This window comes from Platalea leucorodia (assembly GCF_965183815.1).
Source record: "Platalea leucorodia genome assembly, chromosome: 12".
NCBI classification, from domain to species: domain Eukaryota; kingdom Metazoa; phylum Chordata; class Aves; order Pelecaniformes; family Threskiornithidae; genus Platalea; species Platalea leucorodia.
The window spans coordinates 15,265,739-15,396,131 of record NC_138834.1 but is presented as its reverse complement, the minus strand read 5'-3'; the positions used below and the strand labels follow the sequence as shown (position 1 = coordinate 15,396,131).

At 44.7% G+C, this 130,393-nt stretch overlaps 3 protein-coding genes across 3 annotated transcripts; all 3 read right to left on the bottom strand.

The window, feature by feature from the left end:
• Positions 1 to 4,967: 4,967 nt before the first annotated feature.
• On the bottom strand, positions 4,968 to 20,513 carry TMEM233 (transmembrane protein 233; the record flags this gene model as incomplete). Its single annotated transcript, XM_082324966.1, has 3 exons — positions 4,968 to 5,037; positions 12,970 to 13,104; positions 20,325 to 20,513. 3 exons carry the CDS (start codon positions 20,511 to 20,513, stop codon positions 5,026 to 5,028), a joined length of 336 nt encoding a protein of 111 aa, XP_082181092.1. The 3' UTR covers positions 4,968 to 5,025.
• A 15,773-nt stretch (positions 20,514 to 36,286) lies between these two features.
• CCDC60 (coiled-coil domain containing 60) lies at positions 36,287 to 99,246 on the bottom strand (the record flags this gene model as incomplete). The annotated part of the gene is made up of 14 exons (XM_082324707.1): positions 36,287 to 36,385; positions 37,830 to 38,019; positions 40,586 to 40,717; positions 42,379 to 42,501; positions 42,937 to 43,035; positions 43,662 to 43,752; positions 47,969 to 48,191; positions 50,020 to 50,110; positions 51,805 to 51,909; positions 52,868 to 52,993; positions 57,174 to 57,353; positions 71,384 to 71,475; positions 74,137 to 74,220; positions 98,797 to 99,246. 14 exons carry the CDS (start codon positions 99,244 to 99,246, stop codon positions 36,287 to 36,289), a joined length of 2,085 nt encoding a protein of 694 aa, XP_082180833.1.
• A 22,175-nt stretch (positions 99,247 to 121,421) lies between these two features.
• HSPB8 (heat shock protein family B (small) member 8) lies at positions 121,422 to 125,298 on the bottom strand. Its single transcript, XM_082325347.1, has 3 exons — positions 124,633 to 125,298; positions 123,439 to 123,502; positions 121,422 to 122,188 (listed from the first exon to the last, which is right to left on the bottom strand). Exons 1-3 carry the CDS (start codon positions 125,009 to 125,011, stop codon positions 122,029 to 122,031), a joined length of 603 nt encoding a protein of 200 aa, XP_082181473.1. The 5' UTR covers positions 125,012 to 125,298; the 3' UTR covers positions 121,422 to 122,028.
• Positions 125,299 to 130,393: the final 5,095 nt, after the last annotated feature.

Sequence of the window (130,393 nt, the reverse complement as noted above, 5' to 3'; positions counted from 1 at the left end):
TACAAAGGACACATGAGCAAGTGCTTCTTGTAGCTTCTGTGCCATGGAGAGTGAGTTAGGTGGTAGCAGCAGAACTTATCCTAGAGTTCAAGACAGGATAAATTTAACTGCAGAAACCTTGCGGTTAAATTTCTTACTATAACCTTCTTTTCTACCTTAGGCTCCCAGGTTTGTTCCTCCATCTTTACGCTGGCTGAGTGATCTGTTTCCAAACCCCCTCCTCCTTTTAGGTCACTTCTGAATTTAGCCCATTTTGCCAGGCTGCCAGGGAGTGATGCAGAGGAAGCTGGGCAGCCTCCTTGAAGGCTCACTCACATTTCAGGGACACATGCCGTCGCTGTGCGTGCAGAACATGCCGTTGTGCTTGGGAAACGGAAAATTGTGAGCACACGTAAAAATCACTCATAGACCACTGCATCGCTTCTCGACTCCGCTACTCCAATATAATGCTGCACACCTTCAGAGACCTACTAATTAAAAATGAGGTTGGAGATGGGAGGATAGTAAGAGGAAACCACTGTTCAAGTAGTGTTTCAGCCTGAAGGCACTGCCCGTGAAAGACCACGGGCTCAGTCTCAGAAGGGCTGCGGGTTAGGCAGCAGCCACGCAGACCACCCGGCACGGGCCTTCTGACGTCTCTGACTTCGCCTGGAGGTAACTCCTCCAAAGTCAGGGTAGGTTCCACATCTACTCAGCTTCCTCTTAGTTTACTCCATTGTCAGGAGCGAAGGTTTAGCGATATGGACTCTTCCCTCCATGAAACAACATATTCTATAAAGGCTCCTGAACAGCTGTCAGGTAACCAGGATGCGGCTTACCAGCTTGGCCCCAAATCAATCCAGTGACTTTCTTTGTATTTCAGTCTTACTTGCCTTGGGGAATCCAGTCCTTCCAATGCATCCTCTCGTGCACGTGTGCACACACAATGCACACGAAGTCAAAACTAACTGGGAAGATGACCCAGTTTCTCTACTACTGATGCAAATCATTAACAAAATCCATCTTAAATAACTGGTAGACAAAGTTAGGGTCCAGATAAGGAAATGAGCCTAGAGAGAGATGCCTGCACCCTGTTCCAGCAGATGCATCTGGACTGATTCCGAGAGCGATGGACACCGTGAGAGCAATCAGATACAACCTATCGCCAGGCTGAGAGGCACAACACAGTTCACGCTGCGAGCACATATCCAAAAATACAGGTACAAAAGCAATAGCTTCTGGAGCCTCGAGCCACACTGTTCACGGATTGTGGTTACAACCACATAAATTGAAGAGCCAGTGTTGATCTTCAAGTCACAAGCTGTAAACTCCTGGGTGTGCCTGCAGGGAGGCACCCTAAGAATTTAATTTCATATTATCCCCTTGATGTTTTTTTTTTTTCTGCTGTGCAATCTGATGAAACATACACCGCATTTTGTTTAAGTGTCTGGCTGACCCCCTTCATACGGCAGCAAAGAAACGCCTCTTATATTTAGAAGCCCTCTTCTAGGGTTACATATCAAGATACGTGCACACTGCTGTTTTGCAGAATGCAGCTGCCCTGTAAGAAGCGAAAGATGCTAACATGATCCAGGAGCTGAGGCCAGCAATTTCAAGTTTCCATCTGTCTCTGCCTGTAATACATGCAGGAAGGAAAAGGGAGCTGGACTTCAGGCATCAGTTGGTGCCTTCAGCACGCAAGAAGACAGCATCAAAAAACAGAAGCCTGGAGCAGCTTTGTGGAAGGGAGACTCTGTTCACCTGCCCAGGACACAGACACTTAGTTGAAATACGTTTTACTGCTCCCCTTCCCCCCCATTTAATGAAAAAACATCATTCACCACATACATATGACAGCTCTTCCCCCCCCCCCAAAAAATGGTAGATGCAACGCAGAATAATAATGGGCCAAATCCAAACCTAGATGCATGACGATGAAGAACAGGTAATTTCCAGAGCCTGTCATAGATAATGAAATTTGTTTATATGCCCCTCAAAATATAAAGCAGGCACTAATTCCTCAGTCAGACAACTGCATTCTGCCTTCCACACCCGCTGCTCTCACCAGGAGTCTTGCTGATTTGGGCAGTAAAATGCCATTTAGGTTCCCTGTGTTTGATACCTCACTTCGTACGGCTCTGTCACACCTACAACAGAACGAGTTGGTTGTGCAAGGACCACATTCATTTCCAGCACAGGCCGTGTTTGACTGCATTTCTCAAACATGGTTGAAAATTAATGTATGCATAAATAAATGAAGAGAACTGATACCAGTACATTAGTAAATCAAAAATAAGATTTCCTATGACATAGAAGCACTAAAGGATGTTAGAGGAATTGCTGCATTTTCCCCTCTCTGTCACATTAAGTGGTTTAATATAAAGCCTTTATTTTTATACCAATCAATAGCACTGTAAGGTAGCAACATTTATCTTCAGAAGCACTGAAGACGCAATGGCTCAATTCTCAATTATATTAAGAGTGAGGCTTCAAAGATATTTATGAGCATCAAGATACAAGTCCGATTTCCAGTATGGTTTTCAAAAGCATCTGAACAAGTCAGGTGCCTAGCTCCTATTGATCCTTGTTAGGCACTTTCAAGAAATACTTCAAGTTGCCTATCCCTATCCTCTAGGGCCCAAATAACTGTGGAAATCTTTCTCCCCTCTCACACCACTAGCTGTGCTTTAGTTTACAGTACTGGAGTTTCATATTTTGCAGAAGGATGAAGCTTTTTGTACACACTTTGATTTTTAGTACGCTGACGTAGAAAACTATTACTACAGCAATACAGCGGTGCTTACTTTGATGCCAGCAATTCAAGGTGGTGGAAATCTGACCTCTGTTACCTCCTTTGGCGACCTCATTTGACCGCCTTCCCCTCATGGTAGGAAAGGCCCGAAGAGACCACCGAGGGACCATCCTGAAAAGGCCTCAACACTCTTTCTGGATGCTGTTTTGAAAATGAAGCAAAGAGCCTGCCGTGCTGATATTTTGAGCATTAACTGATCTCTAGCAACTCCTGAATGTACTAGCTATAGTACAGACTGGTTGTATAGTATCACGTAGGCCAGAAATCCTGCTTTTGCTTTGATTCACTTTGTTCTGAAACTGTCCAAGGGGCTGGAAAAAGGGATATTACTCTTTAAAATAGAAGAGGCAACGAAACTTAGGAAAGACACTTCCCACATACCAGACTGGACATGAATTAAAAGTAATTTTATTCCACTTCTCAACGACAGTTCTATCATAGCTGATAATAAGGCAAGCTACTAGCAGTCCTACAAGACATATCAGACCATTGAAATAGTATTCAAAAACCAGAGGAGTTCACAGAAGAGCCAGTTCTTGGGATCATCAAAATCAGTGGCAAGATTCCCACGTGGACAAATTCCATCAGTGTAAATGCTGAAGAAATCAGCTGATTTCACCAGTGTTTGTGAAGTTTTATACTGGAGTAATTAAGGATAGGTGATGCATCACTGACTTCAATGAAAAACAGAGTTCGGCAGAAAGAAAAGCGAAAAAGCACATTTAAAGTATAATATCAAGGCACAGAAAATACATGCTACTTCCAGGCATATACTTGAACAGGTAAAGGTTTCTGGGAGAATATTATTGTTTTTAATAGGTAGTTGTACTCCTGCCAGGCATGATTCTTCTCTCACTTGCACCTGCAAAACTCCCATGCATTTCTGGGTAGTTGGTCCAGATTTATGTTAGTGCAAGGAGAGTAAGTGTGAGTTGGCATAGCTTGCTTGAAGATGTAGTAACAATTAAAGCAAATGGAGCAACAACCACTGAAGATCTTAATCTGTCTTAATGCTCACCAGAGCTTACTCCTTTTAACGTGGAATATTTGTGTGACAAAACAAATACATTCTTTCAAACAGTTTTCAGCTAATAGAAAACAGCTGTCCCATGCTAAATTTTCATAAGGTATCAAGAAACTGCAGATATTTAGAGGCCATCCATTCTGTAGCCTAAGGCTGCTCACTGAATAATATCTTAGGATCAGCAAGAGTGTATGTAACTACGTAAGGGAAAAGTCTGTCCACCTCTAACTGCACTGATATATAGACTATTCATAGCAAGATGAGAGGATGAACTAAACAAAAAAAAAAAAAAAAAAGACATGAACAAAGCAGAACGCAATGAAACTATGTGACTTGCTAGAGGAACAAAGGGATGAAGAAGAACATCTATTTAAAAAGAAGATCTTTTGTCAGATAAAAAAATAGGAACTTTTTACAAACGTGAATTTTAAAGAGGAAAATATGATCAGTGCAACTTTAATGCAGGACTGGAGCTAAGTCAAGGGAGTTCAACAATGAAAGACAACAAAACAAAAACAAATCATTAAGAAAAATATGGATGCTATGGAAGAAGAGTGTCTCTTAATAATCAAGTGATTGAAATGGGTCCCGGGTGGTTAAAAATCCAAGGTAAAGACCTAAAAGCTGAGGATGACAGAAGAAAGCAGCCGCTGAGTCAGAGTACGCCCACAGTATTATAAAATCACATAGCAGGATAAAATCACAAACCCATGGTTACGATTGTGTTATGTTGAGACTATTTTAAAGTAATAAAAGAATCCTTAATGGTCTGATCCAAAACCCACTGGAGGCAACAGGAGTTCTTCTAGTAGCTTCAGTGGGCTGTGCATCAGATTTTACATTGTGCACTATAAACAGTCTAGCTATGTTGGCTTTTTCTGGCTAGGGTCAGCCAGGGAACATCACGGATCCAGCATACATTCCATATAAATAAGAAAGAAAAGGGAGTTGTTAGGGCAAGATCTCATTATACATTAGGGTAAAAGAGAAAATGCTGCTTTATACTAGATTCCTTATAAATAAATAATTTTGAAAACCTGGTCACGCCATGCTGATTAACTAACTGGACTATCAGTTCATCCACCAGCAACATGCCTCTGCAGACTTGTAGGGTCAAATCGAACAGTCTGGAATGAAGGGCTTCCTCCTCTTCTTCTTTTTCCCCTCCCAAGATTTACGCGATGATATCCTCCAAGTGCAGTCCTGGACTTCAGATAGCATGCTGCAAGGACACAGAAATATGTATTTTTAAAGGAGGAAAAGACAGAGAGTTTGCCTTGTGAGTTTAAATTATTAATTCTACAGATCTAATGGATACATTATGTCACATTAGTGGCACTTGTTCTCTTAACAAACATCCCTCTAGATTAGTGGTTCAATACAGTTTTGAATCAAAGAGCTAAGTTTCTAATGGCACCAGTCATCTGTCAATCTGAACTGAATTTTTAAACTGGGTTACCTGAATCAATGCAAGTTAGGATCTTTCATTGCCAGGAAATGGGCTCTTATTTGACAAAGTTTCATGAGGTCAACAGCATCTCTGCTTCCTTGAAGTGGTACATAAAACAGGCAAGAACAATACTTTCAGCACTAGACAACTTGGTAAATACAACAGCAACACACGGCAGACGTTTTAAAAGGACTGGGTAACCTCTCTTGTGTATCTGTGTTAGGAGAGGAAAGATCTGAGAAGTTGCCTCAAATTCTTGTGTAGGTCTCAGACATTACCCATGGAGGTACTGATCTCACCGGCTTGTCCCTGGATGCCGGCCTCTCTGCTGGAGTCTGAGTTATCTGCTCCATCAAGCAGCTACCTTTTAGCAGCTCCTTAAAGAGAGATCTAGGACATGAGGTAGTAAACATATATCCTGCAAACAGCATTAACTCCTTTGTTGATTATCTCTTGGATGCTACTCAGGACACTGATGGGCAGAATCTATTGTGGGGACATCTCCATGCACAGATGAAACAACTGGACCAGAATTTTTATGTGATTTGCTAAGGAAATGAGGCTGATGTAATCACGTTGCCTCTGTCCATCTACATGGGTCTGCCCGCTACCCAGCCTCTGAGCTGGCTGCGCAGGTTTGACGGTCAGGTAGGGGACTTTAAGCTCTTACGTTTTTACAAATCCAGAAAAACGAGGTAGGGTATCATGGAGATAATCAGCGCCCTTATTGATAGAAAAGCAGCAGTATGAGCTCACTGGCTAGGTGGACACCAAGAATTAATGCGGGTAAAAGACAACAGGAATGCCCCAACTTCAGACTTTGTGCTCTATCAGTTACTGGCAGGTCAATCCCTGCAGCGAAAGGCAGGTAGTCTTCCTTGACTTTTTTTTTCCCTGTGGTAAGGCACAGAGAACAGCATTGGCAGTGTAAAGATCTGGAGGCTAGCTGTGTAATTCCTGCCATCTTACTGGCCCTCAGTTTATTCTGAGAGACACTCACTCAGTGAAATGGCTGCAAAGGCTTTTGAGAGCCTCAGGAAGGGGAGAGCAGAGATATTAAAAATAATCTTGCATGCCTTTTCCTCCGAAGAATTATTTCTAAGTTAGTAAGAAAAATGTATCTATACATCTGTCCCTGGTACACAGTCTAAATGCTTACTCCTTTTCCTTCTACCAGTAATTACTAACGTTACATTACTGCACATATGCTTGATTTAAGACCCTACCGATTATGAAACAGTATAAGCTAGCACTTTCCGCACAGCCTGGCTGTCTCTGTCGTCCTTCGAAGCCATGCTGACAGGTGGTATTTCTGTGGCTTCCTTGGGGTGAAGTTCTAGATCAAGTGAGATTAAGAAAGGGGTCAGAAGTTCACGCTCCTCTACGAAAGCATTAAAATATCATAATGGTTTGCATTAAATTCCAAAGTCGCCGAACACAACTACCCTTCTCACATAAGTTATTACCAGAAGATAATTCTACTCTGCCTGTGGCCCAGGGTTCAAGATAAACAAAGACAATGAACTTCGGATGTGAATTAAAAAAGTCTGGGACACTGGTCCATTGGCAGGAGTTTCTTGCATTCCTTTCCTTCAGTACTTTGGCTCCCCTTCCTCATACCAAAACTGTCACTATCTCAGAGCTCTGCAGAAAAGCTTGTGTTTTTATGGCACTCTAACACCGCTTACTAGTTCTCCACATTTCTACTTGACCACTCCTACTCGCCTAGACTGCAGAGAACCACCAGAGAGGTGCACAACAGACCTGGGCTTTATACGATATGCTCGGTGGCTCAATTGGGAAGCAAAACTCCCGTGAGCTCTAGTTCTGCCCTGACCAGCATTGTCAAATGCCACTCAGACACTACAGTCAGTCTAGTACGTGCTGCAAGAAGCTGCATATTGTTTCAGACTACTAACAGGCTACGCGGCAAACCCACCAATGGAATAAGAATGCACAATTCCCACGGTAGCATGAAGTACAATATGACATATTGAGATCCAGTTACAAAAAGGGTTTGGGATACCTGGGGTCTCCTTCACTTAAGTAAGGAGGTTCCAGGCCAGGATTATGTTTCCTTAAATCCTGCCAGTGGGACTCAGATGAAATCCAAAGACACCAAGCGTCTTGTGTTATCAAAAAGCAAAACAAAACAGAATTTGGAATCTGCTCCAAAAATTTGGAGACTGCTCTGAAAACACAGATCGTGAACTACTGGAGAGCCCTTGTCCACTGACAAAATTATTAGCTTTTGCTGATCAAAATACTCTAGGAAGAGATGGGAGGGCTGACTCCAAATCCATCCAAGTCAGTGGAAAGGCTACTAATGGGCTTCATGAAGGAGTACAAGATAGTGGTACTGGGTTGGAGCAAAGAGCCATCTTTGCAGCGTCCCATCTCTGACAGTGACATGTTACAAATGGCTAATGGGACGGTACAAGAAAAGGCTATGTCCAGGGTGATATTTCTCCCTTTACTGCCTTGCAGCTCTGGCAATCTGCAGCTTAGAAACTTTCTGAGCCCGAGATTATATCTGCATCTTTGCATTTAAGCTATTTTTGTAACTTCACTCATTACTGTTTTAATCATTTGTATTTTTTGTATCCACAGCAACTAGAAGGAGTAAGTCCCACAGCTGCATTGTATATCACATGGAAAAGTACCTCCTTCTTGTTTAAAGCTGCTTTCCTCTGACAGTCCTTCATCTCATTCATAACAGACCACAAATAATCAGTCTTTATTTCACTGCCTTTACCTACCAACTCCTAAGTCTGTCTTTCCCAAGCCAAAGAGATTGTGTCTATTTTGTCCGTCCACATATAAAGGTTTTTTCCTACCTTGCAGCCCTTTTCTGTTTTGTTTTGTTTTTTGTTTGTGTGTGTGCATACCACACCTCTCAAGACAAGGACATCAGAACTAGAGGCAGGATTCAGGATGCGGTTCACAGCTCAGCATCACCTGTCATGGGGTATCTTTATTATATCATTACAGCAGATTGAGGCCACACGCAGGCTATGGCAGACAGCTCTGCGCTGTTTCAGTTCTTAGTGATGTCTCCTTATGGAAGACAAACATGTCCCTTTCCTCACTGCAGTCCTTGATGGCCAACGTGCCGATGGGCACATATGCAGGGCTAGCCTCAGCGGTGACACAAATACCAGTTTAAGTTACATCTGAGCAAGCAGTGCAAGTGTAATTCAGCATTCAGGACTCGCAAAGTAGGAGCGCGGGAGAAGCTGACAGGAGAGGGTAAAAGTTACAGAATGAAGTAAGAATAAATTTGGCCTAGTGTGGCACGAGGGACAGCCCTGATTCAGCACACACCGCAGCTTAACACTCAGCGATTCCTCAGCATAACGAGGAAAACACCAGTTTACGTTGATCCAGACAGACAAGTTTTATTGCTAGGCTGTTAACCCCAGTGACGCAACTGACGGCTTCCCCTTGTCTACATTCAGGGTCATGACTGCAGAAGGTAGGCAGTTCCCAAGGGTTGGGTGGGCCCTGTTCCAGGCCATATATATATATATGTGTGTGTGTGTGTGTGTGTATATATATATATATCTCACTATATATCTTAATGTATGTTTGCTAAAGATAGCATGTCAGCGTTAAAGAAAAATGAGGCTCTCCAAGGCAGCAGTAGAAGCCTCGAGTTGGCTTAGCACCGAGTAAACCTTCAAAATGAAAAGTCAAGGCTGTTTCTTCCATGCAGACGTAGGTGTCGCCTGCTGTTATTCCTGTGCTACCGTTGCTCTGCAACGGAATAAACCAGAGAAGGCGTGCAAGGAAGCTTGGGGCTCAGAGCCCCCTTTTTCTGAAACGTGAAAGGGTCTTCCTCTCCCCGAGTCTACCAGTATTACTGGGGGTATTACTGGGGCTATAATGTCACTGTTTGTTCAAAGCAGGAATTTCTTGCACTTCCTCTCTCTGCAGCTTCGACCATTTTCACCCTCAACACCCCTGACTATATGTTTTTCTCCTGGCTGAGGCATGTGGAGAACCATGGGAGCCCTCCTCAGCTCTGCCTAAAGCGCAGGACTTAAGCCCTTTCCTAAGCAAGATGGAACGCGTAGTAGGTTTGGGTACTGAAAAGCCAGGAGTGGAGATGTGGGAACAAATGGATAACTTTGGTTGGAATTTTTAATAGGGCACGTGGGTTCTGATACTGAGAGGCTACTGAAATTCAGCAAGTTAGGCATTGACCTCATTGAACTGGTCTTCTAGAAATACCATTCCTAGAGATGAAATTACTTTCCAGTGAATGCTGGAGGAATCTGGGTCCAGAGATGGAGAAGTATTTGAGTGTTCAGTTCACAGTGGTTTCAATGAGAAATGCTCAAGAACGGCAAAGAAGGTTTTTAGCAATTAAGCTGTGAGTTTGCACAGAAGGAGACCCAGAAACTCTCTTGAAGACAGCAAGGGACTGCTTGGGACTGTGCAACAGTGGTGGTGATAAGCCCCAGGGCACCGTCCCCAAAACTGCTGGAGCAACTGCCTGGCATATCGGATGCCTTGACCCAGATGGAGCTTCGGAAGGAGGGTGTAGCTGCCCGGGCTGCAGCCGCAGGGAGCGCCTGCTGCCTGTCTTGGGGGCTGGGACGTTGGCGGGAGCTGTGCTCTGACTGCAGCACTGAGTCTCCAGGGAAAAGGCCTTCAGGAGGAGGTGAGCAGACTGCAGACCATCAGGGTGAACAAACAGGAGGCCAACAGGGTCTTCACAGAGACTTTGGAAAGGGCAGTACCAAAGCTCCACAAAGCAAAGGATGAACAACTAAGGACTGCACTTGAACAAGAACTGAATGGAGACTTCCATGATGGGGAAGGCCTGAAGCTTGTGACTTCTGGCAGGAGAAGGAAGGTTCCTTCTTGGCCTGCAGATCAGCATTTCCAGGACATGTGTAGCCAGCCCCCTGGGAGAAGGTGAGGCGTTTTTTTGAAGGACACTTCAGAGCCAAATGAGCCTGAACCCAGTTTCTGTATCAAGAGGAACAGTTGTGTAACAACCGATAGAGATCCCCTCCTGCCAACCTGACTTGGATGTCTCAGGTTTGTTGCTTTCCAGAAGCGCAGACCTGGGAAGTTGTGGAAGAACTCCTGAGGCTCATCCAGCCCTCAAACTCATTACACCTTGCATCTTTGATACTGTCAGCAGAACCATGTATAAATCAGAATGAGGTAGTGAAATTTATCAAAGGGTTTATGAATACCCCAGTAACAGCCTCTGGGAGAGAGGAGAGAACAGACGGGAGAACAGAAAAAGTCCTAACACGGACTAGAAATGGGATGGTAGGTAAATAACAAGCTCTAGGGAGAGATACATAAGAATACAGAAGGAGAGTACAAGGTGGTAAGCCCAATGGTAATTTGTAATGAGACTTGTTATCCTTTGAAGACCAAAAGAAGTCACGAGGAATGTCAGCAGGAGCAACTGGGTAACATGGTAGCTGATGAATTTCATGTGGATAAAACACACAGTAATGAATCCGGGAAGGGTCAAGCTTTTCATACATATTGCTGAAGTCTAAGTTAACTTGCAGGAAAAATGCATGTGTATGTCATGGAAACATCAAATTTGTGCCTAATGGTAATCAAATAAATCAGTTACAGGGCTGACTGTCATATTGTTCTATTAAGGCTATTTTGTACTACCTTACTAATACTGAAGCATATACATTAGTGTAGAAGTAATTTACACTCACTTCACATTAGCAGAGTACAAAGTGGCTGTTAGTAAATAGCCATGACCAAGGTACAAATAGACGTGAGATAACCACGTGGAGCATGCAACGTCATCCACAGCAGTGGCATATCGAACTCAAAGACAATTTAGCATAAAATATAAATGTCCAAGAGTAAGGCAACAAAGGGGACTCAGGTAAGCATGGAGGGTGGAAAGGCCAGTTGGGTGCTCCTGTTGACTCACTTTCACATCAGAAGAATAGAGATTGTTGCTCCCATCAAATACTTTTTTAGAAGCAAGGGCTCTTTGGAAGGTGATAGGTGAGAGGGAGGAGGGGAGTAGCAGAGACTGCAAAGCCAGAGAGCAGGGTGAATGCAGGAAACCTTGAGTCCTCACAAAACTCAAGGTATCATTTCGCCAAGAGACTCCACGGAAACTGTTCAGTAAATACAGAAATTAATATCCCAGCAGAGTGCTGAGGGTTCCTAGGCACCTGGCAATGCTTCCATCTAACACAGAGATTTTTCTCTTAAAAAAAAAAAAAAAAAACCTACTCAAAACCAATTTAAAAAATCATCAATAGACAAAACTTGGGGAAAAAACATGAAGTCGTATTATACTGATTTACTGCTGCTTACTTCCTTGAGGGTAAGAGAGAGGTGCTTACAAATAGCAGCTAGATGTAAAGGGCTAACTACCACTAGTGTCTGGCAGCGGGCACAAAGCAGCATTCACACATTCAGCACACGGGGTCCTACTGCAGCAGAAGTGAAATGTTGACTACAACTAAATCTAGGTAGTGTACCCTGGTTAATATGAATGCTTCAGGGCCCCTCTCTCCTCTTACTTAAAAATTATTGAGCTGCTATCCTTGTCTGAGAAATGATGAGTAAGGTAGTAGAAGCGAACAGAGGAATTTACTGCTGCTGTCAATTACAAAACTTGGCACACCCAGCCTGAAGTGACTTGGTTTTAAATCTGTGAGGGCTGAACAAACTGAACACAAGCTGAACCAAAGAGAGATTCATGCTTGCAAAATGCATGGGAAATTAATGAATATACAGTAAGCTTCTGATTCTGCGGCATCATCAACTAATACCCTACAGAAGAGGACCATATCTCCACTGACTTCCCTGCAGTTCAATATGATGTACTTCAGCTTTGTCTGAAAATGTTGTACCTGTTCAACCAGCTACTCCATCCCGCTCCCCAGAGATGTCTGCATTTCAGTGGTGGATGAGGTGATCTCTGTTTATAGTTTATACATGAGCTTCTACAGTGAAAGGCTCTCCAACCAAACCAGCCAATAATAAATTGATTTAAATTGGTTATTTTAATAGGAAGTGCACATTCCTACAACCTTAAGAAAGGATATCAATACCCTAATTGCTGCTGTCCTCTTTTCCAAATAAGCTTATAATCCATCTTGGTAACCACTGTGTCTACAGAAATTCATTTGTCAAGCTCCTTCGCTGTGCCAGGTGCACGAAGGCAGGTCAGTTACACAGCACTGAGAGCGAACGACCTTTTCCCACAGCAAGCCATGTCAAAGTTACATTTGTGGTCGCTTTTGGTCACCTTAATATCAAATAGTAAAATAGTAATTGACTGTTGTCTTTTCCTTACAAAGTTAAAAGATATATTGGACTGATTATGAGACTGAAAATTATCACCTGGAGACTCTATTACCAGAAATCCAAGGATCTCTATGCACTTGGCCTAGCAGCTGGTGAAACTGAGGGGCAGAAAAAACAAAAAGCAACTGGCCTAAATTGGAAAAACCTATGGGAGCTGCAAGAGTTCCTAGAAAATCCACTGCTGCTAAGACACAGTCGTTTGCATTTAACTACAGACAACAGAATTTTCTAAATTGCAAAATAAGTAAAAATTGCTCTTTTGGAAAACATGCATGCATCCCTAAGTCTTAACATTAGTAGATAGTTCTGACAATCTTTAGTTTCTTATTCTGAAGCCTGTGCACAGAGAACTGCTTGCGTTGGAACCAGCCGCGTTTTACTTACCGTTGTGAAATGAACCACGCAATAGATGCCAATGATGACAAGGCCAATGATAATTGATGCAACAGCAACCCAGAGTGCATTGCGACCCAGTCTTTTTGACCCTTCTATATCTCCTTGATTATAACTGTTTAAAGCCTGTAGAAGAGAAACAGAGAGTTTGTGACTTTTTTTAAACAGAAATCTGTACACAAACCACTGTGACCGCTTTGAACTAACATTAAGCTCTGCACACATTGGTACTGTAGGAAGGACTTCAGAAAATGGTGATTTGCTTTGTAAAAATAAACATCCCCTGCCGACAGCCCAAGGTGAGCAGGGAGCCCCGTTTTCTGTTCCACTCATTTTCAGTACCTTTCATTGCAACTACAGTTCTTTTATTTTCAGTGGTGAGGCTATATTCATATGATGAGTTTTCTTGTACACACCAGCATAAGAGCTGTCAAATCAACTCTAATCCACCCACTTGCATGATCCACACATCGGTGGCTTTTATCTCTGGAAATATTTTTGTAGTACATGTGAACTGTTAGTTAGCCCCTTCACCAGCAGTGAAATAAACCCTTGCACTTTATAGGACCATAAGCATGAAAAGGAGCATAAATCGGCTACATTTGTACAAAAAGCCTCAGGAAAACTTCTTAAAAAAAAGCTTACTAGTTTCTTGTTTTTCCAATGTTTTACTTTTCAAAACAAAGTTTGAAGAATTAATAGGTAGTTTGCTGGTGGTGGTAAAAAACAAAACAAAACAAAGAAATATAGATCATATGAATAAAACAGCTGAGTGCCATCGTCATGGGCTAGAAATTCTGTCCCTTTGCATTTTTGGAACACACTGCTAATTATCATCCTATACATCCTGAGGTACGCATCAGACATACGGATATTATCTCAACAGACTTGAGTTTATTTCTATCCACCCATGATGTAGCAGATACTTTATATTCATTACATGCAGAGATTGCAAGGTGTGATAGAACCACTCTGATCTTCCAGTCTTTTGTGAGACAGATTGGAGGATTTTCTGAATTAATTTTTGTTTTAACCGGGCCATATTTTTAAAAGAAAAGATTCAGTGAAGGACACTAAAGTACTCTAGTACACAAGTCTAACGCCGTTTGTAGTAACATTTTCCCAAGAATAGGATGCTATCAAAGTCTGTCTTTTTTTAAAATGAGTATTATTACTAAAAAGTATTTTGTAAGATCAGGAGAGTTTGAGTTCATAAACCATGACACTGAGTCCAGATTTCTTTACCAGATTGCACTATTGAACTATCTCAGCATACTTCCTCAGGGAATCGGATCAGTCATAACCTGTTCTTCAGTATCTCCTAAGTATTCCAGGAAGCATCCCAGAAATGGGAGGTGTGGGGGGAGAAGTATGGGGACCTGGTCAAATGAACTGTTCTGTGGACTAAATAATTCAGGTTGTCTTTAGAAAATGACTGCATGAGGTATCAGCAAGTGCTATTACAATAGCACTTTAGTTACGAATCGCTTTTTGTAGCAAAGACAGAACAGCAGCTATTTCAACAGAGTGAAGTCCTGCGACTGCGGGGAGCAGGAAAGGAATGAACTTCAGAGGATACCAAGCATTGCTGTAGAGCTTTTTTTTTGCCAAGCAGAAAAATGATTAGGGACATTATCTGTGTGCGTTCTGTCGATTAGTGAGCACACAGAAGTTAATGGGCTAGATGCATCCTTGGTGTTAGCACTGCAGTAAGATCACTCGTGCCAAGGCAGTCCCAAAGCAATGAAGCCTATATTCCTAGAATTGCATCTCGAAGATAAGTGCAAGTACTTATTCTCTGGTATGTAAGAAAGGCTGAGCTGCTGATGCACTCTTGCCCTTAAAGAGAGCATCGATACATTTCTTCTCTTCCTGGAAGCCTACATGCCTAAAGATTTCTCTATTTTATTTCCCGAAAGAATATCACTAATACCTCTGCTCTGCTGTCAAATTTCATTGAGGTTGGCTAGTGGACTTAAGGATGTAGGGGAGAAAGAGGGAAGAGATGGAAATGAGAGACGGACACAAACACATAGTCAAATAGGATGATGGCACCTCTGCTTCTCCACCAGTGCGGCCTCCTGTTACAAAGGGTGGCTGGCACAGTTCCTCTCACCTAAGTTACTCCACTGTTTTCAGCAGTCCTGTCTACAGGAGAAGAGCTTTCTTAAGTTTTCTGAAAATATACTTGGGAAGTTCAATAAAAGGAGTATCAGGAGAAACATAGCTTGGCTTGATCTTGAGCAGGCTGACTTCTCCTCCTGCCTCTGTCAGCAACCGTGAATGTGACTGTGGCTACAGCGAGGAACATGGAGAAGCATCACTGACGCCCCAGCCCTGACTTTGTTCAAAGGACTCGGTCTCCATGACATCTGGAGAGTGGTTCTGCAAACCCTCTAACTCAGTTCCCCAATACACGTGGTCTCCAGACTGAGACAGAGTTGTAAGCAAGACACGGCAGCAGCAGCTTGCAGGTCTGTGCAATTTTACTAATGTATTTAGGAAGTCTGGAAAAAGTCCATGTGATTTCCGCAGGTACCGCATAAATAATTCACCCTGTGCACTTTCATAAATAATGTCATTTTAATACAAATCCACGATGAAGAGGAGGAGAACAGCATTAATGATAAGGAAGAGGATTTAGGAGAGACAGGAAGAAGACAAAAGTTTCTTTATTAAAAGGTTTAAATTAAATGGCATAACTTAGCATTCAAGAAAAAAAATAAAAGGTTTGGGGGAGTCGTTGGGGTCTGATACAAGGCTCTTTGAAATTAATTTACTTCCGTCTGCTTCAAATGGCCCTTGGATCAAGCTTCCAGTTTTCAACCTTAGACACAGACAACGTTAACTGTTAACGCCTTAAACGTTACATCTGCTTATTTCCAAGGGCCAGGCAATATATATAGAATACAGCGCCTGTGTGCGACATATGGTCTGTCCAACTTTTAAAACAAATTTCAGCCATTTTCAACCGAATACCATATGATCTCTCAGGTTTCTGCTACCTCGCTCACTATGAAGTCATAAACTAAATTAAAGCCACAGTTCTGCAGCTGCTTATTTACTTGAGCAATCTCGGTGACTTCACCGGGTTCACACACATCTATTTATAAAAGATATTCCCAGTTCAACAATGAAGCAACTTAACCTCGTATGAACAGAAATTTGCCAAATTAGCTACAAACTATCAATCCCTTTTAATGTGCATTTTCTGTTCCACATTCCCAGAGCACCTTTTATGGCAAAAGCAGAAAGAATACTGAATTACTTCAGAAATCCTCCTCTACATCTCTTACAGATCTGGGCAGACCAGACCGAGATTCTCTGATCAACATCTTCTACGCTTTCCATGAGCCAGGCTGTAACGAACCTTATTTGGCTGTGCCTGGAAATGAGACACTCCAGTTCATGCTGGCTCAGGATGACTCCTCACTGTGAGCAACTTACAGGGAAGGAGAAACAAGAGAGGGGACTCGGGGAGCAATTCAGAACCAGCCTTGATCTCTGCTTTTTGGCAAATGAAACAGGCGGGCGATGAGCAGGACACAAGAAAAGGGGAGTTTGCTCTGCAGGCTTTAGAGCAGCATGCAAACAAGCGCTGGATTTCTGTGTCTCCAGGGACAGGTTGAAAGTGTTGTTGCAGAGGAGAAGCTTACCAGTTTGCAAAGATAAGGGCCATGCAAAAATGCTTAAGAACAGCTGCTGAGCCTTGTTGTTTAATACTCCTGAAGTGGGTACAGGCTGTCCCATATGGTATTAGGTGTCCAGGTACCCACGAGCTACTTAAAAAAAAAAAAAAAAAGCTATATAAATAATAAACTTCCCAACTAACAAGAAGTAGAGCTGTACAGGAACACCAGTCACTATGCTAGTCACTGACCTGACCAAAGCCATCACCCTGTACGTGGCTCGTTAGGATCCCAATTAGAAGAGGTGACTCCCTCAGAAAGCAAGTTCCATCCTTTGCTGTCCCATGACTTCTACCTCCTCCTTGCTCGTTGTCTCTGCTTAGGGAAACTAATACACAGACAAGGCATCCGAAGCCAAGGGTAACAAATGCAGTCAAAGAACTTGCTACTATCAGAGGGAGACGAGCCAAGACTGTCACGGCTTGACCACGTATGTTGTTTGAAACATGCAAATGATTAAACAGAAATGTGTCAACAGAAAGAGGGAGTTAGGAGCAAACAACCACGGAGAAATAGCTTTTGAGAGACTGTTTTGAAATGGTTACAAATCCAAGGCCCTTTGGAATTAGATAAACTAGTCTGACACACAGGTCTTTGAAATAAAGACAACTGAAGGTGCTGTACTGAGAAAGGCCAATAAATAAAAAAAAAAAGTTTAAAAATAAAATAGTTTGTTCAACTATCAGACCTCAGTGCTGGTATTAGAAATACCTAAATGATTCATTTTTCAGAGTTGTCCCACAGCCTCCCTCTAGCTCCGATTCCATGAGTCGGACACAGCCAGCCCACCTGAGCCAGTTCTCAGATACCGCTGCCAGCTCACTGCTCTCTGGGTTCACAACAGGGGAGAAGACGGGACTGCAGATAAGGAGCCAAAAGAGCTCAGCGACACGCTGCCCAGCCACAGCCTCGCACCAGGGAAGTCTCTTCTGTCGCGTGAGCCTCCTGACTTGGTACCTGCACCCCACACTCCTGCCCTGACGCCTGTGGTCTCACCTATGTGAGAAAGAATAAGGAAAGTCTGAGTGAGGCACTTCTGGGGTTGAGTGAGCCAACTGAGCATACAGCAACACGATATAGCTGCTGGAAGCAACAGGAAGCAGGAGAACTGACGGCATCTGGCTGGAACTGCAGAAGAGTATGGAGGAGAACAGTAATCCTACAGCCAGGAGTCCTGGCCAGGACCCTGGGGAAAATAGAGCTCCATTTGCTAAAACTGCCAAGCAACCTTCACACCTGCAAGCGGCCAGCAACCAGGTTCAGGGGGCTGCTCTTGTAATGCCAATATATTGGCAATGATACTGATGCCATTAAGCATCCATTCTACTAGCTATCCTCTTACCCCTGTCACGAGAAAGAGATTTCTTTCACAAAGGAGGTAAGGAACAAGAAAAGGTTATTATCACAATACGGAGAACTTAGGAGAGGTTGATTCTAAAAATACAGTCAAGGAAGTAAGATCTGGAATGGTAAGGTTTGTGCCCCCAAAGGTGAGAAAGAAGTGAGAAAATCAGTGCTGGAGCTGTAAATGGGGCAGCAGAAGAGACAGAAGAGACTGAAGACAAATCTGTCATTTAATTCAGAGGTGTGTTAGAGCCCAGACTCTACTTTTAGAGTGAAAACATTGTCTGAAATGAGAGCACTTAAGGAGGACATGACACAGGCAAACAGGGTGCTGAACCATGCCCCTCTAGAAGCCAACAGGACTTTTCCTTCCAGGCCCATTCTAGGAAGCAGAAATTTATAAAGAACTCCACTTTTACGGGTCTTTATCTCTTCTGACACAAGATCTCAGGCAAGCTCTGCAGACTATAAAGGTATCTTCTGTAAGAAAAGAAACTAACTCACTCTTGTACCTCAGTGTTAACCCTTAGCAACTCTAGGAAACAAGCTGAGAAAGAGAGGGGGGATGTAGATCCCAGCAGAACTGGAAATAAAACCAGCGTAGGTTAAAATGCAGAACCTGGAGTTGAGGTTAATGGAGCAGTTACAGGTTGCAGCTCTAAAAGGCAGGGGAATCGGGCTGTGGAAAAGAAGTTGGACGTGTTATTTTCATGGAAAAGGAAAGGTTTTAGGTAAGAAAGATGCTGAAACAGAAGGCACTCACATACACTGGAGATTAGTGGTTTGGTTTTTGTTTCCCCCCTCTAAGGGAGTGGGCAGCTGAGACCTGCACAGACTGTTGAGCATTCAGGAAGCGCTCTCCCACCCCGGTTCCTACATATCCCCTGGTGACAGTTACTTCAGCCTGACTCCAAAAGCCTGCGTGAACTTCAACTAGGGTGTGGGTGGAGATTTCTCCATATGGGGTGCAAAAATCTTTAGAGGCCAAATTCTGTCCTTGACAGTTAACTTCTGTGCAGCCCCAGTGCTTTGGTGAAAGCACTGTCACAATGAACAGATGCTCACAGCCCCGGATCATCAGCTCTCATTACTTTATATAGCACCCTGAGTGTCCACAGACAGAAAGGATGCTGCGTACCAGCAGAACCAAATCTTCTCAAATCAAGGAAGAGAGCATATTGCATAGTTAACAACAAAGAAAATAAACACGTAGAAAAAAATAAAATGACACCTAATACTCATCTAGACAAAAAAGGTTGTGAAGATAGCTTTACAATAGCTCCTTTAAGTAATTTTCAAGCTTAAGCATGTATCCCAATATTTAGGTGTGATTTCTGTGCAAGCTTGCTAGTTTTAAAAGAGTGTGCTTTAGTATATTTTAGATATAGGTAATTACACTTAATTGCAAAAAGAAGCAACTGTGTTTTTACTTACCTTTTCAGCCTGGCTGTCAGAGAAAAGGATGAAAATACACAACATGTTTTAAACACTTTTCAGCTCCTAAACAACAGAAATACATTGCAGTATTACTGATTACACTGATCATGTATCCTATTAGAAAAGTCTGGATCTGACTCTGCAACTTTTAACTCAAAGAAGATTCTAACAATCCCTTTGAAGTTAATGGGATTGCTGGAGTATTAAGGACTATGCAAGTCAATTATGGCTTGTAGGAGTAAGGCTGTTCTCTCAGTGTACTCGATACTCCGTTTTATAAGGGTTTTTGCCAATAGCCTACAATCGTGGTTGTTGTATTATTCTAGCAAGTAGTTAGTATCGGGCTAAAGAACCTGTGTACTGGAAAAAAGGCACTTCTATCATATTTGATTAGCTGAAACAGAAGCCACATCCGTTCCTTTGCAAATCTGATTTCTGCTCCCCAGCTGCCACTTTCACACAGAGACACCATGTCCAATTCAGCGTGCAAGTTAGTTGATGTAACAAATCCCCGTTAACTGGGATAAACTTCCCTCCGTTATACAGCCTGATACTGAAAACTTGATTTGAACCGCCTTTCACTCCACGTTTTATACCTGCTGCTGGGATAGCCAAGCGGACACCCCGACCGAGCCGCTGATGCTCCCCGGCTCGCCGCCTCGCCTAGCTTTGTCCCCAGGCGCCAGGGCCAAGCGGTTAAAGCGGCGGGCGGATGCCCGCTACCCGGGCGGCCGCTCCAGCCCCGCTCTGCTCCTGCGGGTCCCGGCCGGGAGCGCGGCGGCTGGGGCCGGGCCGGCGCGGAGAGGCGGAGGTCGCCCGCCGAACACCCAGCCCCAAGCCGAAGGTCGCCTGGGCACCCGGCGGGGGGCTACTCACCATGACGGCGAAGACGAAGGCGACGATGTTGACGGGATAGGCGGGACAGAAGCAGGCGAGGATGCTGAGGAGCAGGTAGTTCTTGGGCCGCGGCTGCGGCGGCCCGTCGGGCAGCTCATCCTCGATGTTGGTCTCGGGGCTGTTCTCCAGAGCCCTCTTGATGTCGGCACCGGCGGGGAGCGCGGACATGGGGCTGCGGCGCGGCGGGCGGGCGGCTCGGAAAGCCCAGCGCCGCGCCCCGGGCAGGCGGGACCCCGCCGCGGCGCCGAGCCAAGGCAGCGGCGCGGCGCCTCCCCGGGACGGGCAGCGCTGCAGCGCGGGGCGGGGGCTGCCCGCCGGCGGCTCCCCTTGCGCCACGTCTTTTAACCCCGGGGTAGAGTCACTCCGGGGAGGAATCGGGGGGAAAGAAAACCCAAACCAAACACAAGCCGTCGAGGGTGCCCGGCCCGGTGGCCCGGCTGCGGCGGGCGGGGTTCCCCGGTCCTCTCCCCCGCCGCGGGCACAGCGGGGTCCGCAGCCACCTGGCCCTCGGCTGTTGCGGCCTTTCCCGAAAGTTTTTAACTGTTCGCAGTTAAAGGACTTGAACCGAGTTTGCATTACCCCGGGGAGAGCTTCCCTGCGTTCTTAGGCTCTCGTTTCTGGCGTCAGCGAGCTCCATGGGCAAGCGGCGGGAAGTCTGCAAAGGCATTTCCCTGTCACCTCCTAACCCCAGTGCCTTGCTAAACTTAGCAAAACCATGAAAGATTGGCAGAAAATAAACAACTTCAAGCATTTTGGTGGCTCAGGCCCAGAGTATTTTGGCCGATTTTTAGCAAGTGATTCAGTCCTTACTGAAGGTAAGGTGTAAGGTGAAATCTGCTTTGGGGGATGCGGGGGGGGCGGCAAGGAAATGAATCTTTATTATTTCCAAAACCTACTGTATGGAAAAAAAAACCCACCAACCACAAAACAAATAAATAAAGATCTGCTTCCATCATAGTTTTGAAGTTGGTGAGGAAAAGTATGACAGCCTGCACCCAGAAAGGAACAGGCTCTGTTTCTGCCACGTGATATAAGAAAAAAGAACTTTATACTTGCAGAGAGCTTCAGCAAAGCAGAGACACTTCTGAGCAGATGAAGGCTGGAGTTGAGATTTTGCTCTGTCTGGCTCCTCCTGAGCGTATTTCATTAATTAACGTTACACCAAACAGTAAGGTGCGCTTGGAGCTTTATGAATGAGCTCCTTTCGTCACGGGGAGTTTTGCAATAGACTTGAATGGAGCGACAGTTTCCTGTTTCTGGACGTCATCCTACAAGATAAAATGCAGTCAACACGGTAAAGACAAGAAGTATAGATGCTATATTTTTACTTTCATAAACATTAATCACCTCTCAGCTACATGCCTGAAATATAATGTGGAATGAGAATCTGCTGATCTATCAAAATGTCAAGATTCTGTATCTTCAGGAAAGATAAGAAATACTAAAGTTACATCTGCTTGCCAGCATAGCCATTAGTCTTCAGGCAGAAGCTCTTTGTAGCTGTAAAATCTCCGATCTCTTTGTTCTCAGGGGACTTTAACCACAGTTACCAGACAAGCTCAGAAAAGACAATTCGCATCACACCACACAATTACTTTTAGAATTGATTTCAGTAGGGGTGGAGGCCATGGACTTACCCTCAGCAAGGGGTCAGCGTCTTCAGGGCCACTCAAGCCTTTAATCCATGAGAACGCTTTCAGGGAAACATTGGAATGGCTTAAGGAGTTTGAGTTTGTCTGCTTGTAGTTGGAAGACTCACAGGTAAATAAGAGCCTATTATCAGGCATGGGCACGGGAAGATCCAGCTCACATGGGGCAGTTTGAGCCGTTAACGCTGAACACAGACAAGCACAACAAAAAGCTGCCGGCACATCAGCTCGATAAAGAAGGCAAAGCTGGGTGCAGAGATTAATCAGGGAGACTTGAAACCGGGGCGTGAGGGAAGGATGTCGATTCTTACTGTCTAACGTCAGACATTGAGTTTGAGTGCCTTTATGGGGGACCTCCAAGAGGGCGATTCGGAGACTGGTGGAATCGCCAATCACATCAGGCCAACAGCCTGCACTAAATCTTTCTCTGAGGCCCACGAAGTGTAGGAGGAATCCGGGCTCTGTTAAGTTAGACCATGCGAATCCCTTCCCAGGTCTCTCAAAGACACACAGCTAATAGTAGAACCCAGGGTTGCTTGTGCATTTCTAGAAACGGCAAGGTTTAATTGTTCAGATGAGGCTGCCGAGGGAGGCTAATGGATTGTAAAGAAAGCAGGAGACAGGAAGTGGTGAGATGTGTGGAGCTACAAGAGATATTATAGATATTCAGGGGCAATTTGTGATAATGAGAGCTCATTAAGAGGTTCTTGAGACAAAGGTTCTGTCATGAGGCAGTTATTGTAGCTGAATTTAGCGGTTGGTTTTATGTAGAAGACGGGTTAAAATCCAAGAAGTATATCCTGTTAGGACAAGACTGATTAAATTTTAAGTGGCCCTGACTCGTAGCCACTTACTGAGGTAAAGCAAAAGGAGGTATTCAGCCAAACGTTTGGTTTCACAGACTGCGGTGATGGAGGGCAGTTATATTCCTGAGAACCTGGGAAAAGTTCTTGCCTCAGAGGGAAGAACCACTGTGCTGAGATGGCTCAGCAGAAAGTTGTGAAAATTATTTAAGAAATTAACTGAGAGTTTTAAGATGCAGTTCTGTGGAGAGCAATCACAAAAATAGCCCTCCAAGAGAATGAGTCAGAGTACCCAATATTCTTGCTTACAGCCTTGCACTTCAAGCTGAGTCTTGAAAAAGAAACCGCTCACTCTGCACAGAGCAGAGATTTTCCCAGTGATACGAGTAAGGCAAGATGCTGGATAAATTACTTATCGTGATGGGCAAAGCAGATGGGCTAGAGACATGACAGTTTCAAGATTTTTTTTTTTTTTTAAAGGTCGTCTTCCCCTGATTTCAGAGGGTGCTATCGCTTGACAGCGGGATTTGTTGTAAGGCAGAATATGGTCTCTCCACCATGCTTTGCTGTGTTGCTGGCTGGTAGGACTCTCCTCAAAGGCATGTTCATGCTCGCAGTGGTTCTTGAAAGAAGTTCCAGTGTCTGCACACACAAGTCAAAGTCCACATAAAGATTAAAAATGGTAGTTAAACACTCAGAGGTTGTTTGGGACTAATATGTATGTCCAGACAACAGGATACAAGGAGCTTCCTCACTGGTGCTCCACAGCACTAAGAGAGCAGAGCCTCTGCAAATCCTGAGCGCTAGGAACTCTTCTCAAGTGTAGAGTCACGCTAGAAGGAGCTGGTGGGACCTTGTACTGGCCTGAGAGACTGGTCAGATGGGCTAGGCTGCCCTAGCTCGGTGTAAGGTGAGGGAGGCATTTCCAGACCACAGTTCTTGCTGGAACAATGTGGCAATGTCACCAAACTGTCCTTACGTGGGACTGTGCTTGATTAGCACAGTCAATCCCTATTCAGCAGAGCTGGTGATGTTCAACAAACCTAATTTCAGATCAGGCTCTCTGCTTTCCTATGGCAAAATGAGCACATTGCTCTTTCCCAACTTCTCTTAGAAAAAAAGAGAGGAACCGAAAATTTTTAAGAGTGCAGTGTGCCCCACAGAGGAATAGTAACCTGACAGTAACGCAAACAGTGTCTTTCTAAAACAAACTATCTGTTATTTCCCAGTATGGTCACACAGCTGCCTATCACTGCCTCTGTTTCCAACCCTTCTGGGTTATTAAGCAGAAAAAAGGACTATAGAAATAATAAAGGAGACCTGTGAGCAACACTTTTGTACTTTTCCAAAGAACTGTTGTTCTCTGGCTAGATCATGGACTCAAGCCTTTCTGAATACAGCAGGCAAGATGTTCGCAGGAACCTTTCTCTACCCAGACTTAAACACCACTTTCAGGGAAGGAGGTCGCAGTAACAGTCAATGGCCGTGTAAGGCTCCAAGCTGAGTTCTACCTAATTTGAAGAAAAAATCCTCCCAAGCATCTTCCAACATTTAGCCATACTTTATCCTTCCTGAGAGAACAGTAAACCTGGCTACTATGTAATCCCAAGGGAAGAGAAAACTATAAACTGGAAATTAAGTAATTAAATGTCTAAAGTTCTTATACTGAATCCATTGCACAGTAACTTAAAATTCTTGCTATTCTTCATCACAATACCTCATGATAGTAAAAACCATCCCTGTTTTACAAACGGAACAAGCCAGCCCATGGGGATTAAGGCTACGCATACACAGCAGGGCTGGTACTCCCGTCACGTAGCTCAGCGCTCCGACTCTCCCCCAAAAGGGGGAATCACCTGGAGATGGGACACATGAGATTGGATGGAGGCCTCCCATATTCCAAAAAGTTGTATTTCAGCTTGTTTTAATAACTGCTCGTACAGAAGTATTCTTCTACAGGGAACAGGGGAAAACTAATCCACCCTTTTGTTTCTAAAGACAATTCTGTATCTGGTCATTCTGGTCTTGACAAGTATGCGGGAACATCCCTTCTCCGCTTGCTGTTCATTCTCATGCTTGTCAGGCCATTGAGCAACACTTCACAAACTCCGAGACCGTGGCTATGAAGGAACAATGACAGAACTGAATTACTGGTTCTTGTTGCGACTAAGTTAAAGAAATCTGTGTCACCCAAGCAGCTATTGGAGGGAAATGGCTCCCTGTCTGTTCCCAGTCAGCAACACCAAATCAACCAGCATCTCCAGGGTCTTCAGCTTTTCCTCTTTACCCGCTTACTGCTAAATCAGTCCTTTCTTCTGTACATTTTGTACATTTCGGTGTCCAAATTTGCTCTGCACTGGTAGGTCTTTGCTTAGAAGCCTCTATTTATAGGGAACTGGGGTGAACTGTCATCTTTGTTTTCTGCAGCAGAAGTTCAGGCAGAAGTTGGTTTTTTTTGTTTTTGTGTGGTGTGTTTTTTTTTTTTTTTTTTTTTTTTTGAGGCCTTAAACCCAAATACCGCCACAATTTGGGGTTTCCAAGTTTTGGACCAGAACTCTGTGCCTGGTGCTTATTGTTAAGAGAGAAGCCATATTTTTGATTCTATATCACAGAGTTGAACGGAAGTTACAGAAAATCCTGAATGGGGTGAGATATAAGAAGAGAGCTGCCCTGGTTGTTGTTGATCTTCAGAAAATCCTTTCTAATCTTATCTGGTTGGCTCCTAGGAAACTTCTTACTACAAATACAGAATGTTTATGTGAGTGTAACATTTTGTCCTAGACTCAGAACAGGGCATCAAGTAACTCAGAATAAGGAATAAAGAAGTATATTCACTGCCATCACACTGAGGCTACTACTATTAACCAACAGAAAATTTGGATAAAAATGGAGGTTTTGTTAATGACTAAAAGAGGCACAGCAGGTGACTAAGCGGTACTAAGGAATGCAGGACTATGACAGTTTCAAGAAGTGCAAAAAGAAAGAAATCTGTTGTAATTCGTTGTGTTGACCCCAGCGCAGCTGTACCACGGAGGTTCACTGGCAGGCTTTGGGAAGTAGCCGTTATGCTTTTGATTTTAGATGCTTTGGTATCTCCTAGCTGCTGTTCGGGTGATTGTGTTGTTTGTATAGTAGAGCTTGTAGATCGAAGCAACCTGTACAGGCATGTTGAAAGCACTAAATGTGCTTAAGCATGAAAAGAAATGAGAAGGGAGAGATTTGGGAGGCTGCTTAAGGCTGCTGACTGCTACCTATCATTTAGTGAATCAAAATGAATATTTGGAAATTGTTGCAATAAGCATGATAAAGACAGTTGTTCCTAGCTCTGAAGGAAGTTGCTCTATTGATAGTATCACAGAAAGCTCATAAATTCCATTCGGGCAGTGCTGGATAACGACTAATCAAAAACCCTTTATCCAGGAGGCAGAACCTAAGCTTACTTGAGGGCCCTTAAATTCCAGTTGATTCAGTGGGAGCCTAGCAAAGGTGTTGTTAATTTATGAGATTGAATCAGATAGCTACAGTTTACTGGTTTTCATACATATTAAATATTCACACAGTTATACTTTTCCTAAGACAGGGAGCTGCTGTATTATTTAACTGAATACTGTAGTCAAGGAGTTACAAGAATAATTTTGATGGTGATTTCTCATGGAAGGCACAGTAGTGGGTGGACTTACAAAGAAGACAGAGACAACTTGTCTGAAAATTATTACTTTTCCATGAGAAACAGGTAAGAGTCAATATCTGTGCATGACACAAATGTTGAATCGAGAGGTCTGTCTGCCCTTTAACTCTCTGCCATAAATAAATGAGAACATTCAGGAATCAAAGGCTGAATTCCTGTTGGCGCTTTTTTTTTTCCAACTTGCATATATTTGCATTACATTGCACTTAAAGAATTAATTTAGACCTTTCCCTAAGTCTATTCATATCACTGTCATTATTTCTTCCAGTATATAACCAGTTAGGGCACACCAGGGGCATGTCTCATTTTTCCTGCTTTTGAAGTGGACAGAGTTTAATATGTGGCATTTTAAATGGTAGAAAGTGTAATGGCTGGAAGGATGCGTGTTCCCTTCCTTAGAAGTGGTGGATCAGGACCCTTTTTGCTATCGTCTTTCTGTGGGTATTACTGAGTCAGCAGCATCTGTGGGGGCTGATGCATTATTCTACCACTGGGATTAGCATACGTTGAAGCTGTAATAGGTTTCGTGAGAGAAATGCCTTTCTTAGTTTAAAGATAACTTTGCAGTTTTACCCTTGCAGCTGTATACTCTTATTTTTCATTGCGGACTATGGCTTTGCAAACATCAAAGGTCCGTGATGAGCTGTTAACTTTGGTAAATTTTTCATGGTAAATAAATATGTGAACAGGGAAATGTTCAGATAAAAATGAAAGTTTCCTTCACAGTCTGAGAGTGTGTTTTCATTCACTGATAACCTTCTGAAGTACTATCATAATTCAAAGCCAATAAATAAGTTGACTGTGCAAACCTGCTAGCGCTTCAACACACGTGAAGATGGCTTTGTATGTTTTTCATGATCTGTCCTTTTCCATTCTATCTCCTGGCTTCTGGCCTGTCTGATTTAGTCACAAACCAACATTAAAGGATCTGTTACGCCAGCTCAGACAGCAATGGGCATCTGCTCAGTGTTGTGGGTGATCTGTGTTGTGCTCTGAGGAGCCCTTGTTTTATCTCAGCGTTCCATTTCCCTGCAAATGAGTTCCTGTTCTTGGAAGCTTTTCTCCTTGTGACTGACCAGACAGTCTGTTGTAGCAGTCCCTTTGTAGCACTGACATGGCAGGATTTATCTTACCTCACTTTAACCATCTGAAAACAGAGCATCACAGCTCAGCTAAGTCAGATTTCCTTTAGAACCCATGTGGAGAAGAATGCACCCGAAGTGAGCTTGCATGCCTTAGAATTAAAAGTTAGGGGAGATGAATCCCAGGCAGAAATTTTGCTTATAAGTCACTTCCAAAGCACATTTTGAGTCCATTACCATGCTAAGAAGTGTTCTTAGCAGCTGCCTTCTGTAGCATGCCTGAAGAGCTAGACAATTTAGGCTGTGCTGAACAGAAGCAGTTGCAGACACTAAGAGCCCTTGCAAAAAGGACATTCAAGCCTCTCTCCTAATGAAGGAGTCTAGCACACATCCTCTGCATCCGCACTACCTCTCTTCTTGGGCCAGGTGGCTATCGCTCAGGTAGGCTTACCCCTGGCTACGACGGGCCTGCCTGGGATACGGGAATGCTGGGTGCAGCCAGGACGCTTGTGCATTGGTTGACAGCTGCTGTTTGACAGCTAGGCAGAGACCAAAAAGCATCACTGTACTGTTAAGTTTGACCGATCAGGGACTGGGACATGCTTTTTGACCAAAGAGAGAGAATATTCGGGGACATACCCCGTGATGCACACACTCTGCTGCCATTAACTTAATTGCTGGTGTTGACTTAATCGCTTTGACTCCAGCTCTCACCCTGCCCTCTTCCTTACACATGGGCAATAGTGAGACTTTTCACCTAAAAAAATAAATCCCACATAGCTTTGTGCGTACTTATTGCCTGACTGAACTCACGTTTGGATTTGCTGCTCAGAGTTAGCAGTTATTAAAACTCTTAGCTATACTTATGTAAGTTTGATTGTGCTCTGCTCATGTTTTGCAAGGGACTGAAATATTAGCAGTTTAGCTGAATGTATTTGGGATATGTTAAAGCAGACTGATTATGTTTTGAAACTTTTCTACAGCTGAGAAGTGTAGTGGTTTCCAAATGTAGACCTTCATCTGCTAAGAGTATTATCACACACTGAGGTTCCAGTGCTAGTCTCTGGTGGGCAGTATCATTTATGTAATCTAATTAAAAAGAATGTTGATATAGCATTTATTTAAAGTACATCATAAAGAAAATATATTTCTTTCTCTGTCACTGTGTGTGGACAGCCTGTACTACGTTAAATCTAATTTTACCTGTTTTCTTCTAGGAGTCATTGCTACTGGGGGTTTAATAGCAGACACCTTCTCAATTATATCTTTCTTTCTTTTAAACTGGACACCTGATTTTTCAGATTTCCTGCTATGAGAATTGATTTCAGACGTGGCTGTGCAATGCAGCACTGTAAATTCAGCCCTCTGGAAATATTAATAAACATTTATTTTCTAGGAGTTCCTGAAAACATTTATAATGGACCTGTCCGTTTAAGAATTTCAACAATTTTGCCAACTGGAGTGGTATTTTTATTATCGAAGAAATTGCAAAATGATTTGTACTAGCAAATAACTGAAAAGCACTGATTTGAATAACTTTCATGAATTCAAGTGTTGAAAGTGTTTCAGGATTATTTAATATTATTTAATCTCATTCTGTTAATTAAGGCACTTGATGCAGACAATGAATTTAATGAGTTCTCGCTCACCCCACAGTCAGTCTGGAATCTCGTCATAGGCTTCGCTGGGTCCGCTCCAGCTTCACACAATACAAACCAGAGCGAAACACGGGCATGGCTACGCATGTTGTTCTGTGGCTGCGCTGGGTCCGTTTTCTTACTTAGAAGTAGGGTAGGGCTTGAACCAAAAGGCTGAATGCACCCATTAGGGAAAGTCTGGATCTGGACTCAGATCTGAACTTGTGGGATAAGCTGAATACTAATTGTTTTATAAATAATTAATATGCTTAGCACTTTTCCATTGTGTAGCATCCCATAGGAACCATCTCTCCTTCTCTCACACATACATACACATGTACTCTTCTTTCATTAAGGATTCCCAAATACAGTAATTAGAACAGTCATCAAATTTGGATCTGACTGATCAATGCCACTCCAGCTTTATTTCAATGTAATGGCAGTGGCCTAGAGCGCACTGGTGGACATGGCCCAGAAGCCATTAACTATTGCATCAGGAGATCGTGTCATGGGAAAAAAGCAACTGAGACACTGTTTCTGGGATATGAAGCCCACCAGGAAATGACCTGGATGTAGACATAATAGGACATGATTCTTTATCCTAATTTATACATTACGTTTATCGTAATTCCAAAAAATGTGTTCAAATGTATAAACTCAGTGCTCACTTTTGTCCTGTGATGTCAAGTCAAGTTGCAGCACAGATAAAGCTACTGATTGGGTAGACACCAGCACAGGCTGATAAATATGCAAATATTCTATTTTGGCCATGTATTGCCATGCTATGCTCCATGGCTGTCACAAATCCAGATGCAATACTATCACAGAAAAAATGCTCCATGGAGGGCTACTCAGAAAACTGAGCTTTAGCCACATACCTCTAGTCAGGTGATTTCTCTTAGCCCTCTCTATAGCTAACGGCAAGAGAACTGCTTCTCCAGAAACGACCAGAATCCAGAGTACCTACACTAACTTGTGTGGGTGTAGGTACTTCTGGATTTCTGCGTGGGTGAAGGGCTTCTCATCCCCTTTAGCAATAGAGGGGGCTGTAACTGTAGAGAAAGACTAGCTAGCTAATGCTCCATGCCTATGGCTGAGGAGTCTGATTGCCCATTGCTCATCCCCACGCAATTTCCATACTAAATGATTGTTTTGTTTAATAATTCCAGTATTTTCTTTTCACACTTCATGCATGAGAACACCTAGTAATTCTCTTGTGGAATTTGGAGAGGGCTTTTAAAAAAGTTGAACAATATTTAGTCCTTGCTCATGTCCTGGATTCTTTTAACAAGGGTGCAGCAGGATGCACTGCAAGCCTGCAGTAATCAAGTCTATCTTTTTTCAAGAGCAAGAGCTTGCTTTTTTGTCATTTTTATCTCAGCTGCTTAGCTTATATGGGTCACAGTTCTTCCTCTTTTCCTACAACAAATGGGAACAGTTGGACATTGTAGTCTTCCCTCCACACTTTTTGTGCAAAGTTTTCATTATAGACCATACACATTTCCCTTAGCTGCAACCTGCCCTACTTTGTAAACATGGTTTGGAGAACCATGGGTAGGCAACAGCCTCTCAAAAGCAAGTATTTGTTAGAATATTCTGAGAAACGTTCTAATAAACTATCTGTGCAAGACGATGTTTTGATGACTGTTATAGTAATCTAGCACTAGAAATAAATTAGATGCCCCAATTGTCAACCATGATGGGTTCTTTTAAAAATCCACTACAATTTATAGCATAATGATTAAATTCATCATCTATAGTTGGCTGTAATTTACAATGTAATGTACTAAAACATAGCTAATAAAAAGCTATATAAATCACATAGAAAACAAACAACCATTTGCCAGGAAAAAAGACATGCCAACAAAGAAAAAAGCCTTTCTTTTTTAGCCTTTCCCTCCTTTAGAGTCTAATCCTGCCCCTGTGAAGTGCGCTGCGGAAGTCTAGTTCAGCAATGGAAAATCAGAATCTTGAAAAACTGACATTGTTAATCAGGACTGACACCACTGAAAAGAATGTAATTGAGCAGGGCTAACGCAGTAATCAGTCTAAAGCCTGCAGGAGATTTGCCAGCTCCTTTGGAAGGCGTATTCCGATGGGAAAGAGTTAACTTTGAGGTTGCTCTGCTTTGTGCAAGAGCAAATTCTTTCTCTTCCAGTGGAATACACCCTTTATTTCCCTTCTTGATTGCAGAATAATCTAGAATCTGCCTTTTATTTCTCAAGACTGCACTTTAGTATGGAAATGGCCACTTACTGCAAAGAGGAAGAGAGTCACAGTCAGCTGTGGTGGCGTCCTGAAAACATGGAACTCAGCGGCTGGTTCAACGGGATGAATGCTGCCGTTTCCCTGCCGTTCTGGCATCGCAGCAAAAGAGCATTCCTCGCTTCTCACTGTTGAAAGGGCTCCCGAATGAATATCCATTCTGCTTCCCGTTACCCTGGAGAATAGACAAATACAACTTCAAACATGCTACGGTGACACCGGTATCTTGGACTGTTACCCAACAGTCTCAACTTTTCCCTCCCTCTCCAATTTTGTCATAAACCACAAGATCAAAATGCATCTCCATCCCACCTTTGACATTGGCCAATGACAGATGATCAAGAAGAGTACAAGAAACAGGGCAATTTCAAGGTGTTTCAGATCCCAGTATGTCCTGCCAGCTTCTCACGATCAGCTGTTCATGATCTTTTCAGGAGGAGATTTCTTTTGATTTCTTTCAGCCAGTAGTCAGTTAAATCAAGGAAGCCGAAGTTTTACTAAAGCAAAACAAACACCCAAATACAGGGCTGCAAATTTAAAAACAGGAGGAAATTACATTTCCTACCCAGAAGAACTGAGGGGTGGGATGGAACAAGCCATGGCAACCCTTGTGTGGGTTATAGCAGAAACGGAGAGGGGAAGATGTCTGCTTCCAAAAACTGCTCTTCCAGCTTCTCTAGAAGACAAGCCTGGTGGGCTGGCTAAGGTAACCTTCCCTGATGCAGAGCTCGCTATTACTTTCAAAGTGCGATTCAGTTCCAGGCAAAGTGGGAAAGATTAAGCTTTACTTCCGCTCATTGCGCTCCAGGCAGTGGATGAAGAACAGTCCTACCTACGTATACATTTGGTGTCATTATTTCTACTCTGATGATTCAAAGCAGCTCTGATAGTATTTTCCATAAGCCAGCCCTTAATAGTACTAAATCATTAAATCATTACTCAGACATGCTTCGCAGTAAAATGCCTCTTGAATGGGCCTCTGAACCTTTTAGCATCCAAAAAGGAGAAATCAAGTCTTCGGAAATCTGTAGATAGAGGAATAGGATGGGAACTTCAGCAAGATGAATGTGTCTGTACAGAAACCTCTCTGCCGCTGAACAACTGAAGGATTTGTTCAGATCAATGACCTCATGGTACAAGTCCAGCACTCGTCCTTTGGAAGCCGCTTTTAGGCACATGAGAAGAAATCTCACCAGAGACAGGCAATCTATTAGGGTTAGGGTATCTGAGAATCCTTCCCAGCTGCATTCCTTCTGTCACACCTTTTCTCCTCTTTGATCACCTTCTTTTGGTGGTTGGTCAGCTTTCCTACTGGGAAGCACATTTTTATTTTGCTTTGTGTAGGCTTGCTGCATAGCAAAAATATGGCTACAAACACTCAGTTAGTGCCTTGAATAACAGATCAAGCTGCTGGGTACAAGATGAGCCTTTGCACTTGTCATAACCTATTCTGATTTTACAGTAATCAATACTCAACAGGGTCAATAAAACCCTTCCATTGACCTTAGTAGGAGCTGGAGCTGGTCCCAAATATCCGGGGGTTTATTAGCCTGAGCTTTTATCTTCTGCAGTACTACAACAGTGATATTTAGTAAAGCTTACCAAAAAGAATTGCTGTTATTAATGTGTGAGGCCAAATATAGTTGCATCTCTTTAACATGCTGGCACGGCGCCATTAATTTACAAGACAGCAGAATAGAGCGGTGATACATAAAGCTGAAATTCCAATTAGAAAGCCGTACCCTCATTTCTGAATACCCCTACAATGATTGCGACATTTACAATAAAACAGCTTATCTCCAAGAAAGACAGAGATGTTTATTTTATAATCCCTATTTATAAGATGCTGCTTTTCATCTCCAATATAAAACACAGTGGGAGTATTGTTGTTGATATAATAGGATAGTTGGCTGCTTTTCTACCGTGGTGAAATCTTTCCTATGAAAAGACAGTAGAGATGACAATTTCATGACCATTGTGAAGAGGAAGGGAAGGGTGAAGGGTGACAGAGGCATTACTTATTATTTTAACTGATGAGTTTTCCTGTAACACTTATCAGCCTAATATCCAAGCAATTCTCATGCAACAATAGCTTTCTGTCCTGCTGCTAGTGAGACCCAGGAAAATGTTCCTCCTTCAGTTTCACAGAGGGGTAATCTGCGGAGGGTGGGGTTTGGATGATGCTGGGAACACATCAGGCAGCAGGAAACAGGATCAAGGTTCTCTGTCTGCGAGTTCAATGTCTGCATCCCCCAAACATCCCTCCAGTGCATGAAGTAAGTGACCAACCCAAGCTTGCACAGTCTGTTTTGGCTAATGAAATTTGTGAATGACTAGCCCATTAGCTGAAATTGTAAAGGACCAGAACAGAATGGGAGGAAGGATGAGCGGACGGAACACTAATCCAGCAGCTCTACCACACGCTCTCTTGACCTTTAGCAAATTGCTTGGACTCTTGGTGCATCCATCTCCAATGTGTTGAGTGGGTTACTTTGAACCTACCTTGCAAGGGTCTACTGAAGCAGTGAGTCAAAGGTTGCGAGATGTTCGCAGAAGCATTTGGGAGAATCCAAGATATCTGCACAAAAAAAAAAAACCACCACAAACCAGTTTAGACAGACCAAGTCTTCTTTTATCTGGGTATGGACCTCTAACCTCTTTGTATTGTTTCAGTCCTTTAAATTGGCAGTCAAAGACTTGAGTAGGGTTGAGGATCTTGCCTGAGGAAACTGTAAGTTTGTCAGGAAGCAGGAAAAGGGAAGCTGCTATTTTGCTCCAGAGGAGCTCTTCACCTCAGAGTAAAAGCAGCAGAAAATTTTCATTAGGCTGGTGCTGGAGGAGGAGAAAAGACGATCTATTTTCTTTTTAGAGGAGGAATCCCTTTTGTTACCCGGTGGCAATAGGAGAGAGAAGAGCCATTGTTAAACGAATACATACATAAGATATTTCATAATCGCACAAAAACATTAGAGACTCCTAACATTCACCATTGGCATCCTGCTTTGGGAGCTCAAAGAGCTGCTCAGACATTAGCTAATTACATTTGGCACAATCATCTCATCTTACATGCAGGCAGACACATCAGGTCACGTGCTCGGCTGGTATAAAGTTTTGATTTTGGCAGCATGGCTCACGTACTCCAGCTGAGGACAACCCCCTTTGTTTCCATTTCTTATATGTAAGAAAACTCACAGCCTTAAATCTGCAGTTCCATATAGTGAGGAAGGACCAACGTGAAGGTTTCACCTTGTGTAACCACAGTTCAACCAGGAGCTCCCAAGCTGCTAAATTAAGATTTCTTCTTGCTTGCATGTAATATCAGCTGTTACCACAGGGTAACACAAAAGCACTGACAATGAAACTTCACTCAGATCATGGTGAAATGATGCCAAAAGAACAGCAGACCTAGGGTTTCTCAAAACATATGGAGGGCTGCAAGGAAGTTAAAAAAATGGAAGAACACAGTAAACAATGGAGTTGAGGTCTCACAGGTGAGGGTGAGACCTCATCCTGCTCATCTGGCAGAAGCACTGCCACCAAATTTCACTTGGCACTAGATCAGTCCTACAGAGTTTTGGAGGGAAGTCTGCCACTGGATTTTGAAGATGGAGGGAAAGAAAAGCACGGACAGGAAAATATGGCTTCACTACCTGTACAAATGCTAGCTTGTCACTGCCACATATAGAATGAGAAAAGTGGGAGCACAACAGAACTTTAAGAGCTTACTTTTTTCTGATGGCCGTAAGTCAAAGAAATCTGCGTTCTTGGCTCTTTTCCTTGAAAAACATTTCTCTCTTGATAATGAGGAAGGAGACAAGGCCATTAATCAATGCCATATTACACATCAGTGGTCACTGTACTCACCTGGACTCTAAGCTGGCATTGTTTCCCCTTATTGCAGCTGAAGGATCAACAGCATTTCTCCCCAGTGGGTCCTCTGGAAGCTTTGACAGGCAGGTAAGCAGCTCATTAAGATCACCAGCTTAGAAGGTCACTGGGTCACCAATTCCATCACCCAGCAATTGTGACCCACCATGAAACACAGGGTTAAGCCCAGACAGGTTCACAAAGGTCATGTATTTATCACTGTCTGTGAGTTCAGGGCTGTCATTCTACTGTCTTACCCAGCAGAGTAATGGCAAACATATGCTAAGGTCATCGGGGGAAAATATATCTTCAGGTGAAAACCTGGGAAATGCATCTAAGGATGCTTGGTTTTTCAATATGAATTTTAATAAGGCAAGAATTAATCCATAATCACAGAATAACTACAGAATAAACTCAATGCAAAACCAAAACATGCGAATTACCAAAAAAAATTAATGCAAAAAAAAAAAGAATTGTCTTAAAGCTTACAACTACCCTGTGCTTGGGATATTTTCTATAAAGGAGAGCTAAAATGAAGAGCAGAGGCAATGCTGTTTAGATATGGAAATCAGTATATCCCTACTGAGTAGATGCTTGTTATACTGTAGGTATTGTTAGAGGAATGGCTGAAGAAATGACCTGACCTGTGATTAGAAACTGTCTTCATCCTACATGGTTAGATGAGATTGAAATGTGATGGCGAGTCCAAGACATTGTGCACGAAGGAGCAACAGTATTTAGCTTTTATTTTCTATGCCCGACTACGACCAGTGGAGCACTGTAGAGGGACAAATTTCAGTTGTGCAAGAGTGGTGATTTCACTGGGATTTCAGTGGGATTGCCTGAAGTTAACTCCCCTTCCCCAGTCTTGCTTGAGGCAGGTCTCAACAGGCAGTAGTTTTCTGCTTGAAGATAGTTGTAGCTGGAAAACCATCTCATCTGGCCTTTGATTAAAAGGTGGAGGACTGTGCACTGAGGGGGGCTACTCTTGTCTGAAACCACTCGCTGAAATCCTCTTCTGGCATCTGCACAATACTTTCACGTACAAACTGAAACAGAAAAAGGTTCTTTCCTGAGATTTGATTTACGTGTAAGAGAGATAACGTGGGAAAATTTGACCATTGTGACAACAGAACAAATGTACTGGCTTCTGCAAACAGTTAGTGTAGTGCTTTATATCACCAAAACATTTTTAATGCAACTTTCAGAACAGCTGGATACACTCTAAAATGAATTAAAAGGAAAACTCTACAGTCTTCATTACAATTTATATCCTGAATCCTTCCAAGTCAAGTCTTTGTTCTAAAGTTGCAGGTGTCTTCTACCTACCATTGCAGTACATACATTAAAAGCAACTTGAAGTTAAATAAGAACTTAATCTGGAATCTCTTTCAGTATCAGCTAGGTCATATTCAGTGATGCTCTTATCGCTCCTAAAATGCAACAGTTTCCTTTCCAGTCAGAGGGAGCACCAAGGTCCTCCTCCCTCTGGGGCTATTTTTGAAAGATGTATAAATAAGTAGATAGGAGATTCAGCCATGCTTACGTGTTTATTACTATTACACTAATATGAGGGATCAAAATGCAAAGGGAACAGAATGGAAATAGCAAAGAAAGAGAACTAAAACCAGTAAGCAGAGACTTATATATTGAGCATTAAGGCAAGGCTGCTTCTCTGGTTAGTGACCATGCAAATTAGGGCACAAAACAACATGGCTATTTTTATAAGACATCAAGAAAACACAGGTAGTCTGTGTTTGACAGCTTGGCTGCTAAACCTTTGCCGTTGTAAGGCACGATAACACTCGATATATGTAAGATGCACAGCAACCTGCTGCCTCTCGGAGATTTCTGTTGGTCTGCGTAGCTTAGGGGGAATAACTGCTATGAGAACAAAAAACACAAGGTGGCATCGTTGCCATTTTTTGTAAGTTAGTTACCTGGTTAGCCTACATAGCGGTATATATTCTAAACCCATTCTCTTCCCTTTCTTGTGTCCTTCCTCTTCTGCCAATTGCTTCTAGAACTACAATAGTTGAGCCCAACTTAAGATCTTGAGAAGCATATATTTTTTTTTAACGTTGCTGAAGCAAAACAAACATATCTGCAGAGTTCCTGGATCAGTGACATAATACGTTATTTGAATAGCTCATGGATGTAACTACTGGGAATGACAGGCCTTTTCAGGGCACAAGCTAATGTTTCTTTTCAAGCGTCCTAAGAATTTATGACAGATGTCACTTTCACTGTGGCAGTAAATAAATCAACAATGACATCATAATAAAATGATACTGATTAATAATCCAATGCTTGTCATAACGTCTGTCTTCTGAGGCGTTCAAAGTGCCTTGTAAATGGTGAATAATAGCATCTTCATTTAGTGAGATCCTACATGATTTCGTCTGGTAACTTTCCACTGCATGAATTTCACCCATAGGTGCCTGCTCTCCCCACCCTCATCACGCAGAGAATCAAGAACTGGACCCGCCTCACCTCCACAGCTGCAGCAATTTCTGGAGAACACAGCTCCCACACCTGTAGATCAGCCAGAGCCTTAAGAAAAGTGTCTGGATGAATTTTCAAGTCAGGAGTCTTGCCATATTTTTCCAGTTTCTTTAAGATTTTCTGTACATAATGGTCACTCTTCACAGACTCTGGGAGTCTGGCAAGCAATACAGGAAACCTGTGGCAGAAAGAAGAACAGCAATAAAAGAGCAGCCTTGGGAACACATGCATATCTGATTAATAACTCTGGGTTTGCCTGGCATTTCTGCCTCTTCACCACCTCCATAGCTTCCACAGAAAAAATAGTTTTTCAGGGAATGCAATACTCAGTGTAATTCCAAGTGAATAATGCGAAAGAGCTTTACTTTATTGGACCTGTGCACCAATTCCCTTTGCAGGGCATTGAAATAGATGCTTCTTCATTGTTCATTTAAATTTTGGGTGACAAACTTGGGTATGAAAGCAAATAATAAAATCCTAACAAATGTTTCCATTTTACTGCAGATTTGTCCTCTTCATCTTTTCTCTATTTATTTTGTTTAGCCTCTACGGTTTTTGCCATGCAATCAGTGCCTGATCTGACACACTGATTCTCTTTACTATCCTTTTTCCCTGTGCTATCATCATTCTCCTCCCTCTATGTGCTGACATAAATCTCACCGATGTAAGCGCTCTGTAACACGCAGTCTTTACCATTTCACTCTGAATATAGAGATTCAGAAGGAGAATTACACATTACAATAAAACTAAAACTCTTGTGAAAAGATTGCCTTTTTTTTTAATGTTCTCTGTAAATTCTGCAGTGCTGCTTTGACAGTCCTGGAGACTGATGTTCCAAGCCTTTCTCGACTGTGCACGACCGGGGTGTGCTGTGGCTTTCATTGCCAAGGGCTGAGGATTTGGCAGCACATCAGCAGAAGTGCTGCTTCCCTCCAGTTTAGGATACGTGTTACTGGGACAGCAGGAGAGGGGTGAGGAATTTCCTCCTTAAATAAGTAAAAAAGGAAACGTAGGTTCTCCTCTTCAGTAGGGCCAGTTCTACACTGCTAGTATGGGTATGGCTGTATAGCCAGCTCCTCATTATCACTGGCTAGATTACCCGGCTTACCGTAATCGTGTCACACACAAGCCTTTTATAACCCATCCATACATGAAGATATTTTGAGAAAGGAAGCTATCGTCAATGTACTTTTATATCGCACTGTTCATATTTTATATTATTTTTGTTTTTTCTCACTTCATGAGAGAGAGGAGACAAGCAGACTGACAGCACATACTAGTAAAGCGTTCCTACGGTGATTCAGGTTTCTTGGCAAGGCAGTGTTTGCGAGAGCAGGGGAAAACACAGCCCTGCGGTAAATGAAACAAGCGGTATGGTGAAAGCAATTCCTCCGTCATGACTTCGTGTCTCCACAAGGGGGGTGACCAGCCTTGTGAGAGACTTCACTCTTCATACCCCTCATGCGTAGCCCTTTGCAGAGCAGGCCTGGCGCAGAAAGCTATGCTCGTCTAACTGGGCTGGCACAGTCACAGCAAGACAGCCTCCTCGCGATGGAACCGTGATTTTCATGTGAAGGAACAGCAGACTTGTACTGTTCTTGCACAGGGGGAAAAGTAAAAAGCCATATTGATATCGTCTCCTTTATACCCATGGAGCTTTGTCCAAATTAAGGCTTCTTCTAGCAGAACTACAAGTATAAAAGCAAAACCACATCCTCTCCAGCTTCAGGGCTTGTTTACACACCAGATCTTAAATCTGGGGGACAGCAGGAGCATATATGTTTGACAATTAAAACCGGAGTTCTGCTAGATAGGTCAAGACTAGGTTTATTCATTAACACGACTGGTGTGTTCCTGGGCCACCTGCATTTTGAACCTGAGATAAGAAACAGACTTTTTGTTATCTCAAATTATGAAGGACAGAAGGTTTACTAGCAAGGACAACAACAAAGGGCAGGCTGATAAAAACATTCCATGCAGTTTGCACACTCTGTAATCCCATGTCCAAGGAGTTCTCACCGACAGGGCAGTAGGGAACACACTGTGAGCTTGCTGAGCTGTTCTGGTTGGCCATTTCTGCTGTGTATCTGGAAGCCAATCACTGGATACAGCCAATATCCTTTCAGACATAAACCACTAGTAATTTGCAGAATTGCTGCACTGGGAAGCATTTAGGTGATTACTCTACTTGCCCTTGCAAGTGTTGCAGTATTCTCCATGTGCAGCTCATACGTTGGCAGGGAAATATTTTTAACATGGATGGAGAGCTAGAGTCAGTCTCCTTTGCCATCAGTTTTAGCACTGTGAACGCTCAGTTCAGTAAGAAGTTGTGAATCTAACCCACGTACATTTATACCATACCTCTTACCTTTGGGGTACAGCATGTTTCACATACTTCCTGGTGGAAGAATTCTCCTATAAAGCTGCACGCTGGGGAAGGTGTGCGAACACAAGGACTGAGTGCTTTTTGCCCAGTATCACTGAAAAGGAACTCTTATCCCCTTTCTTACTGTTTCCAATTAACCTATTTGCTGAGCAGGCTGAGATCTGCTCCTAGCGATCATATCTGTATTTTTGTTGCTACCAGTTTGAAAAGCCTGCATTTCCAGTAACTGATTCAATGGTTTCTAGCAATACCTTGCTTGGGGGAGAAAAAAAGAAAAGAAAAAAGCTTTTTGTACTAAAGACAGAACTCCTGGACCCTGACCATCTCATTTGAACTGAGGGTTTCTGTGCCTCCTTACCAATTTAGTTCATCATCATCATGTTCTCTTTCGGCTCTCATTCCCAGCTGTCTTATTCGTTCCATGTCTCTTCTAAAATACTTCAGTTGTTTCAAAGCCTGGTATTTTTGACAACATCGCTCTTCCTGCCTCCTACAAAAAAAACCTTAAAAGTTAAAGCTGTGTTTTAAACATTACCGTACTTCTGCAGAGTTAACTGGGACAATACTAAGGAAGGCAGAAAACAATGAATGTGAAGAACGCATTGTGTGTTTAGTCTGTGGACACCAATAACAATTTTTGCTTTGGCAGTGTTCTGTATACATTCATATTTCTACAAACATTAAGAAGTGTTTACGTTTTATATCAACTCTAGGCTCTAGGTAAGAAACAAACTTCAGAATCAAAACATTTAAACTGAAATTCAACCTCCAATTTCTATCAGGTATCCACTGCTTAAAACCAAACAGAATACTGCACAGTGATTTAGAGTAAAATATTATTTAAAATACAACAGAAGAGAGGTGGAATAGAGTGACCTGACCTAGAATTTCAACCCAGAGATGGGGCTCACATATGCATTCCAACAGAAAGTACTACTGTGTTATAACAAAAATAAACAGCTGCTTTTCTTTCCAATAAATTACTTATAGTGCATCCTGCCAAACTGAGGTTTCATCTCCAACTGCTGATCAAGCAGAATACACTTGTGTGGCTCTATGGAGAACGGTAAAATAGCTGCAAGTAGTAAGTTCCCCGTCTGACTCGTCCTTCCATACTGCAGGCTGCTGGAATGATTAGTTCTTATGCAGTCACAGCAGCTGCTCAGGGAAGAAAGCAAGGACCCAGCTCCAGGTAAGGAAAGCTCCGAGGGCCAAAAAAAAACAAACCACCCACTAAGTACAAAATGGAACAGAAGAATGGAAAGAAGAAGGAGGTGAGAGGGCGAAAGAAAACTGTGCCTATAACACCCTTCAGAACAGCAGCGTAGAGAAGGTCTGATGCTTACTGAGACAAAAGAATTTGCACAAACATCACAGATGAATGTTTCTGGGCGAAAGGAAAAGTATGACAGGCTTCGGCTGGTCAACAAGGCAGAAATGTCACTGATCTGGGAAAAGGCCTTGAGAGAGGACATTGCAACTGTTACTATAAGAAGAGTCAAGGTAATGTTGAAGAACAATACAGTGATCTCCGAACTGAAAACACAAGACAGCCACATAGATAGTATGTGACTGAATTTATTTTTCTCTCTTTGGGTGAAAAGGACTACGATGTCCAAAGTAAATATATCCAGTGTTTTTAGCAAAACTATTTCCAGAAAAGTCATTCAGAAATATCCCAAAACACTGCTGTAAATATTTAACCTGTAATGCCCTTGCAAAGGTGACCTGGAAACACGTACTTTGGGGAAAGCCTGACTTTTTTTCCTGTTTGCCAAGAATTTTGCCATCCGTATGTTAAAGTGATGGTTTTTGAGGGGAGAGAAGTCACATATTAGTGACTTGTGACTGATTGTTCGCATAAGTGTTCATGAATCTGTTAGTCACTAAGAGATGCTCTTAGTTGTATGGTTCAGTGCAGCAAGTTGGACTTGATGATCATTATGGGTCCCTTCTAACTTGAGATATTCTATGATTCTATATTTTTTGTACACAGACAGTCATAAAACTTTCTATCGTCATCCCTATATTCTTATTTTAATGTCAATCACTATAAATGCATCTTTAAAAGGCCTGAAGATAAGTCCTAAATCTGGTCGGGAGCAAGGTGTGTAGTGTTTTAAGAGTATACAGAAAACAGTCTCTGCCTACCTCTCAAGGCGCTCTAGAGTATCACGTAAACAACAAGCTGCTTCTTCGCGTACTGCTATGAACTTTTGCCTCATATCGGCACATAAGTTAGATTTGCTTTTAATGAAAGAGCTGATATGGCATCTACAACTAAACACAGAAAACTCGAATTAACATCCTGTGGTAACCATTTTGTGGTAAGCACCTGTGTTGCTCAGAACATACAGCGATGTGAGCACACGTAAATTTTGAGATCTCCTTATTATCAGTAAAAATCCAAATTTAAATGCATTTACAGGGCTTTTTAAAATGCATCAAATTTATGAAAATTTTATGAATAAAAAATTCTAAATGATATTAAATTTGAATTTGTACCATCTTTCATTCCAGTCACATCCTTCCAGGAACGCACCTCTGCATTACACTGAAACGTACTACGTGTGCTGCCAGCTTTCGCTGGCCTGCTCTGGCCTCATGTAGTAAAATGCTCTCTGACATTTGCATGCCAAATGCTTTCCACACATAGAGCCTTGTTTATACAGCATATAATGTGCTTCAAAAACAGATTTGTACCCTTACCTCTGCCTTCTGGGCCTCCGCTTCCTTGATATTATACTCTCTTGGTCCTTGATGAATGGCATATTTACTTTGTAATTCTTCCGAGCCACTGGCAACAAACTGTAAGACACAACAAGGCTTAAAATAGCGTACAGTAAGCCTTCCCCAGAATGTGAAAAATTCTACAGGTGCTGATAAAACATTCTTAATATTACAGACTTGCTGGAGCTATCCAGGTACAAAATTTATTTCTCTTGACCTCAACTCAAAAGAAAAAATACTTCGGCAAAGTCTAATTGTAAGACTGGTTTGTCATGTTGATCTTATAGCTGTGGAAACCACCACAGAACTGAGTAATGAGGGAACACATCTTACATAAGCTTAGCTGGAAACGTTAGAGACACACTACTGAAAAATGCAGTGGTAGAAGCAGAAACAATTCTACAGGAATAAGATAGAGCATCGCTTTTTCTACAAAGCTGCTGGAGCATAAGATCTCTTCTGTTTGCAAAGGCAAGATTCATGGGGTATTTTCCAGAAAATACATACTGCTTGCGCAGCAGTAAAATGGGCTATTCTGCCACCCGTGCCCCAAAATGTGTCATCTGAATTCACTGAATGCTGAATTCAGTTGTTCAGGGGGGAAAAAAAGAAAAGAAATTTAAAAAAAAAAAAAAAAAAAGGCATAAACTCTGTCCTGATGAGTTGCTTCTCCTAGTTATTCAGAAACCCATCAGGTAACATACCGCTGCAGTCCAGTCGTCTTAACCATATCTTCTTGTTTATGGACATCTTTTGACACCTCTTCATGTGTTACCTGGATGACTTTCTGTAGGGCTGATAAAAAAAAAAAAATGCCAACTCAATGGCGCATTCCTCTCTTCCTTGCAGAGAGGATACCATACACGCTGGCCTGAATGAGACATCCTAAAGAAACCTGCTATTTAGTACTTCCAAAAATTAAATTTTCTTCCAAAAAAAAGCAGCTTTTAAAAGAGGTTTCAAGATAGGTACCCAAATACAAATGCACCCAATTCATTAATCACTTTGAAAACATAAGCTTTGTTCTTTCAGCTATGAAAAAAACCCATCAAGTAGGAAATACTAAATATTTTTTACATTAGATGCTTATAAAAATAGCTTATTAGAAAAACAGAGAGATTTGAACAAACTGTGCAGAAAGTCTATTTTCAGTTCCTTTACTGTGCTGTTAGCATTCTACTGGCATAACTGTCAAGTCGTCTGAATTTCTAAGTCTACCCTACCACTTTGCCATTCTTCTTTTAAATGTCATATGGAATTTAATATGTTTAACATCAACAGGTGTCTAGTTACCTCTCTGTCTCCTCATCAGCATCCACTAAAACTTAAGACGCGTTGGCTATAGTTTCCAGATTATCCCCCTTTGAGCAGATCTCTCTCACTAATAACACTCTTTACTCTCTTTCCACTGTAATGCGAATGCTTATATTCCCTTCTCCCTTGAAAACAGGAAAGCCAATTTAACTCACTGTTTTCATTCAAATTGACATCTTAGTTTTCCTTCCACTGCCGTTTCATTCCTGCTTTGATGCCAAACCGCTGGAGAGACACTGAGACGGCCATCTTCTCTGCGTTATTCCCTCCAATCACTCATGCAGTAAGACAACTGTCACACTTGTTATTAAAAATCCCAGTGTTGGCTGCCAAATTCTGAGCCATCCTCTGAGGTGCTCAATATGTCCTACATGGTAATAAGTGACATTTTACTGAGCACTCAACACCTTGAAGTTGTAATCCCCAGATTCAAAAGGTCCTTTTCCTACATTTTTGTGAAGCACCACATATAGTATAATAGAAAATGACTGCTGAACATTGATTGTGTTAAATAGCAGCACAAAACTACTACTACTTTTTAGAAGTACAGAATATTATACTGTGACTTTATAAATGTAAGACATGGATAGAACAAGTTGCTGGGCACCAGCTAACGGGCTAAAATTTTAAGAACCATGCTTATACTGAAGATCCTCTATTAGCTGTGGCCAGGTGAGTTTCAAGAGGGCCAAGGTCCCAGTCAGGAACTCCCAAGTTCTAGCACTGGCTGGTTCTAACGATGGCTGCACTGTGACCCTTACTAGTCTCAGAGTGTAAGCCTGTAAGATGCTGGCTACGCCACTGGACCTTCTAGAGCCGAGGAGCACTTTGAATACAAAGGCTGACCCCCACGGGGTCTGGAGCCTGACATCGATATGAGCAGAGAGCCTCTGCTCAAGCTGAGCTAAGGCTGCACACAAATCTCATCTGTTCTTGGCACGCAGCGTCAGAACCCTTCTGAGAAGAACCCAGCCCTTTCTATTTATGGTTACCATTTGGGCAGACTGGGTAGCTGGATATCTGAAACCCATCTACCCTGCAGATAACGGTGCTTTGGGGGAAGAGGGCTATACTAAGCAGTAGCTGCATTTGATGTTTTCTCCAAAGTCAGCCGAGTTGCCTAAAGCCAGTCCTGAAAGCAGTCCTGTCGGCAGATTTTGGAGGGAGATGACAGGAAGCAAACCAGGGCTAATACCACAAAGATACAGCTCCTCTTTTATGGCTGATCAACAGAAACAGAGGGCACAATACCTCTCTGCCCTCCATTTTGCAGCATTAGAACCTGCTCCAATTCTCCATCTGGAGAAACTGGGAAGAAAAATACTCAAACTTGTCTATGTTCATAATATTTTTGAAATATTAACCTCCATAGCTTTGAGCTAGTCAGACATTAATTAGAAAAGAGAACAACAGCAAAGAAGAACATAGTAATTTCACCTGACCTTGATTTCTGTGCCTTAGTTAATCATCTGTGAAACGGGGTACTAATATTTACCTGTTTTGCAGGGATCTAACAACGATAAATCAATTGAAAAGACATTGATCAATCCGAAAGAAAAGCCCCAAATTCAGGTATAAGTTTTATAATGAAGATCCTTTGCACAAATATTTATACCTCCCTCTTTTAAAAGTATGTTTTTGACTGAGAATTCAAACCTAAACTGCTGGCCGGAAAGCTTTGGGGGTAAAATCCAGTTAGTGTTTAATCTCTCAGATACAGGTCTCACATTTTACTTCTTAGTGTGAAGAAAATGTATGTCATTTGACCTGATCTGCATGCACGCATTCTTCATTACACAGTAACCATGAAAAATTAGGCTTACATTTAGTACGTTTGGCTCACATAGTCTCTGTCTGTACAAAAAGAGATTTTTTTTTTATTTTTTTTTTTTTTTTAATGTGGTGAAGGAAGCAAGCTTGGAACACTTGTCTGCTTTGTAAAACCTCTGCCTGATGAGGTGGGGACTGAATGATAAATGAGAGTGCCTCAGCAGTGGCCCGTTGTTACACCACAGCTGCAAGGAGCGCAGCTTCCACATTTACCTTTGTCAACGTGATGTAACACTTAAACTTTTGGACTAGTACAGGTCCTCACTCAGCCAGTAGCTCTGAAAAATCAAACTTGTATAAGCAGACATTCTACAGCAGCAGGCCCCAAACAGCAGCATCCAAATTACAGCTGGACAAAAGGCTTTATATTGAGTTATGAATTCTTTCCTTAAAAGAAATGCTTCTGTAAGATTCACACTCAGCTGTATTACTGATTAGCTGCCTACTACAGAATCTCTTTCCCACTTTTATTATATATATACTTATATATATATGCATACGTGTGCATTAGGGTTGTGTGTGCTCTCAAAGTCACGTTTGTATGAGTTACATGAAGCTTTGAGAATTTGGGGTACAAGGCTACAGGGCAGCTGTACTTGTAATCTGTTTCCGATTTGTCCATGAAGCATCCTATAATCAGAAGCCTGGATTAAACATGATTCTAGCAGCTTAAGAATTCATTCCAGAATCCAACCTTTGCTACAGAGCTGCCCTGCAGAAACTAACTTCCCATATTTTTTAGAGCTAGGAACATAATCCTTGAGAGGACCAGACTGGTAACCCAGGCCAGTCCGCTGAAATCACAGGCAATCATGCGATAGATGTTGTTCCAAAGGGTACACTGAACATCCTTCCCATACATCACACACACCGCAAGATATTTCTTTATGTCCCACGTGAAACGGAGGCTCCCAGCTGTTACAGATCTCACGATTATTTTCAGATCTCATCTCACACACAAACCAGTTGTTCACCTACATGTATAAACAAATTGCTTGAAGTTATAGCTTTGAATTCTCCACTGCTCCCATTCATGCCATTGGAAGGCCATTCATCTGTGCTCAGTGCCACGGACAGCAGCAGCTGTGTAGGTAGTATACGATATGTGCGCAAGCTCCCTGATATATCCACCCAGCTTCTGGCAGTCCGAACCTAACGGTCTTTCAGACCAAGAATGTGTCCGTTCCTTTACATTTAAAGGCAATTCATTTACAGACCTATCCCAAATGACTCCAAGAGCTCCTTCCTGAGTAGTAATTTAGAGTCTAGCAGAGCATGATGTCAGCCTGATAATGATAATATAAATATCAATTAAAAGATAATTAGCAGTACTAAATGCTAATATGCTTTTCTGTTCCAGCTTTACATAGAAGGAAGGGAAAAGACTTAAGATTACCTAGCTTTGTACTGAAACACATTACAGAGCTAACAGATAAGCTATTCTGTCAGGTCTATCAAGCACAGGTAATCACTGATGGATGAGTAAGGAGAATACAGCCTAAGAAACCCCTAAGTTAAACAGAGCCCCCTACGTTAGACAGATACATATTCAGTGGATCAGTTGGTTATGGCAGAGAACAATTTCACCATTTTCACCGCCTGTTGGACCTTATAGATGTGGATGACAGTCTGATTATACAACTGCTGTAACTGAATATGAATTAAAACGCTTACTTAATATCCACATGGGATTACATCGTCTTTAAACCAATTTGCTAACAGGGAGGGCACAGAGATACTTGTACAGAGTTCCATATAACTGAAAAGAAATACATTGGTACACCTAGCAGTGTCTTTGACGTAGGTTCTCCCTAGTAACACTCAAAGCAAATCCATTTGATATTGGCAGTCAAGAAAAGTAACTTACGGGAGAAAAGAGGTTGTTGTTCTTTAGCTTGTGCTGACTCACTCATAACATCAGATGAAGCTACGTTAATCTTGACATTGTCTTCAGAGCAAAATATAGTGGAAGTTTTGCTGCCACGAGGGGTTTGACCACGGGGAGATGACGGACTGCTAAGCTGAGGAATACTTGGAGTAGATGTCTTGTGTATCTTCCTGCTAAGCGGACTGTATCTCCAGGTGCATTTCTGTACATGGAAGAAAAAGTAAACAGAAAGGAGGGGTTTTCTATAGCCATTTGACAACAAAGAATCATAGTTCTGTAACTAATTCCAGTATTAGATCCTCTTGTAACCGCATAGATTTTTCCCTAGTGACTTCAAACAAGCTAGTGATTTCTTGGGTAGGACCTCCTTCATTTTGTTATCTTCAATACTCCTCTGCTATAGCATTAATGCCAACAGATTAAGCTAATTTGTAAACAAGTAACACCGCAGCTGCAGAGAAGGTTGGTAATAGAGCAGCCTTCTTATGTACAGGGAAGAATAGGTCAAAGTGGTTTGATAAACATTCAGGTCTCCTCCCAACACCCAATAACCTGGCAAATGAATTTCCTGTGTCAGCAATGTAAAACTGAAGCCTGAGGGCAGACCGAATTCTGCAGGCTTGATAATCAGAACAATAGGTATTACAATGCAAGTGCCCCTGAAGGAACCCAATATTTCCACTAATCAAATATGAAAAGCAGTCTTCAAGTAATATTAGTGTAAATGACACAGAAAATTGTCATTAATTCAAAGAGGAAATAAATAAAAGTCTCAGCAATGTAAACGCTAAAAGACAGATCAGGACAGACGTGCACTTTGGTTTCTTGTGCTCAAGTTCGTTTGGACCTGACTTTAGAGAACTGGTAAGACTGTATGGAAAAATCAGAAGCCTCATATTTAGAAACAACTCTGTTATTTATGTGACTTGCTGACTTTCCCTCTCTGTTTGCTAACGGCAGGAAGAATATTTGCAGAAACCCACAATCTTTGTCTTTTAAAAGTTTCACAACTTTTGCTGCTTATTCCCCAACAGAAATCATAATCTTCTATTGAATCATTTTAATTATTATGTCATGAGGGCACGAGCTGCAGGCGTTGACAAATAACAAGACCAAATAGCCTGCATGTAACAACAGCTCATATTTTGAAGAGTGCCTCGCCTGGAGTTCTAAAAGCACTTCACAAAACCTGTTTATTTTAGCCTTATATGGGGCAAAGCAAGGAACTAAAAGCTTAAGATCAAAACGTAAGATGTGCTAGAGAGCGAGAAACCCACTGGTTCCTTATTGAGTTCTCCTAATTATACTCCTAAGCATTGCTCATTCTGCCTTCATTTTCCTCCAGTCACTTACACAGTTTCAAAAAGAAAAGTCTTTCTGTGTTTCAGAAAGATAGCAAAACAGTTACCAAGTGTTACGGATCATTTTCTAATTTTAATTTTATTTCCTCTCAGGTATTAACTTTACTTTTCTTTTAAAAGGCCTTCATCTGAATTGCTTGTTTTCTCCTTTCCTTGGCTTTGCTTTGAATGTGGCAAGTGAATCCTGCTTTCTTTAAAGGCCTCAACATTTGCAATTTGTTTCCAAATTTAGCTTTAAGCTCTGCCTAAAAAGGCAACAAAGCAAATCATGGCTAGAATTTACTAGCATAAGGCCTCCAGGATACCAGTCTGAAATCCCCATTTGACTGGAAAAGACCTATTTGGGTGAACAAGTACTGCTACGTGACTCTGGGTCATAAAAAAGGGGGGCAAATGCAACCAAGCAGCTAGTTATGTTTTAGCTAAATATGGAATTCTTCCTATATCAGTACTTATCACTAAGATCAAGCCACAGTTTCAATCAGCTACGTACTGCTCTTCCTATTACCTTGTATCACACTGTTATTCTTCAAAACCTACAGAGACAAGTACTCTGCAGTCACAAGATCCAGAGCATAAACTGTGGTATCAGGGAGTTCAATTAAGCAACAGAACAAATGGCTGAAAAGTTGGGTTAGGTCCCAAGGAAGAAATTAGCAATGCAGTTACCTTTGTGTTTGTAATAAAGAGCTCCCACATGTATGCTGCTAACTTCTCCTCTTCAATTTCTTTTACTGTTTTTTTACAACCACCAGGGTCCCTAAGTGAAAACAATTTAATTAGTTTTCCATTTTGAGTGTCTTGCTCTTATAAGTTCTTTTAAGAAATGCAATAAATGGAGAGTAAATGGCAGCTGACCGCTACTACGATGTGTACCTTTGCTTAGAAGAAATGGAAAGACAATGCAAGGTGTATAAGCCATGAGTATGGTATAGCCACAAGTGAGGGAGAACCTAAAGAAAGCACAGTCATTCTACAAACTATCACGCATGTACTGGGCCAGATAATGCTCTCAGCTTCCTCTGTGCAAGGACTGAAGGGTTTTGTCCAGTATAGCAAGAGGGATACAAATGACAGCAGGTTCATACAAGTTTGATTTTTCAGAGCTACTGGCTGAGTGAGGACCTGTACTAGTCCAAAAGTTTAAGTGTTACATCACGTTGACAAAGGTAAATGTGGAAGCTGCGCTCCTTGCAGCTGTGGTGTAACAACGGGCCACTGCTGAGGCACTCTCATTTATCATTCAGTCCCCACCTCATCAGGCAGAGGTTTTACAAAGCAGACAAGTGTTCCAAGCTTGCTTCCTTCACCACATTTTTAAAAAAAAAAAAATCTCTTTGTACAGACAGAGACTATGTGAGCCAAACGCACTAAATGTAAGCCTAATTTTTCATGGTTACTGTGTAATGAAGAATGTGTGCATGCAGATCAGTTCAAACGACATTGAGGGAGAGGCGTGGTGGTTAGAGGCAGCAACAGAGAGCAGAAGGAAGTATGCGACAAGATACTGCACGACTTCAGAACCTGGAAATTAATCCAGAGCCTTATGCATTTATACTCTGCTGTCGGCCTCTATCTGCGAGGCTTGCTGACAAACTGTTTCTTTTATCTCAGTCTATTGGTTGGTCCTCATATGTAAAGGGGTGAGAAACGCATCCACAATACATTGGAGGGGAGAATCCGTCCAGTATGTATCAGGCTAATTCTGTACAATGCCACTCTGCCACCTCTCTCATACATAGGCATAGTTTGTCTGGACTGAGAATATACAGAGAGAACAGAACAGCTTTGAAGAGCTCTGCCCCTGCAAATCAGAGCGTAAACTGTTCACTGTTTTACCAAACACTCATGAATAATTTAAAGCCATGTTATGTCAACATGATTATATTAACTAAAAATGTTGGGAACTTAAATTAATATTTACTTTGAACAGTATAAAAGTTCAGAAGCAATGCATCTTTTACAAGTACCCATCACTGTCATACATAATTGATAGAATAAAACCAGCTCCTAAATATCACTTAAGAGGTGGCTTTGTTCTGTAATTATAATGGATATGGAATTTCTGTTGAGTTCACTGGGATAACCCTCCAAGGGAAGGCTATGGCAATATACATACATATATTACTACATGTATTTAATTTGCCTAATTATTAACCAAGAGAGAAAAAGGAAAGAAAACACAACTAAATTTGGCTGGGATAGCTCAGTATTTTCTCCTGGCTCTGCAACTTGCAATAATAGAGGACCATGCTGTGCTACTGATTTGACTGTAAACTCCCTGCTGACTGCATGGGGGCAAAGTCGATGCAAAATTTGTTTATGTTGCACGGCACAGAATTAATAACATTTCACTCAAATAGCTATTACGCGAAAGAAGAGAAACAAAACACAGAGAGGACAAAAAAATCCCAAACTCCTCATTCCATCTACTATCATGCATTGTGCACCTACGTTGGATTCCAACAGGTTAATATGGAACGCATCGAACTGTTGGATTCAAGAGTCAAAGCTTCCAAAAGCCAGTGTATGGCGCACAGCTGTCGGAAAAGATGTTCACTGCAAAGGAGAGAAACAAATGTGTTATCCTATAGAGTCAGGGAAACAGTCAAGCTGGCATCATGTTGGCTGAAACAGATACATCTGAGCATTCCTGTAGCAGATGGGTTTTTTCTCATTGTCCCAGTGAATTCTAGACACCTCTCAAGGTTTTTGTCATGTTAATACATAACCGAATCCTGAAAGCATATTTTTGGATGTGAAATTTTCAGTGGACTCATCTTGGTGATGTACTCCATGCTTTCATGCCTTTGAGGATTCTAGCATTTATCCCTCTATGGTATGGATTCTTATGGTTTTTGGATTCTACAGCAGCTTCTAAGTTTTGCATTTAAGAAAAAGCAGTGTGTAAGCTTAAAATGTTGGACCCATCTTTTTCTGACTAAGATTAGCTTTGGCATTTTAGCTTATTCCACATGCAAATGTAAGTATATAAAGACACTTTTGGTGAGAAATCGGGTTAATGAACTTAGAACAGAACAGATAGTATGTATTAGTGACTAATACAAAATATATAGAAGCATACACGGTACACGTACTGTCTTCTCCCTCTGTCTTTTGTAGGCCAACTTTTTTTTTTTAACTAGGCAAATTAAATATTAATTTTGATAGCCTTTCCTTAAAACGAGCCTAATCTTGGAACCGATACCACATAAGCAAATTTTATGCAACTTAGAATTTGCTGAGTCAAGATCAGCAAGGTAAATGATGCGTGTTTCTGTACATGCACACGTACAGAGTTTTCAGTAACTCCTTACGATTCAATCATTTAAAGTTAGAATTTAACAGTTGCTATTAGTAAAGACAGACTATTTCACCATAAACTCCTGAAATTCTCAGGATACGTGTTTACCAATTGAACAGCAGTTCTAGGGGTATGTGTTATGGGTCTGTGTTGCTGTGAATTTCGCTTTGTCCTGCCAAGGAGGGCAGGACATAAATCTGCCTTCAAATGTACCTTTTTGCTCCAGGGGGGCTTGGAATCAAGACACTGGTGTAAACAGGAACGAAAGACCGTAAGGTCATCTTTTTCTTCTTCTTCTTCCCTGACTTCCTCAGGCAGTTGCCTTCTGTTAGAGAGCAACTGTGGGAAAGCACAAAGACTGAAGTTAAAAAAGGAGTATGTGAAATGAAGACATTGCCAATAAAACTGTTTATTCTGTTCACATCAACACACTCCCTCTTCTCCTCCTTACATTAAAAAAAAAGTACTTAGGTGTATTTCTAAATGGCTAATTACTGCATTTATTATCATTTAATATTACAAACCTGATATTTATGTTTACCAGGATATACAATTATTATTTATTTCTACTATGTTTATAGTACTTTATAAATTATAAATGCAGTATTATTTGTATTTACATATTTATACTACTATTTATTATTAGCAATTAAGCATTTATGTGAAATCAAATTTGTAGGCAGACAAAAAACCGTGACTGATTTGTTTGAGAAAAGATGCTGAGACACTGCTTACGACACATTACGCTTGTTTTCTGTCGGTATCATGCCAATGGCATCAGTGGGATTATATACACACGAGGCCAAAGCTTCAAGATGTGCCGGTAAAATTCTGTTCAGTGTTTCCTGGGTTAACATATTGCACGCACAGAAAACAATAAAGATTAAGTTGAAAAGATTCACCCCAATGAAAAAGTCTTGAGTGCTGACCAAACCAGTGTAACAGAACACTGAGCTCTTTCGAGGCTGTGGGCACTGTTTCTTTGCTGCCACAAGCCTGTTTGGCCATTTACACCTGTGCAAAGTGTTTATAAAATGCTACCAAGCAAGAAAAGGAAATGTTTACAGCTGTTTTTCCCAAATGTAAATAACTACCTGCACCTGGTGTTAGGCAATGGAGATTCAAGCTTAATAAGCACAGCGAGATATTGTAGTCTTCATATATCAATAGTGCAGAGAAGATAGGAGGTCCACACAGAAAATATAACATGAACTATTGTATGCTGGCTTATAAATTAGTATAAAACTGAAATGATTCTGGCCATAAAAAACCAGCTGAGAGGTTAACTGAGATCTGGGTGGTGGGTGAGTCTTAAAGCTATATGCAGATTTCTTTAGCAGATACTTCCTAGATGAATGAATGAATGATTCTGGATTAACATTTCCTTTCTAGATCTGAAGCAGTTTGGGGATGTCAGCTTACTATTGCCTACCATAACCTAGCACATAGCTGGAACGAGGGTTGAGGAGTGTGTGCCCCAAGCATTCCATTGATACAAGTTTTCTACAGCAAAGCAGCAACTGTAAATAGTACATCCAACACGGGCACAGGCCTCTCAGCACTATATTTAAATAGAGATCAACAACTCTATTTTCTTCAGCTAATTAAGAAATTAATAAACTTACATATTGTTTTGTCTAACAAAGGAGGTATCTAACAAAGATATAAGCTGGCAGGTGTTTCTGCTGTCCCAAAAGAAGTTTCTTACACAAAACTTCAAGAAGTGGTCGTCTTCATTCAGATAATCCTAGATAAATTGTAATTGCAAATTTGTACTTATTAGAGATGATTGGGCACATGAATTCCACAGACTTTGTTCAAAACAACATGTCTGTCCTGTGCTTCCTCAAATCACGCTTCCAGTTTTCTCTTCTCTGTAGTCCTAATGAACAGCAGAATGCCAGAATAGACAGTGGGACCACTGCACACACATTAAAGTGTTTGACAGCGCCCGCGTTCCTACTAACAAGGGATAACTAAACTTTACTTCTACTTTGTCTACTCTTATGATAAGAAGCTATTACCAAGTTTAGAGTATTGATACGTTTAAAATAGTTGATAACACAATTAAATCCTGCAAGTTAGGTAACAGCAGTAAAAAAGTCCCAGTAGAGGCTTAAGATTTGCTGTTGTCTTTCAGGAAAATAGAGGAAGGGGGGTGGGAAGGGCCTACGTCCATCACTGGAATCTGTGCATATAAAACCATGCCAGCAGTTTCAGTCGCTGTGAAAGGCTGAAGCCAGACATCATCTGTTAAAAAGACACTTTGTGCCCCAGCAGTTTAACACCGCTTCAGAGCTTTTCTTATTTCACAAAGTTCCTAATTTTGGAAGTCAGCACTGTGAAAGCTAGGAGTGAAGTAAGTCTCCGCAACAGATAACAATCTGTATTTTGTATCTAGGCTTCTTTCCCCCTGCTTTTAAACTGTTTACCACTGCCGACAAGGATACGTATAACAGCACACAACTGGAACTAACACGCGCTGGCAGCGTTCCTGCATGTGTGTAAATCGCATGGGACAGTTTGAATGAGTAAGGGCCCACCTGTCAAAGCCACGCGTTTCTTGTTTCACACGTGTTTCGTTGTGGCCTCCTGTCCCACCCAACACATCCTGGAGTTGAGAAAATTCTCCAAAAGACTCCCTAATTTTGACATCTGATCATCATCAAGTCTAATGATTTCCCTCTTAGAAATGTTGGCAGATGTTAGAGGCCTTTCCTCTAAGAATGAAGTTAAACTCTCAATTAATATTAGTTTTAAGCAACACATTGAAAATCCTAAAGGATATCAGGTTTACACTAGGAACTTTTGCTAGTGTAGATTTTTAGGTTAGTTGTAAGATTTTTTAAATAAATTTTTACAACTGGCAAAAACCCTGGCGCAGATGTAGGATTGAAGTGGCTTTGTCAGTATTCACCCACAAGCCTGGTATACTCTGCACCAGTAAGAGCTTTTTTATTGCTAGGAGAAGCTGTACCTAAATGAAGATAATTTTGCCTATGCAGGTATACCTTCAGAAAGGAAAGAGGAATGTTAAGTCTTTATAGGTCAGCCTTGCTGAAGGAAGAAGCCTTTCCTTACAGAAGAAAATAAATTACTTCAGTAATCTGAATGGTCACAATAATAAAGGCAATGGTATTTTTCACATGTAATAAATTATTTGTCTGCAATAAACGTGGATTAGCTGAGTTATCGGTAGATAGAACAGCTACATATCAAAAAGAATAATAAGCACGGAGCTTCAGGGAGGTTCTCATGTATTCAAGTTTTTTTTTGTTGTTGTTTTTGTTTTTTAAATTAAATAATCTTGTTTACCTAAAATGTTTGTGTGGCCTTCATTAACCTAGGATCAAAGTGCTTCATAGTGCCATTTAAATAACACAGCTACAGGTGCCTTGTTTAAGTAAGGAGGAAGTTTCAGATGATGCAGACATTAGAGGCTAACATTCAAAAATACTTTGGCTAATACCTTATACCTTTTTTCCTTCCATAACACACTCTCTCAGTAATACTCTATTCCTTTCCCACCTTTTCTAGCTATTCAGTTAGTGACCATTTAGAATGCTGGATATTAAATATTACTCTAGTAAATGAGATACTTTTCTGTGCAGAATCTCTCAGCCTGTCTGTGCTACTTGTTTGCTTTTTGGTCTGGGCTTCATACTAACAGGAAAGATTTTATTTCTTATTTTTTAATAATGGTTATATATTGTTGTCCCACTTTATGACTGGGGCGTGACTGCATCTCAGGTGACTCTGGAAACTGAATTTTCTAAGTTGAGAGTCAGTTCATGGAAGAAAGGTGCACGAGAGGAAGCTGGTACCTGGGAGTGACGAAAGCCACAGCAAACTGATGAGAAGAGAGTGTTAGAGATGGCTGAGCAATAAGGCTCCAAAGGTGTGTAATCTCTAAAAGAGCTACTCTGTCCTGCTGAACAAGTATTTAATCATCACTTAAGTGAGGGCTGACAAATGGAAGGCACCTACAGCATTACAACAGGCATTAGAGGCGCACTGAAAAGACCAGCGTGAGCCAAAGGATTGAAGACTATCTGATGATCAAATGGAGAGAAGACCTGAAGAAGGTAGTAAGTAATAGGTCTGAACTAGCGAAGAAACCCACTCTGCAAGCTAAGCCACTTATTCTGCTGAATGCAATTCTTTTTTATTCTTAATGCTGTGGTCCCACTGTGGGAACAAAAGCATGGCACAAACTCACCAGGCCTCCTGCTTTTCTCCTCAGAGAATCAGTTCTGAATTGGCTATGAAACCTCTCCTGAGTTCACGAGCCTTCTGCCTTCTAAACTTCCTCCTTGTTAAACAGCACCTCAGGCATTTTTTTTCCCCGTGCTTGCTAAGTTTACAGCTGCTCAGTTACCCAGATTTATAGCATTTTCTTTTTCTAATTCACACAAGTAGTAATATTCTGCCTCAATACTAAGTAATGACAGAAACTGGAAATTGTCTCTCTTTAGAACCTCTGCCCTCAGACCACCAAAAGCCCTCTGAGTTGACTTACGTGTTTATTTCTTCCTCCGATTCCTCTGCATCAGAGGAGTATTTGGGTGGCTGGAACTCAGTTCTCCATCTCGTGTCCTGAGCCTGCTGGGCTTCTTTTAGGATGTTCTTCCTCTCCAGTGATTCTTGGTGAAGTATACGAAAGTATTCCCCACCTCGCTTCACAGAATTGATATGATGCCTGCCAAAAATCATCACAAGCTGGTCAGTGTACTAAAGACATGCTATCACATTGATTAATTTCTCTGTTGTCCTCCAACTTAATTTTTAACAGAGATTTCACATTCTTCTATATTCAAGAGTTCAACATTAATATTTCCTTCTGCAATATGATAACAAAGGACAACAATTCCCCCATATGAACTGGGAGATGTTTCCCTTATCTCCTTCAGCACCACACAGGTTAACTATTGGATGTCTCGAGCTCAGCATCACTTTATCCACTACTCGATTTAAAAACTCCCTGCCTAATTCTAATTTATTGCAGCCAATTGACCACTGGGCCCCTCACTGTCTTAACTCAGTTGTCACAGCCTGACAGGCACTGCCCTGAAGCTACCTGTTAGCTGCTAAATTCCACTTGCTGTCAGAAGGCTGCATTGTTAGTGAAGGGGAAGGTGCCAGAGGAGCCTGTGAGTGAGCAGGCAGGGTATTACTGCAAGAGAAGAAAATAAAGAAAAAACCATAATGCACTCCCTGTAGAATGACAGCAGAGGTACAAAAAAAAGAGGTGAGCTAGGGTAGTGAAAGGGATATGGCACACAATTACTCTACAGCCTTTGATTAAAATGGTAGCAAGAATGTAGCAGCTGATCCAAGTCAGAGGAGCATACTACCCAGGCATAGGACACATCCCTGTAAGTTAACGTGTTGCTGACTTTTGAATCAAGTGTCATCAGGCTGTATTGATTCTTTCAAACACAATCTAGGCCTGAAAGCTGGGCCTCATTTGTTTTACTGACAAGTAATGACTCCCTTTGCTTACCAGACAGGTATTGAAGCGCCTGAAGGTCATCCAGGGTGCAAATCTCAGGCACCAAATGCACTCAAGGGGAGCAGTTTACTCCCTCCTTGCTTCCCTTGATGGAAACCCACTTGCACAATTTAATGGTTTGGGGATTGAGTTTTTGGTTTTGTTGACATTATTTTTTAAGTCCAGCAACTAAATACAAGCCTGAAAACATTTCCAGTTCAGGTAGGTTACCTGTCTGCTAGATATTTCTATACTACATTTGGGGTGGGGTGGTGGGATAAGAAAATAAGATCTCCCTGATAAGAAATGCTACATGCTTCAGAAAAATATAAGGATTTCAGAGTCGCATCAGACTGGCTTCATGTTTTTCATAAGAAGCCAGTACTTTGCATAACAGACTTCTCTTGGAATACTAGAAAACTTTTAATGGCCTTGAATTCTTGCTTTATGTCCTTTTCCAGTAGTTTTCTCTCTCTCCTTTCTGCCAACTATCAAGATATTTGTATGTAGAAATATTTTTCCCCTTTATAGTGCTTCTTCTACACTTCTGCACACACTAATGTAAGTATTCCTTCTTAACGACCAAAACCCCTGCTGTAGCTGTGTATTATAATGCCACAAATAGTGAACAATGAGGTTATTACCTGAATCAAAGACAAGTGGTAGAGAAAGATAATTATAAACTAGAAAGTTCTTTTACACTAACAGCCATGACCAGTATTACTGGAGAAATGGCAAGTGCAATCAGTACATTTTTTTTTTTAAGGTTTATCTAATATAGAAGGCTTTAATATGTGTATACCAAAATCAATGATCACTCTCATACACCAATAGGAAATGTCATGCACACTTGTGAATGAATATTTTTAGTCTATGACTTCCTTGAAGTCCCAGGTATTACAAAAAGTAGCCCTACAGTCTCCAAGTACAGAAAAAGAAACAAAACAGAATTACAAGAAATGCAGCGTACAGAAAAGCTGTACTAACTACCTGATTTAAACACCCCCACACCCCTCCTCAATTCCACAGAATTATTTCTGGGATATTTATGAATGACCCTAAAGGTTGATGGACTCCTGTCAGGAAAACAGTAAAACAAATCCAAACTGAAAATACAGAGGTGACCAACGTACTTTTCTACACTATAGATTTACAGTATATTGCTCGAATAGGAGATCAAATATTTCTCCATTTAAGTTCTGGCATCACAATACGCTGTTTATACAATAAGTTAATAAATGTAGCTGGGCTGCCTATTTGACAAGTAAGTGAGAATCGTTCATTAAAATGCAAATGTAATCGAGATGAAATTTGGAATACATTTATTAAAGTAATTGAGCTTCAGTCAACTGTAGTCACAACAGATTTTCAACTGTCGTTCGTACCAAAGGATTTGTCTTATTTTTCTAAGTTAATGTCTTTATCAGCATGAAAATTAAGAGATTTTTCTGAGCAGTAATAATGTACCACGGAATACTTCAGGTTTTCTCTACAGGAATGTATTGTTATAGATAAGGGTCAATGACAGGCACAAAGGAGCGACCCAGTAGTGTACTACACATACAGAAAATTTGTTGCAAGCATATTTTCAGTGCTTGGTGTAACTACGTGCTTTAATAACTCTTTAAATCCCTTCGGGACTCAAGGTCATCAGTTAATTGTAATAGAAGGCCGCTAAAGTACTGGGGAACTGAACTTTTACTGCTAAGCTTTGGGATTCTTGTTGCCTTTCTTTCAGTAAGAAATGACTCACAAAAATAAAAGGAAATCATAAATTTGTCTTAATTATAATGGAGATGCTAGAAAAACATTAAGAAGCTATAATAATAATGCCAGAAACCTTTCCATTAGGGTAAAGACAAGCTAGATATTCACCAGGTTTTTTGACATTCTGTTTAATATACCTTAAGTACACTGGGTCATCTTCACTAAACTCAAAGGAATCATACTAAGGATGTATTTGTCCCAGAAGATCAAATTTTACAGTTGACAACCTCAGATCTACTGTGTACGCAAACAAATTCAGTGGGAGATGGTTTACTGAAGGAATCGCATGCGCTCCTGAACATGCGATGCCAAATCCTTGCTCGGGTACGCTGCCGTAACTCCAGCCTGGACAGAACTGCGAGAAAGACGGGCAGAAGGCTGCACACCCGTGTGGCTGTCCCTCTGCTAGGCAGCGGTAAGTGTTACTGGGGTGCTCCAGTCGCATTAACTCTTCCTGCTAATCTCCCTCTGTCCCATTCCCTGAGCAGCAAAGAAGCTGCAGTCTATTTATACCAGCTTGCTTCTCTCTCTCTAAGGCCGAACATTGTATTACGATCATGGTGAATAAATATTGTGAGCGGTAAGTAAAGTAACTATGTATCTATCAAACAATTTAACTACATACATATTTCTCTGATCATGGAAATTGTTAGCCACTGTTTCATAAAATGGCTTATTCAAATTATCTTAATGGATACAGCCTTTATATCAATAAAGCTAATGACAGAACATCTCCTGCTCCAGACAACACACAGAAAGAGTTTAGCCTTTTCCAGAGGCTTATAGCCAATTGTAAATACAAACGAAACCAACGTGGCACTGCTCTGAAAGCCACTGAGAGCACAGGCTTTCTAAATGCCATTTCCTATATTTTCAGAAAAGCATTTCAGCCTGCCTCTGCAACACTCCCTACCAGACCAGCGAAAGCTCCTCTTTGGGCACAAGGCCAGACCCTGCTGAGGGTGTCGCAGAGCGAACGTCAGCTGGGCACTGCCTAACTTGTTGCACTAGTGACAAACGGAGTACTGAGCTAAGGCTTCCCAGGTGAAAAGCAAGTGCAATTTTATGCACGCTGCTACTTAAAAGCGTTCTGAGTAAATATTTTCTATGGCAGAAACAGTGATACAACGACAATCCATTTCTGTATAAAACAGAAAGCACAGGAGGCAATAACTTTGAAACTACGGTAAATACAGCTAAACTGTATCCTGAACATTACAGGCTAAAACTGTGGATTAAAAACCCAGCATAATTCTTCAAAATGAACACTTAGCATTATTTGCAGCCATGCCATCATGAGCTATGATCCCATCACAAATCTCAAATGAGGCTGATGGGTATTTGGATCCTGAAGAATTCGAACAAATATCCACTGAAGGAAGCGGTGAGAGCAGGAAGCTTGCTTCGTTTGGATTAAACTTGCAATCTCTGCTCTTACCTAGTTTCAGGGGGCACTGCAGTACTGGAGGGTCTGTCGTTTTGAACATATAATAAAATGGAAGTTCTGACAACCTGAAGTTATGAAGGATGCTATGGTAATCAGGCATGAGCGTTAACACCCGCATTCTCATCAGATTTCAATTAATTAAATGTTACTGTCCTCACTGCCATTTCAGTTGGAATAGGACACTTTTTTTTTTTATAATTCCAGTCCCCCAAAATACTACGTTGTCTGTATGTGCATTAACACACATCAGACTGCATTTGAGCTGTTGCTGCATCCTAATAGCTGAAGTAATTCTTCTATGCCCCTTAGCTTTCTGACAAGGTGCTGTAACACCTAGAGTAGCTATTAATTGTGAAAGAGCAGAAAATACCAAGATAAAAGAAAATCTATACGCACACAGTGCTTTTCTTATTTACAAAGCACACACAGAACAATAGGAGAGCAAACTCTGCATTTCTTGTAAACAGCGAACAGCGATACTGATTTATAACAGCGGAGAACCTGTTCCATTCTCTTACCAGTAAATACTGGAGCTGCTGACCGTTTCACTCAGTTCTTTAGTGCTTTACATTCAGGGTTGTAATGTGTATCTATGCCAGTATGTCCCAAATTTATTTACATTAAGATTGCTTCACGCCTGAGTGATGTAAGGCAGTCTCACGGTAAATGAGAATTAGTGCGTTGTGCGCTTAGAATACACTCAGTGAGTTATTACAGGGTGCACATACTACCCACCTTCTGAAATCGCCAAAAGCCAGGGAGCTAAGTTTACATGTGGTGGTGAGCCTGAGCTAGCAAGGCCTACTATTGAGCTCTGCATTCCGGTCGTGTCCTGAAAGCTTAGCATGTGGACAGAAAAAGCATGCAACTATTCACAATTAATATATAGATACTAATGTAAATTAATTATGAATTCTGGTTTGGCAGTGTTTACAGCCAAGTTAGAGATGCAAATGTATACACACAAGGCAACAGAGACTCAGGAACACACTGGTTACTACTCCCATTTAATGCCTGAGTAATTACACAGTAAGAACCAAACGGGTAAATATTCATACATCTAGTCTTCTTAATTTAGTGAAAACCAGATGATAACGACATTAAAATCTATTAAACATAGTTACTAACCCACAGAAACTCAGACATATGCGATCATTTACCATACTGAACCATTAACCATTCTGGCAAGGAGCTAAAGTAGTGCCAAACCAACATCTGTCTTGAGTAGCTGAAGACACACAAACAATCTGCAATACCCACAGTATTTCAGATGGAGCTTCCCATTTTACTCTCCTGCAGATTAGTACAATATTCTGTACTCAAATGTCTGTTTAAAAAACAAAACCAGGATCTGTGTAATGGGAAAGAGACATATTATCACATGAAAATCTGACCATGAAAGAAGTCAAGAAACAAGTAGAGTTAAAATAAGACTTGAGTAAGTTTATGGTATGTTCACAGAAGCTCGCGCAGCAGGAAATAAGGATCTTCAATAGTCAAAACAACACCCCATGCTATTATAAAAGATGTCACCAGGTGAATGTATTACTGCATATTTAAAGATGTCTCAGAGTAATTTTCAATTAACTACAAAGACATTAAAACATAGAATATGCTGCTTCCATTGTGAAATGAGGCAGGACCCCTACTTTGAAAGTGAGGAGAGGCTCTGTAATACCGAGAAGCACAGATTTGGCTACCTGGAGGTACAAAAAACAACGTAACAAAACCCTGGCTTATTTTCAGTTGGAAATGTGTTTTTCTCAACCTAGAAAGAACGGAGGGCAGCAATTTCTCTTTTAAGAGGTCCCAGAACAAAAGAACACACCCACTCACCCCTCCCCTTGTGCCATGCCATAACTCCCATTCCTGTTCATCTTCATGCAAAAGTTCTTTGTGGTAGGCACAGCTAGGTTTCCAGCTCTTGGTGTCTCTGGAGAAGTACACAAACAAAGGTGGGTGGGGGAAGTACTTCCAGAGCAGCACAGAGAAGACATCTTTGTACTGATGAAGGGCAGAAATAATAAGTCTGTGAGATTTCAAGGCTTTGCTTTAAATTCTTCTCCAAAAAGCTGTGGGGAAACCATTATAAAACTTCAAAAGAAAAAAATCATCTGCAGATTTCCAGGCTTTCCGTTTTTTTCCCTGTAAGAATGTACAACAACTTTTATGTTCATATTACCAATAAAAACTCACTGCTTGTTAAGTGGAACTTCACTGAGGTCCCCAATCCTCTACCAGGAAATACTGCTGGTTCAAGATTTTCATGTGAAAGTAGAAACCGCTCCTCACGATCTAGTGTCTTGCCTTACCACATAAAGGTATTTACAGAGCAATGACATTTTACTACTAAATAATGGAAAACCCATTTTAAGTGTTAGCTTTGTTCAAACATTCAGTGACAATGTATCATTTTGGATCATAACACATGGGATTAGTCTGTTGTGTTTAGGTAGACAGTAAAATCTAATAAGCAATGAACTATTTCCACTTACGAAGTTTCAAACATAAACAAACATATTTTTGCACAAGAGGAAAGGAGATTGAGACTCAAACAAACAGCCTGGAAAGGCAGAAATGTTGATGGGAATAACAGTCTTTCCAGTGATTGATGATAGAGATAATGACTCATACGTCCATACACTTAAATGGTTGTCTTTGCCCATGACTGCTGTCTAATTAATGTGAGCCATCATTCATGTAAAAGAAAATTTTTGCTTCTGGTAAAAAAGATGCAAACTGCCCGCAGTGACAGTGCTAGAAACATGCCAATTAGAGTGATTTCTGCCAAGCAGCAAAAGGGCACAAAACACTGGTTTCCAAGCAACTGACATTATGAAGTATTAATACATTGGAAACTAATATTGGCAGATAAATATTTCACCTTCTCAGTACTGCCTCACTCTCTTCCTTGCTTCTTAACTCTACGTTGCCTCTCCTCCCTGCTTTTACAGACCCCACTGTATCTTCCAGTAAGCATTAAGGAATGCCAACTTATCACAGTCTCTAAATACGAACATCTTTTTTGCCTGCATATATTAGAATAGGATCAGTATAAATTCACAGGTAAGGACAGACAAGGTAACCAAAGCTCCAAAAATAACACATTTCTTGCCATTTAAAAGTCTTCTGGCAGTAGCTGCCATTTCAATCACAAAATTTAAACAGTTTTGTATTAAAGTCAGCTACACAGCCACTAGCAGAAAAAGAAGTAGGAGAAACTGCTCTTCGGGTAACAGTCAGTCTAACTGTTGTTGCAGGCATAAAGAATGCATTAGTAGAGGCTGGGCTTTCTGCATGCAGAGTGACTTTTAGAGATCTGCCTTCAGGAAACTTGAACCATTTTAAAGAGCCATCCAGTTCCTAATTTAAAACACAAAAAGCAGCCAGTTGAATACTGTTAAACTGCCAGCAGTTTGACATTTAGTTTTCTTTAACTAGCCCAGCACAGAGAAACAGATGCATGGGAGCCATTTTCTTCCAGCTATGGGAAATACAATACAGAGGTTTAGCACGCCCTTTTTGCAGATAAAGGCTTGACTGGCTCACGGAGTGGCATGGACACTTCCCCCTTCAGCTTGCAGCTCAAAGCTGTGGAGTCCTAGACATCATCGGCTGAGGAAGACCACAACTTGTCATTTTTACATAGGCGCCCATGCTTAGATGACTGTTACTGCACAGTTTCCAGTTTCTATCACCCTTTCTACCTCCTTTTTACACAAAGAAAGTATTTTCAGCTAGTCTCATTTGAAGCAATATGCTTATTTTTAAGCACTATTTTTTGTGGCGATGTTTAAAAAGAAGAGTATTTCCAGTACGCTTGCATGGTCTTGGTGGGCTGAGTTAGTCTACAGAAGTGATGTATGGCAACCTGCTTTTATTATGGATTAACAACTAAAAGCTTCCAATGGTTGGGTAATCTCTTTTGCTGTGTAACTTCCTACATCTTTCTACAATTTATTAGTTATAAAGACTTCTGCTTTCTTGGTTCTCATACAATGCGTCCTCATGCAAGTGTGGATTACTTAACATTATTTCTGGATCCCCTTTACAGATGTCATTGGAACAAAGCAATAAGAAAGGATCTCCCTCAGAGCTGAATGTCATTTCAAAGGGGCTGCACGTCTTGAGTTTGCTTAGTTTTAATAAGAACAGCAATAGAAATGAAAACATAAGTCTTAGCTCAAAGCTCAAGATATTTGAATGCTCAAGGACAAAGGTGGTGCCTTTTCTGCCATCCTGTATTCCACCCACTAAAGGGGGCATTGGGAAGTACTTAGTCAAGTCAGTCAGAGCTGCTTTGCGTCTACATAGGCAACCTCCACTGGAAGCAAGATGTATTGATCTACAAAGGAAGAGGAATGATCATTATCTACAGATTTCCCAAATGGTTTTTCATTTTATGCTGCACAAAAATAAGCAAATTCCTTCCTACATTTTAATGCTGTGTTTAGGTAAAACGGTATCCGAGAGCTGACAGGTGTCTCCCTAAAGCAACTGGGTACAAGTCAGCAGTAGGGAAGAGCTGGTACGACTTTCTACTTGGGACTAGGGACTGATAGTTTTGACAGATGAGTAGTCTGAGCAAGCTCTGCGTTCGGTCATCATCCTCTTCTATATTACCATGAGGACTCAAGAAAGTCTAAGAGAATATTACCGAGAGGAGGTATGAGGTCATAATTATAAGGTTTATCTTCAATTTAATTACACTTTTATAATGTGTAAGGTAGAATATTAAAGCTTTATGAATGCAGCTAAGTCTGTTCCAGTAATGACTCTTCAAACATTTTGGAGACAATTTTAAAAATTCATACTGCTGTGCTATGTCACTGTGATCATTAAAAAAAACTTCCTCACAGTTTGTTCCATTATAGTCTTTCATACAAACAAGCTGCAAGATCACAGGCACTATTTCCTGTGAGTATGTGTCAATTAACGACCAATTAAGACAACTGCTGGGTGTTTCTTTTCAATCAGGAGGAGGAAAAGCAGCAAAAGCCAAATCCACAAAGGTCATTTGTATTCACTGACTCCCTGTAGTATGTATTAGCATGCTGCTCTGCTAGCCTGACTGCTTTAATTGAAGCTAAAAAGTTCCTGCCCTGGAGAAGAAAACTCCAGTTTTCTTTCTTTCTTGCATTTTCCACTCTGCTTCTTTTTTCTAAAATAGCTCCTTTTCTATAGTCTGAAATTGTTCCCAAGAAGTATCGCTGACATATCCTTTGGTCCAAACCACCAGTGCAGTCATTCTCACTTAAAATTATCTTTTCCCACAACTTCACATCTCAATATTTGGTTAAAAAGTTTGTGGGTTTGATTTCTTTGCTGCTCTTACTGCTCTTTTTTCTACGTACAGATTTAGTCAAAGTAACATTGTGCAAACACTCAAGATCAACGGCTAGCACATTTTCATTGTTAAAAGGTCACACTTGAAGAATTTCCAGGCTTACACAACACACTAAAAATTTAAAAAACACTTAATGCATACCTTTGATTTCCAGATATTAAGTCTTTTGGATATCTTTCTGCATACCGGGTCATTTGGCTACTGCACGTTTCAGAAAGCATTAGAGAAAGTGAGTTCATATTTCAAGAAATTCCGTTTCCCTGACTGTTGTCAAGCAAATTTCTCCATGGCCATTATAGCTCATAGCATACTTCACTTCTTAAATAACATAAAAATATGTGGGATTCATGATTTAATTGCCACAGTAAATAGAATAAATTATATTAGGTGTGTTACAGGATCACTACTGGGATTTCAGTGTAAAGAATGGATGGCATTACATGATACGACGGGCAAACTTCATTTGAGCATTTATTCAGACAACGGTGCTTTCCAGAAACTAGTATTGAAGTGACCATTGCCTACACAAGAGCAAAAAGGCAGATTTCTTCTGTGTGTACTAAGCAGCTTTGACTAGGCCCTGGCCATGCAAAACTTCTGCTCTTCAAAAAACAAATGTGTGTAAATATATCATTTACTGTTCAGTAAATGTAAAAATTAAATATACATTTATTTGTGCAGTAGCACAAGATGAAACAGATGGAAGATGAAGAAAGGGAAGACTTCAAGTGTCATGGAAGACTTGTCAGGAATATTTCCACCCCGGCATTTGAAATCACATGAAGCTAGGTCTGAATTAAATTTATGGGACCAGGAGATGGCAGAGTTGGAGATGCTTTAACAGGCAGGTATTTTCTTACGTAGCACTTCAAACTCTGCTTGGGATATTAAAGTGGAGTTGGGTTCTTCCCCTCTTCCACATCAGCAGTAAAGAGGATTCTGCAAGCCAAATTAGGTATTTGAGAACAACTGCACAACACCACTATCCTCTGCAGGTGTGGTGCAGGTACAACTGATCAGGACGTAGCAGACAATTCTACTGCATGTACATACAGGAATGTAATCTCGTTTGTCCCTTTAACTGTATTTGCTTCTGGAGGTGAGAAGGGATGAAAGTCTAAAATCTGGGTTTTTAGTCACTCAGAGAAAAGATATGACATCAAAACACATTAGGATCAAATCTATTCACATCATTAAAAAGCTACATTTAACATAATTTTGCAGATTGCATTACCATTAAAAATTCAGTGAAAGGCAAATCTGCATATATCAAAATGTGGTGCAGGCAACAGAAATGTCTTCAGTTAAAAGTAGGCTAGACTAAACACTTCATCTGTGATAGGAAACAACTGCGCTCACCCAGAGTAATGTGCTGGATCTCTTAAGAGGTCTTTCCCTGGAGCTTCTAATTTAGTAGGCCAATTTTGAAAATAAAAATCAGAGAAGCAGAGGCATCACTCAAGTCTAGAAGAATAAGTAAGGCATTTACTTACTCGAGACACCCAAATTCCAACTGTAGCTGTTCCAGTGATAGTTAATCTTACATCTCCAATTTAACTTTCATTATTTACCTATGAGAGTAATAACGTTTATCCACCTAATACCGAGCAGTGCTGCAGAGACGAATAAGACAATGCTGGCATGTACTTGAGTGCCAGGCATTGTAAGACTTATCAAACTAACATCCCTAAAAGCATAAGATAGTGGTAATAAGATTAAAAATTTAAAAAATAATTTCAATGAAAATGGTAAGAAAAATAGGCCCTATATGTAAAAAAATAATTTTTGCTTTCAGTAACGAAAGCAATCCTCATTCACGCTGCCATCCATGCCAATTTAAAAGCTATACATTTACGCAGTGAGTTCAGTTCAGATACATTGCCTAGTTTCCAATCCCAATTTACACGTTGCTTGGCAGAGTTGCAGAGGGGTCACGTGATATTCACGAAGGTACATGAAGAGTTAGCTGCTCAGCGGAGAGTTAGGATCGATATTTTAACACACCCCCCCCCCCCATTTCTGACCTCCCCATATAGCACTCACCACAATGCTGTAATGCTCAGAAACAGGGAGCAGAACAAACAAACTGTGTAGAGAGGCAATCTACTTTTTTTCCCTTCTTCTGGCATGGACAAATCGTGCCCAGCTTCACTTTGTACCACTATTATCCTACATGGCGCTTTTTAGCACGTGAAAAAGCTACCGTTGAAAAGCATGGCTTTTCATGGCACTGCCTCCTTCAGATTTAGTCCCTCACATAAAGGGCCCAAAACACCACCTTCTGCAAAAACCAGTCCCATATCATGTTACTCACTATAATCTTGAAGATGATCTAGACTTTATAAAAATCAAACTTAATTTCATAAGTTTCTACAATTATAGGATTAGAAACTCACTCAGAATTGCAGAGAATTTCAATGCTGTGGAAAAGCTCAGCTGATCCTAAACATCTCTAGGTTGGCCAAGGTACACAAAAATGCCATGGAGCTCCTAATGGCATTTCAAAAACACGCCTCCCAACAAGTATCAAATCAAGACTAATAAAATGACACTTCATTTGTTCAAACTGTAAGTTGTAATGAAATGAGTGGTCCAGCTTGCTTCATCCAAATGTCTACAAATAAATTTGTTGATACTTAAAAAAAAAAAAAAAGCCTTTCAGTACCAACGGTGACAGTAATTTTCATCCTACAGAACACTTGCAAGTCTTTTTTGTCCTACTCATTTGAAAGTGAAGAATGTACAGCAACCAAAAGCAAGCTCCAAGCACCTGCAATTCATATATCAATAAGTAACATGATCTTTGGCAGGTTATCATCAAAGGAACTTGACCTCAGGGAGACAATCCCACTGAAACCTAGCAAAGAACAATGAACGCAGGCAGTCAAACATAGCTAACAGTGCATTTATGGCAAAAACAAGTCATGCTTTACTAAAATGGCTTATCCAGCCTTCAAAGTAGATAGCATTTATTATTTTGTTTATGGATTATTATTATTTTCAGCCAAGTTTATCAAGTGAACATTCACTAAAGGTGAATTAACAGAGTAAGTGAATGATAAAAATAATTGGGGGCATAGAAGGATAAAAGGGAAGAATGTGAAATGCAATGTTCTCACATGTGACTAGTATAAAATTTAGAAATTGCTGTGATGCAAAAATTTGAGAATATTTAAAAACACTGCATTATTGTGAAACGTAAAGTTCCGATTCCTCTACATCAGTACGTGCCAAGAAGCTACTTTTCATAACTTCCTTGATTTTTGTGCAGTTCATCTCAGTCAAACAATGCAAGAGCCTAATTTGTCTTCAACATATTATGCTGATACAATATCATGCGTTCTCTTGACTGCCATATTTGCTTAGAATTAACTTAATTATTAAGTTTTTATATAGATGTCTCTCTCATTGCTGCTTGCTTTAATTCAACTATTTTTATCTTGTGAATGCTCTTCAAAGACTTAAAGACTAGGAACCTTGTAAACACTTGTGTAATCCGTACCCTGCTGGGGCTGGCAATGGTAATTTGTCAGTTTTATTAGCAGCAGGCTGTAACTAAATCTTGCCAGATGTAAATCATCTTTTTGTACTGCTGTGTGCTGTTTCAGTTGCAAATGAATCTCGTTTCTTAGCCTAACACTCACATCAAGAAAGCTAGGAGGTTCCAGGAAAATTTAGAAAACCCTAGAGTCACCTACTGCAAGGCTTATTATGCAGTTTAGCAACTGTTTAAGCTAATACTGAGCAAATAGAGTGAATGGTCTCTGTCGGCAAGTTTGAAGTGCAATCAGAATGTGTGATTGCAACAGAAAAGCATGTTGAAGCCTCAATCTTGTCAACTTAAGCACCACCTGCCGTGACAATGGTGAAACACGGGTGACAACAGAGCCTAAGTACATTTAAGAGCATGAGTGCCTAAATGGGAGAGTACTCTTTGCTGAAGCCTATTCCCAATAGGCCTCCCCGGGTTTTGTTTTGTTTGTTTGTTTTTAAATGAGACCATAAGAAATGCCCTGCTGGGACACAAGTTTATTGTGTCTAGTGGCAACAGAAGATACTTTCCAGGATAAGCATGCACACCCAGCTACCACCTGTGGTCAGTCCCATAAAACAAGTAACGGTTGCTGTCCAAACTCAGCAGGCTAAAAGGTATATAGGATCCCAGATCCATGGCCTACTATAACAGCTCACTACCCGTCAGATAAGGGACACAAAAATCTATTCCTTCCATGTCAGCATCTTCCTGAGACTCAAGTTGTTATAGTCCAAATGAGTCCATGCAGGTATTTTTATAATACTGGTAGATATTTTCACTATGATTTTCCATCATATAATGGACATTATATGTCCTAATATTGCTCATTTTTGACTATTGGCTACTTAATCTTGGCAAAACACTGTGTCATGGAAAAGACTGCAAAGAAGTAACAAGCACCTTTATAAAAACACTAAAACAATATAGTATTGATATAGACAGAGCTATCAAACAATCAGTCCTCATACAGCATTGGCAACATTTTGAGTATACATAAAGCCTATAAAGGAAGACTTGGAAACCATTAACTAAGCTGTTCGTACAGTTGATTGTTTTGCCTATAATCCAACTGCTGCCACTGCAGAACCAAAGATTCCCTTAGCCTTGCCTGGCCCATTTCTGTGTGCTCTGGATTCCCTTACCTTGAACGAGCTAAAGCTTTACTGAGAGTCCTCAGGTCCTTTCCTGTTTCTCTAAATGGGGAGAGTCTCTTCACTGGTTCCGGTGGATCAGACTGAAGGTGATCAAATGGAAAATAAATATTATGGTATTAATTAAAAAGATCTTAGCATAGAGAAGGTATGTACAATCTCAGGGTTCAGTTTTAATCACCAGATATTTTCTGAGACGGTCATCATCTGGGACAGCATTGTGTCATTTCACAAGCATGTAAACAAGTCTTATATGATGCTGCTGTGCGTGCCTGTGCGTACGTGTCCCAACAGCTTTTAACTCATTGGCTGACTTCACGTTCGACAGAGAGCTTACAGGCAGTTAGTCACCCATGAGCTTCATTAAGCTATGAGACAGGAGGAAGAGATTGTTTAATGGCCTAGACTTAAGGAATGACTGCTGTGAGTCCTTACGCATTAACAAACCACAAAAAGTATGCATGGGAGAGAAATCTTTTACAAGTTCCAACCCAGAAAAATTTTCAATCAGACTCAGAACAAGGAGATTGACATTTGTAAAAAAACAAAACAATAAGAAAAGTTCCACAGACATAGCTGGTTTTGGAGCACAGACCATAAGAGAAAGAAAATAATAAAACCATTATTTTTTTAAGAGCGTACAAACCAGGGCAGCAATTTTACACAGGGGAATTAAAATCACCTACTTAGTACATTGTTCAAAATGCCTGCAACATTTTTCCTTCTGAGCGGCTACGGAACTGAAATACATGGGAGATGAAAGCTTGTATTTGTTGTTGAACCAGCCCTGGCTTAGAAGTACCCTTGGGGTTTCCAGAGAATGGCTGCATCAGTTTCATAGAATTATGATTGCATCCTGTGCATATGCAGTCTTTTTGCATGTGTTGGGTAATAAAATATGCAGCTGAGGCAGTGCTCGATGTGCAAAAAAATGCATGGCTAGATTGCTACCCATTGGGAGGCATAGTGCTGGCGTGCAGAGACCGAGGTGCAGCCTAAGGTATTCCTTGAGGCAATTCCGTGCATTCATAAGTGCCCTAAGGTGTCCAGAAAAATAAATTCCCAGTAAAGGAAATAAAGATGATCCTTTATTACGCACCTGGGAACATATGCAATAAGATATTGCAGATCTCAGTTGGATCTGTAAAGAAAATGCTCACATACTCAAGAGAGGCTGCAACTCTTATTTCAAATCTTTATGCACATCAGAGCGTACCATTTTGATTGCTGAAACAATTGGTGCTCTGTATGGGCAACAGCTTCTATGATACAATTGAGCTGCATACTTCACCCTTTCTTAGTATGCTTTTAACTTTAAGAGAACATTCTGGAAAGTGCAAACAAAAGACAAGACTTCTTATTAATGAGATGTCTAGATAAAAATTATCATTGTAAACCAGAACTGAAAAGAGAAAAAACTATAAATAAATGTGTTGGTAGAATGTTTCTGGTATTCAAGCCAGAGTGCTTCTGCCAGTAAAACAGCTGGCACAGCTGCACCTGTCAGCAGGACTGCCACAGCACAACTTTGTTCGCTTCCAACAGATCTGAAATACCTCACTGACTGATCTGAGCTAGAAAAAAGGAAATTAAATATTGCATTGTGATAGGCAAGATATTGCTGGATGCTGAAGTCAAGCTAACACTTGTGTACTTGCTTTCTTAAAGAAAAATTAAAAAGACTTTAAAAAAAATCATTAGTGTTAGTTGTCAGTTTTCATATAATTGCAAATGTATTATCCTTTCTCTTTTGTTTACATTTTATTCCTCTCTTTATAAAAAAAAAACCCTTATGATCAAATCAGCTGCCTGGCATTCAGTTTAGTTCTAAAGAGAAAGGAGATGGATCAGATTGTAAATAAGCTAACAAAGACAACATATGACAAAAAATTAAATCTTTTTGCTGGATTGTCAAATAAAATTCAGGCAAATTATTAAATGCATATAGAGAAATTAAAATGTGTTTTAATTCCACCATTTGATTTCTATTTAAAAAGCCTGGGATAGATAGCCACAGAGTACGCTGTGACTCTGCACTGTTGTATGGCGGGCCTAAGTCCGCATCAAACAGAACGTACGCTTGGGTGGGCTTGGATGAATTAGAACAGACTCACCACAGAAACTGTGCTGTGCTGACCAAAAAGTGGCATTTAAGTAAAATCATCTCCAGGCCTTTCAACATTTAAAACTGTAGGTGAAGGTCACACCAGGCAAAGGCTGAAAAAACGGGTATAGGCTAGATCTTCAACAACTGTTAATTTGTGCAGCTCTACCTAACACCCAAAGGAACAGCCCCTTCAGCTTCAGGTTTTTGAGATCTAAGGATATGCAATATTGACCTGCGTACTTTAATAAAAACATGAATTTTTGAAATAAGAAGTCATTTTGAATGTATTAGCCATTTCTGTGCTACACTGCAATATAGTTTAAAGGTCAGCCTTCTAGAACTGACGCACGGAATAACTAACACAGCTAAACTGAATTTTCAGAACACTATTTTTACCAAATTACAACAGAACCCTACATCTCGCTCATCAGCGATTTTCTCCGATACCTTCAGGAGGAGTTTTACCAGATAAAACTTAGGAAATGTTCATCAGTCAGCAAAAGGCTGGTTCCTTATGTACAGTAAGACTTTAAACCTTGAATTCAGCAAACATATCTCTATGAACAATTAGAACATTATGTTTGGCTGTTGCCGCCTTTAACTCCATCTTGAATCAGAGCTTCACCAGTAGCCTCACCTCTGGATTGAGAGAGTCCTTGTCAGTAGTAACCTGAGCCACTTCTTTGGGTGGATTTTCCTGCACATCTTTTTTCACTGGTTCCTAAAAAATGAACAAAACCATGTAACCATATTTGAAATACTGCTAATTACCTGTACTGTAGCAGGTCATAGTTTTCAAAATGAAGTGGTGCAAATAATTTTTTTTACAGAGATGCAAACTAAAGCAAAAATAATGGCTAATCTATTGTAGAAAAACTTTACTAAGTAACTTTGTTGCACAGATCCTCATAGGAAGTACCTGCTGACAAGCTACTGTGCAAAATGCGTACATGCTTTCTAAATTACTACGCTTAAATGCTTAGAAAATGTAACTTTTCTCTTGGAAGACTGTTATATAGACTACTGTGTCTAACAAAAAGAAAATCCAATTTCCAAAACCAGGAATAGGAAATTGTTTGCCTGTAATTGCTCTTCCCTGAAGATACACACTGTGACAGACCACTATTCTTGGGTCTGTGCTTTCACCCACAAGGAAGGCACAGACTCATAAAAAGCCCTGAAGTCAAACACAAGCACACTTTTAGAGCACCTTCTACCATCAGTTTATTCAAGTGGAAGGAAGACATATTCCCCTCTATTAAAAAAAATTGTATAGGTAGATTAACAAAAGACTTTAGATCACTCAGCAGTGTATGGTGCTCAGGCTAAAAGGATATGAAAACAGTAATTCTTTTCTGCACTAGTTTTTGATCAAAGAGCTCATTTATTGATTCCGAGCAAAGCAAAGCTGGAGGCCCTAGCAAGTGGCATCCATATCATCAGGGTAGAGCCGATGTACAAAGAAGGCTGCACAGCAGACAGAGCTGTGGATGAAATACTTGCTATGCGGTATCGCTTCTGCACAACAGAGAGAAGCCTGGAAATATTCAACTATTTAAAAAAAAAAAAAAAACTTAAGAGCAGAACATTTTGCTTGTTGGAATCTTGACTTGAGAAGGAACAAAATTCTTTCCAAATTTATGTTCCTATGTAACGTTTCAGCAGAACAAAAGTTCAAGGTGCAAGGAACAGTATCTTCACTCACTGGAAAACTGCAAACACCAATGTTCTAATATAATGGCTGAGGCAGCCCACAAACAAGTAGAAAACTGGGGAGGGGGGGAAGCAAACCCAAACCCAGAAACAGTACTAAGAGCAAAGTAGCTGGAATGGAAAGAAAAGAAAGTTTTCTGTAGCCAGAGTATAAGGATGAACTCATGAAATGCCAAAGAGAAGTCTGAAGGCTCCGCTATTTCATGCGGTTGGGGTGCACCTGACCACGACTGGTCAGCAGCAGAGCCAGACGGCAAACAGACACCGCTCAGGAGCACGAGGCTTACCGAGGGCTACAACGTACCGAGAGCCCGCCTCGGCGACTGAGAAAGCCACATTCACACGCTGAGCAAGGGAGGAATCATTTTACAGCCCGAGTGGGCACCCACACTTCACCTGTACAAAATGCTAATCAGAGGAGATTACGGGAGATGATCATGCATTTGGTATGGAGAGTCTGTTACACTGAACTTTAGGGAAAGTAAAAATTAAGTGTTTGTCATTTCATGAATTTAATCATCAATATTTGGTATATTTTTTCCAGAGATCAAAGTTATTTATTTTAAACGTTTGTCGTACGAATCGGCTTCTGAATACTACATGTCTCTAACTGCGGAAACAGGCTTTCAAAAGTAGAGTGGGTTTTAGAAATGAGCTGCCAAACAAAACCCTTTAAAAAAAAAAATCATTTGCAGCATAAGCCGCCTGACATATTTCTGTACATTCATGAACACAGATTATCTATCCAGAACATAAACACTGCTAAAAGACAAATAAATAATTATTTCCTCTGATTTACCCTTCTAAATTTCAGAGTACTCCTAAAGGTAGAATGGTGCCAGATGGATGGAACAGAGGACTTTGTAGGTGAAACACCTTCAGAGAAGCTGGTTCAGAAGCAGTTTGGTTTTAAAACTGGAAAAGTTTTCATATTTGGGGCAATATCTAACTTGTATCAGGGCACACATTTTTTTTGAGAGTACAATGAAAAATCCAAGTAATTCTAAGTATTTGGACATCCTTCAATCTTCTTTCTCCTTTTCTGTTACTATTTCCATATGCCTATCTTTGCATTGCGTGTCTGTTTGTAATCTGTAATGCTGACCACCACAGCATCACCCCATAGCGCAATAAGCAACAAAACCAAAAACCATAAACTTGTATCACTTTTCTCATCATCTCCGCTGCAGGAATAGCATGCAGCAGACTGATGCTGGTGGGGCTTTTTTTTTTTTAAATTGCACGCATTATCTGTATTTAAAGAGAAAGCTAGAAGAAATCTGATCTGGACTTAGAGCAGCAGCAGCACCTTACACTCAGCAGAACAGCAGAATTTCCAGTCTGCTTTGCTCTTGACACTAATTTTTTTTTTTTTTCCCCTCCCAGAAGCAGCAAACTCTCGACAATGGCCAGGTACCATTGCTTTTGCAGCTGGCGATACCTTGAATGACACGATTAAAACCAATTGAGAGTCTCTCAGAGTAACTTACTACTCAAGGGAGGGAAGAGCGGTGAAATGTAGCCCTAAGGTTTCCATGGTTTGAAAGCACCAGTACACTCACCACTCGTACAGGGTCTGGAGCCGTTTTAGCTATATTCACTGCAAGTGTCTAATGCCACAGAGCACTGCAGAGAAGTTCTCTCAGGTGCAGCGTTTCCCTGTATCCTGCCTCTGGCCAGCCGGCTCTGCCAGTTCACGAGGAAAGCAAAAAGAGCTGTGAACCCCCCCAAGCCTTGCAGAGTTGCTCAGGGAGGGAGGTATCGCATAGGCCACCCCCTCCACCCAGGCACTGATAACGTGATTCAGTCAGCCTTATCACAGAAACCAGAAGGGAATAGCTTCCTTTCTACAACATTATCTTTCATTACAATGTCATGTATTGAAAAGGTACAATCTGAGCTTAATATGGTAACAGTACATAATTATAGAACAGTAGAACTCTATCTTTCTAATTTGCAGTGCAGATATGAAAAAAAACTGAGAGAAAACAATACTGCTACATCTAATTTGTTAAACTCAACAATATATTATCATGACAAACTGAACAATCTTTGGAGTTTGGGTGTTGGGGCTTTTTGTAGTGTTTCCGACTTATGAAGGCTTTCATCATAGTTCATCTAATTTGCTTTTAAGCCATCAAAAGGCCTGTTTCAGTAATCATTTCCTGCTTTCATTATAGTGAAGTAACAAAATCTCATACAACTCCATATGTACGAAACAATAATTTAAAAAAAAACAACAAAAAATTCATAAAGTAATATATGAAACATCATCTTAAAGTGAGATTACATGAGGAAATGACCCCAAATGTTTCCATGAAAATGCTTACAGTAATTTTTCTGGAGATCACATCCAGCAGCTCCGGGTACAGTGAACTACAGCAATACTGCAGCAGGTGGAGCTCGATGCCATCTGATTGTCTGTCGCTGGGCTCCCGTGGGCCTGGAGGTGCCCCCTTGCAGTGCCACCCCAGGTGGCAATGGCACACGGGAAGCCCTGGCATTCCTGCTCACTGACTTAGGCCGCTCTTTGTGTGTCCTCTTCATCTTTAGAGAGAAAACTGAAGGCTCTTAAAGTATTTTTGGATGAACAAATTCTTTTGAATAGCTTCTTTCAGTCACAAACCACTGCCTGTAGACACTCCACATTTTATGCTAACAATTCTCAAATACCTCCACTTTCTCTTCTAAATAATTCTAGCAATTCAATATTGTTCAGCTCTGACAAATCCTTCCTTTCATTAAGCATTCTCTCCATTTCATACACCTATCATCTTTGCAGATGTCATTCTGTAAGTTTTGAAAATTTCCAACTTTCTTCTCCAAATCTTGCTGTGGAAATAGCCTGAGTTGGTGCTGTGGATGCCATCTATAGAGGGAGAGTCGAGGGACAATAAACATGCTTTTAGGTTGCACGTTTTCAAACTTTTTCTTTAAGCTGGTGAAAGAACACATTTCCTTGGCAATTCCTGAAGTTTTTTTTCATTCTGGGTAACTCACTAAGTTTATATGTTATTGTCAAAAATAGCAGATTGACACACCTATTGCACTCTTCTTCCTTCTAATGTATCACTTGAATAGGAGCATTATGATTACATTTGCAAACTGTGAATGTGTTTTGATGAGAATAAATCAGCACAGGCTCATCACAAGCCAACATTTAGTCATCCAAACGCAAGATCGACCTGGTGAAATATATTTTTTAATTTTACAAAAATGTTTAGAAAGCTTTTGTGAAGCACGACATACAGAGATGACTGCTGCTGTTCTGCAGGTGAGATTGTAAATGTTGAATTTTAAAGGCAGTGTTCTAGCCAAGTACTCAGGATTATTTTTTTTTTCCTGTTTCGTCTTTTACTGCTGCTGCTCAATACTGACTCTTTTCTGCCCTTTCACTAGAATGTGGAACATGGAACAGACATCGGGACCAAAAGAGAATTTTCAATTAAACACAAGAGACTCCAAGGCAAAGGACTTCACTAAGAATATATTGCAGAAAATCAAGATGTTTTTAAGAATAATGCTATTTCAGTGCTTCACCTTAAAAAAAAAAGCCACAACTAAATCTGCAGATATGAATATATATCTGCCTCAAAGACAAGACACCTGATTTGTTAAGGTTGTGCTGTACCATATCAATAATGCAAAGCACTTTGCAGCTGAGAATCTCTGTTGCCAAGGGGAGCTCTTGCTAACAGCTAGTGCAGCAGCTTCCATTCCTCCGTCTCCGGTCAGAAATGGTCCCGATATCGACGGAAAGGAGCACTCATCCCATTGTTTTGCCATGGGTAGTTTTAATGAGCGAGGGAGTTCCAGTGCTGTTAGGTCTCCTTCCGCACTCCAATGAACACATTACTGTCAATACAGCCACATCAGGAAAATGGAAGGAGGCAGCTGAAAAGTGAGAGAAAGGTTGTCTGCTAGCGAACGCATGAGAATGAGATTTGGAATAAGTAGATTCAGTTGCACCTCTGTCAGAAATTTCCTCTGACATCCTAAATAAAACATTTAACACCTTATCCCAGCCAGCAGAAGCCTTTTTTTTTACTACAATGAATTTTAGTACAAACTCCACAGCTCATTGTGCCTCTACTCCCTGTGTCTGAAATGCGAAAAATAACACTTCTCTTTCATTAACATTTATGAAGCATTCAGATATTATAGTGACAGAAAGCATATGTACAGAAGGACTGTTGTTTTCACGACAAAACCAGCTCGAATAGCCCAGTGGTGGTTATTCCACTCACTTCCCTCCGTTTATCATACTCCCTGGGGAAATCCTTTTTTTATTTTCTTGTGTCCAAAGACTATTTACCCAATTCTGATAAGTTTGGTAACTTTTGTAAAATAATTGGATCAAATTAATCTCAGTTGTAATAACATTGTTGTCAGTGCATTTACCCTACAGTTACTTTTAACCCCTTAAGCAACTGCCTTACTTGAACTGCCATCTTTATATTCGCCATAAACTCTTTATTAAGATCATCTAAAAAACACGAGATTTGAAAATTTTGAAATGTGTCCTTGGAAGTCAATGCAAACAAACAAGCAAAAAAAAAAGCTATCACTTCTGTATGACATCTCTCTCTGTGCTGCTTATATTTCTGCCTTCTGTTTCTGTCATTTACATGGTCTCTGGGCAACAGGCCAGTAATTTAGATATATGCAGTACCCAAAGCCTTTCGCTAATATTTTCTAGATATTTTCCCCTACTGAAGTCACAATTACAAACATTGTCCCCAAATCTTCTTCCAGAAGACCAAATGTCCCAAAGACATTTTGGATCGCCAGAAATCCATTCTACTAGAAATGAATGTAATCTGTGTTAAACTGAAAAAAAGAAAACCCTTTTGCACCACAACAGTGCTCACTTCCTTTTTGCATTTAGCAGATTTTTAAAAAGATTACAAAAGTGCTAAAAAGAACCCTTTAGGCACAAAGGACACTCAGAAAGCAGAAACATCTCTAAAAAATTAGTTTCTTACTTCTGCTAGTCTAACAAAAGATTTCTTATTGGAATGCTATGCTAAAAACATGAAAGTTCATGAACCAAGGCAGGAGTACCTAATAAAATTATCAGATCGATATCTGCTACAGCACAGAGTCTCTATTCAATCCAAAAGCAACAAACAAAAAAAGAACATGCTATTCTGTTTTATTTCATAGTGAGAACAAAGTTAATTTGAGAAGGAGTTGGGGGAAGACACAGCTGGAGAGCAGAGTTACCAGCCTCAGGAAATTCAAGGAAATGTAATTGAGAACAAATTATCTCTTTAATTACTTTTGACCAAATCAATAAACACCGTGGAATAAAAAGCATGACCACTGCCACCTGGTAGAGGACAAAGAACAGCAAAGTTGAAAATTACCACAAAACTAACACACAGCCATGCTAAGAACAATCAAAGCACTTCTCTCTTACAGAAGGGGGGGGCGGGGGGGGGGGAAAGGAGGGTGAGCAATATTAGTTCAATAAACAAGCAGTGCATGCAGAAGTTAATGGTTGGTTTTGGCCACTGCTCACTGTTCTCAGCTGTGAAGCCTGTTAACTCTTTACTATGTTGTTTGAATTTCAAATTGTCCCCTCATTACTCAGGGATCAGAAAAAAAAAACAACCAAACAAAAAAACCAAGACCACCTGTTTCCTTCTGAACTTCCGAGGTTTTCCCCCATGCTGGCTTTTATTTACTAAACATCAGTGTAGGAACTATTTACTAAACATCAGTGTAGGAACTATTTACTAAACATCAGTGTAGGAACTATTTACTAAACATCAGTGTAGGAACTATTTACTATTTAAGTTTGTTGAGGCACAGCACTTATTCTTGTCAGTGTGTTAATAAAACAGAGCAACAAGTTACCTCTCCTTTGGCTTCCTTCCCAGATAGGAGTAGTAATACTCACACCTGGAGGTCACAAATGTGTAGCTAAGCACGGCTGGCTCCGAGTGTGATGGATGGGACAGTCTCCTGGCTAGGCAGAGATGGAGGGACTACAGGGGCTACAATGGCATCCAGTAGCAGTGAAAACTCCAAAGCCTATCTATCTATACTACTTACATGGTCCCCACCCATTACTGTAATAGTTGAGCCATTTACAACCTTGAAGACATTAATCCTCACAACACTCTTGTCAAGGAGAAGTGTGGTATTATCCTCTTTGTGTATATGAAGAATGGAGGCAGAACAAGAGAAGTGACTCGTCCCTGGTCACGTACACCGCATATAGGAAGAGCGGGGTATTGAAAGCAGGTCTGTGAAGCCAGAAGCTTGCATCTTAGTCTGGAAGTCCCAAATCCCCTCCCACAGTCTGACTGAATCTTACAGCATTTGTCACTGTCAGCGAAGAACATTAAAGGAGGCAAATTTCTGAACCTCCTCCTTTCTCCTCAACCATGTTTTAGTTTAACATTCCTCAACAGTGCTCAGCGTCCACATGAAGAACAGAAGTTAAAGGGGATTTCGGATGTGCTGTTGACACCTTGCCCTCTACCTCTTTCTGTCTTATCGCAACTCCTCACAGACCTTAAGATCTGCAGAGTTTCAAACAGTTCCTTTAAAAGCCTTGGCATTTATATGTGAGCAGGGCAATCTGTTTATTTTATGGGCTGAGTAAAAGAAATTTCACTCTGATGTGACTTTGCTTGGATTTGTTCCTGGAGGGAAGCAGAGTGGCCATTTTCCACCTCCAGAATTCTGCATTTAGATTCATAGCAAATACGCTGAGATGACTGGCTCAATTGACCACTAAGCAAGCTCTTCACACGGTGCCTGACAGTGATCATCTGCTTTATCCTGCTCCACAGCAGAGCCAAGTTTATCTTAGCATGAGATGAAATTCTATTGTCCTAGAAACTAAATTTCACAGCACCAAGGAAGCAGCACCAAGGTGGCCTGTACCTAAGCACTGATTTTTCTGGGATGTTCTTCTGCGTCTTTCTCACAGGTCCTTATAGTCAGGAGTTACTTCAGCCAGCAATGGCAAAGGACTACAAAATGCTATACTGGCTCAGGAACCTGAGACAAAGTACACTACTGTGTAATAACCTTCACACTACCCTGTGCTGTCTGAATAGCTTAAATAAATGCCTCACAAAAGTACAATTAAAATTAGAAACAGGGGCCTTAAAAACAAATAGTCAAAAAGGGTAAAGAAATTAGGCAGCTTAGGAAGACAGCGATATCTTACTGATTTTTAAATAGTAAACCGTCTTTTTGAGATACACTCTTTCCCTAGCAGTAACTAATTCCTTCTTCTTCTTCTGCCCAGCTTGTACCGTAAACTCATGGATAGACCGAGTCCTTCGCACAGGGGCAGTGCTTCAACCCACCAACACCGATTGTGTGTAACCTCTACGCAGCAGACAGAAAGGACAGGATGGCGATGAAGGATCAATCCAGCAAATGAAGTGCCTTTGTTCTCTAAAACCACAGTCACGTTAGCTAGAATTTCAGAATTATTGAAAATTCAATATTACAACACAATTTTTTCCCCCAGGAATATATGTCACATAGTTTTTGGATAGGTCTAATTAAAGTGCAGACATGCCTAAAAAGGTATTTACTTTTTCAGGGGAAGAGATCTGACTTCTACTAGAAGTACCATTGGCCCAGGAAAAAAAAAAAAAAAAAAAATCTCAGAAAGATGAGCTACTTCCTATTTCACTGTCAGACCGGCAATGGAAAAAAAATTCAAGTGACAACAGACAATGCAGTGAGATATGCTGTGTAGCCCGAGGTAAAAAACTGGCTTTGGAGTCTTTTGTTCTTGTAAGTTGCTGTAGCCCACTTAGCGAATAAATGGATTTGAGGCCAAAACCATTATCATCACTGCATCCATTCCCACCAAAATGCATTCTGAGAGGTCCTGGGAGCAAACACACACCACTCCTACTGGTTTTGTTGGTAAATAGAAAAATCTTATTCTGCAAAGACTGTTAAGCGAGCATTTTTCATAAGATCTAAATTCATTTTAAACCCCAACAACAAAGAAAAACACATTAAAAAAATACAATATGACAGGCTTCCTGGCACAATTTTCTCAAACAACAGCTGGCCAAGTATGCCAGACTCACAAGAAAGAAAGAGCTGGCTGTGCTTTCTAAAGAACATTATTTCAAACAAACTAGATCTCAGAACTCAGAAAGAAAAGTCTTTTTAGTTGGCATAGGGACAGGAAAACTATTGGTAGAAGGAACAACTAATTACAGTTAAATTCACCTCTGGAAGGAATGGGGGATGCATAAGCAAGCCCAGCTTTGCCTTGCAAACAGAACGCACAGTGGATCAGTCCCAAGAGCTTCTATCTCAAGCTCTGAGACAGTTACTTTCCTAACTTCTTTTAGAAAACCTTTTTCATGCAAGAAAGTTGAGTTCAAAATTATCAGCTTTATGTGGGTGATTTTGCTTTACTGATGTCTCAGATCACTTGATAGCTTATGTTAGTAAGGTTTATCAGAATTCATTGCATCCACCTGTATTTGAGTTTAAAAAAAAAAAGGGCTTAGAGAATTTTCCTGGTACTTAGGAACTTAACATCCAGTAATTGGATGCTATGTGAGCTAGCTTTGTGTCTACCCAGCACTTTTTTCGAGAATGTCTCAACCTGATGAGGTACACTTATTTTTTCCCCACACAGACAAAGCCAGACAAAGTCTGAAAGCCTTCTGATGCGAACAATGATTTGGTAGAAACCTCATAATGGAGTAAGCTCCGATCCCTGGGCAGCCAGACCCAGAAGTGGTTCATGCCCTGCATATGAGGACAAAGTGATTTTCAGAAATAGTTCTTAAAGAGGATGGGCAGGACCACTGCAGGCTGGTTGAAAACAAACTTTTATTTTGATATAAAGTACTAAAGTAAGAGTGGTACAAAACGTAGTCATCATTTCCATGATTAAAATTGGTTACTCTCAGATGACAGTAGAATAAGTTTAGGTGCTTGTGCGTGGGCAACTGAAGAGCTAGAACTGCGATAACCAGAGGTCTAACGCACTATACTGTCATTTCAGATTGCATGACCCTGCTTGCTTGCAAGGAGTATGCTATAATGTGTTTTACCATGATTCTTCTCTAGAGAAAAGCTGTGAATAACTGGAATAACCATGGTGATTCTCGCTTGTGTTTTTATACTTACAGGACACAAAAACAAGGCAATAATCTTCATCTCTGTCCTAGGCTTTACTTTGGCTTTGGCATAGTAAAAAGAAAGGACATTACTGAACCACTTTCACAGTAAAACTTCAAAAGGTCTCTTAGTAATGAACGTTCTTCCTATGCTGAAGGCAGAGGGTGTCCTATTCAGGATTGTGCAGAAGAGATCCATCTTGGATTTCTCCAATTATGGATCGTTTGATTTACTCAGAACTAAGCTAAGAAGCACTCAGTCACGTGAACACACATATTTACCAAAGCCCTGTGGCAGCAGACAATCTATTTGGTCCACGTACCTAGTTCGGTAAGAAGCTATAAAGTCTAGCATAGTCTTAGTGTGAAAGACTGTACTTTATTTAAAGGTCTGAGAAGTCAGGGATATGTCAAGAACCTAATTTATGGACAATCCATATGGATAGTCTTGAATTAGCTGTGGGACATGACACATTCTAGTGAAATAGCAGTGTCTTAGTCTTAAGATAAATGCTTAAGCTGATGTGCTCTGTTTCCCAGCTCTGTTTTTTGCCAAGTAATATCTAAACTCCATGTAACAGCAGCCTGAAGGTGTTGGAAAGGCTGGACAGCAATGCTGTGGTTGGAGAAGAAAATGTCAAATGTGTAGGGAAAGATTAAGCCTGAGCTTGTTAGAGCAATTGTTTCATTTGTATCTTCCCAGCTCACTAGTGGCACTCTAAATGTTGTTATTCTGGGATCACAGTGACTCATATTTCTGTAGAAGAAAATAATGGAAAGCCAACATTAACAGAAAGCTCAACTGATTAAACATCACCTCCTCCCATCTACGGCTTTCCTAAGAAAACTTGTGTGGAGGAGAGCTGTGCTAACAAATTGCTTTCCAAGTAAAATCTAAGTGAGTTATTACTCAGGCCAAATAGTTATCAAAAGTAACCACTTTTTTCCCCCCAAAGTGGTAGCTGATATCTGTAGATCTTGAGCTTTTGGCAAACAAACATTACATTCATTTGGGGGGGGGGGAAGGGGAAGGTTTTTTCCCCCCAAAGACAGCTAAGACTCAGTGACTAGGAAAAACAAAATCCTGCAAAGAAATGTTAGAGAAGTTTAGTAACCGTAATTCTCTTTCATCATCGCAGCATTTTACAGCATTTTTAAAGGGATGCAGCTTTCTAGCCACATCAAGAAAGATAATATCCTAATGCACAAATTACTACTACAGAGTCTCTCCTCTAGAATGCAGACAGATTAATCAGACTCTCTAAACAGATCGGCAAAGACAAATTCTTTTTGTTTGGTGTTACTCTGCATGCAGTGATATACCTAAGGTGAGACTATAACCTTCCATATGGAGTAGCTAGACAATGAGAATAATACAGTAGCATCATTACAGAATTTATCTATCATTTTTTCAAATTACGTTTTGTCTTTCAAAAGTTAAACTTCTACATTTATCTTGCACACTGCCTAATCTTTTGGATAGTCTAAATCATATTTTAAAAACCTCAGATGATTGAGTTTGTATAATGAGAAATTTAATGACCTGTAAAATGAACAGAGTGCATCTGCCAGCCCTAAAAAAGTCATCTTTTCACCACATGCACGTCACAATATGGGACTGACAGTTCCATTGTTAGTTTTCCAGGCAGCCACTCCTGTTGCTTCCCTGAAACAAACAGGCATTCTTGGATGCAAGTTAAAGACTAAAATTATTAAAACGCTTAAATATTTCTTAAAAGAGTTTTCCAAGAACACTTCAAATAGAATAAACAAAGAGTATACAATGGTGGCTATATAAACGCACATTCTCCCCAGGTAAACTGAAAATACAAAGTTTACAAACAAAAAAATAACCAAATTCTGAACCAGCATTTAATTTCACTCAAGCATATTTTTGTTAAAGGGTCAAATTCTCTGCTGGAATAAAGCTTCTAACTGAATCCATATTTTGACAGGGATGAATATGGTCCATGCTGCAATGTGCATCCACAGACTGGCTGGCACCAGCTTCACCCACGATAAACATGAGACAGATGAACATGTCAAGAAAAGGATCTTAATGGCTGTGTTTTATGCAAGATTACAGAGCATCCTTTCATTCTGATACAAAGTCCAAAACACCCTTTACATCTATACCAAGGTCCTAGCAAACAGCTCTGCATGGGTTTTAGATATAATATACTGAACTTAAAATGCCCCTTTTTTTATTGTCTATTTGTAATTCACACTAAAAATTAAGCATGCGTGCACACATCCCCCTCCTTTGTACCTAGCGTAGGCTGGATCATCAGATTAAGTAAGCTAGCATTCTGGCATAGATTTGACTACATTATCTGCAAATAAAGCCCTGCACCATTTTATCTGTGACTTAAAAATGAAAGTATTAATATTTAGGAACTACTCTACGCTTCTTGTAAAAGAAGTTCAGTCCAAACTGCTAACATCTGACACATAAATAAGGGAATAAGCCACAGCTAAACCATCAAAACTTGACTTGCCAAAGGACAGCTATTTTCAGAAGCGTTTTGTGATAGCCGTGCCAGCTGCACACACAGACTGCATTACATCTGTGGCCCATTCTCCTTAAGCATTGTCTTTGTTTTGATTTCCTATTTTGTATTCCATTAGTTTTAAGGCTGTGTGTCATACTGCCATTAAATCACTGTTTTCAAGCAATAGTGTCTTCCAGCTGACCTCAGAGCAAAGCAGCACAAAGACTTACATTCACACAATTTGCTGTTACAACCAATAGGTGTTGGAAAGCCTTGCTCCAGCGCCTCTCTCTTACATAGCTAACTTGCTCTGACCTAGCAATTATTGACACGCACCAATTCAGATCTCACATAGATAATATAAGCTAACAGTAATTTAGGAAAACAACTGAAAGGGAAATACCTGAAGGGAAAAAAACTGCACATGTAGTATTTTACTGAAAGCAGCTTTCTTAAAAGGGAAAGAGTCAACCATTTCTGATGAGCTAATGGAAATGGCAAAGTGACTATTTGGAAAAGGTTTGTTGTCTTTTTTTTTTTTTATCTGTTTTTATCTGCTTTCACTAAAAGATGAAGTGAGCTTACTGTCAGCAAGAATGATTTCTGACTGTCAGATGGCAAAGTTGAATGGATTCTGTGCTGCTAAACTTTCAGAAAAAGCCAGGAAAAAAAAAAAGCTTTCATCTGATGAACCTAGATAGGGATCACTAGGATCCTGCCAAGGTTTAATTTCTCATTTTTCATGGATTAACATCATTGTTTGTAGTTCAAGCTGTTGCATAGTGACACAAGCTCTAAACAGGGTGACAAGAAACAAACCCAACCAAACAAATAACAATTCCAAGACATAGCAATGCCTCTGATGGGAGCTTAAGATGAGCTTATATTACAGAAATGCACCTATGAGCTTCACCAACAATGGCAGCATTTGTCGAGGCAGAGCTTGCGGGTGAAGTGCCCGAGAAGCCTCCAGCGACAGTACAGCTGTCTGCACAGAGGATTCAGCTCCCTGAACTGTAATGAGCAATTTGTCTCACAGCTTTGATCCACTGTCAGTTTAGCTGACACTGACTCCAGGAATTAATTTCTAACATTTCAGGGTAACCTAATAAAAAAAAAAATTTGAAGCAGTGTGTGGCAGATACCTGTAGATAACCTATCACCTGCTGCAGGTGTTAACAGAGAAGTTAAATGCATTTCTGTTACAGCACAAAGGCTCTCAGTTTCTTGCATGCATAAATGCATAACCCTAAGACAAGTATTAACAAGGTACAGCAGCGTAACAGACAGAATATTTTAACCATATGCTCTAAGCTAATACTGTGTTGGTCTTATGTATTTGAGAAGCTTCCTTAGAGAAAAGGCTTCCTTTGTGTTCAAATAAAGGATCTGTTCAGTAATAGTCTGCTCACTTTGGAAAACAGGTTCATAACTAGAGGGAGATCGATTTCCAAGTTTTTAAAACCATCACAATGGAATTGGACTAGAATATGTTTGGTTTTTAATTACAAGACAATTGTTATAGATTTTCAATTATCTTGTCAACATAATAAATGCAACGTATAAAAGTCAAATACTTCTAGCTCTGGCATAACTGATCAACACTAAATAGATCAGTACATACCAGCTTTAGAAAATATTTAGGAAGGGAATATAAACTCTCTTTAAATTCAGTCTTACTGTTGTAATACATCCGCAGTGTAATGACATCATAATCCAGCTATTTCAGTCTGTTCTGGGCAAAAACCTTTGTCAGCAGCAAACTTCACTACGTTGTGGCTTAAGGTTGTCACACCTGACCGTTGGGAAGCGATGGCAGTCACATCATTCTTCACCAGCCAGCCAACGAACCTGCCAATATCATTACACCTGCAAGAAAGTACTAGTCCTAAGAGTTACCAAAGACCAGAATTGCAGACCTTTACTATTTCTTATGCCCCTGTATTCAGGCATGTGTCTGGCAGTAGGTTATGTGACAGGAGGGGAACACTGCTGCTGGGCTCTCGTGCGGTGGTTTTTTTTGTTTGTTTGGTTTTTTTTTTTTTTTTTTTTTAGGGAACATTTGGCATGTAGGCTCCACAAGATGATATTCGTCTACCTGCAGTACTGTGTCACAGCCTCTCTGACATAGCCAACACAGCCAGGTGGCAGACCACAGATCAAGATGACCAGGAGCACCTGACAGCTGGGGTCAGACAGTACCACAAATACACAAGGTATCAGTCTAGTCACGAGGGAATTCAAGGCATGAACCATATGTGTGAGCCTTGCTCTGTCAGACACGACAGGTTTGACTTTCTGCCTTCAACTCTCCAGTGAAAAAAAGATAGTGTTTATCCTTTATTTGTAGGCCATAGTTACGAGATAACTTCATTTGTTCTTAAAATAAATAGCTCCCCAAAGAGCAGGGCAAACAATTAGCTATGAGGATCACTTGTTATCTAAAGCTGTAAGTCTTCCTCTGTCTGAACTGGGAGCTAAGAGATTCAAGGGGTACAAGCAGGTAAATAATGACTTTGAGGGGAGAGGGAGGAATCAACCGAGATAGAGCAGAGTTCAATAACACAGGGTTCCTGAAGCACCAAGAGGGAAACGCTGGCACATAGTGGGACCAAATGATGCCACCTAGGAACCCTGGAGAGGTCAGGATCCTCAGTATGGCAGACACACGAGGCTACCTGATCACCGGGAACCAACGGTTGCACCTGCAGGAGAGAAATGAAGCACTGAGGCCAAAACTATTGAAGTAAATACATTTCAGACTGAAGGACTGCAGTCCAAGGACTGCTCTAACAGATGAAGAATGACATGATTTCACCCTCCCAGTAGCGCCACAGGCATTAGCTCAAGGCCAAAGACACAGCAGAGTGCGCTCACAGCAACTAGGACTGGCCAGAGGCTTCAGTGGGCTCTGTGATTTACTGCAACCTAACTTTAATTGCAGCAGAGAAAACATTACAAATAACCCTAACAGCTTTGCAGTCTCTTTATTTCAAACATATGGATTGTTATCTGGAGCCCGATGTAATACAACTAGAATTTGCCTTTTATGAGTAAGGAAACTTACTAAAAAGTCAAAGTCATTCTTAAAAAGGGAAGATTTGTAATGGATGCAGTGTATGAATGAGTGATTACAAATTTAAATACGTCGCAACAGCTTTATGAAGCATCTTTGGACCCTCAAATGAAATTGTGTAGGTATCTATGAAGTTAAATGCTCACAGACCAAAATCTAGCGGGGTTTCACTTGTGCCTTACTCCACAATTACTCCACCAAGGTCGACAGACAGGCATACGAAATATCCGAGTGTTCCACACCAATAAGGACTGTGGAATCTGTCTTTTGTACCTGCCGCATTAGCGGAGAGGATGCATAAACCTTTTATGAGCAAGTCATTGAGGAATTAAGTTAAAACCTCCATCTTAATACACCAGAAAAACAGGTTCCAGGCTACAATACCCCAAACAATGCCACAGCCTAGTTTTCACAAGTGACAAAAAGTAACTCCTTTTTCAAAATGAACAGAATCCAAAGTAACATTATAGCTACTACCGCCTTCCCCATACCCTGCTGTTGAGCTCTAAATGTAAAGAGTGGCAGTTATATAGCTGCCTAATTACCTTGACTATTGTCCCCTAAAAATACTCTCTATCTTAGCTCTCCTTCTGTGCAAATAGCATAACGTTGATTTAATGGAAAGGTCACATTATACTACAAGGAATGTAGTGACATTCCATTATGTCCTCTCCCTGCTTACAGTCGTCGTCCTCCCCCCCATCGCTGTGGTGCATTCAAGACTTTTTCTATAGGCATTTCATGAATAATGAGAAGATATTCTAGCCATGGAAAGCGCTGCCTTCCGTGCTTGCAGTTTAAGACACATCATTCTACAGTCTCAAGGAAAGTGAAACACCACACAAATGGTTTTTCCTCTGGAAGACAAACTCAAGCTTTAATTATTACCTTGCCCCCCACTGCTGAATGCCTTCGTTCACTTTCCCTGCACTGGGAAATATTCCAGTTTAAGAACAGGTTTCAAAGTTCTTGCATTCAGAGCAACTTACCCCGAAACTGTTATTTTCTGTATGAGAAGGATGATTCCTCCGCTGCCATGCAACGTCTGGGGGGAATTAGCAAGGTGTCCTGGCTAAACTTCACCTTGCTTGAACTGCTGACTGCTCACTTAAGTTTACCTCTCCTTTTTCAACTCGATACATTATTCTTCATCACTTTCTATCCTGAACTCTCAGGCAGTATTGCTCTGCTCTGTTGACCACGGTTAACCAGGGATGGCTGAGAGGACCTCTACATTCAGCCTGCAAAGTGCTTTTGGCATCATTTGGGGTAAACCTGATCTATAAATATATCAACCTTCCTAGAAATCAGCACAACCTAACCTATCTACAAATCTTGTCCTGCATTTCTACATCAGTTGTGATTCCCCCCCCCCCATGTGAATATAAAAATCTCCACATTGTTCATGCTCCCCTGCCCCTAATTAAATACCTACCACTTCCTACTAGTGATCACATACACAGAGAGGTTCCTAAGTTCCATGTATGTAAAAGAGCTCAGCTTTCCCACCTGAAAGATTTTCTTACATTTCTGGTACACATACATTCATTCCTGACATAACTCCACTGAACATTACATTAGAGAAATCCTCCGGTGTCTGGTAAGATCAGCATTAACGTTCCTTTGTGCTGTCAGAGTGACACAAAGGAACAGGAACCCGAAACTCATCCGTGAATTACAGAGAGGGCTAGCCTTACTGTCCAGTGCCAGTCCTAAACCGATCGTACCCATAAACAGTAACAAACATTTATTTAATACATAGCACTTCCAGTCAAATCTCAAAACGTTTTTCCCCATTCCCTCCCAAAAGTAACCATTCGACAAAGTGCTACCAGTTAGCAAAAGTAATTTTTAACTGCCACACTGCAACCAGGGGCACACCAGGTTCTTCAAATACAAGGAATAGTCTATTTCTTTCATTAGGTAACCTACAGAGTGTTTGCATGCACTATTTAAGAGAAGCATAAGTTAAACCTGATAGAAATCTAATGTTTTGAATATTCACTGTAAAGCGTAACCTTTGTAATGCACTTCTCTCCTGCCCCAGGCATGATATTGCAGATCAATTCCCAAACCTAGGTGAGCAATGCAATTCGCTATAATGACAACTCAAGCTGTAATCACAGAAGTGTAATGCACCATGACTGCACCAGCAGCCAGACATTTGGCAAGTTTACTAAAACCTTAATAACAATGCATTATTACATTTGATATGCTTCCCTTAATTCATTACGGAAGCAGCCTTTAGGAACAGAAATTGAACTTTTGAAATTGATTAGACTGTTTTGAACTGAATAGCATGGAGATTGTGCGGACCTTCCCGGTGAGCTGCTGTTCCAGAGATATGTCAAACTAATTTAGTGATCATAAACCCTTTACTTTTATAGAACATAACATTTTCACGTAGTTAGGCTCCGGTCAGGATTAGCACCTAACATTTACTATTCATGTTGGAAAGTAAAACTATCACTCTTAACCAAATTAAAAAAAACCCCAATCTTAAAAATATAGTTCCATAAGCATATGTCCTATCTCTAGTCTCATTTATATCACCATTTGTGTTTCACACTCTAAAAGACAAAACAAGAAAACCTGCAGCAAAAACGAAGAGCTCAGGAACAGAAAGTTCTTCACTATAATACCAGGTTTATATTTTCCATATGCAATTAGCTAAGTTAATTCACTTTTCTAAGTCACTTTCTCCAAAGGTACAAGAAAGGTAATGATTGTCAGTCTCACAAGGCCACGAAGAAAAACATTTCAACAAAACTCTCAGCACACAAGTGCTTAAATGTTACGGTTAACAGTAACAAAACCAACTACTTCAGCACTGAAGGACTGCTGCTGCTCTGAAATAGACAGGACTTTCTAACAGACACACGACTACAGAGGCAGAGTAAGTCACGGGTAAGAATAAAAAATGAAATTCAGAAATTCTGCATCAACAGCAGCTTCACTATGCCTGCTAAATAATCTCAAATACTTGGTTGGCAATGTTGTTATCCTCTTGTTAGAATTACTGCCATATGATCTAATATTTCCCCGTTTTGTCCACGGACATGTACAAATAAGAATTTTAGTTCCTAAAAAACAGTGTGACTGACATTTTTTCAACTTTTTAATAATGCTCTTGAAAATTAAACCCAAGCTAAAAGAAATACATCTATGGTTCAGGCTAACAAAGGGGAATGAGCTTAATTAATAAAACCAACAGTAGCCAGTGTACAGTCTAACAGCCTAATCTGATGTAGCATTTGTTGAAGGAGGCAGAAGACGATCTGCTATCGCAATTTAAGCGTATGTCCAAATTTGATAAAATATGTCTAAAATTGAACTTTCCTTCTTATATTATTTGCTCTGTTCTGGTTCTGTCTATGATGCCGCCATTATCTATCACCTCACTTCACAGCTTCTGTTTATCTTTCATTCCACTCCTCCTTTTAGCGCCACTCTCACATAAACATACTGCTCTGGACCACTAGTTCAGTCACCTAAAGCTATACCCTTTTCTGTTATTCCATAGCCAAATTATCCACAGTCTGCTTATTTATCGCTTTCTAATACACCCTCAAACCTTATGCATTCAGGCTTACTAACATTTAATAACGTGTACATAAAAGCAGCAATATAATGGTACATTATCAGTACATTGCAAATATCTGGTGGGTCAATGCCTCCTTGGATGGGTGAGAAGAAAGTCATATGTGAGAGCAAGATGCCATTAGGCTGTTCATTTCCAAATATCCTCTGAATTTGTCTTTTGCAACAAGAAATGCATCTCTTACTATTTTTAAAAAGGAAAAGCAGTCTAGTATTATGCTTGCCAACATAGTTAAAGGCTACAGAAGACAGTAAAAAAAATACTTGAACAATGCATTCTGTTTACTGGAAATCAGCATTATCCATAAAACGTGTACAACCAGAGTTCCACTTGCTTGTTGCTAGCAGTGACCCTGGTGAAAGCTGGAAGCGTACATCAGTTTTCATCACGAGAAGCGAAGCAGACATCACCTCAGACTGATAACGTGCATGAATTCTGTTCTGCCTGATGATTACCATGCTGAGAGCTTGCACACATAAGTTATCAGTGGAGGTTATGGAGCTTGTAGGAAAAGTCATTGGTATAACACCCACAGTTAGTTCCACGCACAGAGAGCGGCACAGCTGCTTCCCTGTATGGTCACTCCAGAAAGAAGAAAAAAACCAACCACCTCACAACTTGTATCTGGTTAACACCAAAGGAAAAAAAAAAAAAAGGCAAACCCCCCACAACACCCTTTTACCAATTAAAAATGAGAAAAGGAAACTAGAGAAGATCAGCCAAAGAAAAACTATCTGCAAAATCCCCCTGTGTCAATTAGGCACAATAAATCGCCATGGAAACCTAAGCCAGGCATACCTATATACCCACTGCGTGGTAGGCTTTCAGAAGACTTTGAGACCACCTTTAGCAAGCAGCAAAAAGATGTGGAAGGGTCCAATTTCACCAGCCAACAATCTACCAAAATACCCCAAGAGACATTTAAATCTGAACATCTCCATCAATGCTTTGGCACTTCTGAGTAGCAGCCATCCCAGTGATAACTCACCCTTATATTCTACTAATAGTCTAGAAAGTATTAGTATTTTGTAACTTTTCGTTTTCAAAGCCAACTGAGAAATATCGTGCTATCCTATTTCTCACTAGCATTTTGTTGAAATTTCACATTCTTCAAATAGGAAGTTTCAAGGTATTTCTGAAGCTTCTAAATCTATAATAAAGTTGTTTGGGTTTTTTGTTTTTTTTTAAAATGACTCAGGCATAGCACCACTTAGATGCAGGTGTGAGACTGGGGTTGATCAATGACCACATATTGGTTACTCAAGTCAGAAAGCATGAGGAATGTCACCACACCAGTATAGTCTGGCCTGACCAGTTTCTCCATTTTGGAGATACTGGGAAGATAACCCACCACTAATGTATTCCTGCTCTTCCCAGAGCGATAAGGAACCGACCTTCGCATCAGAGAGCTGGCAGGAAAAAGGTTCTTTGCATTTTAAGTTCTGCCTTGAAATATGTGGTTTTAGTCTTCTGGAAAGCAAGGTTTTAAATTGGAAACTCTGACAGATCTTTAACTGCAGCAATAACAAATAACATCAGTGTAATTTCTCTTGAAAGAAATTGCTCCGTTTTCTTCTCCAGTTTCCAGCTTAAAACCTTTCATTGCTGATGCTGTTGTCAATCTTATGTAGTGACCTATTTACCCAAAGCACAGAATTACAGAACAGAGTTTTATGACAAGTACAGAGCAGGCTTTGACACTAATAATACTCAAGATTTTGTGGACTTGGATTGTTTTTAGGGCTTGGTCAGAAAGGCCACCTTTCTTTCATGTAAAAGTCAACAAGCCACCTCAGAGGTTTTGCAAATGAATTTGTCATAGCAATTAAGGGAAAGAAGCTATATAAACATGATAGAAGGTGACTAACATCACCATGCACCACTGGATTAAGGAATAAGAAAGAGACACGTTGCTCTGAACACTTAGGAAATCAAAAATACTGTCTGGATAGCTACAGTCTTTGACTTTCAATGAATCAGTGCTGTCTGCAATGCACAGCCGATGTGTGAGAGAGAGGGGAAAAAAACTCAAACCGACCGAAGTAACTTCCAATTATTTGTAATGGAAGCTGGAAGGGCTCTGCCTCGCGGTGTGGGTATGGACCGACGTTAACACAACACAGAACCAGGCAGCCCCACAGGGATTCTCTTCCCCTACCCGCCCCCCCAGCAAGTTTTGAAAAGGCAAGAACAAAATCCATTGGGAAGACGCTTGGTGTAGCTGCTCTGGTTAAAATACATGGCCTGTTCAGCTTCTCAGGATTCTTCTAGTAAAGACAGAGGCAGGGAGCAGACAGCACGTGTAGAAAGCCACCACATATAAAGCACATCTGAAAACACCAAGACGCTGCTGGGGATAAGAGTTGGGATAACTGGCATCCTAAAGCCATAAGGGTCACAAAATCCACATCACTGTGAAAGCTGGCCACTCAGTTACGCTTGGGTAATACTGTACAGGGTGGGTAAAAGCAGCCTCCTGGTTGTTGGTTTTGTGGTTTTTTTTTCTGTGGGCTTTGGTTGTCTGTTTTGTTGTTGTTTGGTTGTTTTAAACACAAACACTACACTTCCTGAGCTTCCCCCATCCCTTGTCAGTATTGCTAGCAGTTTGGAAGAGGTTTATTTTGGTCCAGTGGGTTGCAGTGAAATGCAGTTCTCCCACTGCATTCAGCCAGCTTTACTTAGTGTTTGCACTGTAAGACAGGTATCGCATTCTCTCTGTGACTACGGAACAGCAGAGTTCCCAGTGCAACAGTTAGAATGGTATCTGAAAACGTAGAGCTGATATTTGACCAAATTTACTTAATAAAGATACAAAAAGCATCCACGAACACAGAGCTTTTCTGAACACGTTTGTTGCCATCAAGTATATAAAAAAAGCATCCTAAATGTGCAATTATTACATATAATATCCTATGCCCATACAATTTTGTATAACTATCCCAGCACACTTACTCAAATGTTTTTAGCTCTTAAAATCTATTTTAAAATAATATCAGTTTAGAAAGTAGCATTTGCCAGAAGATATTAGCATACTCGAGTCCTGTTGAATTCACAGGGCTTTTATCATCTTGTTGTTGTTTACAAATTTTACTGTCATTCATCATTGCAAGTCATCAGCTGTACTTGCGGCTGAAGAAGACGCTAACTCAGAAGGCAGAGATGAGTGCAAATGCATTAATCAGAGATCATGATTTTTACTACCAGGAATGTTATGCTCTCAGACACCTATAATTAGACATATCCAGTATCTTCAAACTTCTCAGTTATTCAAAATATTATGGGGACTGCTAGGTGTGAGTGGGAGAATAACTCATATAAAGCAAAAATACAAGTAATAGAAAGTATTTTTAAAATTAAGCAATAGTAATACATTTCCGTTCTAGTATCTCTGAAAAACACGTAAATAGATTTCTGCGGAGCATGCCGGCAGCTTAAAATGAAACGAAATCCCCGGGCCTTCCCCCATTTGTGGGGATGGAGGGAAGCAGAGAACAGGTCAGATTCATTGCCAGGAATTTTTTCTTTTTTTAGTTTTTATGTATTTATTTATTAGTTTTTCAACTTAGTAACCATTACCTCTTAGAAAAAGGAAAAAAAATGGTTAGTCTGAGATTTTCAAGACTATGTAGCGCTTTTAGCCATGCTCTCCACAAAAAGGCACAGCAGGTGTGACTACATCCCCTCTGATAGCTTCGCGAATCTAAAGCCTAAGCCACAACCACACATTTAGTGACCTACATATAGTTTATTTTCTGTATGAATTGTATACTTTTAATTTGGTCAAGTTAAGTAACCAAGTTCCAACTGGGTTTCAGAGCACCCTTAAGGATCAAATCCTGACATCATTTTTCAATACCAAAACAACAACAACAACCACCACGAATTAGCCAACACTTGCAAGATTAGCAGAATTTTAAAGAATATATCTGCAGTTGAAAAAAGTCTTTAAAGCAACTTCTAATATTCAGATAGAAAGATGTTTTAGAAGTTAAGGGTTAAAACAAGAACACTGGCAACACTTCCTGGATGTTGACTAATTTACAGAAACAAGCCTCAGAATGAAGACAGCCATAGGATGCTGCTTTAGGTAGCATGTAAAAATAAAGTGAATGCCCCCCATTGTCTATTTAGAGCTTAAAACACTTGATCTACAACTTTAAGCTCTGAACGCAACACACACAATCAGAGCAGAAAATTAAGTAGCGGGTGGACAGAATCTTTTCTGCCTACCCTGAATAATAACCACGCTGCTTCTGCCGCAGCTGTCAGCGACTGTCCCTTGGGCACTCCGTTAGAAAGCACACAGCAAAGTGCAGGCTCAAAGTCGCAGAGCCTGATGTTGCAGATCGGCTGGAGAGACTTCACTCTGTTTCCACAAGGAAAATTGTTCTTTGCGCAAAACAGCACAGAAAACTCAGAGCTGCTTCAGATCTCTTTGCGGGAGCCAACAGCATCGAGGAAAAGAAAACAAATGGCAGAACACTGCAAGCTCATCTCAAGCATCAGTGACCGAGTTCTTGTCACTGTGGTTTAATGATTCAAGCTTGACTTAAAAGCAACTTGAGACAGTTCCAAGACCCACAAAGTTGGTGGGGATGCAACACTAAGGAGACCAGGAGATAATAACCACACGCACAAACTACCACAGACACTCCTGGCTAATCCTCTTATACCTTCCTGAAACCCAAATACAGACGCAAAGTAAAATACAAAATAATTAATCCACTACCTCCGAAGCCATCCCTACTTGTGCAAGTTGTATTACAAACACTTTACTTTTTATACCATTTTTATGCTCAACTTTTGAGCTTTTTACCCACCCCTCAGCTGCCACCATTTATCATTCCTACTTTTAACCCACCCTTTACCCTCATGCCCTCAGTACGATTCCTCTCCTTCCATTTTCAAGACGTGTTACCTTTCCCTGAGCATTTTCCCTTAAGTACGTTCTCATTATCCCACGTTTTCCTTTTCATTCATTAGCCTGCTATTGTCTCTGCTCCATTTTAAGTGCTCTCATTAAGAACTTTAAAGACCAGTTTCAAAAGCCACTTCCCAAATCACAATATACACATCAAAGCAGTCCTGCTTTATTTATGAATGCTCTGTACCACCATCAAATATTATATCAGATTGTGATTATTCACAGGAAGGCATGGAACATTGGTTCAAACATTTCTTCAAACAGAAATAATGATCCCTTTCCCTGGAAACAGGGACTCGCAATTTACTTAAAAGAAAAGCCTCCCTGCTTTTCTATTTAAAGCAGAACCAGGAAAGTCAGGCCTACCTGAGCAAGCTGCCCCAAAGAGTAGAGGGTGAGCTTCTTCGCGTCTGTGTAGAGAATCTCTCCAAGCTCCTGATAAGGCTTCCCCATGGGGGTGAAGAGCCCCTGAGTGAACTGCTTTTGCCTCCTATAGTAGTTTTCCCAGAACACTTGTTCTCTTGGAGGTTCACTGCTTCTATAAATTGTTCTGCTTCTGGCCAAGACCTTTCCTTCTTTCTGAGCAAAGCCAGGCAAAGCCTGAATGCACACAAAATCTCGAGGATTCGACACTTTAGTGGCCGCCAGCACCTTGATTCTGCTGTTCTTAGGTGGATCTGGGACCACAGGTGCCTTGACTCTGCTGCTTTTAGATGCGTTTGGTGCCACAGGTGCCTTGAATCTGCTGCTCCTGCCCGCATTTGCCACCACAGGTGCCTCAACTCTGTGGTTTTTAGGTGCATCTGGTGCCGGCATTGTTCCAGAATGGGAACCCTGGTGTTTTTACTCCCTAAATTATGAAAAGCTCTAGTTTCCCAGTCATGAAAACACACACCTGCTGCCCATGCTCCGAAGCAAGCCTTTTTAATTTTCTAAAGGGCAGCCCAGCAGAAGAATCTGCTGCTAACACACACTACACGAGGTCTCATTCCCCTCAGCAGCCGCTCAAACAATAGAAATAAATCCCGAGGGGCCGGGACACCTAAAACATAACCAGTCTCTTGGGGAACACACCCAGAGCCAGATCACCTCCCTCTGATGGGGTTCGTTAACGAATAAAACTTCCTTTATAGCTGTTTTTAACAACAGCACGATCTCGCCAGCACGCAGTCCTCACGCCGAGGGCCTCCCACCGCCCGAACCCGGGGGAACCAGCCCCGATCCCCCCCACCTCCTTCCTCAAGGCGCCGCGGGGGGCGAGGACCGAGCCCTCTCCTCCGCCGCCTGACAGGACGCCCGTTAACGGCCACCCGCCCGCGTCACTCGGTTGCCCGGGGAACCACGCGCGGCGCCGCGCACGCGCACGGGCGCGAGGGGCTGCACGGGCGGGCCCACCCGCAAGGAGCCGTGCAACGAGCCCCGCACGAGGAGCCGTGCAACGGGCCTTGCACAGGGAGCTGTGCAACGAGCCTTGCACGAGGAACCGTGCAACGAGCCCCGCACGAGGAGCCGTGCAACGAGCCTTGCACGAGGAGCCGTGCAACGGGCCTTGCACAGGGAGCTGTGCAACGAGCCTTGCACGAGGAACCGTGCAACGAGCCCCGCACGAGGAGCCGTGCAACGAGCCTTGCACGAGGAACCGTGCAACGAGCCCCGCACGAGGAGCCGTGCAACGAGCCTTGCACGAGGAACCGTGCAACGAGCCCCGCACGAGGAACCGTGCAACGAGCCCCGCACGAGGAGCCGTGCAACGAGCCTTGCACGAGGAGCAGTGCAACGGGCGCCGCGCGAGGAACCGTGCAACGAGCCCTGCGCGAGGAACCGTGCAACGGGCCTTGCACAGGGAGCCGTGCAACGAGCCCTGCGCGAGGAGCCGTGCAACGGGCCTTGCGCGAGGAACCGTGCAACGGGCCCTGCGCGAGGAACCGTGCAACGAGCCCCGCGCGAGGAGCCGTGCAACGAGCCTTGCACGAGGAACCGTGCAACGAGCCCCGCACGAGGAACCGTGCAACGAGCCCCGCACGAGGAGCCGTGCAACGAGCCTTGCACGAGGAACCGTGCAACGGGCGCCGCGCGAGGAACCGTGCAACGAGCCCCGCACGAGGAGCCGTGCAACGAGCCTTGCACGAGGAGCAGTGCAACGGGCGCCGCGCGAGGAACCGTGCAACGAGCCCTGCGCGAGGAACCGTGCAACGGGCCTTGCACGAGGAGCCGTGCAACGAGCCTTGCACGAGGAACCGTGCAACGAGCCCCGCACGAGGAACCGTGCAACGAGCCCCGCACGAGGAGCCGTGCAACGAGCCTTGCGCGAGGAACCGTGCAACGGGCCTTGCACGAGGAACCGTGCAACGAGCCCTGCACGAAGAGTCGTGCAGCGGGCCCCACGCAAGGAACCGTGCAACGGGCCCCGCACGAGGAACCGTGGAATGAGCCCCCTGCAATGAGCCTTGCACAAGGAGCCCTGCAATGGGCCCCGCACAAGGAACCGTGCAACGGGCCCCGCATGAGGAATCGTGCAATAAGCCTTGCACAAGGAATTGTGCAATGGGCCCTGCACAAGGAACCGTGCAACAAGCCCCGCACGAGGAACCGTGCAACGAGCCCTGCATGAGGAACCGTGCAATGAGCCTTGCACGGGGCTGCGCACAGGGTGCTGAGCACAGAGCCTTGCACGGGGCTGTGGACAAGAGGACGAGCCGGGAGCCCTTTGGGTGGCTGAGGAGCAAGGACTTGCCCCAGGCGCCCTGCATGGGGTGTCCTGCGCCCCCCATGGCTGCTTGCTCACCCTCAGGGGCGAGGCTGCGCTCTGTGGCTGTGCCACACCAGCACTGCTTCCGTTGGGCCAGTTGCAAAGGGATTCCTCTTGCAAAACCCACACGGGGGATCACCAGGAGGCACAATTAGTTTAGGGTTTCTCCAAGCATGAGGTTGCCTATGGAGATGGATTTTTTCACCTTTCTTTCAGCTGAGGCACAAGCTAAGGTGTCCCTGTGAGCTTAGGGACACCAGAGCTTGTGGCCGAGGGAGGACAGGGCCATAAATAACGTGTTTTGCCTTTAGGTAAGCAGAACTTTATCATTGCACAACATTGTTGGAAGGCTCAGTGGTTAAAGCACTGGGAAGTGGGAGACCTGAATGTCATTATAACAATGAAGGTAACATTCATCAGTATTTCAATTAATTAAATATAATCCTTGGCTCCTCTCCCAGGCGGCAGCTTGGGGCGCGTGGCGGGGCAACCCCAGCCCCCCTGCGCCCCGGGGCCTCGGGCAAATCCTGCTCAGCCCTTGAGAAAACCCATCAAGCCTCACTCCTCCTACCACCGTTTTCAGTAAAAGCCTTTCAAACTTCATTCAAACCTTGTCAAACAAGCAGTAACTGGTGGCAAATGAGAACTGGAGATGAATTTAGTACTGTTTTCAGCCCTGAACTACGCGGACGATCAGCAGCAATAGCACATCATTTGAGGTATATGATTTCCAGCAGATTGGGGTTTTAGCCTGTCAAGATCACTCCAACCATTTGAATCCTGTGAGCTCTCTAAAGGTATCTGGAAACACCTCCTTCCTCCCTCCTCTCAACCCTGAAAAAAACCCACCCTTTCTATTATTTCCCTGCAGTTTAATCCGTCCAACACTTCTTTGCTATTATAACTTTGGATTTAGAGTGATGTGACAGACATGAGAGGGCAGAAGCGGTGAGCCGCGGCCCGAGGAGCGGAGCTGTGGGGCTCCCCAGCCCCGAGGCTGCAGGAGGACGCGGGGGCCGTTTGCAGCGGGGAAGGTTCCCCCCACCTCATTTTCCTCCCCGGCTTTATATTTCCTGCAGACTGAATTGTTCCCCCAAACCGGGTGTCTTGCGCTGCTTTGTTTTTCAGGAGAAACTTCCCACCCATGCGGTGGTTCAGGCCAGAAGTGCTCATCCACTGATCTGCTGAATTGTGGAGCTGGAAATGCAATTTCTGCTACTTTTCTCACTGGCTGCAGCTTAATCATAGATGTTTCCAGCTGAAAAGAAATATTCCAACACCCAGTGTTTGAGATAGCCATGAGAAATATCACAATTTGGTAATGACGACCCTCTGAGCACCTGCTTTTGTTGAACCTGGGTGTACAAGCGTGTTTTCAACTAAAACGTTTGATAAAGAACTAGTTTCAAAGACTCCCCTAATACAAACGGTGACAGCTCATCTAGCACTGGGATTTCAGCTCCGGGGACTTAAGGGAAATATCTGCTAGACAATCACCATGTGAAAAATATAAAAGTGGCATTTTGAAGCAGCCTTCGTGCCTAAAAATGTGCTTCTACATCCATACAGCGATGCTTTTGCATCAGAAAACGGTGCTTGATTGGTTTTGCTGATCGGTTTGCATCTGAAGAAGCCTCAGCTCAACCTTCGGCTGCAGCAGGTTGAGACCTGCCAGGGGCTTCGGGTCCTAGAGCGGGAGGACCCCGGCTGGGACGCGTCACCCCCAGCACCCTCTGCTTATTTAACTTGAGTCACTCCAGATGCTGCAAGCGCTGCTGAGGACCGGGATGGGCACGCGAGAGCCGTCCCGCACCCGCACGCTGCAGGCTTTAATGCTGTTAACGCTTTGGAGTTGTGCCCAAAACACACTCTGCTTCCCCGGCGGATCCATTTTTTAATGACCTTAAAATAACCGAAGCGCCATTTGGCTCCGTTGGGATGCTCAGGGGCCAGTGGGGCCTGGAAGGGCTCGGAGGGGACATGCGCAGGGCGATGTCCTGCTGGCGCTGGAGACGCCCCGGCTCTCCTGGTCTCCCCACCCTGCAGTTCGTGCCCAGGTCCCACTGGCACGGGCACCTGCACCCCACGGGCAGCGTGCAAGCGCAAGCCTTGGGGCAAAGCTCTTGCAGAGATCATCACGCCTTTCTCCAGGCTGTTTGCGATTCCTTTCCCCCAAAGTTTGCCAGTGGGAGCCCATCCTGCAAGCTCCTTCCTGGCAAGAAGTTCCCTCTGGAGCCCCAAGCTCGCAGAGGAGCAAGCTGCCCCTGCCTGGCTCCTTAGTGCCGTTTCCATATAAATAAGCTCCCTCCAAGACGGGGGAGGATGTATTATTCAGAAACAAACAAAAAAGATGGATCTACGGACTTGTGTTTTTGGAGAGACACAAAAACCAGAGGTTCCCAGGTAAAGCTTTGGCGGTGACCGGCTCCTGTCGCCCAGCCGAGCTGCACGCGTTCTCCCCGCTCTCCCCTTCCTCAGCTCCATTTCTCCTCCTCCGTGTTCATCGTCTAGTCCCATTTTCACGAAATACTCCAGGAATGACAGGTATGCATTTGTTTCTTTTTTTCCTTCTGTGTCATTTCTCCATCCAGCTTAGAATTTTTGGTGGCAATTTAACAGCCTTTACAAATTACATTCCTATCTTTTTCTCGGTTATTGTTAGAGAGGAGAAAGTCCCATTTTTCACTGTGATCCTTCAGGTTTCTGCTGTCACTGTATTTAAGACTTTTTTTTTTTTTTTTTTGTCCTTAGCTTTTATTTTCTTATCCCTCAAGGGCAGCCTTGGAAATTCAAAGCTGTTCCCTGACTATCAGCGGATCTGGTATTCTCTCTTGGCAATTTTGCAGCGACTGTCTCTCTTCCTTCCATCCTTCCACCTAAATGACACCCTTTTCTCAATAAATTACCCTTTGTCTTTCGAAGCGACATTTCCATTTGTGACAGTTTGGATGTATAATAGTTGCATCCCAGCAGATACCTTCAGGAGCGTCAACTAACAGGCCAATACAAACCCGCTGGTGCAGAAAATAAAGAGATTTACGTATTTTGGGCTTCTTTTCCCCCACAATAATTGGGCTGCGCTCTGAATTTTCAATGTTTGAGTTTAAAGGTATGGTTTCTTGTCACCAAAAAAACCTCTCCTGGAACAGAGGGGTGGCTGAACCGATGGCAGGATTCCCTTTTTTCAATATAATATCCCTTGGGGTCCCGGGGCAGCCAAGCCGAGCCAGCCATGCCCCTCGGCGCAGGGCTTTGTGTCCCCAGCACGCTGACCACAATGCACAAAGCACCGAAAGCTGCTGAAAGCACGAATCCGGCACTGCCGGCAGCGCACGCCCAATTCCTCTGCCCCATTTGGGGCATTTAGCAACGTTCGCACATCGCCGGCGTGGAGCAGCGGGGAGGCAAGCAGCATCCCGAGCGGTAGGTGCAAGGGGAAGGCAAATGGAAATACCGCCTGCAGTAACGCCGACAGGCATCTCGTACGGTCCCTAAAGACATGCAAGTGGCCTGGGAAGGCTTCCCCCCATACAGCAGCGCACACCGAAGTGTGCTGGGTTGCTTCAAGTGTTTGCAGAGCCTTGCACGGAGAGAAGGCGGCTGTGCCGCCAGGAATGAGGAGATCTGTTGCATTGACTTTGCACGTATCAACCGTTTTCCACTCTTTATGGCAGAAACGTGCCCGAAAAACAGTCGACCAACAAAAGCCCTGATTGCTTGCGCTACAGAGGAAACATTGATTTTTGCAAACATTTCCTAGCAATAACGACGGTGATCGATTATGGCTGCTGTTGCTCGTGATCTCACTAATGGAGGGTAACTGTGCAGCGTGGCTGGAGCAGGCCCAGCTGGAGCAGCAGCTCTGGGGGGTCCCCAGGAGCCCCCCCTGCCCGCGGGGACATGCGTGCACCCAACGGGATGCAGCAGATAAAGCTCAAGACGCTCAGATGCTCATACCCTGCTCCCGTCGGACGCCGTGTGTGCAGGCACATCCCGGGGGATGAGGATGGAGATGTCCAAGCCCAGGGCTGGCAACAAGAGCATCGCCCCCCCCAGCTCCTGCAAGCTGCCCAAAAGCAACAGATTGAACATTTTTGTAGATGTTGTCAAGATCCAGACCTTGGCTTTAGCAGCCTGGGACTTTCTTCTCGCAGCCCTGCACCTTCTGTCTCCTTTCCAAACACCAGACAAGCCAAACATTATTTTACAATCCCAGCATCTGGCACGCAGCTCTGGGCAAGCCTCTCAGCCTGTCACTGGTGAGATAAATGAGCCCGTTTCAGTGGTCGACTTCATAAAAGTATATGAAAAGTAGTTAACAAAAGGGTATTTCACAAAGCCGGGAATGCAAATGCAACCTCCGAGATAACTAATTAACTGAAGCAGCCATAAAAAGGGGAAGCAGCTTCCCATCTGTGGAAATAGATGTCATTTTGTAGAGGCTCTAATTAGTTATGCCCAGTCCTGCAGCCGTTTCGTTGGCGGTGCACACAGGCTGCCTCCTGCTCTGCAGCTCCCGGGGCTTTCGAGGTAAAGAGGGGGAGAGCAAAGCTGGGGGAAGGAGATGCTTCGTCTTGGAAAAGTCCCCTACGAGGGTCGTGTTTTCAGCTGGTACCCAAGCAGCAAGCAAAGCCAGGGTTGTTTTGCAGCGGTGACCAACGCGGCGGTGACCGGCGCGGCCGTGCAGAGCCGTCCGGCACAGAGCAACGGCAGCGCTCGGCCCTGGCTGCACGGCAAGGTCGGCCCCAGCACCAGTCCCGTCCTGGCCCTGGGGAGATCTGCGCTTATCCGTCTCCTCCAGGCCCAGAGAGGCTCACGGGGAAGGTTTGCTGGGGACCGTGGTTTGGCAGCGGTGGTCCCGGGGGGTTACGGGTTCTCCCCAGCATTGCTGCCGCATCCCAGGGGTTTTCGCGTGGTTCGGGTGTATGGTATTCACGGCGTGCCTACAGGGTGCTCTTGGGGGGTTAATTGTTCAGCAGAGCTCTGGGTTTGCCAGCTTTTATTCGGTGGGAGGCAACGTGTTTAAAAATACAGATTTACGGTCGCCTTGTTTGAGTCCTCCGAGCTGCTGCCTCCTTGATAGAGACCGCCCTGCTGGGGCAGAAAAAAATCTGCTCCCAGCTCTTCTATGGAGAGTGATTTCCTCCCTCCTCAACCCTTTCTAGCAGCTTTTGGGCAGAAGCTTTAGGTTTTGATACACCCCATGCTCCTCCACCTGCAAGGATCCATGCAAGCCCCCCCAGCACGCAGTGAGCTCAGCAGGATTAACGCTGGAGCGGGGCGTACCATGGGAATTAGTCACCGCCGGGACCTCAGTCAAGGGTTTTATTTAATGCTTTTTTTCAAAGACATTCATACTTGAAAAAAATGAAGAATTACGAGCTCTCTGCTAAGAGCGTGACTCAGAGGAGCTGTGGGCACACACCATTTAAGAGAAAAGTGTCTTCACGGCGCTGATGCGATGTGGGCGAGGAGGGGAGAGGGGCTGCTGCTTGCTGCCGCTCACCAAACCAGCCGAAACCCGCCTGCCGCCCGCTTTCCTCCCCCCGCAGCAGGGCTTCGCCCTCCGCCGTGGGAAAAGGTGCTGCTGAGAAAGTGGTTTTTGAAAAAAAAAAAAAAAAAACCACCAACCAAAACTCAAATGACTTAAATCTGCACTGCCAACAGCTTTGCTACAGAGGGAACGGCTCAGACCGCCGATGGGGAGAGCCCACCACCGAAACGGCATGGGCAGCTTGGCCAAGGTCTGACGTGCCCTGGTGACAGCAACCGGAGCGGCTCTGACATTTAGCGCATGGAGCAAATCTGTGCCCAAAACACGGAGCAGGGCAATGCTCTGCTACCAAAGGCCACGCTGCCCCTCACCGTGCCATCCCGCCTCCGTGGCTGCCAGGAACTTGCTCAGCAAGAAGTTTGTGGGACATTGCCAACCCCCCCGGAGCTGGCTTGAAAAACAGCGTGCCTTTGCCAGACGTTACCTGTAAACTGCCCCAGCGCAGGCCTGTGCACGGAGCACCAAAGGCACAAATATTTCCAGAAGCCATTTGGGGGTTGCCCAAGTCCCCGTGCCAACTATGGCAGGTCACAGCACAAGCGTCACAGGAGCTGGGAAGGTTACAGGAAAAAAATAATGAGAATTTATTCAGCTTTTCTCAACACAACGTCTCCCACCTGCATCCAGCATCAGCCTCGCTGGGAATTAACCAGATGGGGCATTGTCAGTAGCTGGGAGATGCCGGACAGAGGGAGGGCGACCAGCGATGCAATTTATAGGGACACAAGCCTTGAACTTTCTTTGGATCAACTTCCAGCACGTTACCGGGATGCTGGGGATTAGCTGCTAAGCAGAGGCATTTGGAAATCCTCCCAGCTCTCTCCCAAAGTGGAGGAGGAGGAGGAGGAGGCTTTGCCTGTGCCCAGCCTGGTTACTCCAACCCCCGTAAGGCCCCCGAGGGAGCGGCTGGGAGAGGGGACCTGCGTGCCCCGCGGGACCTGGCCTCCCGTGCTCGGGACAGGGACAGTGACTTTGCACGGTGCTGCATCTCGGTGACTGCTGACGCCGCTCCGCCCCAGCCGGCCGCAGCAGCTGGCAGAGACTCGCTGGGGAGCAGGTTGCAGCCCAGATATTATTAGACGTGGTGGTTTTATTTCTGCTTCAGCCAAAGTTCAGCTGGTGTAGTTTGAGCTCCGACGCTGCGCTGGGTGCTGGATGCCAGAAACGCTCCAGCCATTCGGTGCCGGGGGTTGGAGGGGCCCAGCCTGGACAAACGTCACCATGTCCCATGCACACCACCATCCAGCCACGCGGCTTCCCGTAGCAAAGTATTTCATAATCCTCCTTTTGTTATCATTAAAAAAAAAAAAAAAAGAGAGGCAATGAGAATAAATGATCCTAAGGCAGGACACGCGGGGCCCTGGGTTGTGTAGCACCAGCTTTGCCAGATCACATAAGCCTCTTCTCCTCCGGTGTCACGCAGCATCTCCCCCCGCCACTTGCCCAGCCCGGGCTTGCAGAGCCGGAGGCTTGGGGAGAGCAGCGGGGCCGGGGCTTGGCATGGGAAAGCAGCCGGGCTCCACGGCTGGAGAGGGCAAAGCGGGCACCGCCGTCAACCTGGAGAGGCAGGGGATCCCTCTGTGCCATCCTGGCATCTGCGGGATGGGGGTCATTTTTCCGAGCCCCTGAGCAGCAATTCCCGGCACGCACGCAGCCGGCTCCTCGGAGCTTGTCAAAACCTCCTCAAGTGCAACACTGAGTCTCCTGGCTGCGGCTTGTTAGAATGAATTAAAACATAGAGGGAAAGTCATTAAGATCTCTTTCATTAACACCATTCCTCGCAGGCCCGGCGAAGCTGAGGTTTTGTCAGATCACGTTATCACCACGGCTTCGGTGTTTCCGAACCTTGAAGAGATTCTTCCAAAAAGCGCAACCGCCCCCTCGCCTGCTCCCCTTTCAATCTCCAGCTATTTTTATTTCACTCCTTGAGATAAAAGTACGTGTGTGTGGGAGGTATTTACACACACATAAGAAAATATAGACGCACATAAAAATAACCTGATGATTTGAGAGAGATATTTCACTTTTGCAGAGCTTTCCATTCTCCATTCCGTTACAAAAACAAAATGCTGAAGTTGTCGAGGCTCGGGGAAGGTTTTGCTGTGGCTCTCGTTGCGGATGCAGCGAGCATCCTCCTGCCCGCAGCGGGCTCTGCTTATGCACAGGGTCTGAAGACCCCGACGGACAGGGCAGCAGCTAGGGAAAGTGTGCACTGGGTTAGTGCTGAAATTCCTCAAGAGAAAAAAAAATAGAGAGGCTTTTGTGACCCTGGGAAGTTTATGGCTCGCTGTGGAGCAAATACACTGGAGATGAATTCCTACAGAAGCCTTCTCATACCCTTATTACATTAACGATACATTTCCAGGTGCGTAACTACCTGTCTTCACATTGCTTTTACACTTGAAATGTCTTTTCTAAAGGAATAAGGGAGAAAGATGAGTGCCCGGTATCACCAGCCCCAAACTGATGCTGCCCAGTCTGGGAGCTCGGCTGTGCGGGCCACCAGGGCGATGCAGCGTCTGCCCGTCCCGCTGGGTGAACAGCCAAGGGGCTCACCCGTCCGCCACTTCTCCTGCACCCTGCACATCCCATGGGATGGATTTGGCATCCGCTGACCCCAAGAGAAATTTGGGGTCCATGGGGTAAGCCTGGCCTCTAAGCAGCGTGCGGGTTTGGGAGGGAGCTCAGGCAGCAAGGCAGGCAGCGGCAGGGGTGCGCTCAGCCCCGCTCAGGGCGAGCGTCTCTGCCAAAAACAAGAGAACTCACAAACACGAGACCCGGGGCAGTGCTATCGGCGTCCCTACAAGCCACAGCACGCTGGGACGTCGCCGCTGCCCTGCCGGTGAGCACGTCATGGGCTGCACCAGCCAAGCCAGCATAGCTCGGCAGTACAGAACATCCTCGCTGGCTCCGGCGCGGGGGAAACACGATCGCGCTCGCAGAGCCCCGGCAGCGACCGCGATGCGCTCGGGCTGGCTGCTGCCAGCCTTGTTTTGACTTTCTTTTTAACAGGCTGCCACACACAGCGTTCTTGGTGACAAGTGACAGCCTTGTTGCATTAACAGCGCTCCACCAAATGGTATTACTATTATTATCTGTTTTCACGAGTATAATAGATAATATGACTACCCCCCTCCAAAATAACCTGGCGTTTGAAGGAAAGATTCCAATTATTTGCTGAACATCTCAAGCTGTGATAACATGAGACAGTACCCTGTCGTAGCAGAAAGCATTGCTGTGTCTTACGCACACCGTACCTGCATGAAGCTTCTTGCATTAAACCGCAGGATAGCTGTCACTGAATCATTCTGTAATTGCAGGAGGAGATAGCAAGAAAAGGCAGCACTCTGGCAAAGCCTGCCCGGCCAAGGTTGTTTAAAAATACCTAGCCCCAGCCCTCATGGCTTTCTGCAGCGCTGCTGGGTGTCAGAAAGCCCACGCTGCTGGCGAGCAGGTGCTCCCTGCGGGCTCAGTCCGTTGAAATAACTGCTGGGATCTCGCCCAGGATCTCTTCTCCCAAAACTTGAGCCAGATCCCCAACTGGGAAGAGCTCTGCCACACTGGAAAAAGCACAGCAACATGTCCCGCCAGCGACCTCCATTTCGTGTTAAGCACAAAGACATCTCACCACCCATTGGGAGCATCACCCTGCCTCCTGGATGGACCCATCTGCTGTAATGAATCTGACAACACTGGAAATAATAATAAAAAAGTGTACCTATAAAAGCTTGCCCAGGGATGGGCTGAAAGAGCAGCTGCCCCACGCCGACCAGGCTTGGATGGGGCTTGAAGCAGCAGTTTCTGACCCAGCAGAGGGTCGGAGGACCCTGGGTGCAGAGCGCTGCCCGGGCACGGCGGCTGCTCGCCCCACCGGTGTTCGCCGGCACGAGAGGGGAGGGAGGTACGGACAGGGGAAAGGCTTCCCGGGAGCCCTGGGGCTGCTCTTCCGTCACCCCTGGCTCGCCTTCCTGAGAGGCAACGCAACCAAGGCTTGCATATTTGCTGCTATTGCTCATGGTCTCCCCTGAGCACCCCAGCCCACCCCGGGGAAGCGAGACCCGTCAGAGGAGACAAACCAGCCCGCACACGTTTCTTTTGCCATGACTAACAGCTTAAGTAAACAACTGGGTAAACACGCTAATTTTACTTTCAAAACAAAAACAAAAAGCAAAAAGCCGCAAAGCCCAGTTCTTCCTTGAGTAAAGACGGGTGCGTAACTATTGGCATTTGTCCTCTCGGCGCTTTCGCGAGTTGCCAGCATTTTAAAACCTGGCAGCCGCTACAAGGCAAAGTGACATATTTAGCTCAGGAGCAAAAACGCTCCTCGCTTGTGAATGCCAAGGAGGGGGAAAAAGAAAAAAAAACCTGTGAGGGAAGTGCCTGCTGCCCGCAGAGCGGTGCTGGGGAGGCTCCGCAGCATCGTCTGGAAGCCAGGGGGACGGAGCCTGTCCCTAAAGCAGCACAGCTCTGGGGATGGCTGGCGTTGGGGTGATTTGTAGCCAAATGCTCCGTTCTTGCATTTGGGGGTCCGTGCGTCCTGTGGCAGGTGGCTTTCCAAGGAGGAATACTGCTCCAGCCATTGCATCTTGCTGGCGCTGCTAACCCCAAGGCTGAGCCCTGACACCGGGGCTGTGCCTCCGGCTCCTTCTCTTTGCTTAGAAATGGGGGCAACCACCCCCCCCCGAAGTCCCAGCCCTGGGAGCCACCTTCCCGGGGAGCGGGTGGGGAGGTTTGTTAGCACGAAGGTTGCCTGCATCAACCTGGGCTCTAATTTTATGGTGAGGCTTCCTCTGGGGCTGGGTCTGAGGAGCAGCACCTCTCTCACAGCCCCAGAGCTGTCGCTCCGCTCGGTCCGGCAGCCTCTCCCCATCGCTCCGGGCTCACGCCGTGGTCACGCAGAGGCCCCAAGGAACCCAAACCCTGCAACCCCTCCTGCTCCTCATGTGCATCCCAGCCTCCACAGCGGAGCAGGCGAGGAGCCCGGACCTGACCCTGCTGGGTTTGGGATCTCACGGTGTTAATTGCCACCAGATGCAGGATTGAGAGACAAGGCCGTTTCCTAAGCGGTGCACCGTAAGGATCTCGCTTGCTCTGTTTGATAACTCCTCTTGTGTCGATTCAGTAGCAGGTGGTGGAAGGGGGGAAAAAAACCTATAAAATGTTTAACATCCCTTTAGCTTCAATTTATCTGAAGAGAATTCAAACAGCACAATTTCCCCCTGCCATCTGGGTGCCACTTTAAAAGACATTTTCTCATATTATTGCAATTTCAGAAAATCTTGTTGTATAGCTATGGAAATGCAACATGCTTCCCCTAAATTGTGCATCCGTGTGAAGCTTTTTAAACCTCAACTGCAGCTTATAATATATTTTGCCAGCACAGAGACGGCTCCCGGGAGGCTTTCCCCGTTCCAACACCACTCGTGCAGGGGAACCCAGCTTCAGGTGCTGCAGTCCCGCCAGGCAAAGCCCTCTGGCTTGGTTTTGTACCGATTTCTCCTTGGGTTTGCCTTGTTTTGCTTACTAATGGGAAGAAGATTCCCTTGCAGAGCTTTGAACCTGCTTGCCTAAACACTTGAAGCTGAAGGCTATCGCGTATGGGTGCACACAGGTGTATGCATCCGTGACTTGTATTTCCCACTCATGCATCCCGAAATAGCTTAGAAACACACTGAGTGACTCCAAAACCTTAGAGAAACCTGAAAGGTCCTTATAAACGTCCTGCAAGTGGGCAGCCTGGGAGAGGAGAAGGGCTCTAGTGATGTCCCTGCTGCACTCAGCCCTTCCTAGACACCCCAGACTGATGCAGGGAAAGCTGCTCCTTGCAGACAGCCGACCCCAAAACACAGCTCCATAGGAGAGGGGCTTTGGTGCCGGCACGAGCCGTCTCCTTCAGCACCCCAGCCCCAGGTCCCAGCCATTGGCCAGGCGAGAGGGACACCCCAGACCACGGCTCTAAGCCTTGGCTTTGCTGAGCTCCAGCCAGAGCCTTAACCCCTGCCCGCACAAGCAGATCCCCTAATCATGGGACAAACACCTATGACCAACAATACACTGATTTCTCCAGCTTTATGAAAGCGGTTTGGCCCTGTCCTTCCTCAGCAGAGGGAGAGGCCAAGCACCCACACGTCCCCCCCAGCTTGGCCAGCCGAGCCCCAGCCCCACCGACCACCTCCGAAAATGCCCACGCTCAGACATTGATTCCCAGCCAGAGGAATTGACTGGAGAATGAATTGAAGGGTTAGCGCAGGTCAGCGGGTGATTAGTGTTAGCTGCCTTAAAGCTTAAGGATCACATAAGTACAGCAGGAGTAACTCCGGAGCAGCCAGTTCATCAAGGGGATGATCTGTGCCCAGCGGGAGATGGGACACGCAGCAACGGGCCGCTCCTCCCCGAGCACGGGCAGGGTGTGCCGGCAGGGCTGCCCCGATTTCACCTGCAAGGGGTGAAGCCACAGGGCACGGAGCCGGGGTTAAAGGCAGGAGAGCGCTGCTCCTTCCCTGCGGGTTCCAAACAGCCCCCACCACCGAACCGTTACCGGCCACGCAGTCCTGCTCACCCCAATATGCCTCCATTGCTGCCTGTGTTTCAGCATCCCCGGCCTCAGAAACGGGGTGCACAATCGCCGTCACCAGCCGCATTTGCTGGGGTGCTGGGGCAGCCGAGGGCAGGACCCCGAGACAGCCCCAGGCTGGGCACAGAGAGGGAGTCCCTCCTTCCCAGGGGACACGCTGGGAACGGAAAGACAGGCATTTGGGAACAGCAGAGCTTTTGTTTTAAATCCAGTGGGTTCGCTTGTTTTTGAAGATATGAATGATGTTTTTTTCCCCACGTGGCTCCTGCGTGGCAGAAGGCAGCTGCCCCGGCTCCACAGGCAAAGCCAGAGCAGATGCTGAGCCAAGCCTGCTGGCACAGAACGGCAAAGCTTTTGTCACCAAACACCCCCAGACTCGGGAGGGGTCTGGCGGCTCACCGAGGTCATGGGCTAAACTCAGCTTCGGTAAACCCAGGACTGGGTCTACACCTGGCAAATCAGGTCTGGATGAGGCCAAACCATGTCATTACTGCCCTGGGCGATCTTAAAGCAAGAAGCCGGATCTTGAGAAATCCCCACTGTGCACAGTTCAGGGAAATCAGGGACATCTGCAGTGGAGCTGTGGGTCCCTAAGGGACCAAAAAGCCATCTAAGGGCCGAGGATCAGCCTTGCTGCCCCATGCACATCGCTTCACGGGGGCCTCAGTTTCCCCAAGGTACCGAGCAAGACATTTTCAGTCCTTGAAATGCAGGATGCGCCTTCCAGGTTTGCCCTGATACCACCAGAAACCAGCCCTGGGAATTCGGGTGGATGCTGGTTCCATTGTGTTCTTCCCAAAGTTGGCTCCTGCCGGATGGAGCTTCTTGCAGCTCGCCGGGGAGGAGTTGAAATGCGGAGCACGCCTTCCCGGCGTTCACCCTGATTTTCAGAAATTGCAGTAAATCAGTATCGCTGCAAATTGGCCTCTTTTTTTGGCTCTGGCTTGATGTAAAAAGGAAAACAAATGGAGTTTTAAAATGCAGCTAATCAAGGAGTTAAAGAGAGGTTAATCCTAATGGATTAATCAGCTCGCAGGGGGACGGGAAGGAGGCGCAGGCAGGGAGGAGCAGAGAAGCAGCCGAGCCTGGCTGCTCCTCCCAAGGGCGACGGCAAGTTTCGGAGAGAGTTTGGGGACGGCGGTGATGCTCCTTCTTCCACCCGGCTGCATCCAGCATGGGGACCACAGAGGTTTGATCTAGCAATAACAGGCGAGTCCCAGGCTTAGGTACACCTTCCCTGAGAACACGCTGAATCCTCGATGCATTCGTTATCACTGCCTGGGAAAAACAGTGAGCAATGTTTGACTTCACCACCCTCACCTACTGCCCATCGTCTCCCTTCAGACCCCAATTGGTGATAAAACCCGGGACGTGGGGCAGCCCTGGCTGGTGTTAACCCCCCTGCAAAACTCAAGGGGTGACTGGGAAGGGGGTTTTGAGCAGAGCAGAGCTGCCCCGAGGCTTTCCACCATCTCCTGCAGAAAGCCATGCCACGGCCACCCTGGCCACCCTGCGGGGTCTGGCCTATGGCTCCTGTGGCCAAACCCAAGCGTCCTCCTGCCCGGTAACCCAAGACATCAGCATCTGCCTCCTGGCACAGCCGGTCGCTCTTCATGGGGTAAAGCCTCTTTATAGGCAGCTAATTGGGCTTAGGCATAAGAAGGGCTGGAACATAATTAGTGACAGTGAAAGCAAGGAGGTTTAAAGAAGGTTATTAATGATATACACCGCTGTATACAACAGCATAATCGCCAAAAAAATATTAGATCCATTAAGTATCATTATCAATGCCTGGAGCTAATCATTTAAGCTTAATGAAACTAATACGTTTCTCCAGCACTGGCAGTAGTGCTCATCCCTTCTCGGAGGGAAGCAGCAGCGGGGCCACCAGCCGGGAAGGCTCGAGCCGCAGCGTCTCTGCCAGCCCTGGACGTAACACCATTGCCCACGCTGGCTTCGGGCTCCGTGTTCCCAAGAGCTGAGCCCACTTCCAGGCGCTTTCAGAAGCAATTCACTCATTTCAGCAGGAAACCTTTTGCTTTGGCAGCTCAAAGACCTTCTGGTCAATGATGTCCTACGTGGGCATTTAACACGGTAAAGAGGTTTTCCCCAGCGCCCCACCGGCAGCGAGCGCTGTCCTCGGCGTGGGTCAGGCTGGTGCTGCCGGTCTTCGCTCTCTGGGACCTTTGGCTTGGGTGTTAACTTCATCGAGGAGGACAGCGAGATCTCCCAAACCTCCCTTAGCTGGTGCAGGAGCAGGGGTCCAAGGTGTCCCCCTCCAGCACCCACCTCTGGGGCTGCGTGGGTGCAGGCAGGGCACCCATCTCGCTGCCTCCCCCCCACCCCTTTCTTCTCCCTTGTTTTGAGCAGCTCTTTGGAGACCGGAGGAGAAATGACTCCGAGCCAAGGCGGTTGCGATGATCTCACTGCTAATTATGCAGAGAAGTCATTTAGCTGGGGCTGCGCGTGATGAAGTGATATGACAGAGAGGAATGAACCCCCACAGCCACTTTGCGCATTGCAAATTAAAGAGAAAAAAAACCCCAAAGTGAGCAAACCCAAACGCCTCGACCTGTGCCTGCCCCTCTGCGAGCCCCGGCGGATGATGCGCTACCCCCGAACCCACTGCAATCAGGGACAGGCAGCTCAGATTGGGAAACAATTAGAAATCCCATTAGCTCTGCTTTCCCCTTGCCTTTGTCTGGGTCTGTTTTCCACCCCGGTTCCAGCAGCAGGATCATCGCTGCAGCAGGACTCACCATCACTTTAAAGAGGAGCCTGGGATTAGCACCGGCCTTATTAAAAACACTCACTCACACCTCATTTTACCTTCACACTGGAGATGATTTAGCTTGATTTATTCTAATTAGTTGTAATTTATTGTTTTAATGAGCTCTTCTGCAGGCTTTTTGTGCTTCGTAACCACCCTCCTTGGCTGCTGCAATACATTTCAAGGAGGTCTTTTAATAAGGAGAGATTTCCAAGGCCGCCTTGGATAGGAAGCTTTTTGTTGCGATATGAAAGAAGAAAATTCAGGCGACATTTGCCTCTCCTCCAGGATGGGTTTGCTGTGGAGCATCGGGCTGGGAGCAGGAGGCTGCACTTCAGCACATCACCCAAATGGCAAGACGGCCCTTAGTTACCAGCAGCGTTTGCAACTGGGTTTAAAGACCAACAACAGAAAACAAATAGGAGAAAACTCTCCTCCCCCCTGGCTACAGCTCATTATTCGAGGAAGGAATTCACTGCTAGAGATGTGGCAGTGCCTGGAGGGGTTGGTGATGCTTAACCCCACGGTCCCACACGCTGCCCACCCGGGAGGGTCCCTGCTGCTGGTGGGGGTCACTGGGCTTGAGCCTCAAAGCACACCCAGTCCCCTCCCGAGATGGGTATGGGCAGAAGCATCCAAAACATGAAGCCGTAACATCCCACCAGCATTGCTTTATCTAAGGAGGTCTCTCCTCCCCGTCTCTCTGCTGGGATGGGCAAAGCTTCGGGAACTTCTTAGTCTGCTCCCAGGCGTGGCCATGCCGGTTTGTGGCCACGAGCTCCTGCTGAACTTCCCAGCCTTTGATTTAAATGAGACAGAAAGGCCGTCTAATCAGCCAGGGTGGGTTATTTCTATGACATTGGGTTCTTTCATTAGAGAAAAAGAAAGGTTTTGCTTCTCTGTCCCCACAGCCATCGTGTGGCAAAGTCTTCTCTTTGGAGACATCCAAAATAAAGCAGATGAGATTTGCTTTGCGAGCAGGGACCAAAACCGCAATAAATCAAAGTCTCCGACAGAAGAGAAACTCCCAAAGAGAAACATGAAAAACCCCAAATGACCTCGACTTTAGCAGACAAACACCTGGATGGTGACGGAATACTCTCTGCGGAGAAAGGGACTGGCTTGTACCGGAGGGGCCCGTGTGTGTGTGAGAAAAAGTGAGAAACCCTTGGGGAGCCAGGGATGCTCCAGAGGGTTCTGGGAAGGAAAAACACCCAGAAGTTTTGTATCAACCCCCCTGTGCAAACCCAAATAGATAATCTGCAGAAGAACCAGCTGCCAAGCGAGAGCCTGGAGAGCTGCACGTCGCCGGGGGGGGGGCCCAGGGGAGAGGATGCTGGAGGAAAACAGGCTGAGCTCCTGCACGCCCATGGCACGCATGCGGCTCAGAGCTGTGCAGAGAGGCCCCCAGAGCGGCCAGAAAGCACAAACATCCCCATCAGCCAACAGAAGGGTCTCTGTGGCCACCCGAGGACCCCGCAGCACGTCTAACAGCGTGCGGGGAGCAAGCGGGAGACATCAAGTGCATCTCTGCGGGGCGAGCCAGCGAGCGGGTCCTGAGCCACGGGCACGCATGGATGCAAGAGCGATGCTTGCCCAGAGCAGAGCTGGACACAGCTTTGGGAGCTGCTCTGCTGGCCGTTGGTCACGGCTTTGCCCAGACACGAGCTGGCTCCTGCCACGGGAGCTGCGGAGTCAGAAAATAGGACCAACCCAGTTCTTCTAGGAGAAGAAACTGGGCCTCTGAAGATGCCTGGTGTATCTGGACAGCTCCGGAGCTTCTTGTGGATTATTTACCCTGCTCTGCATGCTGCCAACCAAAATAAATCAATTCAGCTTTTGCTTCCATTTTAGGAAAATAAATCCTCTGGGACAGACCAGGAGCCGGCGCCCTGCGAGGAGCCACGTGCTCACCCAGCCTGGCCCCAGCAGGGTGCAAACCAGTGCTCAGAAACTGCTTGGCCCCGCTGGCCCGTGCCGAGGGCCGATGGTGCCCACAGAGCCCCTGCGGCTTCCTCAGCAGCTCAGGACAGACAGCAGGACATGGCTGAGAGGTTTATTCAGCCTCCTGCCGCTGAACTGCCCGGGAAGCTCTCCCAGGGCTTGGGTGACCTTATCCTTATCTCTTCGCGTCCTTCGCCCGCCTCAGGTCCCCCGAGGCCAGTTTCCAATGATGCAGCCTCCTTATCTCTTGGCGCTGCGTTCCCAGCCCCGAGCCCTCCCCATCAGCCCATCCCAGCGCCGCGTCTGCGGCACCCGGAATCACCCGCTTGTGCTGCGGGAGGGATCACCACTGCAAAGAAGCTAGAAAAATCTTTCCCAAAACAAAAAAGCCGCAGGAACCACCTGCATTTCCCTCCAGCTGCTCAGCAGAGCTTTGCTGGGGCTTAGAGCTGAGCTTGCAAGCTCATGGTCTTGAGATGCATCAAGAGCTGCTGGATTTCCAAGCTCAGCCCTGGCCACAGCATCTCCTCTCCCCGGAGCAGGCGCACTCCTCCGGCTCCTTGCTCCGGCTGCTGCCCGGGCAGCGAGGCACCTGCTGGCACTGGTGGTAACAAAGAGCCTAATGCAAATTGCCCAGCATCTGACTGCTTAATTACACCAGCCCCTTTCGGACGTGATTGTGTATTTTATCAGAACTGACTGATTTTATCAGAAAGAAAAAAAAAAAAAAAAATCTTTCAAACCTCTGCTCCTCTCCCCTCCCCGGCCAGGGGCACAGCCCCATGCCAGCAGCATCAGCATGGCTCTAAGACCAGGATTTGAAAGGCCTGATTAGGATGGCTTCTCTGCCTCCTTCAGCATTAAAAATCATTTAGCTTTGAATGATGTGGATATTGATAAGTCTAACGCCGCTCCAGAAGGAAAAATAAGGGAGCCCTGGTGTCCCGGAGTGCTCGGGACAGGGCCAGCAGAGAGGTGCCACCAGGGGGGCCTGGTGCAAGGGGAATTGCTGATAAACACAATCCTGCCCCTCTCCCGCCTGTGAGAGGGGACCCAAAATGCACAGTCCTGGGTCCTGGTCCCTCCCGAGCCCCCTCAGCCAGCGCCGGGGTCGGACCCGCGGGAAGCCCGCTCCTCCCTGCCCGGAGGATGCTCGCCCGTGGCCATGTCCTGCGCACGGCATCTCCGTTAGATCCGATATTAAGCTATAAACCGTAATGTGTTATGACACCACCCGATGCAGTGTAATTGCTATAAACCCATGAAATGCAATGTAATTGGCGGAGTGGCCATTACAGCGTTGTGTTATGGGTCTAATGGCTTCAAGCCGTTATCTCACACGCAGGCTGAGGATGAGCAAACAGCTCCCGCTCCCCGCTGGCCCCGGCTCTGCGGCACCCTGGGACCCCAGAAACACACATTTCCCACCCCGTCCTCCTCGGACACAGGGGGAGATGCTGATGCAGAAATGCCCCAGTGTTTCCAAACTTGTTTTTCCATTTGCAGAAACACCAGTAGGGATTACTTTTTTCCAATCCTCCTTCGCTTCAATAATCAGGTCATACTTAAAAAAAAAAAGCAGATCTCCACTTACAATTATTTCATTAGTATAGGATACTCCAGACAATCCAACAGCTTGAGAAGCCGCTGCTGCACAGGTCCAAGCACGCTGCCTGTGTAAGAGGTCCTTAGTGCTAATTGCTGATGCCAACCTCAGCCATTAAGAAATTATTGCTAATGCATCTTACAACAATCTTTATAAGACATTATTAAGGAATTCATCAGAAAGCAGAACCAAATAAAACAGAAAATGATTAAAGAAAAAAAAAATCTTTCCTCAAACTGCAGGATCAGCAGGAGAGAAAGCTGGGAGCCATCATCTGACTGCAGCAGCCCTTACCTGTGCTGCAGCCCCAGAGCTGAGCCCGGGCTCCCTGTGCCGCCACAGCGGTGCGGCTGCAGCTGGGGACCTCCCATATACCCTGGGGTGGGAGAGGGGCTCAGCTGCGGCTGATTCGCCCCGCAGCCCCTGCAGACCCGCAGCTGGTCCCCGGCGCCTGCAGCCCCGCTCCGGGCAGCCGTCGCCTGCCACTGGTGGAGTGCACGGCCAGGGCTGCTGCGGGGCCGCATCCAGCCGCTCGCTCCGGGGTGCTGGAGCCGGAGGGTCGCCCCAGGGACACACGCGCTTCCCGCAGGGTCCTTCCCATGAAAAGCGCATTGAGGGGATGGGGCGCTGGGGACAAAATTGGGGTTGGGGCTGGGGATGTTTTTTCAAAGGACTGAAAAAAAATAATGCTGTGAAGGGGTGAAGAAGAGGAGGGACAGTTTGTGCTGGAGACGTGTCACCCGCGGGGCACGACGGTGCCAAGCGGCGCGAGGACACAGGGCTGGAGCTGTGACTCATGACTTTTTTGCTTTCCGTCCTGGTGTCGGTATTACATTTCAAGGATTATATTTTATTCATAAAAATTGCTGTGCTCACAGCCGCGCCTGGCAGAGCTGCCATGGCTGAGCCCGGGGCTGGCTCCCGCTGACAGGCACGGGGATGCTGTGCACCGCCTGGGGGTCCGGGCTCCGTAACAACTGGTAAAAATTAAATATAATATATAAAACCAGGGTGAGAGCCCCCAGGTTCCCCTCCGTGACCTGGAGCGCAGGTACCATCGTGGCCCCTGAGCGCAGGGGCCGGGGTTTACAGCACGTGATGGGCTGTTGTTGGTAACCGCATCCCGAATGAGCCGGAGCGGAGCATGTGAGGTTGTATTTTTAACTCCGAGGTCCCGGTGACATGGAAAACCAGCTGCCCGCTCCAGGTGCCACACAGATCGATGGAAAAACTCCTGCTGCCCATCGGCACCTCTGCTTTGCCGACCCCGGGCGTTGCAGCAAGGTAACAAATCTTACCCGGTGCTTCACCCCCGGGAATGGTTTTAAGGTTGTGTCCGGAGCCCAGCAGAAACCATTTGCCGGTAGCTCCGCTGGGGAATTAGCTGGGAAGTGCTTCCCCACGGAGCTGCCGGTGGGGAGCTGGCAGGGTGAGATGGAAATGGGGATGGTGCAAACCTGACTTTCCCAGCTCAGAGGCTGATTTAGCATCCCCAAGCAGGAAAAATATTTGCAGCCCCTCAAGAGGGTAAGGAAAGGATGAGCCCGTGGGCCTCGCCGGGCTCGGTGCCTCCCCGGCACAGTGTTAGCCAGGACTCAGCATTCACAGGCTCGAGCAAATGCTTCAGCTGCCCATCAGTGCGACCATCCCCACACGTCTCTCTTCTCCTTCCCCCCATGGGGAGGACCCCGTGCTGGGCTAGGAGGTGGCACACGGTGGCATCCCTGCTCCTCCCCGCCGCCCTCCCGCAGCCCTGCGCCCGCCCCGCCGGGCTCAGCGGAGATAAGCGGAGGCTAAGAACATCGACTGGGTTTTATTCCACAGGTTTGACAAGTAAAAGCACAAATTCTCTTTGGAAAAAAAAAACCAAAAACGAAAACCAATGTTCAAAACACACAGACGGTTTGTGTTTCTCAGGACGGAGGCTGTGCCGTCAAGCTCCGCTGCCAGACGCGCATCCTTTACAGAGATGTAGTTTAAAAAAAACCCAACCCACGAAGGAGGAGAAGACACAGGGCTACGGGATTCCACATCAATTTTAGAGAAAAAAGGGCCCTTTTTTGCTATTGTTATAAATATCCCATCCGAACGACTCAGAGCAAAAAATAACTGTAATGAGGACATCCGTTCTGCTCGGCCCCGTGGGCACAAAATCTCTACCGGCACCCCAGACCGCTACAAGCCCTCGGGGACGGTGGCCTGGCACCCGGCACGTGTGCCCTGGCTCTCAGCTGGTCCCCCCGTGGGGTGGCAGGTGCTGCCGTCCCTGCGAGCAGCACCCATCACCCTTGCCGGAGGCTGTCCGGACGGCGCGCCGCAGGGGACCGGGGAGCGGGGGTCCGGGGGGAGAGGGGAGAGGAGAGGAGGGATGCCGGGGTGCGGGAGGGATGCGGGTGGCCGGTCAGGTGCAGGTGGCCTCCTGGCTCTCGACGGGGATCTCGCTGCCGCAGCCGCCCTCGCCGTACTGCTGGTAGGGGGGGATCTGGGGCGCCTCGATGATCAGCAGCCCCTCCGGTGACAAGGAGGCGAAGACCGTGATGGGGTCCACCTCGTAGGGCAGCCTGCAGGAGGGAAGGAAAGGTGAGATGGTTTAGGAGCTGGGGGGCCGGGGCGGCTGCCGGTTCGCGGCATGCCACACCTTGGCGGACATCAACCTTTGGGAAGCCCACGCAGGACCCCCAGCGCCTGAGGCACCACCGATGCCGAGCCAGCAGCCCCAGCGCAGGGCTCGGCAAAGCCTACATTATTACTGTAGCGCCCGGGAATGTGGCGGGGATATTTAAAGCGGCCTCCTGGCCGGTCTGCTCCCTGTGGGCGCTCTGTTTAATCTCCCCGGCAGATGTGTTTGACAGGGTGTCACCCGTCGCTTGTGCCGCCCGGGCTTCTGCAAAGCAGGAGTAAATCATCGCCGTGCCGCAGCCCGCGTCAGCCGCAAGCCTTGCCCGTAAAAGGAGCCGCCGCGGCTGCCGAGCGCTGAGCAGGAGGGAGCACGGTGCTCGCCCCAGCTTTCCCGCGGGAGTTTGGGATGCACAGGGCTCCTTTGGGGTGGAAAAGCAAAGCTGAGCTGCTGTGCCAGCCGAGGAAACCCTTCCCATGCCCTGGGCTTTGCTGCTTCTCCTTGTTAACCCCGCGAGCCCTGCGGCCAGGGGTCTGCCCCCCACATGGGTGAAGCGCTGCAGTCGGGGCTTGCCTGCCTCCGGACTCGCCTTTCCTCCCTGCCCTTTGCTGCTGTTGTTGCCAAAGTGAGCTGTCGCGGTGAGTCAACGTGATAGCAATCTGACTGACATCATTCGGATAGAGATACATATATACATTTGCACACAGGGATGTATTTTGGGGCTGATGATGGTGTCAGCCCATCGTGCACTGCTGAACCCCGGGGGATGTGCTGGCACCGTGAGCGCGGCTCCTTGCACCCCTCCTGCTCCCTGCGCCCCGGCCGGCTCCGAGCGCAGCCCTGGGCCTGGAGGAGACTGACAAAGCACCCAGAAAAAGACCTCCTCCTCTTTTGCCTCCCTTGGGAAACCACCGTGTGGCCAGAACCAGCCAGGCACGTGCTGATAAAGGGCAGATTTTGGGGTGAAAACAGGCACAGGAGACCCTGCATGCATGAGCTGGGGTGCAGGGACTGGCAAAGCTCAGCCCTTTGCCACCATTGGCATCCCCACGCTGCCTGCGACCTGCCCGCACCACAGGGACGGGGTCGCACAGCAGGCTAGCGACATTTGGGTGCTGGTTGAGGGGATGTGGCAGCCGCCCCGCGCCCCAGCCCCCTCGGTGGGGGGACGCCCCAGGGCCAGCTGGTACCTACTGGATTTTCTTGGTGAAGTTCTTGGAGACGATCCCTCCTTCCACCTGCTGCTCCTCGTGTTTGCCTGCAGGGAAGGACAACACCCCACATCACCACCTCACCGGGAGATTATCTTTTCCCCAAAAAACAACAACAAAACCCAACAGGGAAGTTTGCAGAGGAGTTGTTTCCCTTTCCCAGTTCAAACCCTTCCCTCTGGGGAGGGCTCAGGGAGCCTCTCCTATGTGGGGAAGGAGATGCCGGGCACAGCACACCCGTATTTCCAGTGAGAGCCTGGGGTCTCGCAGGATGGCAAGAGCTGGGGTTTAAGAAAAAGCCCCCAGATGTAATAAAACCTTTGGAGGTGGCAGCGTCCCCCCTTGTCCCGCTCCCCAGGCTGGGTTCCCCTCCACCGTGCTGTCAGGCTGGGGGTCCCTGTGCCTGGAGCATCCCTGAAGTTAAAACCACACCGGCGGCTGCCCGGACCCCCTTGACCTGCGGTTTTCCCCCTGCGACGCTGTAAGCCCCAAATAAATACCCAGGGCCACGGTGCGTGGCAGCCCCCAGCAATGCGGGATGTCGGTGCGGGGCTGAAGGGATGCTCAGGGCTGGGTGCCCGTGGGCACCCCAGATGTGGTGCACCCCGCACCCACTGTCCCCACCATTAATTGAATTTTTAGGGACGTACTTCTGGCTGGCTGGGCCCCAGGCTGGCCCCTCTCGGGGCTGGGTTGGGGAGGGGGCTGCGGGGCGGCTGCCCCCCGCTTCCCAGCACCGGAGCTGCCTCTCTCTCGGCCCCTTTAAAGGGAATCTCCCTCCCTGCTGGCCTCACCCTGGCTATAATTAACCCAGCCAAGCTGGGGCCCCTCTTGGCAGCTCCCTGCAGGGTGCTACCACCCGCAGCGGTGCCTCCCGGGCCGGCCGGGGCAGAAAGCAGGGAGATTTACCCCAAAGGAGGCCTCTCCTTTTCATTTTTGCAGCAAACCACCATGGCTTGTGAGCCGGGTCCCCCCGAGGCTCCCCCAAACCGCCCGTGGGGCTGCCCCAAAGCCCTGCCGCAGCCCTGGCCCTGCTCCCGAGCACAGCGCTGCTGCCACTGGCTTAAAATAAAGGTGATTTTTGCATTTTACGGCAATTTCTTGAGCTAGCATGGGCAGGGCAGAACCAGCTGCTTTTCATGCCCCATCCTCCTCCTCCCAGTGCCTTTGCTCTCACCTGACACCTCGACGTAGCCATCCTTGGTTTTGACCGTCAGCTCCTCAGGTTTGAAGCTGTGCACGTTGACGCACACCTTCCAGGGCTCGCGAGGAAAGGGCACGGGGCTGCGGCTCTCGGGGTACCCCCCGAAGCGGGCGCCGTAGCCGGGGGCCATGGTGGAGGCGCGGGCCATGCCGGTGCGCAGGGGACCCGGCCAGGTGGTGGTGAGCCGGGGCCGAGCCCAGTCGGGCCAGTCCGCCGTCAGGTCCCCGGGGAAGGGCGACATGCCGAAATCATCGTCCAGCAGGCGCGAGGTCAAGCCGGGCTCCCGGAAAGGGTCGCGGATGCTGCGCCTGCCGGGGTAATGGCAGGAGAAGGGCATCTGACTGTCGGCCATGGCTTCCTTCGGAGGGGTCCGAGCGTGTCCCTGGGGCTCTCCCACGGAGCCTCAGCCTCTGCACGGCTGCTCCTGGCTGCAAATTTCCCTGGGGAGCCCGTCCCGGAGGAGACGCATCCACCCCGGGCGGGACGTGAGCGCGTGGCTGCGGGTGGGCGCCGCGGGGACGGTCCCCTCCTTCCCCGGCACCAGGTGAAGGATGACGAAGAAAATCAATTCAGGAGGAGCGCAGGAAGGACGGAGCGAGCTCTCTGGCCACGAGAAAACGCTTCCTGTCTGGCTGTGATCCCAGGGACCAGGGAGAGGAAAATAAAACTTCTCGGTGAGAGAGGGAAAAAAAAAACCAAACCAACGAATATCCCAAGATTATAAAGCTTATCTCTGCCCTCTCGCTCCCCAGCACTTTATGTGTGACTTTCTCTGCTGCTCCCAGGCTAGAGCTGCAATAAATGCCTGAGCTCAGAGCCGAGAAACTTCTCTAACCTTCCAGCCGCCGGGTGAGCGCTATTTATACGGATTTGGGAAGACGGGGGGGTGTGTTTTGCAATTCCTGCCCTGTCAGCCGAGTATTTTGGAGAGGATGAAACAGCCGTGGAGAATCTGGGCTGCGGCAGCTGACCTCTCCCACCGGCCCGAGGATCCCGGCTGCCGCGGGGCCATGGTGCTTCGGCAGCTGCCCCGGCCCCCGCCACCCCCTCCCAGCCCGCCTGCCCAAAATAGCCCCCAAGCTCAGGGCCGGCTGCTTTCACCCCAATGTCACCCGTTAAAAATACCCCTTCGGTGGGGCTGGGCCAGGCTGCTCCCCGCACTGTAAAGCCACGTGTCCCCGGGCCACCGAGCAGCCCACTGTACAGAGAAGTGGGTCACTGGTGGCACCCCTGGCGCAGCGCTGCAAGGGTGGCAGGACCCTGCGGGTGGATACGTGGGGGATGCTGGGGCAGGGGGAAGACCCCTTTTTTTGGCCAGGAGCATGCAGAGTCTTGGCCACCCGGGGCTGCCTGCAGAGCCCAGGTGTGAGCAGGGCTGCGGGATGCAGGAGGAAAGCCGTGCGACAAGGGATGCCCCTCTCCGGCCCCAATTCCTCAGCCTCCTTCCCTGGCTGGGCCCGGAGAAATGTCCCCTAACCGCAGGAAGGAGAGGGACCCCGGGCGGCAGGCGGGCAGGGTCCTCGCAGCGCTGCTCAGCACCTGCCTTCTCCTCGCCCTCCTCCTCCTCGCCACACCGCGTGCCCTGGCCCTGCCGCAATCGCCGTGCACCGGCAGGGCGAGGCAGTAATCACAGCCGCGCGGCGGCGGGGCTAATTACAGGGCAGCGGCAGGGAGCGGGCAGCGCGCCGTGGGAAGACGTGCGGCAGCAGTGGCGGGTGAGCTCCCGGCAAGCATCCGCCCGGGTGACATGGCCCCGACCGGGCAAGCGGGGGGTACCTGGTGGCGACGAGGGGCTCCCCATGGAGGTGGTCCGGGTATGGCTCGGGTGGGCGATGGGATGCGCCCAAGGGTGGGATGTCATCGATGTCATCGATGAGGGCTCATGCTGGATACGGGACCACTTCCTCATGCTGCATCCTCCCTCCTGGCTCTGCCTCACGCTCCTTCTCTCCAGCATCTGCAATTTTTCTAATAGTCTTGATGGAACTAATTACAGCAGGAAGACTTTAATGCAGCTCAGGCCGCGCAGCAATTCAGCCACTGGTCACTCCAACAGCATTAATCACGCTGCACCGACGCTGCATCGCTGGGGGAGGGAGCTGCCTCTCGGCGCAGGGCAGAGTTGCTCCCGTGTGCTCAGCTCCTTTGCCCCCCCATGCTTGGGGGGACACCTGGGCATCGTGGGGGTCTCCCTGGGGACTCAGGGGACACCTGGAGATGGCTGAGCTGGCTGAGCACCCCTGGGTGCAGGGAGGCAGCTGCCAGTGGAGGGGCAGAGCATCCCCCTCCGTCCCCTTGTCCTGCCCAGCTGCCCCTGCCTGGCTGGGGTCTCCTGCTGCCTGGGGGTGACAGCAGGGTGTCCTGGGGGACATCGCCACACACCAAGCCTGAGCTCAGCTGAGCACCTCTCACCTTGGATAGAGAGCAGGATCACCCCAGCACCCAGCTCTGCACCCACTCGGGCAAACACTGGCCCATGGGGAGAGGGGGACAGCCCCAAGGAGGTTTTGGGCAGTCCCACGATCCTGTTGTGTTTCCAGGAGCCTCCCAACATCTCCAGTCCCACGTTTCCCTGCATAGCTCCAGGTCATCCTCCCTCCCCAGCCAGGAATCCTCCCCGTCGCCTTGTTTATCTGCATTAGTCACACGTCCCCTCCTGCCGGCTCTTGCCCTCTCCGGGCCATCCCAATTTAGCTCCTGTTGTCACTCCAAATCTCCCGGCTGCCTCCCACCGCCGAGCCAGCCCCACGACATCAGCTCTGGGGAGTGCGCAGCGGCCTCGCAGCCTCCCTTCTCCTCCAAGTGACCTGGGGACACTGCCCCATGTCCCCAGCGTCCATCCATGCTGTGGCCAGACCCTTCCTGGGTGCCCATCTGAGCCCCATCGGGAACAGCATGGGGACCCGGTCCAGTGCTACCGCTCCCCCGTGGGGCTCCCGGCCAGTCCAGGGGAGCATCCCAGCATGAGGGGCATCATCTGGAGTGGTGAAGAGTCCCCGCCGCCCCGTTGTGCACAGGGAGGCGGCTGAGGAGGTGACCGCGGCGGGACCCTGAGGTGCGGGAGCACCGTGCAGGGCTTGGAGCGAGGGCTGCACAGGCAGGGAAGGGCACGGCCCGGAGGAGAGCACCGGCAAGCCCAACCAGTGACCTCCATGGTGAGACAGCTGCATTTCTGGCTTGGGCTACCAGTGCCTGAACAGGGTGGGGGAACCCAAAGCGCCTGGCAAAGGACAGCGAAAGCCTGACCCAGCAAGGAGGGGAGAGCTGCCAGAAATCCTAGCCCACAACTTTTTTTGCTTCAGCCAGTGCCCCGAGGAGCCGGTCCTCGGCAGCTGGGCATGGAGGCACATGCCCTTCCCTGCGGAGCAGCTGAAACAACCCAAAATATCCCACCGCGCACAGCCAGATCCAAAAGGAACATGACAAACAGGGCTGCGATGAGAAGGAAGTACTGTCCAAACCTTTATTGGGACCCTTTTTCTAACCAGGCTAACAACTCAAATACCCCAGGAAGACTAAAGAATACAATATGCATTTCGATGGAGAGCAAAGGGAGTTTTACAATGAAGTCAAATGAACAGATGCACCGGCGTCATTTGGTAAGGAATCGACCAACAGGCGAGAAAACAGAGACACCGTTTCCCTCGCGGCTTTTCTCCTGTCTTGGCTTTTGTTCTAGATCTTCTCATTCCCTGGGATTCGAAGGCAGAGAGCTGCCACCGGGCCGGTGAGGTTCAGGGTGTTGTTCTCTAGGCAATAGCCCAAAAGTTGGGATGCTTGACTGTGAAGCTGTTGCTACAACGGTGGACGGACCGGTGCTGCGGAGACCCTCCCAGGCATGTGCAAACTTCCAGATAGCAGCAAAAGTCATGAGAATTATTTATCCTCTGGTAAAGAGGTACTAAAACCCCCCTGGACACTAAAGGGCAAAGTCTTCACTTAGGCACCTGAATCCATCCCTTTCTCAAACAAACATTGTGATAGCCCCAAGGCTGAGCGCCCCACGGCTCCGGCCAGCTCCGTGGGCATAGCCCAGTGCTGGGCACTTGCCTGCCGATGCCAGAGCCACGTCCACCCTCCGCCAGCCCGGGCAGCTCTGCCCACGGAGCACAAACACCTCCCACTCGGGTGAAGAGGACAATGGCTGCGGCATTGGTGGAGCGACACTGGGGCAGGTCGTGACTTTTAGCACATCCCATGCTTTTTTTAAAGCTAGGGTAGATGCCTGCAGCAAGCTCCGGTTCATGTCGGAGATGACAGGAGGGACCTTCCCAGTCCTGTCCTGGCCACCCTTCCCAAGGTCACATCCAGGCAAAGCTACTGGTTCTGGCACAAAGCTCGGGGAAGGGGGCAAAGCAGGACATGGCATGAGGACGAGGGTCTCAGGACGAGGCAGGGTGGACGTCCTTGCTTCCTGGTAGACACCATGGCAAGTCACTTCAACCCCGTCCCCTTCCTCGCGTCGATGAAAGGGCGACAAGTCCCCCTTTCCCTCAATAACCACTGAGAGCCAAGAGAGGTCAGTGGTGGGAGATCGGAGATCTCCGGGGATCTTTGGCAATCCAAGCAGCCCTACGCGGCACAGAGGACGAAGAGCAGGGTTAGTCCTCCGCCACAGCCGGCCTGTCACCTCCGAACGCCCAGCGCCTTTCCAAGGGGTTGTGATTTGTCAACAGAAGCTGGTCCAAGAAGCCGGAGGAATTTCCCCTGGCTTGCTCATCTCCATCTAAATGAGGCTTCTCCCTAAAGCACTGGTGGTTGATCTCCAAATGAGCCTAATTTGTCTGCCAGATGCCTCCGTGAGGCAGCCAGCCTCAGTAATTCACCTCTCTGATAACCTCTCTCCAAGGTATACGGCAACACCTCAAAGGCTCCTACCTCCACGGACTCAACAGCAAGACCCAAATAGCTTTTTAAAAGTAATGCTCAATAAATAGAAGAAATAAATATTAAATAGAGGCTAAGCCCTCTCAGCCTGTTCAGTATATGTACAATGCATAGCAAAATAACAGTGATTGGCTGTTGCAGACAAGTTTGGTACAACTTCAGTCCCCCAAAATAACAAAAACATTGAGAAAAGTTGCGGTCAACATAAAGCAAAGCTCAACCAAGTGCTGTAACCCATGAAGAAAAGAAAAAACCAACAGTGCTTTCAAATATCCCTTATCTTTGCTTTCCAGCAAACCTGCAGAGATTGCGCTGGGTTTTCTGGAGCCTGGCCCCAGCGCTGGGGTTGGGAGAGGTGGGACGAGCCTCGCTCGGTGGGACGAGCCCAGAGCCAAGGCAGGTCCAGGGAACGGGGAGAGCCGACAGCCCAGCGCCGGGGTCAGGGGGACGTTTGGGAGCGGGCGCTGCGATGTGCGCTCTGCCGGGGAAAGGCAACCGGAGCGCTTGTGGGATGGAAACAAAATCATGGGTGGGAAAGAGCCTCTGTGTTTGAGGAAAGCAAAACCCTCTGAGATAGGGCCTCCAAAACATGGCTGAGATATTTTCCTGAAGCCTTGAGGCTGCGGCCAGCCCTGGGCATCCCTTGTGTGGCCGACCGCACGCGAGCAGCGATTCACCAACACCAAAATGACTGAGCTGCCTTTCCACCAGGTGAATGCTGCTCTTTACAGAGTGTGCCAGCAGCAATCTGAGATGCTGGACGCGGAGGAAAAATCTGGAAAAGCAATGAATGAGCAAACCAACATAAAAAAAAAAAAAAGCACTGGCAAAAGGCACAGAGACGGAA

Excerpts from the sequence above, each read along its gene's own strand:
- HSPB8 (XM_082325347.1), bottom strand. The coding sequence starts at position 125,011 with ATGGCCGACAGTCAGATGCCCTTCTCCTGCCATTACCCCGGCAGGCGC. Across the intron at positions 123,503-124,632 it reads TGGCTACGTCGAGGTGTCAG|GCAAACACGAGGAGCAGCAG; the intron begins GTGAGAGCAAAG and ends CCTTCCCTGCAG. Across the intron at positions 122,189-123,438 it reads AACTTCACCAAGAAAATCCA|GCTGCCCTACGAGGTGGACC; the intron begins GTAGGTACCAGC and ends TCCCTCCTGCAG.